This window comes from Dunckerocampus dactyliophorus, chromosome 8 (genome assembly GCF_027744805.1).
Source record: "Dunckerocampus dactyliophorus isolate RoL2022-P2 chromosome 8, RoL_Ddac_1.1, whole genome shotgun sequence".
NCBI classification, from domain to species: Eukaryota; Metazoa; Chordata; class Actinopteri; order Syngnathiformes; family Syngnathidae; genus Dunckerocampus; species Dunckerocampus dactyliophorus.
Genome location: NC_072826.1, coordinates 19,280,404 through 19,391,539, shown reverse-complemented (window position 1 = coordinate 19,391,539; position 111,136 = coordinate 19,280,404). Strand labels below are relative to the sequence as shown.

The window sequence follows — 111,136 nt, the reverse complement described above, 5'->3', positions numbered from 1 at the left end:
ATTTGTGCTTTAGTTCATTTCACCATTTTTATGCTTGAAAATGCTTAAATTAGGCAAAAAATACATAACATTTGCTATATTTGCTTTTTTACGTCATGTATCTTTCTATAGCGCAGCAATTCTGATATAAACAAACACTGTTGCTCTAAAATGGCGCCTGCGGCCCACAGTGCATTGCATGATCACATGAAAGTATCATGAGATTTCTTTTTCAGCGCGTGATTCAAGATGGCGGCGTAAACCAAGGCACAAGGCAAAATTTTAGCAAACGTTTTGGATGTTAACCAAAAAACGCACTAACCCGGGCGAACCCGAGGTGCCACTTTAGGTGGAAAAACTGCTCCATTGTAACTGAAAAAAAGAAAAAAAGATTCCTTTATGTCAAACCTGCCTTACGTCAAACTCAACTTAACCACTTGAGGTAGAGTCTGGGTGAAGCTGGGCCGCATCAAGTATTCAGCCCAGAATGATGTTTCAACCAAGCGCCGAACTTGTCAACAAACACCAACCGGAGCTGTCATAAGCCTGAGCTATGGTAGGCCACAAGTAAAATACATAAAATATAAATGTATAAATTGCACAAGAAATTGTCATAGACACTTCAGCTTGCTTAAAGGAAGTTGCTCTTTATTTGGGCAAGCAGTAGCCAACATGGAACTCACAATGTCCATACATTGGAAACAGCATGAGGTCATTACTCAACATACCAGTCTGACTAAAAGAGCCCAGCACGCTTTGAGCCACTTGCTTTGTAAAAAGTTGCTAAAGTTGCCTGTTTAGAGTTAACATAGTTGTTTATTAATCCTCATAGTAGTAGTTGTTTGTCCTACATTTGTTTACTTACCTTTTTGAAGTTGTGTTGTCTTGTGACCCACCCTGTTCATTTCACTTTGTGACAAGCTCACTGTGAGTTCAGGTTTGGCTTTTGCCAATTGGGAGCATGGACTGTACTTATACTCAACTTTGATGTCATCAATCAGGATTTGCACCAGAACGTCTTGCTTGGCACATGCATAGTTGGAAAACCGATGTCGGTGGCAATTAAAAAAATACTTTGGCCTTTGTGCTTGGCAGAGGTAAACAACGTTACGTGCAAAATGTAACACACTGTGCAGGAACTTATACAATCTTTGAAAGACAGCAAAGAGCAAAACTGCATGCATAATTTTGTATGCTAAACACTGAAGTGATGCATTTATTTATTAGAGTGTGTTTACTCCTATTTATTTTTACTCGGCATATTGGCAACTCAGCAACATTCATGGTGCGACAAATTATGGAGATGGAAGCTTGTGGCATTATAGCGGTAAAAGGCATGCAGGTGTCTTGTCTATATTTACCTGCGTAAGCCTTTATAGATTAGCACAGTTTAGCAGCCGCTGCTCAGCTCTTGCTAGCTCAACTCCAAAATTAACTGCAATTCAAACCTCTTTTTGTACAACACATTATTTGCCTCAATGTCTACTGACAATTTTTGCTTTAAAAACTGAAATGATGTTTTTCTTTATTGTTGTCATGGCAGCTTTTTTTTTACAAAAATCCTATAGCAATCTCAATTATGTCTGTTTTTTTTTAAATTCCAAACTTTTGATTCCCACTTAAAAAGCAGAGTGATGCGTCGGGATGATTGGAAGCGTTCAGAACGCCCCTAGAAGTGAGAGTACTGCCATGTGCAGATAAGGTTGCGGGTGCAATACGGGCCTCTCTGAAATGGAAGCCCAACTAACAGTGTCGTCCCTCCCAGTGGGGCCCTTTGAGAGTAGTCTTTTTTAATATCAGTGCCGCTGTAACATCAGTGAGGTGACATTTTCGGCACCGGCATGAAGATCCAACGGTGGCCGCGCTGCTCTGACAATCAATTATCTACGCATAACACATCCGCCAGTGTGTGCGACATGAATCGGTCCAGGAGCAGGCTTCTCCTCTGCCTTGATTCTCAAGAAAAGACAGACCTTTCATTTGACCCCCAACCCCCTCTCCTCACAGAGGCTCTGTGTGCTGATAAGACAGCAAATCGAGAAAAGTTGTGTATAAAAACAGGGAGCTATTTATTGAAATCATCTTGAAAGGAACGCACGTTGGCTTCATTCCAGCACACCGAGGAGCAGGCTGCGTGGTGACCGAATGGAGTGGAAGCATTCTTCCTTTGTGTGTGTGTGCGTGCGTGTGTGTGTGTGTGTGTGTGTGTGTGTGTGGTAGAAGAGGAAAAAGATTTCACAGCACATATTGCTCATATCAGACTTTGAGAGCAGTGTAGCTGTATGATTGTCAACAAGGTAGCTGCTGCACCGACACAGACACACAAATACTGTACAGACGACGTTTCTGTCCCTCAATATACATTACAAGGCCTTTCTCAAACTTAACCTTAACCTGCGTAACACCGCCTTTTATAGCTCTTCGTCAGGGTTGAATTCTCTGTTGAAACGCTATTGGCAGTGTTTTCTATAGAGTCAACTCAGTGACTTTTGTCGACTATTTAGCTTGTTAGCGTCCTTCGTTGGTAACAAAGAGAATTCAATAGAGTCGGAGAGGTTTATTGGAACTGGAGCTAACTGATATGTTGCAACAGTCACTTTTTATTGCATTTTATTGATCCAAAATCAAAAAAGAAGGTGTTCGCCAATCGGGCTGTATGCCTTCTGAATGAGTCGTACGCACACAGGAAACAGTGTAAAAGCCAGTCACAGTCCATGTTGCTGCAACTCAAGGTTAGATTTTTCTGGAGGTGCATGTCAAGCTATGGAGGAGGGTTTGGAGGGGGAGGAACGAGATAGCGTAGCATACGCTCGCGTCTAAAAGCAGGAACATAATCCAGGCTTTAGGGTCCTAAAACGGGACGAGTCGAGCGCAGACCTCCACTAGATGCTCTATTATATATATTAGGGCTGTCAATCGATTAAAATATCTGATTTTGTCCATAGTTAACTCATAATTAACTGCAATTAATCACAGCTAGAAATAAGTTTTTATCTAAAATAAGAACGGATGTAAATCTCTTTGTGAAAAACGAGTTGATACGCATCTAGATACACGTGTTAAGATATGATTCAAAAACTATGTATTTTAAAAACAATATGATTAGATTCCGTACAATAGTTTCATTTGTTGACATAGGCATTGATCTTACGTTATAAAATAAAGAAGCCAATTCTATAAAAGTGGCATTCCTACAGTATTGTGTGCTAACGGTGTCAAAGCACTTTGAGTGCCTTAGAGGTGACAAAGCGTTACAAGTGAAAAACCATTTATCATTTATTTTCAAATGTATAAAAGAGCACATCATATCCCCAAGCATGATGTAAAGCAGGGATCAACCAACCACCAGGTGCAATGATTTAAAAAAACAAAACAAAACTTAAAACTAAAATAATTTGTAAATAACTATATCAAATTTTATACAAAGGGATATAAATTTTGGAAATATGGACCATTATTTTATTCAAAAAATAATAGTAAAACAGTTTTTTCATGTTTAGTGTGAGGTGTGATTTGTCCCACTTTATTTGACGTTCCTTGAATGCACCATCAAACTTACTCCCACGCTGCACAGATAGACTGTATTTTCCCCCCTTTTTCTTTCACCTGGTCCCAAATGCTGATACTATATGGGAATGAGTGCTAATGTGCATATTTGTGTGGTGCACCTCTCTGAAAAACAAACTCCAGGCTTGTACTGGTGGATCGTGGGTCTGTATTCATTTTGTGCTTTTAATTTGATGTTGTACCTGCTATTGTTTTACACAATACATAATAAATAAGATCAATTAGATTCCTATAATGTACGTATGTTTTGCTAATGTGTTGAAAATCTTTCCCGGTGACTCGCTAGCGCGCTGCTAATGCTAAGGCTTCTAATGCTATTTAAATCCATTCTTGTCTTCAATCATAGTCACATTGACACAAGCCCCCAAATAGATGTCCTCGGCTATGCCTGCCAGTAACTCGCAGCTGGTAACACAAATTTTTGCACGTAGTTCAAAGCAAAAAAATCTGCCAAGAGATGGCTTGCATCTAAAAAACACTTGTTAGTTGGGACACTCGCATGCCAAGGTACCACTATATAAATGACAATTTTAAAAGTGCTCCAGTACCTTCTCACTTCTCTCTGGCTGTCAACGTACTCCATGACAACTCAACTCACAGCCGCAGTAGATACAAATAACTTTGGTCTTGTTGAGAGAGCTGTCTGCCAGGGCTTTGAAGCTAAACATAACTTTCAAAATACCCTTTTCTTTTTCCAGTTCGGTTCAACATTTTTTCCTGCTTGTGTCTCCACATCCACTGCGGCATTTCCTCAAACTACTTTGAGGGCCGAGGGAATACAACTGTAAATACAAGCGAAGCTCTCTTTCGCCACATACTGTATATTGCACAACACAGCAGCAACAGAACCAGTTCAAGATGACATTTTAAAGTGCATGTAGAGATAAAGCTGCCTGTGTGGGTTATATTCCTTCGAAACAGCGTTTATTTCTCATCCACTTCCCTACTGCATTTTTGCTAAATGTATACTTTCTAATCCAGTCGGTGTTAAAAGTCCAATTTTCATTGTCTAAATCGTTCTTTTTTTTTTTTTTTTTTTTACAGTCGATAGCACTATATTTGTTTCAAAGTTAGTCGTTTCCTTCTGCAGCTGCTTCATTGTGATGTGGATGCCTCGCTATTGTCCCCTGCAGAGCAGAGGAAGTGCTGTATGAACAAGCACTTCTAGTTAGACTGAATGGTTTACACTATTTGGGTGACGTTTCTGTGATGTGGCACACGGGCCGCCTATTGAGGACCCCTGGTCTACAGTGTGTATGTCAATCCGACCTTTAAAAACTTGAGCAAGACCTAATTAAGATGTATTTTAAAAAGCTGATTTTATGCAATAATTTGTTTGTTAGTGCATGTAGACAGGAATGAGTGTTGAGTGACTATTCCAGGTGGCGAAAGCTCCACAGCGAGAGGACCCAGTTTTTGGCGCATCCTCCTTGAACCCCAGAAGCTTCCTCTCCTCCGTGCTTTGACAAACAGCACCATTCCCCCGCTCGCCTTCCTTCATTTCCATGTGTATGCTATCGCTTGGCTGTCAGCGGCCACATTGGCCTGTAGTCGGGCCGGGATGAAAGGCAGAGAGATCCTGTTGAGTGAATAATCTTGCGAGTTTACAGAAGGGAGAGGATGTCAACTTGACAGTTGTGTGAGCAGCGCAAAGATTGGGGATTCACGGGCAATCCCATAGTCCCTTTAAGTCCGGACGTGTGAATGTGAAATCAATGGTACACCCGTACAACTGTTTGTTTGCTGGACCCTGGGACGCTTTGTTATGAAAATAAGAGTCGTGGATTTTTACCTCGTGGATTGAGGACACGGAAAAGGGGACTATAAACGCAGGATTTCAGCATGAAAATCCCGATCTGGCGCTTTCTTGTTCCCCCAATAAAAGAAATATATTCACTCATCAACTCAATTTGAAAACGTCAGTGTCCTTTCTTTTAATTAGCATATTCACTGCAGATGGCTGCAAATTGCAAGCGACTCTTCTCTTTCCTTTATGTACGTCACCAGCATCTGTAATAGTAACGGTTTATTTGGAACATCGAAGTACATCACACATGTTTACACTTGCACCATTCAATGTCTGAAAAGGAGTAGGAAAAAGCAGACTTTATTTAACCCTACACCTTCTCTGTTTATAAACTGGTCCTGGTGGTTTTGTAACTTGTACGAGGTTACCATTTTATAAAAGGGGGGAAGAGGATACTTTGGTGATAGCTTATTCTCCAATAAAAAGCGCTGTCACGAGACACCCGACTCACGACATGAGAGACATGATTTTAACATTCAAAAAATATGACTGGAGAAACAAACTTTTCGATTTAACCGAGTCACAAAACAATGCAGGTGTGTTTATTGTCCCACAAATTGATGTCAAACAATATTTTTGTCAACATCTTTTGAAACCAAATAAACCACTAATGTAATGATAATTTGTATTGTATTTGTACTTTATTTATCCCACAGCGGGGAAATTCACTTGTTACAGAAGCAAGCAAGATACGCAAGTAAAGAATACAGTGTAAAGAATACATATTGACTACAACATGGTTCAGGTGGTGCAGGTGTTGTAGAGCCTGACAGCGGTCGGTATGAAGGACCTGTGGAACCTCTCCTTCTTACACCGTGGGTGTAACAGTCTGCTGCTGAAGGAGCTGCTAAGGGATAATACTATATATTAGTATAATATATAATAATAATAATAATATGTAATAATAATTCAATACAGTATTTCCATTAATATGTCATCTTTCACTCTGTAAAGTTGTGGATTTGGCATTTTATTTTCTCACAAATAATTTGTACTGTCTAGCAAACATTTGAATTTCAAATGCTGGTATCTGAACTGTGTCATGGAGCAGCATTTCTTTCGTGATGTATTTGTGAGGATTTCTAGGACACGTGTCTGGATCCCAGTATGCAGAGGTGAAAAGCAGTGCGAGAGGAACAGTCTTTTAATGGCTTCTAGGTACAGCTCAGGAACAAAAAACTCCGATGCCAAGGAAACAAAAGGGCATCGCGGAAAAATGGTAGCAAAAACAACTTCAACAAATACCAAGGCAGGTCAGGCGGAGCTACACACGTAAGCAGAGAAAACCAGGCAGGACTGGATGGCCGACGGCAGCAGGAACAGCACATGGCATGGAGGTTCAGCCACCACAGGTGAGCATAAAAAGGGGTGAATGAAAATGAGGCACAGCTGTGCACGTCCTGTAGCTCCGCCCAACTAGAGAAGTTTGTTTTGTTGCATTTTATGTTGCCGCCACTTTTGAACAAACTCGGCATGCTGGCTCGTTAGTGTTGATGGGTTACTTGCTCATTCCCACATGTGAGCTGTGTCATTTGGCTATGCAATTATCTTTTTTCCTCCTAATTTGCACTATGTTGCCTTACATTTCTCCTCACGAGGGTCCACTCTTTTGCTGTGTGTATGCTCATGTCCCCGCCTCTCCCCCCACATAGACAAAGCGACTATATGACTGACAAGAGATCTCACTCTGTTTGAACGTCATTGTTCCCGTCTAGGTGTTTAGTGTCAACAAATGCACAGAGTGAACTCTCTTCTTGCCTGTTTGGAGGCGAGAGACGAAGAAAACAGACAAGCATGCACATGGCAACATATGGAGACCGGCAAAATTATCCAGTTCATTTTCATCCATCCATTTTTTATGCCGCTTCTCCACATTAGGGTCACAGGGGCATGCTGGTACAACCTGGACTGGTCGCCAGCCAATCGCAGGGCACAAACAACCATTCACAGTCACACCTGTGGACAATTTAGAGTCACCAATTAACCTAACATGCATGTTTTTGGAATGTGGGAGGAAACCGGAGTACCCGGAGAAAAAAAACACGCACGCACGGGGAGAACATGCAAACTCCACACAGAAATGCCCAAGGTCACCCAGGTCTTCCCGATATCCAGACTGGCCACTGTGCGGCCCCAGTCCCTTTTCATTTGTGATTTATTTATTTATTATCGCCAGACAGTTTTTTTTCTGAACGAGAAATCTTGTCACGTTTAAATTACCCTAGTAATCACCCCTAGTAATAAATGATGAATTGAGGAAAATTGATATTAGACACTTCGGTTTTTTGATTAAATAATAAATGAAGAATTATATCAGACACTGGTATTGATTAAATAGTAATACATGTTAAATTCAGGATAAATAATATCAGATATTGTGGTTTTCTACTTGGTCGTCCCTGTACCTTGTAAACACCATATCTTTGTACTGTTTCTTAAACTGTCTCGTATTATTACATTGTTTGAGTTCCTTGCTCAATCTGTTCGATAATTTTACTCCACATATTGACAGAAGGTTTAAGTGCTGTGCGTGTGTACAAAGGTTCCATTTCTGCATCATCCTAAAGACTTCGGGAGCACCTTAAAAGATGCGTACATACGTTACATAGCTGTCCTTGTTGGCAGCACTGTGGTGTTTATTTGATATGCAAAGGAGCGCCGTGGAGCAGCTCCATGCTCTCTCGCTAAAGTACTTTACTTCCTCACATAACCTAAAGTGGCAGCGGCATCAGGATGAGCTCCAAGAGCGAGGTGGCTCCCTCTCTGTAATTTATAATGCACTTAGCCTGATGATTGTCTGCGTTAGTGCGAATCAAACATGAGGGGAAAAACAAATAAAAATGCCACTTTATATTCTCGCTTTAGCAAAAAAAAAAAAAAGTCTTTCATTACATCCCCGCTCTTTCACATCGGGGGCTGGCTTTGTGGAAGCAGAGACAAGGATTACAGAGGCAAAGGCTGCTTTGGAGAAGAAAAAAAAAGAGGAAAGAAAAAAGAAAATAAACAAAATGTGTCTGTTAAAGTTTGCTGGAATGCCAAAAAAACGCTTGTGCTTCCTGGAAGAGTGTGCTGCCGCCAACACTGATGCTGCATGCAAGAAGAGTACAGCGTTATTATTATCATTATTATTACTGTTATTAAATGTGCTATGTGGAGGGCCTGCAGGTAGCTGCTTGGATCAGACACACGGAGAGGGGGCTGTTTGGCTTAAGTGTTTTTTATTAGGATAGATGGAGACTTAAGCTCCATAGCAGAGCCTCAGCCCTTTCTCCCAGACAGGGGCCCACTTTCCCTCCTCACTTCGCATAGGTCCATATCAAAACATGCCGCTCTCCATGGCGTGCTCGCCTTCTTTTTTTTCCTCCCTCGCCTGGCTCAGCTTTCTCCCGTCAAAAAGGAGGAAATGATGGCATTCTAGCCATCCAGTCTTTCTACAGCCACCGCATTTCTCAAGCCATAACTGTTGGCACTTAGCTTCACACTTACACACACTACACACACTACACAAACTACAATCGCACCGGACTTCACTTGCCAGTGAACTCTGGTGCGGTTCGGTTCACTTGGTATACTATGGTTTATAATTTTCAGACATTAGTTGACACAATATTTCGTTTGCTTACATTTTGTCATTTAAAGTTTTTTCACTTCCTGTCTAAAGAAAAGAAATAATCAAAAATATCAGTAGGAAAATTATACATATAAAATGACACTACAGTAGATAACTTGGAAGGAAAGCTTTTTTTTTCTTTTGTTCTTCCAAAGGAAAATGAAGGAGAGTAAACATTTAATAAAAGTAATAACATATGAATATATTGCTAATAATAAATATAGAATACATCAATTTGAATATGTGTAGACATTCAAATAAAGACAAGTAAAGAAAACATATTCGATCCATTCATTTTCTATGCCGCTTATCGTATTTGGGTTTGGGAGGGGATGCTGGAGCCTATCCCAGCTGACTTTGGGTAAGAGGCGGGTACACCCTTTACATTATATAAAAATAATCCTGTGTAATGAACAGAAAAGAAGGTGTTGGAAAAAAAACCCATTAGGAGTTAAAAATGACGTATGTAGCTTGTCCAGTGTTAAATATAATGAAGGAATAATTTTTTTTTTAAATTAAGGCTAAAAATGCAGTAAAAATAAAAGTATAATAGTCGAGTAATGAAACAGGAATAAATTCTTAATAATAAATATAGAAGAAATAATTTAAAATAAGTGAAAACATGAAAATAAAAGCAAGTAAAGAACAGACACTGAGAATAAATACAATATAATAAATCTAATCTAATATAAATAATATTATATATACTGTCATATCAATGATATAAAATATCTAAATACTGGCGTAAACAGATTTGCCTCACCTGTCATGATGAACAATCAATCATCATGACATCAAAACAAATAATGATAACTTTATATAACTATTAGTATTTGTCCATTGATGTGTATTATAAATGTAATTTCTCAATGATTCCAATTGTTTGGAACATTTTCTTAAGTAAAAATTACTTATTTTGCACATTTCCTGATCAAATACACGGCACCTGAGTGCACTCAGTGAGTGCACATTGAGTTGAATCATGGCGTATGCCCGTCTCTGTTCGTCAGCATGTTGCCAATAACATAATGTTGCAGAAACATTGATTATACACCATGACTTTCTGCTGGGAACTCCTCAAGATCCGCCGGGAGGAGCTGGACGAAGTAGCCGGGGAGAAGGAAGTCTGGGCTTCTCTGCTTAGACCGCTGCCCCCGCGAACTGACCTTGGACAAGCGGAAGAAGATGGATCTCTAAAGCCATGTCTTTATTGTAAGTATGACATCATTATTCTCGCTATTGGACAATAAAATACAGAGAGGCTCTTGCAGTACTCACTTCATCCTGAACAGGTGGGAGCGTGCATGAGATGGAAGGTGCTTGTCCATCCATCCATCCATTTTCTGTAGTGCTTGTCCTCACTAAGGTTGCGGGTATGCTGGAGCCTATCCCAGCTGCCTTTTTGGGCGAGAGGTGGGGTACACCCTGGACTGGTCGCCAGCCAATCGCAACTGCCATCCTTCTATAGAGAGGAAAAGCCAGGTTTTTTTTTACCACCACCTGGAGAGCAACGAGTCAAATGCATTAAATATATTTATAGGTTCTGCTGAATGAATGAATGAATGAATCTGACTGTCAAGATGGAGGATTATATACCCAAGCTCACCACGAGGTGATCAGACTTTTACAACAAAGTATCAAAATTTTTCCTGGAGAAAGAAAAGGTGCATGTACTTCATGTACAGATAACAGGTAAGAACACGAATGGTTTTCACTTACTAAAACAATGAATACATGGGAATTATTTTATCCTCTTAATGAGCAACCTGTATTAACATAAAAAAAAAAAAAACTCCAAAGAAGTCAGCGCCTCACCGCACGTCGTTGAAATGATTGAAGCAATCGCCTTCTGGTGACGATTGATGAATGAAATGTATTGCTTACCAAAGCTAAATGTGGCATTATGTATGTTATTATCGTATCTTTGTTTTAGTCGATTCTTGATGACTTCAAGCTGCAGCAAGTCTTATAATCTTATGATCTTATCTAAATCAAACCTGAGCTCAAATCTTAACGCTACACAGACCAAAGGCATGGACCAGTGTTAAAATGAGATGACAGATATGTAAGAGGAAATGTAGTGCTGTCTGTCTGCTCGGCTCTTTCCCTCTGTGTGTGACAGCTCTTTAAAATATATTTGAAGTGTTTTTTGTGAAATCTGATGGTAAATATTGCAGAATATAAAAATAAGCTGTGTATCCACCCCAGAAGATGACATTTTGTTTTGGAATATTTGACTTATGTTACGTAATATGTCACGAAAGCTGTCCAATCAAGTCCTTACTTTATGCATATGTTCTTCGTCTTTATGCATGTGTTTTTTTCCAATACACAGGTGTGAACACAGCCTAAATGTCAATATGGCGTATGACAAATTGAAACTAGTCATTGTCCCCGAGCCCAGTTGCCCGTCTGTGATGTCATCGGCGGTTGAATTGGTAGTTCTTTGCTAAAAAACACAGTTATGGCACAAGTCTCCGCTTTTCTTGTTGATGACGGCGGCTAAATAACCCACAATGGGTTGCAAGGAAAGTTGCAACTGGCAGCACTTTGATAGAGAAAGTGAGAAACCAACATCTTACAGCTCATTGGATCAATCATCTCTTAAAATCAGTAGGGTTCTTGATAATCCCTGAAAATTGTCAGTCTTTATCAACGTTACAGTGAATGAAACGTGACCGTATTAAAAGTTGTGAACTAAAACAAAACAAGGAACTTGTCATCGCTCATAAGCGTGTGGGAACGAGCATCATCTGGCATGGCGGGCCGGCAGGAGCAGGAACGCGAGAATGGAAGCATGGGTTCAGTTGAAAGTTCCAGCTGTTAGGCCATCAGAAGCCTGGGAAAGGTCTGACACTGCCTTTCTTTTTTTTATGTTTAATGTACGGGCGATCGCCTCGCGCGGAACATCAGGCTGACTTATAAAAGCCGACTAATATGTGGGAACAGGTGGAAGGGGCTGGTGGTGGTGCAGGGGGGTTCTTTGGCAAAGGCTGCAAATGCTTCAATGTCAAGGGAGTTCTTCCTGCCAACATTATGTGTACCCCACCCCCTTTTAAAAGTTCGTAATGCACGAAAGCAATCTTTTGTTTGCATGTTTGCATGTGTCATTGGACATTTACAGCAGAATTATTACTGTAAGAAACAATGGAATCAATCTGGCGCCATCACAACTACATAGGCAATGTTTTTAACTGTCATACAAGTGTAAAAAGAAATTAAGCTCCGTAAAATGCTGCCATTGTAAAATCGTACCATGGACGCTTTAATGTTACATTTTTACATTTTTAACTGGCATACAAGTGTAAAAAGAACGTTAAGTGTGGTAAAAGGTCGCCAACTTAAAATCTTTATTATTTTTACAGGCGATGTTTTAAAATGGGGTTTTTTAATTAACATTTTTAAAGTGTCAGACAAATGTAAAGAGAAGTTAACACCTGTAAAATGATACAATTATGAAACTTTTGCAAGACCATTTTGTTAAAGTAACACTTTATACCTTTTAACCGGCGTACAAGTTTATTTCTGTAAAAGGTTGCCATCATAAAATCTTTCCTGGCTATAATGGCAGTTTTTTGTCACGTTTAACATTCTTAACTGTCATCCAAGTGTACAAATAAGTTTAAAAAATTTATTGGTATTGAAGTGTAATAATAAGTCATAACTAATAGTAATAACTAAATGAAAATAACTACCCTACTGGTGGAAAATAATTTTCCATTTTCCATTAACATTCTGCTCATTCCACTGGGTGACATGGCTCAGGAGGTAGGGTGGTTGTTTCCCAACCACTGGTTCAACCTCAGTCCTTGTGTAAGTATCATATTTAAACAAATCAGTCTCCATTTCTACATTGCATCATTTCAATTCTGCTGTTATTTGTCCGCTAACTACTCCCACAGGCCGCACGGTGGCCTAGTGGTTAGCATGTTGGCCACACAGTCAGGAGTTCGAATCTCCGTTGGGCATCTCTGTGTGTTTGCATGTTCTCCCTGTGCGTGTGTGGGTTTTCTCCGCGTACTCCAGTTTCCTCCCACATTCCAAAAACATGCATGTTAGGTTAATTGGCGACTCTAAATTGTCCATAGGTATGAATGTGAGTGTGAATGGTTGTTTGTCTATATGTGCCCTGCCATTGGCTGGCGACCAGTCCAGGGTGTACCCCGCCTCTCGCCCAAAGTCAGCTGGGATAGGCTCCAGCATACCCGCAACCCTAGTGAGGATAAGCGGCATAGAAGATTGATGGATGGAACTACTTCCACATTTCTCAACCGGTGATACAACAGGACTTTTCCCACATTTCCATAATGCAATATTTTCTGTGACATTTTTCCCATTGAAAATGAATGGACTATTTCAATGTTGCTACTACTGGTGGAGGTTAATTTTGCATTTAACATGCTGCCTATTCTGTGGCATAGCTCAGGTGTAGGGTGGTTGTTTCTTTACTTTAAATATCTTTTAAACATTCTTAACTATCAAGCAAGTGTAAAAAGAAGTTAACTATTCATATTTAAAATGAAAAAAGCAGCAAAACACTGCCAAGTGATGACAACATGCGGGACGACGTAACATGTAAAATGGGACACGTAACAGCAAAAGTATCAGGACATGGTAAGGTCAAAAGTACTGGGACAGCACTGCTGTCTTACTGCTTTGAATGTGAGCTCGCTTACTGGAATAAGGCACAGAAAGTCAAAGAAAAAGTAAGTTTTGAGGAACTTGCGAAATCATTGTACTGAATTGCACTGACTCGGGGGCATTGGACTTTATACAGATTGGTTTTGAAGCACATTCTATACGTTAAACTCGGGAAGCGGACGCCGACTGAGTTGCACAGAGAAGTTAGTGTTGCAATGCAGTGGAGGTGTGTATATATTGGCTCTGTAACGTTTCAATGAATACAACAAACAGCCTCCATTCCACTTCTCGCCCTAACCTCTGAAATGAGACTTTATGTTTCATACAAACAGCATCTCGGTCACATCAATAATCCCGCAAATGAAATCGATTTCCCCTCCTGCTCTTGCAATTCTGATCACAGCTGGGTTCCCCATATGGAGCATTAATGGGGTGGAGCACCCTGAGCCTGATCTAAAGCTGGAGAATTCTGGGCACAGCGCAACATCAAATCCCGCTGTAATTACCTTCATGCAAACACGGGGGCCCTCTGCAGCACAATATGGGCTGAAGGAATAGGATTTGTGCTCATTGTTTTTGATGCAGGAATTGATCTTCAAACATTGTTTGGTGCAATTTACACTGAGGGAAATTGCATGACACAAATGGCGGGTGGCGATGAGCACAATGCTTCTTCTGGGTGGCTCATCTCCATTTTTGATGCCGCCATTCAATCTCTAATCGCCGTGTTTTGCCGTACGTCGCCGCAAAGATCATATATTTTGACATGCGTGGTTTGTCATCATTCGGCTGTTTTTTTTACTCCCCTTCTCCGAACTGGAGATGAAACAAATTTTACACACGCGCTGGTGGAGGCAGTGTGAATCAAATGCTAGTAGATTATGCTATCTGACATAAGGCTATTGTCTTAACTCCCCGAGGGCTGCCGCTGGAGCTAAATCACGGAACGTACAGGGAGGCCAGGCGCTATCCTGTCTTCCAGATATCCCTATCCCATCATGCACACCCTTCTCCGGCAGGTGGGGGTGGTCATGCACCATAGAAGCATGCAACGCGGTTATGGGTTTAAGTCTCAAATCTACATACTGAAATGACTTGGACTCTCTCGCACAATGCCAAACTTGCTGGAAGTCTGATGAGTTTATTTCATCCATTCCAGAGCCAGAGAGTCTATTCCGGCCTAAAATAGACAGTAGTGTGTGGTTGCAAGCGCATGGAAGTTTGATGCGCATCCCGGTTGCCCTCAGTGACTGCTGTCCATCTGCTGCGGGGTCTCAGGTGCGTTATCTCCTGACGTGCCCCTGGGAACCTCCACCAGATAGCTGGCCGGCTCTTGTAAATGACTCGCTAAACAGTCCCGGCCTTGGATTGTGCATGCGGGGAAAAAATCAATTACTTGCCCGCTGCCCACATCCCAGCCCTCCCCTTTTACATTTTACAGTCCATTTTCAGCATGCTGGGGCCAATTACAGCCAGCAGAAAGACTACTCTTTATGGCATTCCCGCGATGACCTCCATCTCGCCGCTGCTGTTAATGCGCCAACGACAAGCACTTGTGCCACCGAGGAGCGTGTCAATGCACTCGCTTGCACCGGCGCCGCGTCCAAACTGCGGCGTCACTCGGCCGCCGCTGACGCTTTGACAGGCTCTAATGAAAGCTGATTACCAGGAGGCATCTATTAATTTGTCCCTAATCACGACAAAGAGAGTCTGTGGCTAACAGCTGTGAAATGGCAGCCGTCGTGCGGAAATGAGGCTCGGGGACGAGGGGTTAGGCCCTGCGCTGTCATTAACCGCCTGCCATTGTGCTCGTTCGCTCAGAGCTTAGCCACAGGTAACTCAATAAGATAACACCGGATTGCCCTTTGTGCAAAAAGCTACAGCTGTGAATCCCGGCCGGGCCTGCCAGTGAATAGAGGGATATTGGTTTGCATGCTCCGAGCGGGGAGGCCTGACTTCTTGTGATGCAGGTGAGAAGCCGACAGTAACGCTTTTAAGCTCTCTCCCTTCATGTGCTGCAGGGCTGCAAAAAGGAAAAGTCAATCACTGAGTGAATGAGGATGTGAACGAGCTTTTCAGCAGGGACACGCTGCAACAAACGCACGCTCAGTGCAGCCCTGCACACACTGGACACCACATTAGGTACACCTGTGCAGGGCTATTGAGAGCCAATATGAGAACTGCATTGGAAATTCTGCCTTTTTTTGATTGGCACAGTCAGAGAGGTATTCATACAACAATGTTTATTATTGCGGTTGTAGTTTGCAGGACTGTAGTACTACACTGCATCATACTGAGAGCTGTTTCTAATATTTTGAGTCTCTCATGTCGCTAAATAAGGCTGCAAATGCGCACAATGCTCAAACTTTACATTTAAATGAAACTTTGCTTCACAATGATTTTTCTCCCCATTTTTCTTTTAGGTAAGGTAGATATTTTATTCATCCCCAAGGAACTTCTAGTGTCCAGCAGTAGCAAAAAAAATCACATATCACAGCAAGAAAGTATTATGGACAGTCCCAAGGAAGAGGTAATAGAGGAAAAAGCACATATGAGATCATAATAAAAAAAAGTGAATTCAATAAAAATCACTACACAGCTGGGGAGCAAAAGTGATCATAATATTAAAAATTTAAAGTAATATGTATAGTAGATATAGTGGTATAGCATAGTATATATATAGTGGTTAGCATGTTGGCCACACAGTCAGGAGATCGGGAAGACCTGGGTTACAATCTCCGCTTTGGCATCTCTGTGTGGAGTTTGCATGTTCTCCCCGTGCGTGCGTGGGTTTTCTGCGGGTACTCCGGTTTCCTCCCAAAAACATGCATGTTAGGTTAATTGGGGACTATATTGTCCATAGGGATGAATGTGAGTGTGAATGATTGTTTGCCCAATGACCAGTCCAGGGTGTACACCCAAAGTCAGCTGGGATAGGCTCCAGCGTGCCCCCGCGACCCTAATGAGGATAAGTGGCATAGAAAATGGATGGATATACAGTATACAGTATCTATTTATATATACATATACTAGTGTACATACTGTATAGAGTAAAGGCCAAATGTTTGGACACACACAACACAACTGATGGTCCCTACTCCGTTAATAAGGCAAGAAATTCCATGAAGTAACCCTGACAAGGCAGTGAAAACCATTTCAGGTGACTACCTCATGAAGCTCATTGACAGAACACCAAGGGTTTGCAACGCTGTCAAAAAAAGCAAAGGGTGGCTACTTTGAGGAATCTAAAATATACAACATATTTACAGTTATTTCACACCTAAAGTACATAATTCCTCATGTGTTCATTCATAGTTTTGATGCCTTCAGTGAGAATCTACATTGTAAATAGTCATGAAAATAAAGAAAACGCGGTGTGTCCAAACTTTTGGCCTGTACTGTATATAATTTAAAATGACAAAAAAAAGACAAAATTTAAAAAGAAATCTTGCAACTTATTAAATTAAAAAAAATTGTGCCTTATAAAAGATTTCCTTTTACTTCCCTTATTTCCTGTTTTTTTGTTGTTGTACTTCCTGGGTCATGATTTTTTCCCCCTTTTGCTAACTTAATAGGATAAATACATGGAAACAGTTTTATTTATGAATTTTATTTCTTTATTTATTTTATTTACAAGTAAAAAAAAGCATAATTTTGTATAACTTCTTTTTAAAGTAACTTGCAATACTTATCTTAAACTTTACAAAAAATTGTAAAGATGGACAACTCCTGTACGACTGAGAGCCTACACAGACGCTTTACAAAAAATTAATCGGGAAAAAAAGGCTAGTTATTTGTTAGTTATTTGTTACTATGGAATCCTATGTATAACTTTTTCCATCAATACACAAGCAAAAAAAAATTAAAAAATTAAATTTTAGGTACTGCATCTCAAACTGTACTGTATGTTTTATGATAACTAATTATATAAATAGAGAAAATTAATATTGTTTACACTCAAACCTCGGTTTTCGTATGATGTGGTTTTCGTCACAAATTTAGTTTGGGTGTCTCTTGGTTATTGTACAATATTGCACTTAACCAAATAATCCATTTACCCTGCCCTGTATCTTTCCGTGACATCAGATAGATCGATAGATAGACAGATAGAAACTTTATTAATCTCCAAGAGAAATTCACATTTCCAGCAGCTCTGCAAAAATGTCATAATGAACCTAAAATAAGAAAAAAATAAGAAAATAGAATCATCCTCATCAAGTGGCCAAACCAAGCACCCTACGTGTTGCTGACGCACTGTTGATTTTTTGTGTGTGTTAGCAGTGAGACTGCTGAATAACCCGCCATGGGGCCAAAGAAATGCCAGCAATTTGATAAAAAAGGTGAGAATCAATATTGAATTCAATCTGGATGTTATTTTGCATAATTATTTTGCATTGTTTTCTGCATGTAAAACTATAATTATTCTTTATAAAATCTATTTTCAGGGCCGTACTGTGGTGTGTAGGTTTTCTCCAGGTACTCCTGTTTCCTCCCACATTCCAAAAACATGCACGTTAGGTTAAATGGCAACCAGTCCCTGCCTTTCGCCCAAAGTCAGCTTGGATAATGATAATAATGGCCCTAATGAGGGTTAAGCAGCACAGAAAATGAATGAATGAATGAAAATCTATTTTTTGTTAATATTTTTGGGTGTCTTGACCGGATTAATTGGATTTACATTATTTCCTTTGGGAAAAACTGACTCGGTTTTTGTATGTTTCGGTTGTCATCAAACCTTTTGGAACTAATTAATGACAAAAAACAAGGTTCCACTCTCCTGTAAATAAATAAATAATATTTTTATACAATTTGTTAAAGTATCCATCCATCCATTTTCTATACCGCTTCTCCTCTTTTAGGGTCGCGGTGGAATGCTCGAACCTATCCCAGCTGACTTCGGGGGAGAGGCGGGGTACACAGTCACAGGGCACATATAGACAAACAACCATTCACACTCACATTCATTGGTGACAATTTAGAGTCACCAATTAACCTAACATGAACCCGGAGAAAACCCACGCACGCACGGGGAGAACATGCAAACTCCACACAGAAATGCCCAAGGGAGAATCGTACCCACATTTTCCCAACCTCCAGACTGGTGCTGTGTTGGCCAACATGCTAACCACTAGACCACCGTGCGGCCCTTTGTTAATGTAACATACTGTATATATTTTGCAGATACCTTTTTCCCACATATATCAAAGTAAAGATGCACTTTAAAATGTGAACTAAAAAATATATTGAATTTAATATATATTTATAAATATATGCTAAAAAAATGGTATGTATATAAACATGCTAGTGTTATAAACTGTTTGCTAGTGGGAATATATGAGAGATATTTACAAATTATCAAAAATGCAAATGATCAAGTGTCAAGAATTCTACAGCAAAGAGCAAATGTGACATGCACCAGTTAATGTTATGGCGGTATTTTATTGGGTGGGGATTCTTGCCTCCCCCCACCACCACCCCCACGCTGAGTCCTGCCCTGGCAAGTTTGCAAAGTGCAATTTCCATCTAATGTGGAGGTCGCCGCAGCAGGCGCAGAGGGCGTAGTACAACATAATGGCTCTGCTAGTGTAAATATTGCTTTTAGGGGGAGACACGATTGTGGAGGGGGGGCGAGGGGAGAGAAATTTCCATAGCATATACGCCGGCACCACTGGAGGCTTTTTGCCGGGACCGAATAGATTTTCCATTGTGGTGTGTCACATTAGATTTTGGGAGGTGCTCAGTGGCAGGTACATGTCATTAGTAACACTTTAGTGCGGTAATGAAGCTTTTTATTTAGCCGCCGCTCCTCTCATGAATGAATAAGGAGTTGCTCCCCGACTGTGCCCAGCCAGGAGAAGCGGGCAGAGGCCACGTGGAGCCCTGGGGAATGCCGGGGAGGGTTAAAGCGCCATTACTGTCACACTCGCGCGCACATGCACGCACATACACAGGCTAAAAAGGGGGGGAGTGAGCGCACACACATACGCACACACACATGCACACCCTCCCCACCTCCACTCCCTGGGGTCCTGATCTGACACTCTATTTACACACACATTTACACAGTCGACTCCCTCCTTTATAAAGCTGACAGCCACTTAAGCGCTACATTACTCGCAGGCAGCTACAGCCTCACAGTGCTGGGAATGGAGCGGCGGTCGGTTCGCGGCCTGCCTCGCCTTCGCTGACGACCGCAGAGAAATGAAGCAACAAACGGCGGCTGTTAATGACTCAACTAGACACACGGCATTAAACTATGACAAACAAACAAGCACGCATTTCAACCAAGGTCCATTAGCAGACAGTGTTTACTGTTTTTTGCCTTGTGTTCTCTATTCTGTCCAGACAGCACAAGTAACACAACTTTGGCGCAGACCACGGCTGTCCAGACAATCACAATAATGTTCATTCCACAGACTAGTAATACCACATCATATACGTTTGTCACATCACACATTTGTCTGACCATGTACATACACACGTGATGGAAACATGAGTTCATCCATTATCACAAACCTACAGTAAATATACTATAAATGTCCATTCACATACACAAATGATAAAATTCTGTTCATTCACACACACTAACTGTTAACATCAGTGTGTCCATTTGCGTACGCATATAATGTAAACATCTGTACATTCTCATACACACATATAATATCAAGCTGTCCGTTCATGCACTAACTAATTAACATCAGTATGCCTATGTACACATACAGTACATATAATGTAAACATACGTCTGTCCATTCACACGCGCTCCATTTGTCCATTTACGCACAGTAACTGTAAACAACTGTCCGTCCATTTGCATACGATAAACATAGTATAACAGCTGTTTGTCCATACACAGACACATAATATCCATTGACACACACCTAGAATGTTCACATCTGTTTGTACATTTACATGCACACATTATGTAAACATCTGTCTGTCCATACACACACACACACTATCTGTTAACATCAGTATGTCCATTTAGGTACACATATAATGTCAACATCTGTCTGTCCACGCACACACACTACTTTTGTCCATTTATGCACAGTAACTGTAAACAGCTGTCTGTCCATTTGCATACGATAAACATAATATAACAGCTGTTTGTCCATACACAGACACATAATATTGTTTGCCTGTTCATTGACACACACCTAGAATGTACACATCTGTTTGTACATTTACATGCACACATTATGTAAACATCTGTCTGTCCATACACACACACACACTATCTGTTAACATCAGTATGTCCATTTACGTACACATATACTGTAATGTAAACATCTGTCTGTCCACGCACACACGCTACTTTTGTCCATTTACGCACAGTAACTGTAAACAGCTGTCCGTCTATTTGTTTGTATATTTACATGCACACATAATGTAAACGTCTGTGCGTCCATTCACATACACATATAATACAGATGCTTGTCTGTCCATCCACATGCACACGTGTGTATGTCCGATCACACAACCACATAATGTAAACATGTCCATCCGTTAATATAGCCACCTCATGTTAAAATCTGTCTATCTATTTACATACACACATAATGTAAACACCTGTCTATCCATTCACATACACAAGTAATGAAAATGTCTGAGCATTTATATGGACTCATAACATAAACTGTTTAATTATTTACATACACATCATGTAAACATTAACACACAGCAAATCAAAATCAAATCCGACTATTCACAGTATAGTACACTCATACAATAAACAGCTGTTCACACAGACACACCATTCAAATGTGTGTCCATTCACATGCATAATGTAAACATCTGTCATGTACACAAAAAAGGAAAATATGTCTGTCCATTGACAAACCCAGGTCATGTAAACATCTGTCTAATCACACAGCTGCTCTAAACATGTGTCTGTCCGTTCACATACATAGAGTACATATTGACTTTATAGCTGGCCACATCACTTCTGGTTGGGAGGTGTCTATAAGAGTTTCTGCCCTCAGACTTTTTATTTGAGCCAATCACAGTGTCATTTTGTGCGTGTGCGTGTGTGTGTTGACTGAGTGAGTTTGACCATTGTTACACAGGTGGCAAAAGCTCCGTCTCAGCACCTCCTCCTCCTCCTGCTGGTGGTAGCCTCATCTCAGCTCACGGCCCGGTGCAGTGAGGCGGTTAGAGTGGCAATGGCTGGTCAGGGCCCCCATGTCACCCCCCAGCATCCACACTGTTCATTTCCCTTTCATCTTGAGTGTGAAATCGCTGCCGGTGCAGCGCTGACCTCAGCATTAAGAGGTCAACTATTGAAATCTGATGTGCGCCTCTCTGGCTGAGGGACTCCAACAGATGGAGGGCACAGAGAGGGGAGGCGGGCAGAAAGAATCATCCTGAGCGCTTAAAAGTTGTGTTTCAGTGACAACTTTTGGGGAGCAAAAGGCGTGATGTCAAGAGTCGCTTCTTCTTGGCACTGCAGATCAGAATTACCTCCACCAAGAAGGCTTTCGTCGCCATTTGTTTGTCTGATTGCAGAAAAAATACAAAAACGATTTTGACAAAAGTCCATTCAGGTACACATACTTTATAATTCTGATGTATGTTCATTTCACACACAGAATGTAAACATTGGTCTGGCTATTTGCACATGCACACATAATGTAAAAAATGTGTCTATCCATTCACAGGCAAAGTTAATGTCAACATCGATGTATTCACAAATCACATAATTCCAAAGTAGATAAAACATTACATTTTGGTGCAGATGGTTTGTCAAAATGTACATACATACATACATACATCATTTACATACATACATCATGTAAAAAACAATCCCCGCCCATTCACATAGACATACGACGTAAATGTCTACCCGTCCATTCACACACACTAAATGTCAAGAGAAGGAAGTCAATCTTTGGATGACGTGCACTGAGTGAAAACTGGATTTTAATTCATTAATTCATTTGAATTCTTAAACGTTGCTTCTGTCTTGCAAAGCCAAGACACATACATCTTTGTGTGAAAGGAAAAACATTTTAGTAGTGTTCCACCAGCTAGTATCAAGTACATTTGTTAGCCTTTTCATTGACACAGTCATTGTAACCTCATGTAAAGATCAATCCATTCACACACAGTAACATCTGTCTAACCATTTACAAACACACACATTTAATATTTGCCTAACCATTTACATACATTACATACATAAACATTTAAGCATCTCCCTGCCCATTCATATAGACATATAATGTAAAAGCCTAGCCATCCATTCACACACACAAAATGCGTCTATCCATTCACGTACACACATACTGTCAAGAGAAGGACATCTATCTTAGGATGAAGCCTATGAGGTGAAAACTTAAGTTCAGCATCATTCAGCATGCAGATTTGGACTCTTGAACGTTTCGTCTGTCTTGTAAATGTCTCCCCACAGCCAGGACACATACATCTCTGCTTAAAAAGACAAACTTTTTGGCAGTGTTCCACCAACTACACACCGAGCTTCTGCATTTTGAAGTCAATTCGACACCTCTGCTCAGTGTGAATCCCCTGCGAGATAGGACTTTTTTCCAGGTCTTGTCTCACATTTCCCATGGGCTACACTTTCATCCTTCTTTCTGCACAGGACCACCCTAAGCCCAAATAAGGTGTTTCTCCTCCTCCCCGAAGAAGCTGAGGAGTTCACAATGTGCCAAAACTTTGGAGCCCCTCGCATATACGCAAAGGGGCGCCTGTAATCACAAATAAATAGCATTTCTGCCTATCTCAGGAGCAGATAACTAGGAGATACGATGCCTTCGATAAGGAGCAGTAATTTGGCTTTTAGAGATCGCTTCGGGGGTCTCGGTGCTGAGCGGCACTGATTGACTGTGTATATGGGAGGTTGTTTTTTTCTCCCCACCCCCCCACAACCCGCTCCACATTTTTATCTCTCCTGTTGAAGAGCTTTTCATCTCTGATGATTTTCTCCCTTTTCATACGTGTTTCCCCCAGAAGGAGGCGAGATCACAAAGCAACACAAGGCAGAGTGGCATGTTTTAAAGCGATGGACAAAATACAAATATTTGAAAATGTATTTCATGGTAATTATGTCAGGTTTCATGGCCTTGGCGCAGTACTGAGGCACAGCCTGGATGCCTTAATTTGTATAGAAATTGTAATCATTTGTTCATTTCAAGGTGAAAATTGCATTTTTTAATTTAAATTGTATCCTGCGTGATAGGCTATTATCTAGAAAAATTGTCTGTGTGTATGGCAGTCTATGCCCTGCCGTCACGCCTCTTTGGAGCCCACTTCTCCTGAGAAAGGGCTTATATGTGAATCTCCTGACTCAATGCACCCAGCTTGTTCTTCTTCGTCGCTGCTGCACTCATTTCCATTCTGCTTATTAATATTAATTAGCTGGCGAGCGCAGGCTCACATTTTAAATGTAAATCAAGCTCCGACGTTGCAGCGATTTTTATCTTTGCAGCGATTTCCTAGATTTACCACATCTTTACTTGGACTTTTTATACACCCTCTTTCTGTTGCAGGACACAATATTAGGTACAGCTGCTCAATATAATAAGATACAATACATTTACACACTGACACTGTTACAGAGGTAGTGAATATTACAGTAGGGTCACGATACAACGATTGAGTGATATCAATATATTGTAGAAGCAATATCTACAATACCTTGCAATATCGTTTCTATAGTGTACTTGTAGTGATGGTATTATACAATTCAATTCTACCACAATATTTTGATGACAGTATCATGACACAGAGATTGTGTCATATCGGTATCACGATATTAATGTATGTACTGTAAAGCACTAACAGTAACACCACACATTAGGCATACATAAGAATGAAATAATTAAAATAATGTACATGTTGGTATTTTTTTTAGGACATATTAAAAAAAACATTGAATTAAATTGAAAAAAAATCTAACATTTATAAATACAACAAATAATAAATAACCATTTAAATATTTATAAATGCGTTTGAAAAATCTTGTAAAAATAAATGTTGTCTCCCAAAAGGTTTTATATTTAAAAGCCCAAAAGTTCCTTTCAAAAGAACTTTTCACAAGGCATTTTCACATTTTACACATTTTTATTTTTATTGCTATATTTTTTCCCCTAAAATTGCACTTTAGTGTCATGCATAATAATTATCATTATTTTCCATCAAATTTGTACTTTGACGTCAGACTGGAAGAGCGTCACTGGGTGATGTTGGTGCATCAATACTGTATCGTGTACAATATCGTGATATCGCTACTTTGACATGCCCCTAGTGTGCAGTGGTGTACAACTGCAGTTTCATAATATCTAAAACCACTTGTTCTCAGTATGGTATCATATGATATACTACAGTGTACATCAAAAGTGAGAATTATTATCTTTGTTAATGTATTGCATGTGTTGTACAGGTGCACCTAATAAAGTAGCCGGTGAATGTATAACATCTTAATTATAACATTCCTAGAAAAAAACATTTCATAGTTACATTAAACCATTGCAAAAATAAAATGGCATTAATCTGCCACAATACCTCATTCTAAAGCCCTCTTAAATTTTTTTACTTGCACTTTTTACACGACAGATTATCTACCGCTAATACTCCAGACCTTGAAATTCAAAACAGCCCCCCAAAAAAATAAGATTTCCTTTGCCCATGCAAACGAGGCGGTCCGGGGGAAGCAGATATATGCGGAGCGTCTCGTGAGGATCCTCGGAGGTGACGGGCCACAAAGCTTCGGCTCAGGTACATGGCATATGCTGGCATAATTACAGGATTTGTGGAGGATTATTATACTGTAAGTGCTTTCATGGCGACAGCTGGGAGCTTTTTATACTTGCCGGTGACGCGTAATCTCACGGAATAAAATGGAGACCCCCAGAGCATCTCTTAATCATTTCTTAGCATACCTGCACACGGCTCCTCTCAACTCTCTTTCTGAGGACACACTCATACTATTAGATGACAATTATTAGCAGGCTCGAGGAAAACAATAACCACCATTCCTTTTCAGTGTTTTTTATACATTCATTTATTTGTGGAGGCCTGCCACGAATACATTTGGATTTGGCATTCTCTTCTTTTTTTGGTAAATTTGGTGCTACCTGTTTGCCCTCACTCATAAACACATTATAATGGGACTGTCTGCATAGCTTGTTGTTCCAACTCTCTACAGTAGATGGCATTGTTACTCTGCTTCTTCATATGCCTCATACGCACATACCACGGCTGACTTTTAATATAGTGAGATATTAGATGTACAAAGACATTGCTTGCTGCTGTAACAAGTGAATTTCCCCTCTGTGGGTCAAATAAAGTACAAATACAAATACAATACAATACATTGTTGGCCATGAAACAGCATGGATGTTTTCTTTAATTGCCCATGTATGTCAAAGAACACACCCACGTGCATCTACTCCTTCTCCTTCTTCCATTAATGCTAAAGTGACTCCAAATGGAAAATAAACTCCTCCTACTGCACCTTTATCCAGCTTCTTACCAATAGTTATTTAACTTATTCCTCTGCGAATGCTACATAAGCACCATAGTACCACATTTTCCACTTGTACAAGCAGGTACTATGAGGTACAATTTCTTCTTCTACTTCTAGACTTTGTTTCATTTGTTTGTACAGTGTCCCAGGCTACAGCCCTTTTTTGGACTTTTAAGAGCGTGGTTCTAGGTTTAGTGTTTTCAGTTATTTGTTTTTGGCCCAAAATTCACTCCTTCAACTTTTTGTCTGTTTCTGCCATGTTGGCAATTTGGCTAACCAGGAGGGACCAAATGGGGAATGTTAGTCGTGCAGATGTTGTCGCATCATTGAAGGGTTTGCTTGAAAGCTCGAATACAGGTGGAATTTTCTTTTTATGAAATCCATTTTTGGGGTTCTAAGTAAATTTTGTGTTCTGTTAATGCTCAATGTGAGGTTGTTTTGGGTTTGTAGAAAGCATGTGGAATTAATTGCTGATTTACTTGTAAAATAAAGTTTTTGTTAAACCTGTTTTTTTATGTCCAACATGAAGTAAACCGCTGCTGGCTGCTCATTGGTTGAAAAGACTGTAAATATTTGAGGCGACTCACATGCTAACATTAGCTTACCCTGTTGCTGTGTCTCCACGTCCATCTGCCCTCAGTCTCCTCTTGGATAAAATGCGAAAACAGGAGATCCTCCATTCATGTCTCATTGTAACTGATGCGTTCAATGCAGCTTGGTTTTAAGAGATTCCTACGGTGCTTTTAAGGCCATGTCACCACAAATATACAGTCTTATAAATATATTTTAAAGACTGACATTTTTCTATTTTGCTTTGGCCTTATGTCCACACACAAACATAGCTTTTTGTTGGTAAAAACTGAGCTTTTGGAGATTTTTAAAAACTCCGGCTTTAGTGTTTGTTTGTTTGAAGGGTAAACTGAGTGGTTATAATTAGAGGGGAGCCTCTATTTTCATATGAGTCTGTTTTTGACAAAAAATTTTGCCTTGGTCATTTTACGCTGTCTCAGTTATTGTCCAATATTGTTAGTAAAAAGCTGTTGTAGTTTACCTCAGGTACACTGAATCTTGTGATATTAATAAAGATTGACGAACTACTCCCAGCGCTACTCCCATTGCTTGTTTATTCAACCATCTTGGATCACACACCCAACTAAGCGATACTTAGTTTAAACAATACTACGGTATCCTGTAAGGCCCATTCATGTGGCAAATTCAAATGAGGACATTACACAAACTTTTGCCGCCTTGTTCTGCAGACTCGATTGCCCAAACTAAGAATACGCCGGTGAGTGACTCAGTCTTGTGGTGTTATTAATACACTGTGTGATGTTTGTAACGCGTTTTTATTACAAAACGTGCCTGTTAGCATGTGCTCAACTGTAAACCAGAAGTGGACGTCATTGTCCCCGAGCTCTGTCACCCATCTAAGAAATCCTCACCGGTTGACTCTGTAATTTTTTGCTAAAGCCGCCGTCACACTTAGCACGAATCAGCACGAATCAAGCAGAACCAGCCGGAATAAAAAAACTTTCAAAATTCCCGCCACAATCCGGAGAGGATTTGAATGCCGTTCGAATACTGGCTCTTCAGGGGCTTCCTGGATTTCAGCACCTCTCTACTGCGCACACTGGCGGTATGTTTGGCTCCTTTTTTTCTTGTGATGTGAATGACGTGATGTAAATTGGCGACACGGAAGTGGTGAGTGACGTGGTCTTGTTACCTTTCAGCACCTCTGATCTGTCCACGCCGGCGGCCGCTGGTGGAATTAAGTTGGCCACTTTCCCTTGGCAGTGATGTGAATGTGATGTGACGTGAATAAAACACGGTGATGTTTCAGCGGCAGCTGGCTGTGGGTTTTTTTTGGATGTGATCCGAATGTTTACAATGCTGTTGGAAGTACCCTAAGAATATTTCGAATACAGTCAGAGGGCAGTTGGAATACCTATCGGATGCCGTTCCATATTTTTCATTTGTCAAATGAAAATGTCAACATTTGTCCATTTAATTGATCATTTTTTTGTATTTATATGCATTTTTAAGTGTTTTCTGTATGTGATACTATAAAAAAAATGTTTTGCATTGACATTTTTGGCTTTCTGGACCAGATTAATTGAATTTGCAACATTTTACATTTATAGGAAACATTTGACAGTTTCAGACGGACCCTTTGGAATGGAATAATGACAAAAACTGAGGTACCACTGCACAGCTCCAGAACCCTCACTTGCCTCTCCAACTGCCATTGTTATTAAACACATTAAAAGTAGAACGCTTGATGAAAAAACGTTATCTATGATCATTTCATTTTTAAATCATTACTGACTTAGGGGGAATTAGATGTGTTTTCTGTGGGAAAAATTGCCTATTTACTGAGAACCCCCGCCCCCCCCAAAAAAATAAATGCTGAATGTGGTTGCTGAATTTTTCCAAAGTGGTCTCTTTTATACACTGTTATTCAATGCTTCTTTAGAAGGACCTTTTCCTTGCCTCGGTCGCCAAAGTGTATGAGGAGCTTCTGGATGTGCTTTGGATGTCTGCGAAGTGCCTTGACTTGAAGTACTATTTACTAAGCAGTGTTTTATTCTGGTAAAGTGATGGTTGTGGTGGTGTCCCAAGACTTGTGCACACACTATGTTGTGACCTGTTTTTCTTTCCTGCTGGTTTGTGTCCTTCACGGCACGGCGTGGCAGCAGGTTACTTATCAAGCGGGGCCAGGTTGAGGGCCCCGAAATGAGATGAGAATCAGAGCTCCATGGATCATTCCAGAAGGAGTATGACCGGGGCTGAGCGATAGGGCCCTCCTGGCCTCTCTTGCTTGTGAGGCTCAGGACTTTTTTCCATTTCCATCCCTGTGATGTAAACAAACCCATTACAGTCACTTATTTATGCACAGGGGCAGTGACTCGCGGGAGCCCCGGACCTGAGGACATGGCCCGCAGCTAAGCCACCGTGGCACCAAACCCCCCCTTCTCCGTCTTCAATGGACGCCTAGGAAGAGGAGGCCTGTGCACTTTATCTAAACCTCCCCAGAGAGGCGAGTGGAAACGGCTCTGGTGGGCTCTGTTTATCCGCCGCTCCTGTAGTCAATCAATTAGGCGATCAAAGCGGGCGAAGAGCCAAAGCTCTCACACACAGCGACGCCTCATATGCCACCTCAGCTGCCGTCTCGTCCACTCTGAGTGACAGGCACACCAAAAAAAAAAAAAAGACCCTGGCCGCTACCTTTGCGAGGCAGACGGGACAAGCGTGGCGCATGAGGAGCTCTGATCTGCTCAAGTAGAACACAAAGTTTGAGAGGAAGAGATGAGCTGTGAGTCTATTGATGCATTTGGCACCCCGTGGACACCTTTATAAAAATGTACAAGAACAACCGCTATTAAGTCATCATATATCAATCTTTTTTGCTGCATTTTTTTCAGTATAAGTCACTCAAAACAAGTAAACATTCGATCATTTCAAGGATAGCTTCACAATAAAAAACAAAAACAAAACAAACATGCAAGAATTGCATGCACAGTAAAAATGTCAAATATCACGGCTCTTCTTCTAAATGAAATGCTGACTTTACACAATGCATGCTTTTATAATGTCATGGAAGTGACATTACAAAAAATATGTTTCCATTGGAAGTCAATGAAACATTTTTGGCTGTGAAGGTGTCCAGAGGGAGTATCTGGCACTGCATAAAATGTACTAATGTACTCACTGCTAATCTTTGACACATCCAAGACTCTAGTCACAAACAAAGCCCCATCGCCCTGTCACAATTATTAGTCAATTTGCATGACTCATTATTAGTTTTCTTATTTACCAAAAACAGTGCTCTTGGTTAATCCAAAATGTTAATAAACCTCAAACTTGAATATTTAAGGAAGTGAAAATGAGTGTGCACAATTATTACTATTAGGTATTATTACTATTAGTATTAGAATAGATAACTCAAAGAATAGATAACTCAAAGAATAGATAACTCAAAGAAAAACAAAAATACTCCCATCTCACTTTAATTTCATTTTTTTAAAAGTCAGAATGATTAAAAAAACCCAACAAGTACTCAATAGGGTTTTGGTCAGGTGAGCAAGGCGGTCATGTCATTATTTTTTAAGACCTTTTTAAGACCTAGCTGGCCACACAGTGGAGTATTTGGATGCATGAGATGGAGCATTGTCCTGCATAAAAGTCATGGTCTTCTTGAAAATGCACACTTTTTCCTGTACCACAGTGTGAAAAAAGTGGTAGTAGGTTTGGGAGTTGAGTTTGAGTCCATCTTCAACCTGAAAAGGCCCAACAAGCTCATCTTTTAATAATTCCAGCCCTTACCAGTACCCCGCCTCCACCTTGTTGGCGTCTGAGTGGAGCTCTCTGCCCATTGCTGATGCAGCCACGGGCCCATCCCTCTGGTCCGTCAAGAGTCACTCTCATCTCATCAGTCCATAAAACCTTTGAAAAATCTGTCTTCAGATATTTTTTGGCCAAGTCTTAGCCTTTCAACTTGTGTGTCTTGTTCAGTGGTGGTCGGGTTTCAGCCTTTCTTACCTTGGCCATGTCTGAGCACTGAACACCACGTACCGTACTTCTGGACACTCCAGGTAGATTACAGTTCTGGAATATGACAGTACTGGAGGATGATGGGTTCCTGGGAGCTTCACGTTTGATTTTTCTCAAATATTTGGCAGTTCATTTGTGTGATTTTCTCTCGACACGTTTCTTGCAACCCTTTTGTGCACTTGCAAAAAAACATGTAATGGTTCTGTGGTCACGTCCTAATATCCTGGCAATTTCGGCAATTTCAAGACTGCTGCATTTAGCCAGAGGAAAAGAAGCTGCCTAATAAAGGGTGTTGATCTGCTAAGGCTGCACTCTCCCTCAATACACACATGCACATCACCTGGTACGCTTAAACCCAATAGCCATTCAAGTTTATCCAGCTTGCGATTGGAAAATATGCAAAAAATGAGAATATGATCAAAATACTGACTTGCCTAATAATTGTGCACACAGTGTATATATATATGTACTGTATGTATTTATGTATGTACTGTATATATACACTCCTGATCGAAATCTTTAGACCAGTAGAAAAATTGCTAGAATTTGCATTTTCAACATTTGGCATCAGGTATCCACACTGTCATGCCCTCCTGATGGCTAAAGCTAAGAAGCTTTCTGCTTTTGAACGTGGTCGGATTGTCGAGCTGCATAAGCTGGACAGTAGCATTGGAGTAACATATACGGTGTTGGATTGCACTGCTGTTGATGTGTTCAGGTAAGAATAAAGTAATAAAAGAGCGTCAGACACTGTGTGACTCTGTGGGGAGCTACACTGTGCCGCCGTCTGCCATCATAATAGAGAGCCAGGGCTAGCCATGATGCATGTAGTACGTTAATTATGCTAGAAAATGTAATATATATATATATATATACAGTATATATACAAACAGGTGAGGTCATTGGCACTGAGATGGACATCCTGACATCTGTAGCAGAGCAAAGGACACTGAGGAGGCTCCTTTCCATCACGGACAACCAGCATCATCCAATGCACAGTATCATCTGCCGACAGAAGAGCAGTTTTAGTGGCAGATTACTATCACTGCCCTGCTCCACCAAAATAATGCAGATCATTCCTCACCCATGCCATGCGGCTTTTCAACACAACAGGGGGGATCGGTAAAAAGACACAAAGGACTGGAGTTCCAGCATTAAATTATGATGTACAGGATTACTATTATGGTGCATTATTATTATTCATTATGTATTATTGTACTACAAATTTGACGAGATCTGTGCCATATTTATTTGTTTATTCAATCTTATTTTTCTTGTCTCTCATGTCTTGCCTTCGTTGCCATCCATCCATCCATCCATCCATCCATCCATCCATCCATCCATCCATCCATCCATCCATCCATCCATCCATCCATCCATCCATCCATCCATCCATCCATCCATCCATCCGTCTATCTGTCATAGCATTGTATGTACACAATGTTTCAGGACTCTTCTTCCGTGTACTTTGCGGAAATCAAGTGCTTGTATTGTTTTAAGTTTAATAGTGTTATAAGGTCACATGTTGACTTTGTAATATTAAGACTTTCTTGTAAATTCACGATATTGTTGTATGTATATAGTTATGTTTTTATGCTGTGGCCCTGCTACAGATGTAAGATCATCTGTCATGTCAGCAGTGGAAGAGTGTGTGCTGGCTTGCAGCTGTATGAAGTCAGTCAATGTGTCGTTAACCGCGGAATGTTGTCTACAAATCTCTTCGCTATGGTGTCAATGCTCCTGCCTTTTGCCAACATGTCAAACATCTGAGCTCACTTACTTTTTATTTGATCATCACCGCCGCCGCTGCTTACTGCTTGTTTGCCCTCCATCTCATGAAGCTATAAAAGATCAAATTAGCATCCTGGGATAATTAGTCAACAAATCAGGTCAGATTGCTGTGTGACAAATGTAAATATATCAAGAAATAATTAACTCTTTTTTTTATTGTTCATATGAAATTTAATGAACAGTTATTTATATTAGATGAGAAATTTGATTTAGGGAATCAACTCATCTGAATAAAACTCTGTCAAGGGTATGCATTATCAACTGTAGTTCATCATTTGTTGAGCATGTAAGATTCAATAATAATTATATAAACATGCCACGCTAAAATGACAATTATTAATTATAATAATTATTAATAGTAGATATAACTTTACATCAATACAATTGAGATGATTTTTTTTGAATAAATATTTAAATTTTTTTTTGACCTAAATGGGTTAGCATGTTAAACGTATATGGTAGTTCCTTGTCAGGAGGACTAACTTGTTAGTATAATGAGTGTTTTTTTTTTTTTTTTTTACTTTTGATTACTTCTTAGAAGTATTAGGGCCACAATATAAGGACATGATATGAAAAACATAAAAAAAACAAAACTCGGAATGTTACGAGGATTAAAGTTGTAATTTTATGAGAATAAATGCCTCATTTCACATGAATAAAATCAGTAGAAAAAGTTTGAATAACGTAACTTTGCTGATCTATTACATTTTCAAGCAGCTAAAATTCTGCAAAATGCAAACAATAACCTGTTTACCATTACCCATTTTTACCCATTATTATTATTATTATTATTATTATTATTATTTTGTGAGTACCTTGTGTGTACTCTGTACTCAGTCATTATCCAACTGTTTCTCTCAACTGTTAACCCTTTCATCAGTTATCATTATTATATATTTAATATTATTTGTTATGACTGTTATATAATTTATTTAAGTGACTACAACCTTGACTCCTATTTTTCACACTGTTATATTACCTTATCATTTTCCTACTGTATGTGTTTGAAACTGGCAAGGAGTACATTTCGAAGACAGGAAGTGAATACATGTATTGCAATCAGTATGAAACGGTTGGAGGGTAGGATTAAATCAACTTTGCTTCCGCCTACTCCTTAAACAGTTAACATTATCATAACTTGGTAAATTGGGTTAGCATAGTGAAACTATAGTTCCTAGCTGTCATATGGAGCTAACTTAGTTGACATGAACACAATGAACACATGTAGAACCATGCAATTTCTCTCAGTAAATCAGTGAATAAATTAAATGACAATCTTGGAACAAAAATAATAAAATATTATACATTATATATTAATTATAAATAGTATTAATATAATGGTAACGGTTTAATTTATTTGAACATGCATACACGTTGCATTGGAATTGGAGTAATAGATAGATTTACATTTCCAGCAGCTGTGCAAAAATGTCATAATGAACTTAATCACTTAAATTACAAAATCAAATAAAACAACCAAGGCAAGACATGAGAGACAAGAAAAATAAGACTAAATAAACAAATAATTATGGCACAGATTACGTCAAATTTGTAGTGCATTAATGCAAAATGAATAATAATAAAACATCATGATAATAATGCACCATAATAGTAATACATCATAATTTAATGCTGTAAGTCCAGTCCTTTGCATAGTCTTTTGGTGGACCAGGACAGTGATAGTAATCTGCCACTAAACCTGCTCTTCTGTCTGGAGATGATACTGTGCATTGGATGATGCTGGTTGTCCATGATGGAAAGGAGCCTCCTCAGTGTCCTTTGCTCTGCCACAGATGTCAGGCTGTCCATCTCAGTGCCAATGACAGAGCCCGCCTTCCTCACCAGTTTGTCCAGGCGTGTGGCGTCCTTCTTCCCGAGGCTGCTCCCCCAGCACACTACTGCATACAGGAGGGCACTAGCTACCACAGTCTGGTAGGACATCTGTAGCAGCTTCTTGCATACATTGAAGGACGCCAGCCTTCTGAGGTAGTACAGACGGCTCTGCCCTTTTCTGCACACAGCATCTATGTTGGCAGTCCAGTCCAGTTTATTATCCAGATGCGCTCCCAGGTATTTGTAGGTGTGAACCACCTCCACACCGTCCGTCACCTTTAATGAGAACAGATACTGGGTGTGTCCTGTTTCTCCTTAAGTCCACCACCATTTCCCCGGTCTTGGTGGTGTTGAGGTCCAGATGGTTTGTGTCGCACCAGTTGACGAAGTCGTGGGTCAGTTTTCTGTACTCATCCTCCTGTCCATTCCTGATACATCCTCCCCCCATCCTATTTGACATCAATTGCAATACATTTGTTCACTTCCTTTATTCCAGGGGTCTCAAACTCAATTTCACTGGGGGCCAGTGGAGGTATAGTCTGGGTGAGGCTGGGCCGCATCAAGTATTGGGAGTAGGGCTGGGAATCTCAGGGTACCTCACGATACGATACAATTCACAGTACATCCATGTGATAACACCACTGTTAGTTCAGTGTTGGTGTTTACTTGCCCTGTAAGTATGGAAGTAACGGGCTGCAGTTACACTCCTCTTTGATGTCCAGTCGCGGGCCGCAAGATACGATTTGGTGGGCCGCAAATGGCTAGCGGGTCGTGAGTTTGAGACCCCTGCTTTATCCCAAATACACTCACTACAAGTTCAATACATCGAAAATTACTGAGATAGTGTAATAATGTGATAAATAGTAGAAAAAATTGCAAAGTTTCGATTTTAGTCAGATTTCTTATCACCGTAACTACTTGATTTGACAATCCTAATAGATAATATGAAATAGACATAACTAAACATAGTTGGATAATACATGGGTAATGACAATGAACTCATAAAAAGGAAGAATAAGTAATAACTGTGGTCATGATTAGACATAGCATTGACAAATGAAATAGAACAGAACACAGTTGGATAATAGGTGAGCGCTGGCAATGTACTCACAAAAGAATAACGAGTAATAAGTGACAAGAAGGAAGAGTTGGTAATGAGCGTAGTCGTGTTTAGACACTTTGTATGTACACAGTGGTTCAAGACTCTTCTTCCTTGTGCTTTGCAAACATCAACCGCTTGTATTGTTTCTTGAAATCGCTCGTGTTAGTGCATTGTTCCAGTTCCTTGCTCAATTTGATTCCACATACTGAAGTGCTGAAGGTTTTTTGTGTTGTTCTAAATGTAATTTTTGCCTGAGGTCATATTTCTCCTCTCTTGTTGAGAAGGACTGCATGACATTTATAGGTAGCAGATTACTGTTTGCTTTATGCATCATTTTTGCTGTTTCTGTTTCTCCATACTTCCACACAATAAGTTAGATATGGTAATGCCAGGGAGCAGTAGAGGGTATGGAGTGATTTTTGATCGTGTGTGAATTTTGCTTTATTCAATATTGATGTATTTTTCACCACTTTATGTTGTATATTTTTGATGTGATATTTCCAGCTCGTCTTTTCATCCATAATGACTCCCAGAAATTTGTTTTCGTTCACCGTTTTGATGTCCACTCCATCAATTTGTATTTGCATATAAGTGTCCTCTTATATTGCTATTATCAAATAGCAATATAATTTTACTTATGTTCAGGGATAATCTGTTTTTATCAAACCATCTTTTTAGTATAGTCATTGAATCTGTGACCTTTTTTTATTAGCTCTTGTGTACTTTCTCAAGAACAGATGGCAGCAGCATCGTCTGCAAATAATACTAGCTTTAGGTCCTCCGTGGCTTTACAAATGTCATTTATGTATAAGTTGAACAGTTTTGGTCCCAGTATTGGGGTACGATATATTTAAGCATGCTGAACTATATTCTCCTAGCTTCACATATTGCTTCCTAGTAACAGTGACAACAACTTTGACTACTATTTTACCACAATATTACATTACCTGATCATTTTCCTATTTCAAACAGCAAAGAGTGCATTTACAATACAGAAAGTGAACAAATGCAGGTGTTGTAGAGCCTGACAAGGGGTGGGTATGAAGGACCTGCGGAACCTCTCCTTCTTACACCGTGGGTGTAACAGTCTGCTGCTGAAGGAGCTGCTAAGGGAAACAACAGTGTCATGTAGCGGGTGAGAGGTGTTGTCCATGATGGACGTCAGCTTAGCCAACATCCTTCTCTCCCCCACTTCCTCCACGGAGTCCAAAGAACCGTCCAGGACAGAGCTCGCTCTCCTGATCAGCCTATTTATCCTGCTCCTGTCCCTGTCCGTGCTGCCCCCTCTCCAGCAGCCCACAGCATAGAAGATGGCTGAGGCCACCACAGAGTCATAAAAGGTCCGTAAAAGAGTCCTGCACACACCAAAGGACCTCAGTCTCCTCAGCAGGTGGAGGCGACTCTGGCCCTTCTTGTAGAGGGCGTGGGTGTTGACGGACCAGTCCAGTTTGTTGTTAAGGTGAACACCCAGGAATTTGTAGCTGTCTACCAACTCTATGTCCGCTCCCTGGATGTTCACCGGTGTGAAGTGAGATGTTTTCCTCTGGAAGTTAATGATCATCTCCTTTGTCTTGCTGGTGTTGCGTTGTAGCTGGTTAAGCTCACTCCAGCTGACAAAGTCCCTGATGACCGTCCTGTATTCCAGATCATTCCCCTCTGAAACACAACCAACGATGGCTGTGTCGTCGGAGAACTTCTGGATGTGACACTGTGTGGAGTTGTGTGTGAAGTCCGAGGTGTAGAGGGTGATATGTGATGTATTCCAATGTAACCTGTATGCATATTTAAATATATTAAACCATTATCATTACCATATAGTCACCTTTACACTCATATTACCCAACACAGTACCGGTAGACATAATGAGAGAAAATAAGCCATTAAAGACATAAATGAGACTCGTGCCCGTGTGTGTTTGAAAAAAATGTCTTCCGAACGTGTGGACAGGAAGTGACGTTGGGAATTCAGAGTTGAGTTTTTGCTGCACTATGGCCACAACGGTAACCCGTGTTATTATGATCATGATGATGATGATTACTATTGTTAGTATTGTTATTATGTTATTATTGTGCAGGTCGTGAGCTAAATAGTTCAAAAATAATAAAATCCTCTCGTTGGCAATCGAGTTTGATGCGTATTACGAGTGACTCCTAGTAGCAAGCGCAGACTACAGTTCATCATTGTTTTGTATTGCCTTAAACTGTATTTGTGTTTTTGTTGATTTAGAACATTTTTATTCTTGAAAATGCTTAATTCAGTTCAAGAATACATAACATTTGCATAAAAGTGCATTTTTCTTTTACTAATAATAGGCAGTAGTCAGCCACAAAACTGAGGGAGCAAAGTGCAACCTGCGAAAGAGCGAGGGACGGCTGGAATTACTTTTTATTTGTAATTTGGAAATTTCATGAACATACAACTTTTTTCCATGTAACTTTTGTAAAATTCCACTATTCTTGTAAAAACCACGATATATTTGTACATAACCTTTCTCGTAAAATATATTTTTTTGTGTTGTTTTTTTGCAATTGGTAATTTTGATTTTTCTCAAATTTCAACTTTTTCCTCATAATTCAACAATTTTGTAAAATCAGCTTTTAAAAAAAAATCTTGTAAATTACAATTCTTTTGTCCTATTTTTCATAAAATAATTTCAAAAATCTTTTTCTTGTAAAAAAAACCCAACAAAATACGTTGAATCAAAAACATTACTTTTGTCCTGTAATTTGATTTTTTTGTCTTTTCAGTGTGGCCCTCATATTCCTTCTCCAACTTGGACAGAAGTAAAAAAAAAAAAAAAGTACATTTTGCAAGATAGTATTGCATTTGTGATCTTTATTTGATAACATTTACGCCAGTGTTACAGTAAACACACCCACAGGCTGAAGGTAGTAAATAGCAATACAAGTTTTGCCGCTAGTCTAATATTGATACAGCAGAATAAATTATACGTATGATCATATACACACATGCCAACAGAAGAGAACGAGGATGTCAGAAAGCAACTAAACAGATTAAGGGTCGGGAAGAGGGCGACGGGGAATAAGATGCTTTAAATATCCAAATGTTTATTGAAGTGTTAGAAACGGCATTGGTACACTAAAGACAATTCTAATTTCTTCTTCTTTTTTTTAAATATACCTGTACACAAGTTCACAGGAGAAACTGCAGTTCAGTGCGTGGAGTTAGGTTCTCGTCAACGACTCAGTTGGAGGGGTGTGTCCTGGGAAGATGCAGTCCTGTCTGTCCTGCATTGATCAGTCCGAGAGGTCAAGGCGGTGAAACACATCCTGAAGCAAGAAGATCCAGCCGCCTTGGTATAGAATGTACACTACAGTGGTCCTGTGGTCCATAGGCAGCACTTTTGGTCCTCTTTTACGCCAGTTTCCATTCGCAGGGAATTAAGTCCAAACACTGACACATTCTCCATCCCTTCACAGGCTTCCAACGCAATTAAATACAAGTCAAACAAAACCAACAGAAAGTTGCCAGACAGTTTTGTTTTAGTATAAAACATATTCCTTATAAACAAACGACGACTGTACACTTTTTAAAGAAAAAGAAAGAAAAGGACATGGGGGGCAGGTGGTCCTGGATCATGTCGGAGGTCAACTTGAAGTGCTGCATGGATCATATCCACCATTCTTTTTGTACATTTCACTGATGAAGACGATATCAATGGAGCACGTTCGTGTCTTTTTGTGCATTACGATAATGACAGTGGCTCAGGTTGTGTACGTTTTTTTGGGAATGCTTCTATTGTAACGTTAATATACGATTTTTGCAAAAAGACAACTTTATTCTTGCAAAATCAGGTCTTTCCTCTCTGAATGTGACACCTTCATTCTTGTAAATGATTTTTCTTGCTTTTTCATATCATGTTTTTATTGGGAAAATCGCTATGTCTTTCCCATAAGTAGTGTTGGGCATCGAGTCTTGAGCATCAATTGGAACCGTGATTCTCACGGAATTGTTCAAATGTTTATATTTATTTACTGTATTTATTTACGGGGCTGGTGCATACTAGTCAATATGCCGGAATTAGCCAAAAGGCTGTTTTTCATCTGTGGTCCCTCGTCCTAATCCCATTTACTAAAATTATATATAAAATCTAATAACGGGAACACAATGAGCCAACAATCAACAACATCATACCAAAACCCAAACACACATACATGACAGGATGCCAACAACAGCAGTGCTAGTCAGTCTGTAGTTAGTGTTGGCAGTTCTGATTGTCAATAAGTCATTTCTTTTTCAGGATGCCCGCTGATGTTGTGGAAGTTAAGTATAAATAATGGACGGGAGCTACTGCTACGGCTAGTCAAGTTCATTCATTTGCACCGTCTCCATTAGCGACAGTCAAGGGACCTTCTCAACCCACACAACACACTTCCGGCCTTCAAAATAAGAGCATTTTGGGCTACACCCTGTTTACTTGTGGTAACAAAATAAGGGCGTCATAAAAAATAGCTTACAGCAAAATTGAGGGAGAAAACAAAGTATACTACTCAAAAGTAAAGTCTTTTATGGTCTTTTATGTCAAAAGTAAACGTCTTTTGTGAAAGTGTAAAAAGAAACTTCATAACATTTATATTCAGTTTGAATGATTTGATATTTATATACTGGTTGAAAATAGCGCTGTAAGAAATTCATAGTAAAGTTGATAAAAACTTCATATCATAAAAGAATTCATCTGGAAGTTCAGACATTTCATCCAAAAAGAACTCTGGTTAGCTCCCTGATTTAAAACAAGCAAACTTTTATGGCTCTGTATCACAAAAGCATTGGAATGGACAATTGTTAGGAACCGGATCGAAACGAGGAACCAGAATCGTTCAAATTCAAACGATGCCCAACCCTACTCATAATATTCCAATTTCATTTTATACATCTTTTGTATGAAATTATCTTTTTTCCTCAAAATATTAAAAATTCCGTCATTATTACTGTAAAACCTCTTCTTGTAATATGACTACGTTAAATACCTTCATTTACGACTTCCTTCATGTGAAATACTTTTGTCTCCTAATATGACAACTTTGTTCTTGTGCAATCTTCTAATATTGAGACGTCATTGCTGTAAATTGATGTCTTTTCTCTCTCGTAACTTCATTCTCGTAATATTACTACTTTTTATTTGAAAACGTAGGACTCCATTTCGTCTCGTAAAAATAATATTCTGCTTTTATTCTTGTACATTCGTGACATTTTTGTAGAATTGCTTTGTCAGTCACAATTTTCATGAACATGAGCTGTTTTTGTCGTAACTTTTTTCCAACTTTTTCGTCTGCATGTGTCTTGTAACCAAGTGACGGCAGTAAAATCAAGTTAGTGGCTCAGCTTGTGTATTTATTCCAAGGAAGAAGAGTTGGAATGCTGCATACGTTGGAATGTTTGTCAGGAATGCTTGAAGTGAAGGTTTGTACAAGATGTGCTCTGTAAAGAGAAAATACGAATCATAAGAGGAGGGGTTCACTGTGAATGTATGTGATTTAATCTGCTTTCCACACTAGCAGAGGGCAATTAGAGGGGGGTGTAATGTAGTTAGACCTCCATATTTCTAAACAAAATACATTAATTTCTCCAATCCGGTTTTTACAACAAAGCCCCCCCTCCCTGTGGACCGCGGCTAAGGATGGGGTGGAGGTTAGAGGCGCGGGGGGGGGCTGTTGGCGGCCAAAACACTGCTTAAAATTCCCTGCAGGATCCCTCCAGCCAGACTTCCCACAGAGTGGCCAAGTTCTTTTGGAATGTCAAGATGGATATGAAAGCGGGAAGGTCAAATCGCTCACTAAAAGTGAGGGGGTGGGAATTGCGGGTGGGGGGGGGAGAGAAGAGCAGCTTGGAAAACAATCATTGTGCTCCTCCTCACGAACACACCAGTGGAATCAAACAACGTTAGCAATAATAAGCACAAGAATATTATCATTATTAACAATCATATCAAAAAAGAAGAAATGATGATATTTGTTAACTACTATCAACATCAAGGTCACATGAGTACATGTTGCCAATGGCTCTGGGGCGTTGGTCCAATATGTGGTCCCCTTTAAAGTGTAGCCCGTAGCACGTCTCACTTCCTCCGCTGGAGTTTTGGAGGGTCCACACTTGATGGAACTTGGAGGTGTTTGTGAATGTTGGGAGGAGGGTTCAGTAAGCCTGCCCCGTCTCCACCTGCAGCAGTCCCAGCACGGCCGAGTGGTCTCCGAGCTTCATCCGCCTCTGGGTGGACAAGCTTACGTTCTTGGCCAGGTAGTCCACAGCAGCTACGGCGACAGAGGAGACCACAGTCAACATCAGGTGGTGTAGTGGTTAACACTGTTGCCCCACAGCAAGTATGTTTGGGCTCAGAGCTCGTGTTGGTTATGGCCTTAACATAACAATGCTATGTTGAAGCACGTTGGTATTGTAGTGGTTCACAGAGCTGACTGACTTTAGTGCAGCTGGTGTGGGACTGACTCCAACTCATTGCTGTATTCACAGCTGCCCTGCAATTGACGACAAGTACAAGCTAGTGGTTCACGTAGCTGACTTTAGTGCAGCTGGACCCATATTACTGTATTCTAATTTTATCGTATGATTATTATTGTTACATGTAGTAGCGTCTTACATTTTGTAGTTTTTAGTGTGATGTTTAGTATCTTTTTCTCATTTTTAGTATTATACTATTTACAGGGCTTTTTGTTTTGTTTTTTTAGTTTTTAGAATTACATTTTTTATTTTTAGCATTATTTTTGTCATTTAAATTTTTCTTGTTTTATGTATATTTTGAATTTGGTTTTTAGGTTTTAGTATTATATTTGCTAGTTGTCAGTATTTAGTAGTTTTTAATACCCTCAGTATTTAGGCTCAGTATCTAAGTAGTTTTTCCATATACACTAGGTCCCCAACTTACGAACACCCGACTAGCGAACACTCGCGGATACGAACACAAGCCGACTGGTCTATATCTTATTTTATTTTGCCTTGTAGTCAGTCGCTCAGTCAGTATTTATACTGCTACCGTACATGCTTGACCAGTAGAGGGCACTGTGACACTGCTAATGCAGTCTTAGAGCTAATGGGACCAACAGAGGAAGAGTTAGACGCTGGGGAGATACAGTGTAAAGCTAAATGGAAAGCTAAATTGTACAACCCGACAGAGCGTGTGATTAAAGTTTATGAAGAGTTAATAGGCCTGCTTAATTCTACACCACTCATAGAACACTACCTCTTTTAGAAGAGTCTAACGACGATGACCATTTCTCCTTTTTTTCACTATCTCCTCCTCCAACTCCTCCACAACGACGTATGCTCGACCACTCCTCTTCAAAGGTAAATAACATTTATCATTACGTATTATTATATCACTTTTATTATTGTTTTTTTCATTAATTATCCTCGTTTAATATTACTACTGCATCCAAACTCATATTTACATACATACTGTATATGTATACACGTACATGTAGTACCTATATCATTGGTAATATTACCTTTTCCTCGACTTAAGAACGATTCAACATAAGAACGGTCGTCTGGAACCAATTGTGTTCGTTAGTTGGGGCCTTAGTGTATTTAGTATTTTGTCTTGTTTTATATACATACACAGTATTTTTTAAATATATTTTGGGGTTTTAGTATTATATTTAGTAGTTCTTAGTTCATTTTTAGTGTTATATTTAGTCGTGTTTAATATTTCTTGTTATGTTATATATTTATAATATAATATTTCATGTTATATACTGTAAATATATTACATGTTGAATTAACTTTTATAGTATTACATTTTGTATTTTTCAGAATTTTAGTAATATAATATGTTTGTTATAATATTTTAGTATTAGATTTAGTATTTTTGTAGTATTATATTGTATATTTTTATTCTTGCATTTTCTGCATTTTTTTTGCATTTTTAGTATTTTATATAGTATTACATTTAGTCTTTTAATCATTTTAGTATAGTTTAGTTTTATTTTTAACATTTTAGTATTGTTTTTATTTAAAGGGAATTTAATGTGTGTGTGTGTGTGTGTGTGTGTTTTAGCAAAACACAAAAAACAACTTTTTAAAACATTTAGATTTATATTTTTTGTATATCTTAAAACATTGCAGTTTTGTGCACTGACAAAAACTGACGCAACAGAGTGTGCATGGAGGGAGCGTGGTCTAAAATGATGTGTTTTGAAGAAATAGACATACTTGCTATAAAGATGACAATACATGCATTTTTTCATGAGCTACATGCTGTTATCAGTACTTGCAGAAGAACCCAACGAATGGCCTTAAGTTCAAAAATGAAAATGGTTACTTTTGGGGTTTGGCTGGGATAGGCTCCAGCCCCCCCCGTGTAGGACAAAGTGTCCAGATTGTCTTATTGTGTGTTCATTGGCTGTCAGTAGTGATGAAATGCGTTGTGTCAGAGGCGAGTCCGTCAAATGAAAAGAAAGAAAAAGTGAGGGGTGAGGTTGGCATGGCTCTGGCACGGATCATATGCATCCTGGTGGAATCTCCATGCTGTCACTCAGCAACACCCACCCCCCTCCTCCCTCCATGAAGACTGTGTGTGTGTGTGCCAGTCTTCATTACACTTGGCATGTGCGATTTCATGGCCTCCACAGTCCACACGGCCCATCATTTTCATCATCCTCCATTCATTAGCCATCCACTGTGCTCAATCAGCATCTTAATTAACCTCGCATCAGCTCGCGTCCGCCGTAGCCGGCACACTCTTGCCGAGCGGCCGACACGTGACATGTGGCGATGATGTTGGACACTTTAGGTCTGTGTGTGTGTGTGTGTGTGTGTGTGTGTGAGAGTATGTGTGCGTGTAAATAACAAACAAATGTGTGCATGCTGGCTGCTTGGGGAAGTGTGCTTCATTTTACCTTCATCAATAGCCGAGACAGCATCAGTCAATTATGCTAATCTAATAAAGCAAACTCTTTCCTGCCCCCAGGCTGGACCAGTGTGTGTGTGTGCGTGTGAGAGATGGAGGCGAGAGGAAGAGGTGGCCAAGAGGACATTGTGGCCCCTGAGGGCGTGCCGCTCTTTGAAGTGGCCCTCTGCTCTTTCCCATCCAAGAGGAGAGGGATGTGACTAAGGAGCATGATGCTGCTAGTGCTGGTAATAGTGTGTGTGTGTGTGCGTGTGTGTGTGTATGTAAAAGGGGTGTGGGGGGTCTTTATCAAGAGCACGTGTCTCAAACTAGAGTGCAAAGGTCAACAAGGTCTCTCGTCTCTCAACTGCATATGCCGCACTACTTTTTTTTAGTATTTTATCATGACATCAGAATTTTAATTGTATTTTTTGTATTTTAGTATATATTTTTTGTATTTTTACATTTAGCATTTGAATATTTTAATTGTTTTGTTTTTATTTGTATTTTCATTATTATTTTCTTAAAACATCTTCATTTTTGTATTTTATATCATTTTAGTATTATTTCAATAGTTTTATTTCTTTGAGTGAGCTTTCGTAACCATTTAATTAAAAAAACATAGCAAGTAGCCCATGTGTAGTACCAGAAATGTTGGTACTTTTATAATATTTATTTATTTATTTTTTTGTACTTTAAGTGTTATATAGTTTTTTTATTATATATTTTTTTGCGTATACTACATAAAGTATTTTTAATATTTCAAGTTTTGTCTATATATGATAAAGTATTTTCTTTCTTTTTTTGTATCTACGTATTATTTGTATTATTTCAGTTTCATATTTAGTATCTCCTTTAAAAATTATCATTACGTATTTACGTCTCCCAAAAACTCATTTCATCTTATTTAAGTTCCATAAAAACACAGCAAAAACAACTTTAATATGTTTGAACCACCCAATTTTCAACCCAGTGTGCTTAAATCAGTGACATTCAACCTTCATTGATAAACATCAAGTCCAAAAATCCAATGTGTTTGATGAAAAATGAAAAGGGGGCGGTCTCTAGCTGACTTAACTGTGAACACCTTTGCCAGCCAGTGGAGATGCATGTCTGAGGCACTTTTACATTGGAGTTCCAAGGGTCTTCTGTGAATGTTTTCTTAAAAGCTTAAAAAGTGTACTCACTCTGTCCATACTGGCTGTACTGGTATCCAGCAGTGACGGGGTCCACACTGTAGCTGGTGGCGCTGTAGGTAGGGGGGCAGTAGGACTGCGAGGAGGCCAGGCTATCCACGCTCTTGATGGGGTCCGAGCGCTGGCTGCAGCTGGCCGAGATGGGGTTGGAGCTCTCCAGGCTGCCGTGCAGCGGAGAGATGGAGAAGTCGTGCTGCGGCTGGGAGGGCACGGCGCTGGGGTTGCTCAGGATACTCATCACCTGGGGGTCGGGGAAACAACTGAGGATTAAAGCGTTGATAAAGTTCAGGTAAAAAGTAAGAATACGCTTCCATGCCAGCACTTTAAACGCTCCATTACATGTGGAACAGACAAAAAACTTCATCACATGTTTACACAATTGTAAAAGGAGTAGGACCAAGCAGAGCTGATTTAATCCTAACCCTTCTCCATGTGTCAGCCATTATTGATAGTTTGTTCACTTCCTGTGTTTAAATGTTACCATTTTCTATTAGGGAGAGAAAAGAATGAGGCTATAGGGGTGTCCAAAGTGCGGCAGGGGAGCTATTAGTGGTCCACCACACACTGTAGAAAATAATTACCGTTATTTCCAGACATTAGAGCGCACCGGTATATTAGCTGCAACCACTACATTTAAAGAGAAAAAAAGATTTGTACATATATAGGCAGCACCTGTCTATGAGCCGCAGGTGTCCACGTCGTAACGAGATATTTAGTACACAGAAAGATTTTTTTAACTTTTGATTAAATGAATGCTTTTTCCCCAAAAGTGCCAGACAGTGCATGTAAGATGACTGGTTAAACAGTAGGCTACCAGAAAAGTCATTAATTGCTGTCCTCCTCCTCCTCCTGGGAACTAAAACCCACTAAAGTCATCGTCTTCAGCACCACAATTGTCTTCGTCACACATTTTTTCTGTCTCTTGCTCTCTTTTGTTGTCACTCTTGGAGTCACTTTTGTCTTGAGGCAAATTAGCCATTTAGCTTGAGTGATCCTCTTCATCAAGCAGTAGCCCAGTCTTTCGAAACCCGTCGGTGATAGTGGACGGTCGGTTGTCCGAGCAGCCCAAATAGAAGCTGCAGTAATTATAAATTAAACTCACTTTAAGATGTGATAAAACTGCGATATTAGCTTCCGCTTCCGCTTCACTTCTACTACTACTTGTCACGAACGTTGAAGCTGTCGGCAGGTTGACCCCCAGGGTGCAGAGAGAAGGCGGCAAGGTGCAAAAATAAAAGTAATTTTATTGCGCAGGACAGGAACAAACTAAAAATAACAGAGGAAAAACTCTGTGGGAAAAATAATATCAACTATACACAGGTAGGTGACAGCACGGAAAAATCAACGATGGAAATGACAACAACAATGAACCAGCGCGGCGCATACGACGGCGCTGGTCTTTTAACTGTCAGTGATTAGTATTGACCGCAGCTGTGCGGCCACCAGGCGTGGAGTGGCAGTTCCTTCCACCACCCCGGAAGCATAGCTTGCCAGAATAATGGCGCAGGACAGGAAGTACACGCTCCTGTCCTGCGAAGCGTGACAGTACGTCCCCCCCACGGAACGGATGCCAGACGTTCCATGAGTCCAGGAGTTCTAGGGTGGGTGGAGGGAGGACCGGCGGAGGGTCGCCGGCTGTCAGAGGTGGAGGAGGAGCCTCGGCGGGCGAGGGAACGCTCGCGTTTGTCGGAGGTGAGGGAGAAGCCTCGGCGGGCGACGGCTTGCTCTCGGCTGTCGGAGGTGATCCAACCTCGGCCCCGCGGGACAGGATTGCGGGCACCAGAGGTGACCTGACCTCAACCTGGCGAAACGTCGTCCCTGCGATCCGCTCCGGAAGCAGCTGTGCAACTGAGCGCGCACAGCCGACCGTAGGCGACGGCTTGCTCTCGGTTGTCGGAGGCGAGGGAGGAGCCTCGGCGGGCGACGGCTTGCTCTCGGCTGTCGGAGGTGATCCAACCTCGGCCCCGCGGGACAAAATTGCGGGCACCAGAGGTGACCTGACCTCAACCTGGCGAAACGTCGTCCCTGCGGTCCGCTCCGCAAGAAGCTGTGCGAATGGGAACGCACAGCCGACCATAGCCCCCCCCTCAAGGGACGGATTCCAGACGTCACCGAGAGGTCCAGAAGGGTGGCGAGGGGGCTGGAGGTGGGCCTTGCATCCGACTACCTGGTTGCGTTGATCACTGCTGGTTCTCACCTCCCGCAGGCGCTCCACGATCCTACCGAGTGTCCAATGCTCCCGCAGCAAACGCTCAAGAAAGACGTCCATCTCCGCGAAGCTGCGGGGAGCTGTCTCTGCGGGGGTCATTGCTGCTGGTTCATTCTGTCACGAACGTTGAAGCTGTCGGCAGGTTGACCCCCAGGGTGCAGAGAGAAGGCGGCAAGGTGCAAAAATAAAAGTAATTTTATTGCGCAGGACAGGAACAAACTAAAAATAACAGAGGAAAAACTCTGTGGGAAAAATAATATCAACTATACACAGGTAGGTGACAGCACGGAAAAATCAACGATGGAAATGACAACAACAATGAACCAGCGCGGCGCATACGACGGCGCTGGTCTTTTAACTGTCAGTGATTAGTATTGACCGCAGCTGTGCGGCCACCAGGCGTGGAGTGGCAGTTCCTTCCACCACCCCGGAAGCATAGCTTGCCAGAATAATGGCGCAGGACAGGAAGTACACGCTCCTGTCCTGCGAAGCGTGACACTACTACTACTACTTCCTGAAGCTGCACGCTAAGCATCATAGGAAATGCAGTTTTTAGCCATAAATTAACCACATCACTGTACAAGCTGCAGGGTTCAAAGTGTGAAAAAAAAGTAGCGACTTATACACCGAAAAATTACAGTAAACAAAAAAAAACTATCAGAAAAATGGAGCAAAAGGGCACAATAGAAAGACAAAAAGCTGACATGTTGATAGTAATTCCTAATGATAACACAAAGCTGTGTCTTGTGTATAATAAACTGTGTATAATGTTTTTTTTAAGCCTTGTCACAAAACAAAAAATATATCGAAAAATATCAAAGTGGTCCCCGCACATTCCTTGATTTTTTTCGTCACCTGTGGTTTATGTAGTGATGAAAGAAAGGCAGAAGAAAAAGTGTAAAAAAAAATAATAAATTATTTCAGGTATAAGTAAATAAATAGATTAAATAAAAATCAATGAAATTAATAGTAAGATTAAAGCGGAATGAGTCAGTAAATAAATCCAGGAGTGAAAGAATGACATAAACGTTGTATAATGTATAAACAAATGCCACATGTCAATTTCTTAGAGGAGAGATGGGTTCAGGGAACAAGAGCGACTGTTTCCATTAGCTGGCGCTGTCAGTAAGCATTCTGCTGTGGGACGCAAGGGTCCCCAAGGGTGATAATAGACCCACCATTCGTGCCAGACAGCCCGAAGCCTGAGCCTGAGCCTACAGCACAACAAGCACCGAGGGAGTCCCTAATCCTTCGCCCCTAGCCTAGCCGTCTCATGAATAGTAATGGACTTGGAACTGCTAAACGATCCCTTCAGATCCCCGCACAAAAAGTGTGCTCTGCAAAGCCAATAGAGAGGCCCGCTGATACTGCAGGTTAGGGCTCGGCCCCCGAATATGACAGCGCGTGCGTTATTGCCGCTGCATAAAGCTTCCAATTCAATATTCTAGATTATTGTAATAGCATGTGACACTTGCCAGAGGAAGGTCTCACAATGTCTTCAAATGGAAGAGATTACCTCCAGTTGGAGCACACTGGACCACTGCACTTTCAAGTGAGTGAGGGGGTGCTTCATACTAATAATAAAAAAACCTCCTATAGCGAGGAAGTCGTACTTCTCAACATCAGGTTCATGTTGAGTTTGGCTATGCTCTACTGGCCTTTGGCCCCCCGGCTGCTAAACCAATTAGGCCATCATGGAGGTGGTTAGCAGCGCACACACACACACACACACACACACACACACACACGTGTACATACATCACATGAAGGATCCCGCATAAGAAGAATTAAACATTCTCTACATTAATCACAGCTTAAGGAAACATAACACATCATTTCCATATGTTAATTGTACGTTAAAGCATGTAACATAAGAGACAGCATGCATGAGGACACATTTAACTCAAGGATCACGAACAAGAAGCTTCTTTGACAAAGTGTCTTGCAGGAGGACAGACGAGATGGCTGCAAGGCACGGTGGTCCATTTTAGTTTTTAATTGAAGCTCGATTGCATCGCCCAATAGCCAACAATTGCTCCAATTAATATTCATGCTCATAAAAGTTCTTCAAAAGAAAAACGATGCCTTATCACAGATTTTTGCTATTTTAAGGATGGGTCAGGAAAAAAAAATCTGCCTGTCAGTCCTTCTCAAAAATAATATTCTGCCTTAATAGTTGAAATTTTGCTGAAGGAGCAAAGATAAGCTCTTTTTTTTGGAGGTTTCTGCACGCACAGTGTAACTTTTAGGCATCTGATGTTTAAAAACACGAATAAAAGGATGGAGTTGGACATTTAGACATCATTGAAAAGTCAGATACTTAGCATCTTAATCAATGCTATCACATCATGAGGTTTATTTTAAGAAGATTTTCGACTATAATTCTCCTAAAACCTTCCAAACAACGAAAATGAGGACTCAAATAAAGCATGTTAATTAAGATTTGTGTGAATTTAGCAGGGTTTCATGTGAAAATGAATGCCTCGTGCTAAGAATAGGACACGCATATTTGTCGTGGAGTTTCTTGAAAATCTTTCTTTGTCATTTGAAATTAAATATTAACAAAATATTGAGTGTTGTGTGTGGCACTTTTTTGGGAGCTGACTTTTTTTCAGTATTTCCCACTAAAACTCAACAAAAGAACATGTTGATTACATTGTTAATTTATTTATTTATGTTGTCTTGACCTGGAACATGAGTCCTGTAGCATTCAGTAGACAATTCATCTACTGTATTGATGTATCGATTTGTATTCCTATGATCCAACTACATCGATCTGTGTTCGGCAAGTTGCCATTCTGGACGACATATACTGTATCTATCTAACATCGTTTAAAAGGCGATTGCATCGATACTAGGAAAGAAATCACTGGAAAAAGCACGCCAGGAACCAAGCGTACATAGCGACGTCGCTTTTTGATCCTTCGATGTCGGCTCTTCCTGTCCTTGTGAAGCATAACTGTGTTTTTTTTAGCACTTTTAATGATAAAGACGTTAAATGTTACTTGATTCAGTCTACCTGTCTGTCTGGCAGAGGACAAACCGGCAAGAGGAAAATAATTAATCCCCCATTGCGGTCCAGTGTGTGGAAACACTTTGGCTTTTGCAAAGAGGGAGATGTTCTAATTAAGTCACTATTATTTTTATTATTTTTATGTATTATAATATTCTTTTTATGCTGAAAAACAACAGCAAAAGTAGAAGGTAAACCTACTGTTAATTCAACCTGAAGAGATGTTGGTTGCACTTTATTTCGATATTAATACTGTATTATTATCTCGCTTAGAGTTAAGGTGAGAAGCACTGTCATCTGTGAGGAACTCGAGTAGAACCACTGCTCCTCCGCATTGAGAGGAACCAGATGAGGTGGCTTGGGCATCTGGTCAGGATGCCTCCCGGGCACCTCCCTGGGGAGGTGTTCAGGGCAAGTCTGACCGGTAGAAGGCCTGGGGAAGACCCAGAACACGTTGGAGAGACTATGTCTCCCAACTGGCCTGGGAATGCCTCGGGATCCGCCTGGAGGAGCTGGACGAAGTGGCCGCGAAGAGGGACGTCTGGGCTTTCTTGCTTAGGCTGCTGCCCCCGTGACCCAATCTCGGATAAGCGGTAGAATATGGATGGATTGTATTATTTTAATGTAGAATAACAAAAGCAGAATTAGCAGGTAAACCTACTGTTGAAATGTTGGTTGCAATTTATTTTTTAAAAACGTGAACGTGTTTAAAACGTGTTTGTTTATATCCATAATTAATTTATACCTGATTCCCCTACAAAAAACACCAGGAATCTAGGAAACTTCACCTGCACTGTCCAGTATCCAGGTATTTGTTTCACAGTCACAGTGGTCAAATTTTGGGCTAAAAAGTTACAGAATTGATTTAAATTGACTGAATTGTTTTGGATCGTATTGTTGTAAATGAACCAATATCGTCCTTGAATCGTATCAGCAACCACAAATCATGAGACAAATTGAATCGTTATTTCACCCCTAATAGTCGACCATTTTAAACTTATTATTTTCCATATAAAATTATGGCAAAATATTGTGTTTTGTTTGTTCTTAGATCAGCGCGTTATTAATGCTTGCTGCCATTTTTTTGTAGCATTTCGTACTAAATTCGCATTGTGACTAAAATTTTCAATGATAGCGTTGCAAAATAGTCATGAAAATCAGCTTGTTAATAGAAAAAAATAGTACATTTATGTCAGCAGTTTTGAAAAATCTACAACAATAAGCCTAAAATAAATATGACAAAGGTAAAAACGAAAACACTGTTGTCTTGAACAATTTTGGGGGGGTATTTTCTTGGATACTGAATTTGTATTATGAATCAAGAATTTAATTATAGCGTTGCAAAAAAAAAAACAACAACCATGTAACTTACATTTCTGTAAGCTATATACAACAAGTGTAAAAAATGAAATTCATAAAAAATGTCTTCAATAAATTTTGGATTTTCTTGAACGCTAAATTGCAAGTTGCAAAAAAGCCAAATCATGATAATGAGTATTTTAGGATTTTAACTGTTTTTGGATACATAAATAACACTGATGCTTGATAACTTTCGTCAATCCATCATTGGTTAAAATCTAGCATACTATGCATGCATTTTTAGCATCAAAGGGGAATAGCGGCCTGCTGAATATTGGGATGTATGACCAATCTAAAGAAAAGGACTTTGACATTTTTATATAGAAAAACGCAATTCATTTTTGTGAACATACTCTTCACACCCCTCCTCCCCCTTCCTCCCTGTTTGGTTTGTTGTTGGACGTAGCGCGAGTGCTGCTTCGGGAGATAATGCGAGCCAGGACTTTTAGTTTAAAGGACAATGCTCCGGGGTGTTCTCTGCCTCCCACCTCCCTCCCTCTTTGCTCTCGCTACAGATAGATTACTTTAAAAATAATAAAAACACACACACACATACACACACACACAAAGTAATTAATTCTCTCAAGTTGTGAGCCCTGCGGCCTGGAGAGAATTGTAAATTGATACAATGTGCATCCTTTCAGATAAATAAATAAAAAGCTTCTTTCATTGCTCATTTATTCAACAGTCAAATTGCATTTTTTTTTGTCTTTGAGTGGATGTTTGACGAGCTTCTCAGTGTGGATTGTTGTTGAAAACAACCCCAATAAAGAAAGACAAGCATTCATTCTATTTCAGTCATTACTGGCACAAAAAGAGCGCAATCTGCTGCTTGCTGCACCCACTGGAGCACCTGTACATGAGTGAAACTATGACCGTGTACAGAAGGAGGGCTGCAGAAGAGAAATAGAGTAGTGCGGGGAAAGTGAAGGCTTTGGGGGAAGTACAAAGACTCCTGTAGGACTGTGCTGGCCCGAGGGCTTGCCTGCCTGGAGAGCTGATAGCGAGGCCCTTCTGTTCCATTCCCGGCGCCAGCGCCAACACACCCCGCTCCACAAATACTCTTAATCTGCGCAAGACTGGATTAGTTCCTCTGTCACCGATAGCTTTCGCCGTTCTGCCCAAATGAAATGCCCCCGAGATGTACCTTTAAGTTAGGCAGAGGTCAGCGGGGCAGACAGGGGAGGAGGAGAGAATAAAAAAAAAGGAGCAGCACTCCAAATGTCTGCCAGTTATCGGAGAGCTGCAGAATAGCATCTTAGCACCTTAGCAGATCTGCAGGCGTGATAGCGGCCTTGGAGGAGAGTGATTAAAGATCCACTCAGATGATGGGGATCAATATTTGAAGGCCTGTCCTGAGGGCGTGATTACAGCAAGAGAATGGGAATTGAATGTGACTTTGACCAGGGACTATTCCACTATTCCAAAATGCAGATAATGTATCTACTCATCCTTATTTGATACATATTGCTCTAAAACAGGGCTGTCCAAACTTTTTCCACTAAGGATGCAGGGAGCGGGGGGGCCAGCCTGGTATTTTTATTTATTTTTACATTTGTAAAAAGACTGAAAAAAACTATTATTGGTGTCAAAATTTCAACTTTTTCTCTTTATATTGTGCCTTTTTGTTCTATTCTCCCATTTTTGCTGTTTTTCTGGTAGAATTTTAGTTCTACATTGTGCCGCGGGCTAATACAAAAAGAGCCGAGGGCCAAAAGCAGACCCCAGACCGCACCTTGGACAGCCCTACCCTTAAAGGTCTAAACTGTAGAGTCAAACGTGTTACATAGACTATTATATACTGAATTACATCCTCAAAAAACCCAATTAATGTAAATTAGTACGCTTACACAAAAACTACTTCACCAGGTCCTACCACACTTGGCAGAGGAAACAGCCATCACATTTTAGTGACGCTCTGGATAAACGTGCAGGTGCAGTTCACTTTCCACTAAATTTTAGAAAAAATATTTTATATCCTCTTGTTAGCGTTAAAGTGGCTCAAAAAAATAATAATTAAAAAACTTTTTTTTTTTTTTACATTTTCTTAAGGGCTTTGATACATTTTTAAAATACAAAATAGGGGGAAAAAACTGAGAGGAGAAAAACTGAAAATGTAAAAAAAAAAAGTTCAACTTGAATGATTTTTTTTTCAACATTTTTCAATATTATATTTATACAAACAATATAGCAGTAAAATATACTTCTTTTTTCATACATTTTTTTCTCATGTTTCCTATATTATCATTAACCTTTTTGCTGATTGGCTGTGACAAATCACATGGCATGTAATACATGAGCCATTTTCTCAGTGAATAATAATAATAACACTGATAATAATAAATGTCTTGTTAAAAAAATAAAAGTGCATACAAAAATATAATGTCTAGAAAAAATGGGAGAACATTTTCAATGTTTTATAAGAACCTAAAAGGCATAGTAAAAATTAAATTTCATAATAAAATTACATAAATGGAAGCGAATAAGTGATTTAAAATATTTTTTCTGTACAAGGAGGCATCAGAAAGTTGCAAAAAGAAATGTTTCTCATATTGTAATGGAATGGTGGTCAAGCATACGCAAGTGCTGATCCAAGTTAGGATTGCTTTGTAGGGGGTCATTCAAGTAGTTATATTAGGGGCTTTAATTATAATGCACATAAGACAATCAATAGAAATATGAAATACAGTAGATGAAAATATCCACAATTTCTCACATAGCCGGCCTCTGGTTGGTCCACTCTTGCTGCCCCCGAACCCTCCCCGCCTCCTCCATGAGCTGGCCCCGGCCCAGCGGGCAGTCAGACCCCCTCATCCGTGCAGACAAAATGACTATTTAAAAATAACAGTGATTGCATAAATTGAATTAAAGCGTTTTGGTCACGGTGGAGGAGGTGGCGCAAGGCGGGGGCGGGGGCCGGGGCCGCGGCGATGGTGGCAGGCAGCAGATGATGGGCTTTGGCCCGCATGCCACCGCCTTAATTGGCTGTGGCACATTAATAACAAGTGAAAAGTGTCTTCCACCAGGAAAGACAGTGGCAGGGAGAAAGAGGGCCTTTAAAGAATGGAGGGTTGGGGTGGTGATGGTGGTGGTGGTGGTGGCGAGGGGGGAGCTAATTGTGTTCAATTAAGTGGCTGATTGGCACTGACAGAATCTGGGCAGTGACAAGAGAGGCGCAGATGAGGATGATTAGCAGCCGCTGGAACAAGCTGTCACTCTTCACAACAAGCACATATTAAAGCTGATGCACATTTACCTGAAAGGCCTATCAACTCCCATCCAGAACCATACTGCAGTCTGATAGCCTCAATTTCATTCATTCAATTGAATACTGTAGCATCGGAAGGAGTTGTCGCTGGGCTATCCAGCATGCCTTGCGGGCACCTTGTAAATAGTAGTTAAAAGTGTTTGTTGTTGTTAATTACCCTCCCCATGGTAGTAGTAGTCATTTATGTGTTTTACCTACCTGTTACGTTTTGCGTGTTTATGTATTTGCACAGAAAGTTAGCTTGGCCCCCCGTCTGTTTTCACTGTGTTGTCAATCTCCTTGGGCCGCAGGGTAGCCAAGTGGTTAGCAGCTTGGCCACACAGTCAACAGACCTGGATAATCTGGGTTCATATCTACTGTGTGGAGTTTGCATGTTCTCCCCGTGCGTGTGCGTGGGTTTTCTCCGGGTACTCCGGCTTCCTCCCGCATTAAAAAAATATGCATGTTAGGTTAATTGGCGACTCTACTTTGTGAATGTGAGTGTGATTGTGGTTGTTTGTCTATATGTGCCCTGCGATTGGCTGGCGACCAAACCCCGCCTCTCGCCCAAAGTCAGCTGGGATAGGCTCCAGTATACCCCTGTGACCATACGTGACCCTAGTGAGGACACACAGCATAGAAAATGAAAGAATGAATAATAATAATATATTTTGCTATGTATTTTTTGTATTTGAAATGATGTATAATTATGTGTTATTCATTTACCTTTATTAAAAAAGGTCTGTTTCTGTCTACAGTATTTATTGCTCCATGTTTTCTATTCCTTTCTCCCCCTATTAGAAAATTGTGACAGAATTTGTCAGTAATCCTATCAGTAATTACAAATAAAGAAATAAAACCACGACCATCCTTGCCACCTCGCTTTTACTAACGTGAAAACATCTAAGCAAGCACAGCTGTTCACTGACTCCCACGTCTACTCTTAAACATCCCATAGTGGCGCCGATAAAGTCGGGGCCTGCGCTAACCAGAGGTTAATATGCCGTCTATTGGAGTGCAATTGGAGAGCGTGTGAGGAAGCAGTGGTCTATTCTTTGCTAGTGATATGCTTGAGTAACTATGGGATGGATTCAGCCACTAGGAACAAGAGAGGCCCCTTCAAAACACACACACACACACACACACACACACACAGACTCTAAATTAAACGGCAGATTTTCTGATTCCAGGAGAGTGGTTTTGGCGTGTGGAGGAAAGCAAGGCAAGAAAAGGTTGGAGGAAGACGAGCAGGAGGAGGAGGAGGCGGGGGGTTTGTTTGCGGAAAAGCAGCAGGGGCCAGGTCTAGTGAAAAATGTCAGGTCAAATCGTTCTTGACAGTGTTAATATCCGCACCTCATCGCCATAATTACATGTAAATAAATAGCGAAATAGCTCTCAGCTGGAGACAGAGAGGGGAGCCAGCTGAGGACCCAGCAGCCTCCTTGTCTTATACTGTCAAGCCAGGCGGCTAACGCTAACATTGGCGCAAGGGGGTTTGGTGATGGGGAGGGGATGGTCGCTGCCATGAAAAAGACGGAGAGTGTAGGTGAGAGGGCAAAAAGTCAGGGCGAGTATCAATCACATCAATGCACCTGTCAGAGTGGCATCTGGAACTAACAGGACGCACATGAAGCGAACACACTCACACACACACACACACACACACACACCGCCAGGCAGGCAGGTTCACACCAAAGCAGACCTCGGTCATCCCATAATATCCTCTTGCTACCCTAACCCTTAACCCCTGAGGAAGCATGGGGTCGCCACGGACCCTTCACCTGTCCGGTGAGCGGCCAAGGACAAGTGGATGCTGTATTCATGTATTTAACACTATAGTTACCTCTGTAGACTACCACAGTGTATTCCACCGGGCATCAAATTGTTTGTGACAATGGTTCTGAAACTTTTTTACACCAAGCATCACCCTTTGCACCAAATTTTACGTTGCAAGTTGCACATATATGGCTTGTACTCGCAGGTAATTGGCTTGTGGCGTGGCGTATGAATTCATTTGAATTCAATTCCTATGAATATTTGGTTATGTATGCATGTTTCATACGTGTGTATTTCTAGTATCATTTTATTTCATTTAAAAACACACTGTGGTACCCATGTACCACGAGACTCAATGGATTAAGATACTGTATCATCCAGAATTGTTCCTACCATAGTTACATCTTGATTTAAAGTGATTATTATTTGTTGAATAGGTATTGTTTAGCTGGAAATGACACAATAAAATGGCAACAGATTGTAATAGATTTGATTTTCATTGTGCTAGACCCCCTGATAGTTTATTCTAACCCACCCTTTATTATCATGAGCCTTTTTGCTGATTGGCTGGGCGTAATCACATGGCATTCATTTCAACTAAGTTGGCAAATATAGTTCTTTGCCTTATAAGGGCCACTTTCCAGTGAATAACATTACTATTAATTTTATTATTTAGGGAATTCATTTCATTTTTTTTAAATAAAATTTTTCATTTTTTAAAAATATTTTATTTTATTTTATCTTCTATTATTTTTATTATAATAATTATTATTTTCAATATAATAATACCATTCAACAATAATAATAATAATGTGATACAACAATGGAAATACATTGTAAAAATCAAGAGAATCAAGAAGATAAAAAAAGATAAAATAAAATATAAATATTTTAAATTTAATTTAATTTCATAAAAACAAAAAGAAATAAATTCCCTAAATAAATAAAATCCATAAATTACATAAATGAAAGACTATAAGCCATTAAACAATTCTGAAAGGAGGCGTCTTATATTCGGAAACGACAAACTCGAATTAGGATCTCGAAACTTCTGACCTGGGAAGTTCCAGAAGACGCACAAGAACAAAAACACATTTTTCACACCTGCTAAGCTAAGTTGAGTTAAAGGCTAAATAAAGCTCTTTTTAGTTCAATTGAGGAGAGGGTATACTTTCTGAGCACAAAATGCCACCAAATATGCTTCAGAAACTCTGGGAGTGGGGAGGTTTTTGGGGAGTAGGTCATGCAACACCTGCATTATGTTCTCTGAGGATATGCTCACTATGCCACACTTTGAAAACGCCTGATCGAGAACATTCTAATCAACTATACATTAAAACATAGACATGCATGCTGTGTGCTAATTGGGTGAGATTATTGTCAAAATGTAAAAAATAACAAACGTATCAGTATTCTTTTGGTACTTTTCTGTGCCAAAAGGGACCTATTTAAAAAACAAACAAAAAATTCTAATACAAAACAGTCTAAAATAATCAGATCACCTCAAATTTGGCCGTAAACTGGCCTTTGAATCTAATAGGACAGTGGTTCCCAAACTTTCTACACTCCTGCACACAAACATAAACATTTTTATCTTAATTAACTTGAAATATTGAACATAATTAATTGTTTACAGTAATTAATTGTATAATTCTGGGGCAAAAATGTCTATTTTGGTCACATTGTGATAAAGTTTCACATGAGCACTAATAAATAGATAAGTAATCATCCTACATAGCTTTTATTCCAGTCTGATGTTGGAATACTTTTGTTTGAATAGTCGCTTTTTTGTCCACTCACGATGGCTATGGTTTAAGTATGCATATTGGTTTAATACCAAATTTAAGGGGAAAGTTTAACAATCATGATAAAGCAGTATCCGAAGTACAAAAATATATACAACCAACGATAAAGCCTAATTTTCGGGGGAATCCCCACTCACAGTGAGAGGTTTTCACCGCTGCAGGGATTGGAATGCCAGCATAAATGAAATCTTCAAGATTAAACACTCTTAATGCACAAAACAATATAACGCACACAGAGCAATGAACAACTTCATGCTCTGTCTCCTTTCTGCTCCGTTCTCCTTGCACTGTGAGGCGTTCAGGCGCACTCGTAATTGTGAGTGTTAGGCGCTAATTGTTTTTCATTTTTACTCACGTACCCTCTAGTCAATTGCTGTACCCCTGGGGGTACGCGTACCCCACTTTGGGGTGCCTTAACTTCATCAAAATCGAAGAAAGAGACACACTTTTTGGCCAGTGCTGCCATCTTAAGCACTGTTCCCATCACGCTAAGTTTGAATGTGATCCAAATATACATGTGACCTGTGTTCTGTGCACAAAAAACTTCGGAGTAGTGGACATGGCAACTGGGTGAATAAGAAGCTGGCTTATGATATAACTTATACTATCATAATAAGGGAAGGCATATTGTCAAGTAGCAAAAGTCACCTTCAAGAGTGCATGAGTGTGGATGCGTTAGTGGCTATTTCAGATAGCATCGAAGTGTGCACCAATACTTGAATAGCGGCAGCAGGCCTGTGCACCTTATAAGGCACCGTAGCTGCGTGGGACACACAGCATGTGAATCAGTCTCAGTCATTTTCCTCCTTAAATCCCCATCTTCTAGGATTTACTGAAATTCATATTGGCTGCCTCCGCGAGATAAATGTAAATCACATTCCCTTATATTTATTATTTATCGGGACGCGGCAGCTCACTTGCAGCGGGAAATATCTCTCACCCGCACACAAACACCCTTGCATTTAAATAGCATTTTTATTGTTCGCCCTAGCCTTTCATCTGGGCGACGGGGAGAAGAGAGCCGCCTCTCCGGGGGAGAGACTTTTTGGAGCTCTGGGAGGAAGGTGGTGGGGGGAGGGCAAAGGAAGGGGGGCACCAGCGAGTGAGTGCGCCATGACATGGAGGCAAATGGAAGAGCGAGGTTGCCAGGTGAAAAATAGAATATGAAAGCAACACATGACGACCAAAATATTTGGGATTGGGAAAATGAAAAACGGCTTCTTTGGGTTGCCCCGCAGACATTACAGATAGAGCAGGTTTACATGGCGAGGTAAAGCGTAACGTGTATTACCTCAGCCAAGCACAAGAAGTAAGAATTGAATGCTATTTGCTTACTGGAGGGTTAGCGCTAAAACTATTTAACAGTGTAAATATGCAGATTAAGAACTTTTTTCACAGCAAGAATGGTGCAGTCCAACCCATAATGAAAATGTTATTGCCCGTGTATTCGTCCATCAAGCAGGAATTTGCAGGACAAAGACAAAAATACATCTTTTCACTACGTTTTTTAAAGTTACATAATCAGTGGAGGCCTCAAGCTGTCATTGGAGAGAATTTGGGAAAAATGTTTAAAATTACTTTTGAAGTTTTTGTTTTTCTTTTTAGATTTGCATGGATCAAATACTGTGGCGGGCCTTAGCAACCCACGGGCCACAGGTTGCTAACCCCTGAAATATGCCATGAAATTTGAATACATATTTAAAAAAAAGGTAATTTTTTGTCACGTTTTGAAATTTAAAGGCACAAATTGTACCATCCAAACCCCGTCTGTCTATGAAACAGGAAGTAGCCTGCTAACTACCTAATATAGAGACACGGACAAATAAATGTTACAAAAAATCTACGTAACTAAGTTTTGACACAAAACGTTATAGTGTGGTGGACATCCAGTACCGGAGAGGATTTATTTTTTGGAGGAAAGTCACAATATGTGACATTTGCGAGAAACTATTTAAAATAAATAAAAAAAGAAGGGCCAATAAGGGGGATGTGAGGAAACGAGAGCACTGACAGGTATGCTGTACTGTTCTAGCTAGCTATGTTTTTAACAACCATTTCAGGAAAGGCAGTGCATTGACCAAGAAAATTACAACAAAAGTTTGGTGAGGCTCTGGATAAAGGTGATAATACTTTTATTACACTTCTTTGGTTTCTTTTTTAGTGGATATTGGCGTAATGATAAAATACAGGCGTGTGTAGGAGATGATTATATACAATATGCCACTTTACAAAACACAAGGAGTGTTTGGCCTTGGCAGAGCTCTTCTGGAAGTTATTGTTACATTATGGTAGGACATAGTGCAGTATTATTGTTACTATTTTAGCACCGTTTCGATGTTTCCCTTGGTTTGCAAGGTGTGGGGGTGTTAGATGATGTTATCGTCTAATTTGCATAAGTGGCCATGATGCAAAACTCCGGACATGTTGGAGATTTACAAAAACTCCGACTCAGTTTTTGTGTGTGAATGGAAAAAAATGAGCTTTTTGAACTTTGCAAGATGATCTGATGTTTTTAAACCCTATTTATAACTACTGTCAACACGACATGAAGTCACTGACTTACAGGTGTTGGTGTCATTTGGTGCAGCTGTAGCATGCGTCTTTTAACACGCATGAGTGATTTAAAAAGAGAAATATAAAGATGATATTTTACATCATATTTAATATCTCACAGATGTGTTGTAATATGGGACCAAGTCCGATGTGGTATGTGTGCATGAGGTGTGTTAAGAAGCAGAGTTACAATGCCATCTGGTCTGCTGAGATGTAAAGGCAAGCTACACAGACAGTCCCGTTATAATGTGTTTATGAACGAGGGTAAGCAGGTAGAGCCCTAATGTATTCGTGGTGGGCTACAATAAATAAATAAATGTATTTCTTATGTAGTAGGGTTACACAGAAATGAACTGTTTATTTATTTTGCAACCCGGTGCTGATCCAAATAAGGAGTGTTGGCCCTGGCGGAGGTCCACACTCTAATAAATGCCATTCACTAGCATTGGTAGACTTGGTTCTGACCCCAAATCTGGCCTTGGCGGAGGTCTGTGCTTCACTCTGCATGCCTTTCTAGTCCCCACATGGGCTGCCATTCATGCCAGCAGATACATCAGTGCCAGCAAGGGCACATTTCTGATGTCACAGGCAGGGAAGGTTTCCTCAGAGTTCAAAAGTGTTGCAAAAACAACACTAATAATCTGAGCAGAAACAGTATAGCCAGTGGATATGATTTACAGTCCCTGGATTTTCTTGGCAGCTGCCAACAGCAGGTCTCTTTTTACAGAAAGCCTCTTACGTGCTTTTTTTAAATACTTGCCAAATTGAAAGCGCATTTGTTTTAATGGGAGTTCTAATTAACCACTATGTGTTGCTGAGCGAGCGGCGGATGCTGTGAATGCAGGCGATGTGCTCATCCTCTTTGATTTGTTGTCAGAGGAGGCTGCCAGCTGACACAGTGCCCGGTGAGAGGCTTAATGCCCAACTTTTAATAGTGTGGGGGACTACACCAATCCCCCCTCCCCTCATTGGTATTCAGGTGCAGCCTGCCTTGTTAGAAGTCAGGAAGGAAGGCAGAATGAAGCCAGATTGTTCCGTACATTTCACCCCTCCTCTCTCCATTTTTTTTGGCAGGAGCAGAGCGCGCGTCTTAAAAATAATTCATCTCTTTTTTTTTTTTTTTTTTTTTAAAGAAGCGTCTGCGCAAGCTAATGGAGAAGCAGCAGCACAGTTTGGAGTCTCCCCTGGCTTATCTCGCTCAGACAGTTGTGGGGAGTCGCTGGTGAGCACGGTGTCAGCGTGCGTTGGTGCGGTGCAGGCGGGCAGGCGGGCAGGCCCCGGGACACGGATCAAAGGGAGGCAGGGGTGAGCGCCGCAATGCCTCTGATCCCGTCTACGTGTGTGTGTGCGCGCACACGCGTGTGTGTGTGTGTGTGAAGGCCCTGCCCACTCACACAGCCCAAAGGCCCTCTACATACACACACACACACACACACACACACACACACACACACATCCCTGTCATTCCAAAAGACTTTCATTAAACTGAAAACACATAAAAAAGTTCCTTACAGTCAACAAAGTAACTTTGTCAACTTTGTTAACATCAAACTGGAATCACTGGTTGGGAAATAGAAATGGCTTCCTGGACTGGTTTATTTTGTGAGCAAAAATCTCTAAAGCAGATTCGAAGGTGGCGCAGCAGCTTGAGAAAAGAAAGAAATATTTCATACATTTTTCAATACACGTTTGTTGCCACTGAATCATTGAATGTGTCTTAATGCTGAAATACAGGCATGTGCAGGAGCTGGGTATCAACGATGGTCTGCAAAAACATTTGGATTGTTTGGCCTTGGCAGAGGTCTTCTTTCAATGTCATTCAAGTAGTCAAGTGTTTTTGACAAAATCTTATGGTGAGGCAGTTCACAGGCCAAAAAAACCCCCAACAATTTGGTGAGGATCTGGATCAGGGGATCAGGAGACTGGCGAGCCCATGTGTGTATATGAGCAGGATGGGTTGAAAGCATGGCCGCCAGCAAAACGGGGCGGGAGTTAAAAACTAATTTGCATTTGTCTAATGATTAGAAAAGGTTGAAGATACCTGTATTACATGTATCCTACATATGCATGCTGCGTGTCTTCCAAAGCGTTTTGAACACCATAGGGGGCGCCACAGGAGGTCTGCAGTCGTCCCTTGCCACTTTGCGCTTCAAATTTCACGGCTTCACGCTCATGGTTTTTCAAAAATGGATAAATCATGCTATTTTGTGGTTGAATACAGCTTATTATTTCAAAATATGCATATTTAAGCACATTTTACTTTGTTTGCCTAAATTAAGCATTTTCACGCATAAAAATGGCTAAATTAACTGAAATACAAATATATATTATAGTTGAGGCTATTTAATATTATACACTGCTCACTAGGTGTCATAATAATGTAGTAATAATAATAACAATTATTATTACAATCATAATAATAACACAGGCTACTGCTGCAGCCCTAATCCACTCAACGCTGAAACCCTGCGGAAATCATTTATTATCATACACAAAGATGAGTCTTATGTCTTCAATGGCTTATTTTCACTGATTATGTCTGCTATAGTGGGTAATACATGTGTAAAGGGGACTATAGGGGTGTTATTTTATGTCTACAGGGCTCTAATAGTGTGAAACACTGTATTTGCAAGGTTGTAAACTATGATTTAGCTACAAAGATATTAGATTTTTAAATAAAAAATCCTACTTCGCGGACATTCACTTTTCACGGTCGGGTCTGGAGCCAATTAACTGCAATAAATCCATACATGACTGTATACGCTGCTGTGATTTCAAATTTGAGCCAGAAATGTTGGGAAAAAAACCTGTCAGCACGACTGAAACCAAACTTTAAAAACAAACAACCTTAGCACAGAGCTGAAATTTTACTATTGTGAGCTAGCTCCCCCGCTGATGCTGTTTAAAAATCGCCCATCCATCCATTTTTTTGCCAACTGCACAAAAACGAGCTCTGTGAAGCACTACACAAGAAATGCCATCTCTAAGTGAATTTACCTTGTCATACCTGAAGGAATTAAGACCATTTGTGCATGTTGCATAGCAGCACTACACAATGTTTGACTTGTAAGTAAACCAGGGTGAACATAGCAAATAGACGTTCACTATATGTCGTATTTTGTAATGTAATAGACAGCTTAGCTTAGCTTGACTGAACATAGACATGCTAGTCTACATGCAGCTATTTGAGGAAGGCATCACCCCCCTTTCCCCCGCCGGCTGTGTAATAATATAAAATTGTATTTGCACGTATATTAATGTGTAAGTGTCTATTTTGATACCCACATAGCATGTGTGGTACAGTTACATTGTATGTTCCACATGTGTTCCTATTTTTGGCTGCACCGTGAGTTAGGAAGACACTTGGGTTGATAAGCACCTGCTGGTTTGAGCTAAGTGAGTAAGGGTGTAGATATCAAGTTGATCAAAAAATAATGCTTTGATCAAAACTCTACAAATTTGAAGGGCCGCGAATGCTGAAAAGGCGGGTCCATTGTGTTCCACCAAACTACATGAGAAGCAGCCTTAAAGCTGATTAGAATGATCGTTATTATTCTAATGCCACTATTTGTCAAGAATATCCTCTATGACGAGAGGCAAGACTAGATGTGAATCTTTCGAAGAGTTTATCTGAGATGATTCAGTTGAGTGTGTGAGCTCCCAACACCTGCTGCGCCTGGAAATGAAACAAGACCAACAAGGAAAAGCACTTTTGCTTTCATTCCTTTTGGCCAGTCATGCACAGCAACCGCCTCCCTCAAGCAGCCAAACATGTCGCCACAATCAAACAGCAACCGCTTTCACTTCCTTTCTGGATGGCTTTTCCACCGTAATGGGAAAATATGTGCTGTCGGGATGGGTTATGGGATTGCGATGGACGCGGGCTCCTTTCGGGGCCTGCTGAACGCTGCAGGATTCCATTACGGACTTGGCAGAACGCCACCGCCGCCCATTTGTTGGGAAGGAGAGACATTTTTTGTGTCAATCTTTGCAGCAAAGGGGCTCGGCCACCAATGCTATAGCTCTCATATGTACCAACAGGCATATCTCCTGCAAACATACACTGCGTGCAACTGACTAAACTCTTCTTTACATGCTTTCCCTCATCAATCATGACAAATACGCCGTGACCACAGCTCAATTTATGATAATGTTTAATTGCAAGCCTGCTTGTGGCTTGTTGTGTGCTATGTGGACAGCATGTTTGTGTTGTATATGTGTGTGCGCAGCAGGATGCCGCGCCACCCAGTGAACTCTGATTCTGCTGCCAGTGGGAAGGTTCATTTCCATGCTGAGAGGCTGATGGGAATGCCATGCAGGGCCTTGCACAAGCATGGCATGCCACATCAAAACATCTCTTGGAAATAAAATGAAAACAGACACACACAAAAACCAAAAGAAAAAAAATACACATTTGGACTTCAAAATAAACACATGAATGGAAGGAAAATGGCAAGCGTAGACCTCAACCAAGGCTGAGGAACCCCAATTTGAATCAATTGAGCTTAAAGCTCAATATCAACATTCACCGACAAATGAAGGAAATTTCGATTTTCTGGAATTTTGGGCATGAAGGCAGGACGCTGACAGCTAGACTCACCACGTAAAAAGTGCAACATGCTAACAAATTCAATAAATAACCAGAATGGAACAAAAAAAACCCCAACAAATTTAAATACAGTTGAACCATAGGTTTTTGTACACCCTGTTTTTCATAGAATTCGATTTTTGATGTACATTATTACTAAAAATATGTCTCGGTTTTTGTACACTGTCTCAGCTCTTGTATGGCCAAGCGGTACGCTTAATGAACTTGTTTGCAAGATCGAGTGCCCAAACAAAGCAAGCTCTGTGAAGAATGGACAACGATTCTTTTAGAGTTGGGACACTATAGACAGATTATGGATCTCCGTTTTTATCCACTAATGCGCCACGTCTCTATGAAGTTTGGCAGTCTTTCTTAGTTTTTGCATAACTAAATCATATTTGTGGTGCCCCCTATGGGTTGTAGTTAAAATGCCTTGGAAGACACGCTAGCATATATTGAACATGTAATACAGATACACTCAAAATGTTATAATCATTAGACAAATGCTCAATGACTTGTGGACAAGTACTTGCTAAGTCTCGCCCGTGCCCCTGCAAAAGAGGCCGAGTTTTTCAGCCAATCTTGCTCAAATTTTACACACGTGTTTGTCAGTCCCCTGCGTATCACATTTCATGGTAGTTTGGCTAAACTAAGTTACAGGGGGTGTTTTGTAGAGTGTATTGACATGTGGGAGAATTTTCAAGTCAATCTGACTCACTGATTAATAAAAGCGCCGCCATGTGGTGTATTTGTCCCAAAAACAGTAGTACACGCAACACAGTAGCAGAGGTACATGTTTTGACACCCTTTTGTGTGCAGCGGTTGAGGAGTAGCAGTAACTGAGATTTGACTGCAGGATGTAGCGGCGGGGTGGCAATAGCTAGGTTTTTTTTTTTTTAAAGAAAAAAAGAACGGAACACTTTTTCTGGACTTAAATGTAAAAGTTATTTCATTTAGTTTTTGCATATATAATTGATCATCAAAGTAACTAAAAAAAACAGTTTGAATCAGGTAACTTGACGCATAGTTTTTAAAATCTAGTTAAAGCGCCGCTTCTTCCTGCTCCGTTTGGACATTTGGAATTGTGATATGAGAGGTATATTGATGGGACAGAATGTGAGAGAAAAAAAAAACGATGTTCAAATATATAAATCAATCAAAACCAAAGCAACCGCCTTGATGAAGGTAAAAAACAATCTTGTGCACCGTAGAAGACGATTGATGAGTAACTGAATAAATGCATACTGTTACAATCGCTTCTGTCCTTTCATGCTCACTTTACCAGGACTTCTTTAATATCCTAACACATTCTAGAACCCCTGCTAAGAAAAGAAGGCGACATCATGCCAGCATGAGTGAGGCATTAATGAAATATGTATGTTGATAAATGATGGAGTCGGTGTTTTTCTACAGGTTTTGCAGCGGGAGCATTAGCAGCTAAAGCCCCCTGCGCCACCATTAACAATCCAACACGCTGTGAGCCTCCGTGTTATCCTCACTCCGTCACTCCAGCAGGAGAGAAAATCTCCTTTTTGTCACAAAATCCTTAATTCTTTCTTAAAAAAAAAAAAAAAAAAACAGGGTAATACTCAGTTTCCAATCTGCTTTGAGAAATATTTTAAAGGCGACTCAAATAAAACACACGTGAACGACTGGGGTAATTGTGGACAAATGCGGCATTGAAATTCATTTTCAACTCTTTACACACCATTTCAATCTTATTTTCTGCCTGTTAACCGCATCTTGTCGGTGAGGGGTGGGCAAGGCTGGCCAGTATTGATGGGTAATTGTGTATAATTCGCTGCGTACACACGATTTGCATCATTTACAAATGGTTTTGCATTCTGTGCCGCTTAAAGCTCAACCTCCAGCGTGGAGCCACATTCAAACGCTCATTAATGAAGGTGTCCAAAGAGGTTAACATGAGAAGTAGCACACATAGAGCATCATGCATGAGGAAGGCAAGGAACCCAGTAGGTCAAAGAGAAATAAAAGGTGCCTGTTATCATTTTCTCATAGGAAGAGAAAATAATAAACAATGTGCAACAACAGGGAACCTTTGCAATGATGTAAGAAAAGGGAGAAAAGAAAGATAAAATATGTAATAAAATATGATATATATATATATTAAAAACAAATAAAAAATATATCTTAAAATAGAAAAATGAAAGATAAATTAATACATTAAAAAATACAGGTGTAAAATGAATGAGACTGGAAGGAAAAAAGAAAAGAAATAAGAAATACACTTAGAAATACCGTTTATACATCAATGACTATATTTAATTAAAATAAGCACAGCAATTAAAAATAAAAACAAAAATTAGTAAAAGATTTTTTTTTAAATGCAGACAGAATGAAGAAAAAGAACAAAAGAAAGTGTTTTAAAATGTTTTTAAATTAAAATAAATAAATACAAGAAATTAAAATGAATGAAGAGATGAAAGATAAAAAATGAACACATGAATGAAAATAATGCAGAAGCAAAAAGAACAAAAGGAAGTGTTAAAAATGAAAACAAATAAGAAATAAATGTGACCAAAATATCAATAAAATAAATGAAAAGATTAATGATAAATGAATACCTACAAATACAGGAGTAAAAGAAAGAACGAATAATGAGAGATAATGGAGAGAAAGAAAGTGTTAAAAAAATAAAAATTAAGATATACATGTAAAAAATATACAAATAAATAAAATAAATTTAAATAAAGAAAGAGATTAAACATAACGGCATAAGTAAAAAATACAGGAGTAAAATGAACACAAACAATGCAGAGAGAGGGTGGAAAAAAGGGTAAAAAAAAGACTGGAGTCTTGCGTCTGCAGACAATTACAGCAAGAAGATTACGGGTCTACATTTTAAAGCTTTAGCTAATTATTTCATCTCCGTGTGTTCTGGCAGCGGCATACAGGATTTAGACGTCCCAGGAAAGTAAAAAGCGCTGTGGACTATCAAGATAAATTTTAATTTGTTGATGTTAATCCAATTGTTTTAGCAATGTAGCAATTTGGAGTTGCTAAAATAAATCCAGGGCTTTTGGAAGGCTGGCATAAAAGCCCAACACTGGTAGTTATAGCGATGAACATTTTAATTGGCGTCACAATTACATATTCTGACAAGTGAGATGAGCATGGGGGAGGATGGGGAAACATCAGGAGTGAAGTTTTAGAGTTGTGTCTTACCTGTGGCGACAGCCCGTTGCCGACCGCGTTCATGTGGTTGCTGGACGCCGAGGGGCTCATGAAGGAGTCGGAGTAGCTGGAGAAGCTGTGGCGGTTGGACGATAGGCCGTACGCCGAGCTGCTGTCGGCGCTCAGACCCCCCTGGTGCATGGAGGACGGGGGCAGGGGCTGAGGTCTGTGCAAGGTACTGCTGCCCTCTGACAGGGGTGAAACGTGCACAGGTGCTGTGTGAGCTAGGATCATCTGTCGGATATCGCCACATGTCCGTTGACAACATCATATCATATTACGTATACATAATAGTAGGCCTATGGAGTTTCTTCTTGCCTCCAATGGTTTTCTTTAATGTATAAGGAGCACAGTTCCAGACAGTGCACATTTTTAATGAAGTATTTCATGAAAATACATGAAAACGTCAGATTAGTGGACGGATTTAATATGCGGACTTCCTGTGAAGAACCACTGTTTATGTTCCTCAAAGGCTCTTCAACTACAGGTATATTGTTTTTAAAGACCCATTTCAGCAATGCTACTCAAAGATCCTCAATGGAACAGGAGCACTCTGCAGTTTTTAAGGGCCTACTGCAAAAACGGAAATCAAAGATCCTCTGTATAACAGGAGCACTTTGTTGGTTTTTTCAAAATCGTAATTTAAAAACACTAGTCAAAGATCCTTTATATGACAGGAGCGCTTTTGTTTTGAAATAGCTTTGTCAAAAACGCTCATCAAAGATCCTCCATATGACAGGAGGCCTCTGCTGTTTTTAAGGATTTTTGCAAAAAATACCTCATGGCAGCGTACTCACCTTGTGATAGTGTGGTGCTAGGGTAGCTGGACTCCGGGAGCTGGTATGTGGGTAAAGTGGGCATCCCTGTGGGTGGGAACCCCCCAGGAAGCAGGTGGTTGAAGGCGGCCAGCTGATTGGCTCCGGCCTGTTTACGCCACCTGGCCCTTCTGTTGCTGAACCACACCTGCAGGACATATTGAGGGAAGAGATTTAAAATGGTGTTTCCATCAATGAACCACAGCTCCACAGTACTGGCAGCACTTGTGCAGCCCCGGACTATGACGCATGCTTGGCTGTAGGCAAAACACGAGCATGCTACTCACGTGTAATAACGGCTGTGTGCTAAATCTGTACTACTGTACTGCAAGTACATCCAAGTCTACTTTCTATCGTATTTGACTTACTTATTTAAACTTCCGTATAAGAATGCTTATGGAAATGAGAGAAGTGTAGTCACTATTGTCAGACACTGTATATCAAGAAATAGAACCTTTCCTGGAATCTGGTGCAGCTTCGAATGCCCTCTAGTAAAAAAAAAAAAAAAAAAAAGTTATTAAAAATGGTGCCTTTTTGTTAAGCCCAGTCCTTTGTGGATTTTTGCACAAAACTGGGTGGACCACTCGAGGACTGCAGTGCCTCCACGAAGCGGGAGAGATGTGGCAAAATGTACTGTAAGGCTTAGGTACCCTTTCCAGTTTGAAATGTCATTGCAGTGCTTTGACCCAATCTGCTTAAAAAAGACCAACTGCGACAAGGCTGGTCAAAGATCTTTCAGGAGAGCTGTGCTGTTTTTAAGGATTTACTGCATATCGTCAGAGAGCTTTGTGAGTGATTACCAATCAATGTGCATCAATGTCAATTTGTTTTTTTAAGTAACTTTTTAATTTAACCTCCATGAGTTTAAGTCTCCTAAGCGTGAGGCAGAGTCTACTGACGGCAGTGCGGCAAAGAAAAGGAAAGTGAAAGTGAAGGGAAGTTAGATATCGGAAAATGCTTGGTTAAAGCTGTTGGATTATTGCAACCATCATGAAGGGCTAAGATGGTATCCTTGAAGCTATGAAATGGACAGTGATAGCTACCTAAGCAGTGGTACTTTCAATAAGCCTGTCTCTTCCTCCCTTGCAACGCCCCTTTCAGTGTGCAAGACAACCACAGGGATAAAAATAAGTATTATTCTCTTATTATTGTTTTATTTCATTCTTATACTGAATGTTTTTATTATATATATGTCATTCATGTGTTCCGTGTACAGTGTGAGTGACTTAGGTGTTCATTTATGTTCTGACTAACACTAAAACTTGGCTTACGACATCATCGGCCGTAAACACGATCGATACAATCTCACTATTTATCATGTGTTTTAGAAGGCAAGAACTCCAGTCTAGACAGAGTCAGTTCTAAAATGAGCAGCACACACAATGTCAATTCCCTGAATAAAAAAGGCACACAAAAAAAATCAGACTTTCTTTAGTAACGGGCAAAAAGATTTACACATTTTAAAAAGGCTTCTTCTTCTGCTTCAACAAAACATGAATCTAATCAAGGCTTGTGAAAGGAGGCAGCAACCTGTTCCATTTAGCCCAAGACAAGGCTGCGGCCTCTGTGGCGTGCTCGGGGGGGTTGAAGGACATTGATCTATGCCTCGCACAGGCAATTCATCAGACTTTAATACACTGTCAGCGCAGTTCATCTACTGTTGTGTTTCAAACGGCCCGGGCTATTGTGAACGCACATGAAAGAGGGGGACAAAGGCCCCTCCATACGCCAACCAGAACAGTGGACACAAAGAGGGGGCGTCCCTTTTTAAACAGGCCTTAAAGAGGGGACATTTTCAAGGGGACTTACACAGCGACATACTTGCTGAAGGAGGAGGAAGGGGGGGCTCTTTTTGTACACACAAACATACATATAAACTCTGAACGGACCATACATGGGATCTTTATTTGAATGTGCAGCAGGAGAAAGGAAGTTGCTTTCTCAGCCACAACTCAGTGATACTCCAAGAAGAAATAATCTCCAGCCTGCTAGCAACAAGTGATGTGTGGCTGCAGTGAAGTTCCATCCATTGGGATGTAGTGGAGCGTGCTCCCCAGCTCCGCACTAGGAGCTCCTACTGGGGCTAGACAAACAGCTGCCTAACTCAGAAGAAGAGGAGGAGGAGGAGGAGGACTTCCACACACTCCCCATCACCCCATCCCGCGCTGCCACTTCACCTCCGACCTCATCCTCTCACCCCAACCCTCTTTTATGTTCACGTTAAACTTCCTTCCCCCTCTTTGTCATGCTAGGAGGTGTTCCATCATGGGAGCCACAAAACGCTTCCAAAAACGTTTGACTGTTGTTCTTTCTGCGACGGCGGCCGTGTTGCGACTCACATTCACACCTTTTTCAGTCATCAACAATAATCACATTACCGTAATTCGGACGCTAATTCTTTCAATTTCAACATTAATTATAGATTTATTGTTCAAGAGATCATTTGGATTTTCATCCGCTGTAGAACACATAAGTAAACACATACGTAAACATCATCACATACACAACAATGGACAGGAAATAGCGAGCAATCATACAACGGAAGAGAGAAAGTAACGCAGCGCAATTGGGAGGTCTGATTTTTTCCGAGGAGGCATTTTTGTGATGCAAATGTATTACTCTTTTGAACGCATATTGTTTTGAGAGGCCAAACTCTGGGCCCCACCAACTAACTGGAAGTACGTTCCTCTTCACCAGAATCCACCCAGAACTGGGCTCACGGGACCAAGTGGGGGGTAAGTCGCTGTTGATGTACTACACTGCTGATGGGGATGTCATACAACTTCATGTCAAAAAATCTGAACTATCCCTTTAATGTCTTTGCTTTACTTGTCTTTATTCACAGCTAATTCCAACTAATTTATTTTATTAGTATTATTAAAAATTTATTCCTATTTTACTTCTATTTAATTTTAATATTATTATTCTTATTTTTTACATTTTTTACTTTTTCTTCTTTCCTTAACTCTGCGGAAGCTACTGTATTATAACTATACTGTACTAACTATACGATACTGTATGTAACTATATATTTTTTCTTGTTTTTCCTCACCTTGCTTTGGTTTGTTTTCTTTTGCTTTTGCTTTTTCTTTTTGTAAAAAAATTAATAAATACAATCATGTTTTCTCCTCTTCATAGACCAAATCTAAAACCTCAGAAAATAAGGACAATATTAAAATAATAATGTCTGATTTGGAAATTAAAACAATAAATTTTGATTTGATTATAAATTATTATGATGGATGATAATCACTACTTTATGTACAATTACTTAAAAGGATATTGATTTATGTATGTCTTTATTTTTCATTATTATTATTATTAGTAGTAGTAGTAGTAATTTTTAGCATGTTTTTATAAAGTGGCTATTATAAGAAAAATAATGATTAAAAATACGGATTTGCAAATTAATACAATTATTTAAATTTTGTTCGAATTGTTTTATAATGAATAATTATTTTTTCTATGTAAAAATATTACCTTAAAAATATTTTTTAAATTTAGTATTATTATTGTACAACTTTTGAATAATAGTTTTTTTAAAATGGTTTGACAACTATAGTTGAGGAGGACCACTTCCTGCTTCCCAAATAGTGAACCCATATTCAGCTTTACTGTTAATAAATAATTTGCTTTTGCTAGTTATAAATTGATATCAGCTCACTGTGACTAAGACTTGGAGTTTTGATTAGAGCCTGCATCTAAATTGCCAGTAATGACAGCTTATTAGTGCTTTAACAACCTCACTATTAACATTTATGAACATGTTACTGTGAAGTGACACCATTTTATTTCCTAATCATCATCATTATTACCATTTACTGTTGTTTTACTGTGGCTACATCACACATTGGAGGTTCAATTCTGAAGTGACCAAATATGGCTCCTCAACTCAAAACAAAAGGGACAGAAGAGAAGCGTGTGTCACAGATGAAGGCTCTTTAACACCACAAAACCACACTCTTGCCACTGAGCAGCCTGAAGCCTGAGGATTTGAGGCTGCGCTCTGGAACCTGATCACAAAGTCACCTTGGACCACAATTCTCTGCTCTCCCCAATCCGGTTTAATTCTCTGCAGCGCACTGCAGAGCATTCGGCGCTCCTCAGCGTCCTCGCCATATCTACCTACACGTGTCGCTCCTTCTCAGCCGCTAAGAGGTTTCCCTGTATCTGGAGGGTCTGGACAAGGCTGCACCTCATCTTGAAAGAGGAGGAGAGCTTCCAGCTTAGCTCTGCTGGAGGAACCACAAAAATGTAGGATGGCAGTGAGGGGACCAAAAGGTGAAGGTTGCTGTGGATCTTATTGAACCCACACACTCTTGGGTCTACATGTGTTCATTTGTACATCTACGAGGCTTTTGTTGGCCTATAACAAGTACAGAGGCCTATAACAAACCCCAGTGGCACATTTTCACAATATTAATAATAACGAGAGTGTATATGTAACGTGAACCCTCTCAAGTTCTAAAGCCCTACAATTTGCAATTAGACAAAAAACTTTTGAAGAAATATAAATAGAGATGAAACCACAGCCAAGCATGAAGTTAGGCAAGACTTGCATGCAACTGATCGCTTTTCCGTGGTTTTTTTTCGTGTTTTTGGGTGATGCCACCACATAAAAGAACCAGTGATGGCAAAGAGAAAAAGAACAAACAATATTTTTAAAACAGAACAATTCCATACGATTTGATGCAGTATACAAACACTATGATTGAATTCAATGAGATTCGATACGATACGATTCAACGGCTACATTTGTTGATGTGGACGTTAGCCTTACATTACAACATAAAGAATTCTATAAATGTGGCATTTTCATATACTCTCTCAGGTTGGCGCCAACACAACCAGGCACAGAGACAGTTTCTTCCCCCAGGCCGTTACTTGGATGAACACTTGAACACATGTCAATGTTGACCCCCTTGGTCCTTGAAGGCACCATCAAACTTTCTTCAAGGCTGCACAGATAGACTATTACGACTTAATGACCTTATTGAGTGCTAATGTGCATATTTGTTCAGTGAACCTCACTGAAAAACAAACTCCAGGCTCCTACTGGTGGATGGTGGGTCTGTATTCATTTAGTGCTTTTAATTTGATGTTCTTCCTGTCTTGGTTTTACACAATACATAAGGTTGCTAGTCTTGCGATAGTTTTGCGATACCCGGTGCATACCCGGTGCATGTCTTTACAATTGATTAATCAAAGGATTTATGGCTGGTTCTTGCCGATCCAGGAGGCTGCTACCAATACAGCCACATCTCCTGCTTGAAGAAGATGTGAAGAACCCATAAGATTGAACATAATTGTGTTCAATCTTATGGGTTCTTAGGGGCTTGTGTAGGCAAGGCCTTATCCTCCTGTTCAAGTTTGTGTGTGCATCGCCTCTTTGACTTTAAATCCCCACATTCACCTTCAGCCAAATGCATTGATTCCTGTGCCATCATGTTGTATTTGATATCATCTCAGATCTGAGGTTAAAGCAACCCTTCAATGGGATCATAGGGAATTTTAGAGCCCCCTCCTCGTTCAAGCCAATCCTCCATGCAGGCTGCTGTCAAAAGAGAAGTAGACGGTGGATGTGTGACGCCTTTCAGGAGCCAATTTGCAACATGTTGCCGTAGATGAATAGCGAGCGACATGAGCGATAATGACAAAACAAAATGTACCGCTGACTTCATATCCGCTGAACGCACTGAGGGTGATGCAAGCAGCCTCAACACACAAACACTCTTCTGTCTCCTACCACGCAATAACATCCACCCCCCCAACAACCCAACCCCCCCCCCCCCCCCCCCCCCCCCCCTCCCGCCACCCCCTCCCCGTCATCTTCCCGCCCTGCCTGCCTCCCTGCCTCGCAGACTGCTGGCACTATGCTAATTAAAGTAGCTAGGAGTGTGAATATGAGAGGAGAGTGCGGATTAACTTGATAAGTATCAGCAGTACAGAAGCACTGTACCAAAAGTCATTTAAATTCTAATAATAAGAAAGTGTTAGAACATTCAAACTGGCGCATTGGCAACCATTTCTCCCCACCACAATCTACATAAATCCTATTTGTGCCTTTATGAAATATAAACCCCACACTGGCGGGAATACAGTTTTTGCCTGTTGGGTTTCGCTTGCCGCCACTCGCCTCCATTGTGATTTTTTGTCCTCGCTTTTTTGCCGCTGGTGGGCGATTGATAGTGAAACAATTGCCACTTTGTTATATATCCCCTCATGGTTTATGTTTGCTATTATGAATGTGCAGTAGGAGTTGAGGTGCAAATGAAGCAGAAAGATAGAGACTTTTATTGAATTAAATCTATCATGAGTTCCGTAATACCTTTAAGTCAATATTTAAGACAATTCTATGTGTCCAGGTTCTGTTGCAACATAAATGTCTTCCAGTCCACAAAGAAAGGCATGCTTGGAGAAGTTTGATAGAGAAGAAGCCCATTAAAACACCTTTCAGAAGAACAGAGATTGTGAGCCAGCAACGCATCATTCAGTGGCATTTGTGGCGCCCTCTAAGGGTTGTGTTCAAAACGCATTGGAATTCATGCTAGGATACATCTAACATAGATATCCTCAAGTTTTATAATCATTAAACAAATGATCAATGACTTAGGACAATTAGTTGCTAAGTCCCGCCCGATCACTGCAAAGACGTTTTGCTTGGTGGCGGCCATGTTTTTCAACCAATCTTACTCACTCTTTACACACATGTGCTTGTCAGTCTGCTCAAGATGGTACCAAACCTTGTGGTGATTTTACGAAAGACGCTAAAGTTACAATGGCTGTTTTGTACATTGAGTGGTGTGAGACATTTCAAGTCAATCTAACTTATGGGGTTTAATAACAGCGCCACCATGTGGTGTGCTTAATCAGGAAACTAAAAGTACAGACCACACAGTATGGGTGCATGCTTTGACAAAATGTCACCCTCGTGTGCAGAGGTGCAAGAGTATAAGAGTTACTTTACATAAATACAAACTTGTGAAAAATTAGGACATAAATTAGGACATAAATGACATTTGTGGTGCACCCCGTTGGGTTGTGCTCAAAATGCTTTGGAATACTAGCATACATGTAATACAGATATCCTTAAAGTTTTATAATCATTAGGCAAATGGTCAATGACCTATGGACAATGAGTTGCTAAGTCCCGCCCATGCCCCTGCAAAGAGGTTATTCTTGAAGGTGGCCATGTTTTTCAACCAACCTTGGTCAAATTTTGGTCATGTGCTTGTCACTCCCCTAAAGTTTGTACCAAATTTTGTGGTGATTCACTCAAACTCTCCAAAAAGTGGGCTGTGTGAGAAATTTCAAGCCAATTTTATCAAAATAATCCCACAGGCTACACAGCAGGGGTGCACCCCATCTTGTCATTGTAATGAGCAGGTGTCCAATACCTTTGCTCATATGTGCACAGTGGCCCTAGAGCTTGGGAAGACAATCCTTATTTTTTCCTCCCAACATACCAACTGGCAAGCACATAGAAAAGGGGAGAAACCTTCTTCCATCCTCAAATTGATTTACACGCTTGGTAAAAAGCCAATGCTTCTACCTTATTAGATCACACTAAGTATCACAGCTACATTCCCCGTGTTTATTGCTAATGAAAGACGATCTATTTGACAGCAAAGTGAGCTGATGACGAAGGAAGTGCCGTACTGGGTTGGACGCCCCAACCAAACCAAGACAGGAGAATATTATGTGAGGCAGCTTGCAAGCTATCGACGTGACCCCCTCTTTGTGCAATAGCCAATGGAATGGCGATGACTTGTTATTCATTCTTTATTATAAGATATATTTTGAACAATTTTCCCCAGAAAACTCATGAATGGCTTTTAATCCACATTAAAACACATTTGCAAGTTGGCATGTGCGTGCCAGAGCAACAGGTGGCGCCACCACTATAATGACGTTCAGCCTCTCAGAAGTAATTGCGGAAAAAGCCGACAAGGTAAAATGGAACAATTCCTGTGGACTGATAGTTCAGAACAGTTTCATTTTAATATGAAGTTAATAAAGTAAACAAAAAATGCACTTACAATCCAAAATACATTAAAGCAGCCTCCCTCAAACTAATAACAAAGGAGCATGCACAAACAGCTGAAAAATAAGTTACAGAAAACCCTTATGCTGGACGGACATTTCCAAAAAGATTAACATTTTCAGTGACCAAAAAGTACATTTGCATGTACACCAACATTTTAAAAACTGTATTTTTTCCCCGTATATAAAAAAAATTCTAGAAAATGAGTCACATGAACACATCTTTCCTAAATAATCTACAGCAAACTAAAGTTCAGATTGCTTTTAGACTGAGGCTCAGAAATGCTTTTAAAAAAAAATTGTAAATAAATTTTTACTGCTAAATGAACTAATTTTATTCCATTCCATTTACAGATAACTAAAATAGAGTTTGCGTATGGATCAATGTCCAACATGCATCACAAATCTAAAAAAATGTAATCTTAAAGTAGGTTTGCATGTGCACCAGCATCTTAAAAGCACAAAAAAGCTAAAACAAACAACAACAACTAAACTAAAAAAAATGTTCCTGCATTGACAAACTTATTTTCAACACCTTTAGCAATCAAAAATTCAATTTGCGTGGAGACAGATGTCCAAAAGCCACGCAACAATGGAAAACACAAAAAAATAGTGATGAATCCTAAATCCATGATAATAAATTTTAAAACAAAATGATGAAAAATGAGGTACAGAACATCAAACATTTTCACCAACCTAAAGAAAACCTACAGCACATGAAAACTGCAAGTCTCAAGTCTTTATCCTGGGTGGACTTTTCCAAAAAGATTTCAATGCATTTTGTGTTGCCTCAAATTGCTTTTGCGTATTGACCAATGTCCAAAATTTTAAAAAGTTATAACATTTCATGTTTCTGTACAATATCCATGCTTGTGTGGACATGGCGGAACATGAAACCTCAGAAAGTAGACAAAATACAGGCGGCCGTCATGTTACGTCGTTCCGTGTTACGATGTTCTGTGTTTATAATGCACAACCTTAAATGATTTATGCTGTACAAAAAGAAAAAGAACTAGTTTCATGCGGAAGAATACATAGGCGTAATAATACGTAATCGCGCATTGCTACGCTGAGGAACGTCACTTTTGTTCTTTTTGGTTAACTTTTTTCCTCAATTATGTCTACCAAGCATGAGGCAGGCTCTTTTGATGGAAGCGCATCAAGGAAAAGGAAAGTGAAATTAGGAAGTGGAAAAAGGGCAGTCAACATTGTCTGCATGTCCGGTGGAAGCCTCTCAAATGCCGCAACCATCATCAAGAATAAAGATGGTATCCTTGAACATGTGAAAGAATGAAATGGACAGTGATAACAAAGCAGTGTAGTGGTCTCATTATTGAGACTTCCTCATCCCAGTAAGCCTGTCTCTCCCTCTTTTGCAAGGACCACCACAGGGATAAAAGTAAGGAGTTGTTCTCGTTTTTGCATTACCTTTTTTATTTAATTATTGTATTTCATCTTTTTATTACTGTCTTTTCAATACCCTTCAGATGGTGTGTGCATAGTATGAGTGACTTACGTAGGTGTAATTTACGTATAAGTTCTGACTTACACTAAAGCTCGCCTTACATCGCCGGCGTAGGAATGGAACGCGTAGGTAGAGTGAGAGGACCTTCTGTACCGTCCTACTGAGGACATGGATCATATCCCACAATTTGTCAGTGGAGGTAATAAAAGCATAGTGGGCTGGCGCTGCTGAAGGAGCTCTGGTAGCTGCTCTCAAAGTAACAGCAGGGCTGATAAAGATGGATGGGGGATAGAAGGGGTGGTCTTAAAATGGCAGGTCTGTCCAGACACAAGGGAGCGTGCATCCGTTTATGAGGTTTGCGAATTAGAACATATTGACAGCTCAGGCCTCCCAAGTTGCACCTCCACTCCCCTAACCATCACCGTGGTAGACGACCAGCAGACACACCGGTGATTTATACCTTGAATGTTTTATTCTTCACCCAGCGCACCCATCGGTCTCCCAAGGACATCTGGAGGATGCGTCATTGCAGCTGTGCAGGAGAAGATGGGCTTTCCGGGCCAAAGGGTCTTCTCTCTCCGCTGCCATTTGGGCATCTAAATGTAAAGGCCCAGCTGGTGCTTGTTTCACAAAGACACGTGCACATTCCATCCAAAAAAACTGCTACTACCACCACTCTACTACTTTGCGACCATGTTACAACCCACAAAAAACCAGAGGTTTATTTGTATGTGGTCCTATAAGGCCACCATACTGTACTGTATGTCCACCAAAGTCAATGAGATCTTTCACATGTTCTTCAAGCATCATGACAAACCAACATCGTCTACCTTAGTTCTCTTTTTTTTGGCAAGCATACCGGAAGTTATCAATTGAAACTTTTTTACAATTCAAAGCCTTCAACAAATTTTATGAGCAAAATTCAATAACACCAATTACAGCCTTTGCTCCAGTCCACCTGCTTGTCACATGACATCATTTAAATGTGTAGCTGATGAATACAGAGGTCATGTACACATGTTCATTGATTATTTATTTATATAAAAAGGTTGTAGTTATAATCTTAAATAGAAGGGAAAAAATAAAGCCTGCAAGACTTTAGAATCCAGTAATAATAACAATGATAATAGTTATTAACAAACATTAAAAAAAATGAAAAACCCTATCCCTAACTGTAACCTATTTTAAAAAAATATTCTAATGATAAATGGAAAAAAAAATAAAGTGGACTTAATTTTAAGTATAAGGTGAAAAGGATAAAAAAATAACATAAAATAATGGAACCGGTAATAAAAAAAAGAAGTATAATATAGTCAACTGATTTTTTAAAAATCCCTCAGATAAATAAATCAAGCAGACTGTTTCTAAAAGGATGTACGCCATTTTGTTATTGTTAAAGTAGAAAGTGAAAAATAGACCCTGTGTGACTGTAGAAAAAATAATAATTGTACAAAAAAGAAAAAATTAAACATGATAAAAAAATTAACATAAAAATAATAAAGACTGGACCATTGGAAGATGCGACCATTAAAATAATAATATAATAATAATAATAATAATAATAATAATAATAATAATAATAATAATAATAATAATAATAATAATAATAATAATAATCTCCCAAAGTCAAACCATTATCCAGGACCCTATCAAAAATGGTGTCATTATCCAGTTAAAAAAAAAAACAAGATTTTTGGATGGGCTTTTTGTTAGAGTTAGAGTATTAGTAAAACAGAAAATAGTAATGAAAAAAAAACTTCAAAAAAAGAAGATTGTATTGTAGATGTTCTGCTTTTTATGACTAAAACCTGTGTAATACTTGTATCACTTCTTTTTGCACTTGCATGACAACATCCCAATGATAAAATATGACCAAAAACATTACCTTTGCCATTTTTAATCTATTAATACAATTATTTCTTATCAAAATTATTCTAGAACCAAACAAATCAAAAGTTCATTCAAAAGTAGAACACCCTTTTGCAAACGATTGTGTTCCAGTTTGGAGGTTCCACAGTAGTTAAATACATTTCCCATGTTGGGGATATGGAATTGTAAGTATTTCAACAGGTTCCTGCTTAAAAAACGATTTGAAAGCAAAAAGTTTTTCCATGGGTTTACAGATGAATGATTTCTATTGGAGCAGCTGCTTCCTGCACATGTACCATATGTGAGTCGGACATCTAAAACACAAAAACCAACAGCGTGTCTCATGAAATAAGAATTGTGTGAGGCGGCAAGATGGACGTAGACATGTGTGCAAGCAGTTATTGCAAGTGATGAACACTTAGCATGCGCTGTGCACTTCCAGGGGTTCAGACAGAGTGTGAATGACTGCGGTAAGAGGAGAGGGGTGCCCCAGACTCTCCCCCCAACCGGTGGCTGATTGATTAATGTTGTCAGGGCACGGGGGTCCCAGGAGAGGATGAGGAACACCGTGTGATATGTGGAAGGTTTTACAAGCAGCGGCGAGCTTGAAAGTGATGGGATGAGATCGTGGGCCAAGGGGCCGGAATGAGAAATCCAGCAGGAATGTGTTGCCTTTCTCTCCTCTTTTTTTTTTTTTTCTTTTTCACCTTCCACCCCCTCCTAAACTTTGGGAGAACAGCTGCCGCTATAACTCTACTGTAAATATTTTCCCTCGCTTTGACACACAGCTGCATGGCACCCAGGCAGGCAGACAGCTACAACGTAGAGGCGGCCGATTACCATGGGAACCTCTTTAACAGCACTAAAAGCAGTGTGAATTTCATCTCTTCAAACTGCCTACTACAGCTACTGAACATTAGGCCGTACATAAAGCAACATTAGTGCTCATTTGACCATAAAATACCCTGTAACTAATGTAATAGTTACGTTTTATTGCCATGGCAACCCTGGAGCACCTACTACAGTCGGCTAGAAGCTATCATTTTGCTTTAAAATCATCATGTTTATCCAGCAAAAATGGTGACCAAGTACACAAAAATCATCAAGGAAAATAATGCAAAACCTGCCAAAAAGTTGGGTATTATTGTACAATTTGACTCTTTTTGAGTGACACACTCCAAGAACTACTATATTGATAACGTTTCAATAAAACAGATCAGTCAGATATACCAAAATCATATTTGTTAGTGTAATGCAGTTCAACACTATACCCTGACGGGCTCAAACCCGCATCCACAGATCCCCATGGATTGACAGTTGAGCAGCGCAAGCCAACAAGCTAAAATCCCGAGCTGTCAACTCGTTCAGTGCAGCTCTTAAGGCATCTGGGAGTGAGGTTTACCAATGTACTATCACACAGCCATACCAGCTAGCATCCATTACATTACTATGCATGACTTTTTACACAAAATCCTGCAGAAGTCTCAGCACACTCTCAGAAATACGTTCCTGTTTGTGTTTGTTTATTATCAAGGTACTTCCTGGTTCATGGAAGATGGCAATGATTACCATTGAGCCACACCTCTACCATGGAAAAAAAAAAGTACTGTTTCAAAAAGCTCAAATGACTGCAATGCAAAAGGGGAAGTAAAACAAAAAAGAACCAGCGGTGTCCTAAGACTGTTCCATGCTATCACACTTCAATAGGCAGCGGGACCCTACCTGCACTCTGGCCTCCGTCAGCTTGGTCCTCTGAGCCAACTCCTCCCGGGTGTAGATATCCGGGTAATGTGTTCTCTCGAAAGCCTTCTCCAGCTCCTCCAGCTGCTCGGCGGTGAAGGTAGTGCGACTGCGCCTCTGCTTCCTCTTCAGCGGCAAGTCGGGCTCCGAATCCACGTCGGAACCGTCATCTGTGCGGCTACCTGAGGGGTGAAGAAAGGGTAGTATAGTTGTATTTTAGGAAATGCATCATTCCATTCCAATGACAGCTGTAAGAATATTATCTTGATATGTGAATATTTTTTGATACACAGTAGAAAAGGCCCTGATACACAATCCTGCCTCTGAGTAGTGGGGAGGGGGCTTTAAGAAGAAGCTAAGCGCTAGAGAGGGAGCGGGGGTAGTCGGGTTAATCTGCACAGGCCACCTTGCTGCTCCTCGCCTCTAGTTGGCCAAGGGCATGCCGCTTATACACAACACACAGCCGCAGTGTGTGCAGCATAATATCACAGCAAAGCCATTCAGCGCTCCTTGTGTTTGCGTCTGCTGTCATTAAGTGAATTAGAACACATTTTACACCACTTTTGAGGCATTCAACTAAGCTGAGTTTCTGCTCGAGGAACATAGATACGGCACAAAGCTGCACAATCCGGGCCGACAGGGAAATTTTTTGACAGCATTACCATCGCAACATTACCATTATAACTGCATTTAGAAAATTGCATCATTTTCACCACCTCTGCATGTCTATTCAGACTGCATGGCCCCTTTCATTTCATGTCACAAAATTCTTATTTTCATAATTTCCTCATTGAGACACTGACAAGGCGGCGGTGATGTGCCAGTGTTGCTGCGGGCCTTGTTGGATTGCATCATGCACAGTCCAGAAGAGTGTGGGAGAGGGAGAAGAAAGGGAAGATGTGGAAGAAGAGCCACCAGAATCCCGCTTCTGACACCACTCGGCTCCAATGACAACCCATAGAATGGTCACCTATAGTAGTGTAACAGCACATGTATTTGTAATCAGATTTATCGCTAAGGAACATTTGGAGGCATACAGTTTTCCCACACGGTACACATTAAGTGAGGGACAGGAAGCGTAACTGCCCAGAGTCACCCGTCTACTCCGTCAACAAATAGAGAGAAACCAAAGCTTGAAAAGCCTCATTTGTTGTTGAAGCCTTCTGTTTGGGAAGACCTGGTGTTGTCGGTAAAATAGGGAAACAGACAAAAACAGTGTGCCACTATTGTTCATTAGAGATGCGTAACGGGGCTACAAGTTGCTATTAATGCTGCACTTCAGCCAATAAGGAACTTCCATTTATTACAAATAAAACAATCTTTCACACTCTTCAAACTGTTATTGTTACTGCTGCACCCGTCTGCATTTTTGCACTTTCCTAAAAAGAAACATTGTAAACTATTATATATGTGCACGCGAGTCTGTTTTTCATGTCTCCCACTTCCAAATGAGCAGGAAGAGAGTTCACTCTGTGCATTGGTTTCAGCACATTGGAACGTTTGTTCCATAGAACAATGGCATGAGGAGCAACGCAAGATCACGCAGTAGAAATTACATTAGTACATCGGAATATATTGTCATATATTTTTTATATTGTTGCATTCTACTTTTCTTAAAAGTAATATTAAAATCTCATCTCATTCTTGTATACCCAATCTCATGTATTGTCTCGTCTCGTGAACTGAGATTATTATTGAGAACTTATGTATACACCTATACAGTGGAACCTCGGTTAGCCTACGCCCCGGGTTAGCGTATTTTTCGGTAAAAAATTTACGCCATGATTTCGGGTTTGCGTGCATTAGACAATATGCCGTGCATCTTGTCATGTTGTTAATATACAGCGTGAGTCCAATTGTGTTCTTAATGTATTTTTATCAAAAAATGTCCTTCCTTGTTAGCATCCTGTTCGCTAGCTTACAAAATGGCAACCCGCACCGGACGTCGTTGTGATGCAATCAGTGTTTGACTCTCAAAATTGTTCACATAAAACACGTTTTTAGAGTTTTACAATTATACAGTAGTTCTTCATGCATAAAACAATTCTAAATGAACATAAATGACGAAAGGCAGGGATAAATGAACATTTAAGGTTGCTTTTAACTTCATTGTTCCAAAGACGTGATGTGCCAGCAAGCTCAACCACCATCACTTTGCTGTTTCCAGCACCCTAAAGAATCACGTCTTCAGTGAAGGTAAAAGTAAACTTAAATATTCATTCATCCCTTTCATTCAACATTTAAATGTATTTCCAATTGTTGTCTGCATGTAAAATCATAATTGTAAAACTATAAAAATGTGTTTTGTGTTAACCTTTTGGGCTTTCTGGAACAGATTAATTGGATTTACATTATTTCTTATGGGAAAATTTGATTTGGTGAACGTCCGTTTCGGTTAGAGTCAAACCTTCTGGAATACATTAATGACGCTAACCAAGGTTCCACTTTATAAGCATACCTGCTAACAGTTTTATTTTAATAACCAGAATAAAGCTGTTTACACAAAAGGTAAGCAGTTTTATGTTTTGCCGTTTTTTTCCTTACTATACCCAAACTGTGATCTTAAAGCCGAGGTACCGAGGTGGCGCACCGTTCCACCCCTACTCACCTAGGAACTTCCTAGCTCCTAATTCATTGTTTCCGTTTACGGCTCACTTCAGTAGCATCTTTCAACACAAGTGGACAAAAGAATACTCAAACGTAGCCTCCGAATAACAACTGTGAGAACAAAAGAGCAACAGAGCTGGCAGAGTCTCAAGGCCAGCTCCAGAGTTTAATTAAACAAGGAATTAGGGGATTATATGGAGACTATCATCACAGGCCACTCCACCAGTCTTCCACGAACATTTTTTTGTCCCCCCTGAGCTCGCGCTCGACGATTCTCTGCGGATTACACGTGGCCGCCGGACATGAGGCCGCATTCATTAAATCAATTCTTCAGTCTTATCCTTTTTAATAAAGATTGATTCTTGAAACGCACGCCAGCGAACACCCTTGAACATACAAAAGTTGAAAATGTACATACACCGCATATCCTTTTGTTGGTTTTCACCAGGATGCACATTTCTGTCGAACCGCTAAATTGCCGTGACAACACTTGAGACCACTTTCCAAAGTCACCCCTGCGTCCTACAACGGGGGGACGCAGTCAGCGCAAACTCGAGGGGGACGTCTTCTCCTTCTTGAATTATAGTCTTTTCCTTGCGCAGACTTTACTTTGCTGTGGAACCTGCTGCGGGTATCACGTTCAGACCTGCCAGGGGGCTAATGATTGATAACCCTCAACAGCTGATAGCATGTACTGCAGCTCTCCATTAAGCCCTCCAGAGCCAACACATCTGCTCTCAAACATGAACTGCAAGCACAAGGTCAACAGGGCTGCCTGTAATGAGGATGGGGTGGAAAGGGAACGTGGTACAACACAATACGTGCACGGCCCAGCTGGGACTCGGGAGTGGAGACCACCTCCGCCAAGGCCGAAGAGTTCCATGCACATGCCTGAAATGGGGTGCATTATTTACGGAAAATTAAGAAAAATGCTTGAAATGAAAAACAAAAGTGGGGGAAACAAATCTAGGATTCACATGGAAATGTGATGGCTTCTTCATTTGGGAAGCAGTTTTTGTACTGTCCAATAAAGAGCATGTCCTTGGATCCCGCTTTGTCACGATTCAGGATTCACAGATTTTTGGTCAAAAATTAATTAATTTAAAAAAGCATTTTCATATACAGGTCGGAACCATTGTTAGAAGGACTGCAGTGTTTACATGCCTTCGTCTTATGCTTAACTTAACTTTTTTCGTCAAGCGTTGAGATTTAGCATTTCGTTTAGCGGTCCTTGAACGCACCATAGTTGCTGTGCAAGTTAATATATGATTATAAAACATTACTAGAACAAACAAGCAGTGGGGATTATGTCGACGTGACTTGGAGAAACACCTTCTCTAGCTTGCTAGCCTCCAGCGCTAGCCTGACGACCAGGCTGAAGGCTACACTGTGACTCCAACTCCATCTGTTCATGGATCCTTACATTATCATTCATTAGTGGTGAGTGCCTATGCATTTTATACATTAAATGCATTTAATAAGAGTGTGAGGCATATTAAGATCTTTTGCAAGTGCACAATGGCAATTGAAGAGAGAAGGGGAGGGTTCTGGAGCTGAATCGAATCTAATGATTATAAAAATTATATTTATACATACAAAATATATAAATGGCAACCAGTTGAAAAGTTGCAACGTAAAGTCAAAACTCTTCCACGTCAGTCCTGTAGGAGGCGGTAATGCGCATTAAAACTGAAAACAAACCAAGGAGAAAAAAAAAAGACATGTCTGCTTTGTATATGTGCAATTCTTTTTTTGCCTAATCAATCACACAATAATGATTAACTGATGGAAACAATACCTTCTTAAGCTAAACATAACATAAACACAATGATGTTACTACTGAAGGTCTGCAATCACTCTCAGTCTATTTACCTTCTAATGAACAAACATTTAATCATCATGTCTTCTTTTCCTTTTAATCCACTCCCTCACGTGCCAACGTTAATAATGATCAGCAAATAACACTCCCGCGGGGGTGTCGAGACCCATTTCGTTAATGGTCGGCTCTGCAACAAAAAGGTACATACTGATTAGACCTTTCGCATAATACTGCTGCTCTAAGGCTTGGTGGGATATTGATAAACCTCCAGCGTCCCCAACTCGTTACTTAGGGTCCAATTAGAATGTAATTATGTGCCATCCAGTGGGCACGATTACTCCTCTCCTCCAGGGGCCCCTTAAGATGAGCCCCCCCACACACACCCACCAACATTGATTTTCAAATGCTGGTCAGCGCTTTGTTTAGCTAAGTGCTTGATTAAGGCGAAGAATGAATTAAAGCTACATTGAATTACAAATGTCAGGATAGAGGAAATGGATAGCTTTAATACAAAAATCTTTAACCAAACGGGGGCCGATCATGGATATTTCACTTTTCTCGCCAGAGTATTGTATTGAGATCAATGTCTTGCAGCATTATACTTAAAGCATCACAAAAAGTGAGTATACAGCAACCATTTTTATAATATTATATCTTGGATACAGCTTATATAGCAGTATAGGTGTACTGTCCACTGAAAATGATGGTTGATAGACACCTTGCGCTCCTCCAACTTCCTTTCTTAGGTTTGAGGATAGCCAACAGGTGCTCAATTGGGTTCATGTCCGGAGGAGACTTGGCAACTCAATCACCTTTGCCTTCAGCTTCCTCAGAAAGGCACTTGATCATCTTGGTGGTGCGTTTGGGCTCCTTATCATGCAACCCTGCCATGCAACCCAGTTTTCCCAAAAGAGAAGATTGTACTCTTGCTTCAGAATGGCACACTACATTTTGGAAATCATGTTTCTTTTTAATGAACGGCGGTTCCCCCAGTGCCGGCAGCACTCGTGTAGTGCTCATAACTCATGACGCTACCACTGCCACGCCAGACTGGGCAAGACACGCTTGTGTTGCCAGCTATTCAGACAAAAATTGCTGTGTGTTGAGTCACGTTCAGTGCATAATAAAGCCATACTGCTACACAAGCTGTGCACTGACTACTCTATGCAAGTTTAGCTCTATGGTGCTGTCCTGACTATATAACACATTTGGGTATCCTCACTTTATTTTGAGATACTGTATATAACTACCGGTATATTACCTCTTAAAGAGGAAAAACATAAATATTACAAATAAGCTCCTGCCTTCATGCTCTCCTGTGCCACGGGAACCAACAATGGCCTCCCTATCAGCTGCACCTTTCTGCTCACTATCCGAGACGCAGGGACAAAAACAGACAGGGCTTTGGCAGCGCGGTATTAGCTCATAATGGCTCATTTTTGAAAAGCATATTAGTTCCAGCATAATTACGATGAGGCCTCACGCTCTGTGCGCGTGTGTGTGTGTGCGTGTGTGTGTGTGTGTGTGTTGCAGGCATTCACAGGACCAGCCTGTGAGCACCGAGCCTCACCAGTTGACTGACAGCAGATTTAGCTGGAAATGCTGCTTGTGTGTTTATTTACACCCCTTTTTTTTATCCCACAGGACAAAAATAACACGGAGTCTTTTCTCCCCCCTTTTTATGTTGACTTGTTTATTTTTGTGCCTACCTTTTGTCGTGCCTTGATACCGCAATTATACTTTTTGTCAGTCACAGGGGGGTGAATATCAAAAGGCCTAATTATGCAAACAGGCCGCAGATAAGCGATGGGATCTGCTATCTGTGACATGCATCTGTCTCTGTGCTGTCTCTGCCGCTCCGGGCCTGCATATAAACACGCCTGCCTGTCCTCGGGACTGCATGCGATTCAAGCACAACAACACTGGAGTTAGTGAGAGTGGAGGGATGTTTTGGGGGCGGAGAGTTGGTGGCGGTGGGGATGGGGGTGCAGCAACATCAAATAACTAACAACTTCTCCCAATTTGCATTTTTGGGAGAATGGCATCGCCGCTTAATGCACGTCTCTCTCTGCCTGTTCCATCCCAAAGGGGCTGCCGGAGTGAAAGGAGGCCTCGGAGTGCACGATGCATCCCTGATAGCAAACTCATGTGACGACCACATCAGCGATTAAGAGACAATTTTTGCCATGAAGAAGCTCCCGAGGTTATCCTAAACTCTACACAAAACTCTAGTGCGTTAAAGCGCAAAAGTTTTTCTGCACTTTTTTGCAGCAGACAACTCATTAGGCACACCTGCACGGTCGAAAGCGTGGATGTGTTTTAGTCAGTTTGAGCCAGTTTGAGTCCCAGGGTCCTCCCTGTCCTAAATTTAAGATGAAAACGTTTGGGAATCCTGGCTTCCAATGAGATTTGTGCTTCTAAAGATAGCAAAGACACTTGTTAGGCACACCTGCACAGATATGTTTAGGTAAGTTTCAGTCCAGCGCAGGAAAAGTTAGGAAATCCTCTTTTTTTGGTGAGATTTATGTTTCTCAGTAATAAAGCTCAGATACTTTATAAGGAACACCTGCACAATTGAAAGCATAGGTGTGTTTTAGTTTGAGACCCAGGGAAGGAAAAGCATCTCCATAATTTGAGCTTAAAAATTTTGGGAGTCCCGGCTTCTGATGAGATTCATGCTTCTACAGATAATAAAGCTCAGACACTTTGTTAAGCACACTTGCACAATCCAAAGCGCAGGCGTGTTTTAGTCAGTTTGAGTCCCATGGAGGAACGAAATGTACAACATTTGAAATGAAAACATTTGGGAATCCCAGTTACTGATGAGATCCGTGCGTCTAAAGATAATACAGCTCAGACACTTTGTTTGGAATAAATGCACAATCAAAAGTACAGATGTGTTTCAGTAAGTTTGAGTCCGGGGGGCGGAACAAAATGTAAAAAAATTTAGCTTACTAAGTTTGGGAATCCCAGTTTTCAATGAGATTCATGCCTCTAAACATAATAATGCTCAGACACTTCATTAGGCACACCTGCATGATTGAAAGCACAGATTCATAGAAAAATGATCAATTCTCTTCTTTGTCGTTAATTGAAGTGCCATATATGGCATGACATGATGTGTTTTAGTAAGTTTGAGTCCCCGGGAAGAGCAAAAGGTCTAAAATATTAGCATAAAAGGTTTGGGAATCCCTAGTGACATTCGTGGTTCCAAAAAAGTCTGGGAATCATTGTTTCCATGTTAAGTATGTTAAGTACAATATCGGGCAAAACATGATGTGTTTTAGTAAGTTTGTGTCCCTGGGAAAAACGATATTTCTAATTGGGCTGGCCAAATTTTGGGAATCCCAGTATCTAATGAGACTCATGATTCAAAACATAACAATGCTTAGCAGTGTCACTATGTTTGGGCTTATACACATCAAGTACTGTATTGCACATATGTGAACACACACTTTAGCTTTGACTTTGCACACTGTGATCTTTCATGGAACTGGTTTTAGGAAAATTTTTGCTAATATTTGCCGTGATTCATATTTGTTTTTGGTTTTGCTCGACGCTAGAACTTCCTTCCTTCAAGCACAATGATAAACATATTGTTGGATTAAAACCTCTCTGAATGTGAGCCTTATTATATTTGGAAAAACAGACTTTTGGATGGGAATTTGCAAGAGTCCTTCACATTGTTATGTTTCCAAGTACTCTTAATCCTAAAGAATGAAGCCGGAGAAAGAAGGAGGAGGGTGTAACTACGAGTAAAAATCCGACTCGCTTGCAAACTCTTCCATCAAGATGCACAGCAAATACGTCAATACTTTTATTTTCTATCGTCACATTCTTTAGGGGTTCGCCAAGACGCGGACTAATCTTCTCACAACAAACAATTAGCCAGCACCCCCTTTTTTTTTAGGAGGGAGGTGTTTGGGGGTGGAAGAGCCATAGAGTGATGCTCTTTTATAGCTCTTGTCATTTGGATGAAGGCGCGGCAGCGTCCGTGAGAGCGCACGCTTGCCTTCAACAACAGACCATCCACTGCTGGGGCCTCCTGGCCTTTTCAGCCCGCAGAGACAAGCTCCTCGGGGGGCCATTAGGGCATGAATAGGTGCCTGACAGGCCTGTGCAGCTCTGCGGGGCATCCATAAATGCTGACATATTGACTCCCCATGCCTGAGTGCTGCCCAAGTGTGAAAACGTGACGGCCTTGAAGGATTCTCTCCCTTTCTTTTTTCAAATGGACTACCTACTAAAACTATTTGCAAAACACTGTGGAGGATGATGGGCTTAGTTTGTATACAGCAGTGCTCAAAATGATTGTTTAGGGGAACTTCAGTATTATTATTATTATTATGTTGCTATTTGTTATACAAACCTTGATGTATTTAGATATATATATTTTATGTACTTGTGTGCCACTGCTTTCCTCTCACTGCTGTAAATTTCTCCATTTAGTACAAAATAAAGGTTTAATTTATCATAAAAACAATAAAGCATTGCATAAACCCCATGATAAATACGTCTTTTTATGAAATATTTGTAATGATCAGATTACAGGGGGTATCATAGGCAGCCTGGTTAGAATAGAACAGAACTGAATACAGTACAATAGGTGGCCAGTTTACATGAGCTTACATTACACTGTATATATATATATTTGTTTAATGAGACACTTCATTTGTATTCATTCTAAAAGCACTCTTTTTTTCCCTCATGATTTGCAAATAAAAGCTATCAAAAATCTACAATAAAATGTAAAAAAAAAGTACTTTCCTCAAATGTATACATCACAACTTTTTGTCATCCTTTATACTGAAACGCACAGAACAGTCAGTCCTGTCAATCAATATTAGACTTTTAATGTCCACTCACCAAGTGTGTGATTCACACACACTGCCCTGATCTTGCACATCTTGTTTACTTGTTTTATTTTAATGAAGTATTACAGTTTATTTTAGGTGAAATTTCGACATCCTTTGCTTGCTTTTGTATTTAATGTGCCTTTATTGGGCTGCAACAAGACATTTTCCTGGAAAGCATCATCATACAAAGTCAACTTTGCCAGGTTTGTTCTGCGGCATCTCTTGTCTACAAGAATGTCACCGCTTGCCTCAAAGTCTTTGCTAATTGAGGTCAGAGCGAAAATAATGAAATTAACAAGGGACAGAGTTAAAAGGCAGGCGGGTGGTGAGGGGCTTAGGGGGTCCTTGCCAAATTGAGCCTGAGATGTGGTCCCCTGGCAAAAAAAAAATACTAGTCTTACTTTTAAAAAATACAGGAAATCAAGCAGTAACGTTTGAAAAGGCTGCGAGCTGAGGTCTCTTGGAGGAGGCGTACGATTTTCTCCACAGAAGCAAAGACAGATTAACCCACAGCACAGTAAAGGAATGCACACACTGGACCCCTTTGTGCATGTGCGTGTACGTGTGTGTGTGTATGTGTGCCTGAGGAAGGTCTTCTAATTTTCTGGGCTGTGAATTTTATAGGAAAGAAAAGTTTGCATGACACAAGAGAAGAAGACGATATAAACATAAAACGGTAACTGCTGCTGCTGCATAAACGGCTTCACCAAGACAGATTGTTAGTAATCAAAGAGCAAAGAGCGTGAGTATTTGCAACAAAGAGCTTAAGCGAGGCTGTAATGTGGAGCTTTTCACATATTCCCCAAGGAGGGAATGAGTGACGATGCAGAAATAAGCCCATTAGTTTCAAAATAGGGAACAAAACATTGCAAGTTGTTATTTTGCAGGGACCAGGACGCCAGCTCCGCCCTTCTCTTTGGACAATTTGAACAATTTACGATTTACAACACTCAGGGAACATGTTTGTCTTTAGCGGTGGTTGCATGCGCAATTAAAACAAATGAATATTTGAGCGTTGGAGCACATCAGGAGCATAAAATGTGAAATGTTCTGGCGCTAAGTAGCATAGGCTAATGGCCATTTTTTAAACTAGCGGAGCATGGTTTGTGACAGAGAGGAGAGAGAGCGCGGGGGCACTGTGCTAAACCTAATTATTGTTGCACATTATGCCGCCTCTTCCTGTATTGTAATAAAATTAGCCAGAAATGCCTTTTGTCTTTTTCCACCCCCCCCCCCAAATGCAGCTCGCTCGGCGGTTAACCAGCGGAAACCCTTTCAGAGTTTGACAACCCTCGCCGGCGAGGTGAATCGCTGGAAAGTACGCGTCTTTCAATAAATTACGTGCTTCTGACCGGCTCATCTGATTTAACATGGACATAATAAAAAGCCTGTGTCGTGTCGGCTAATTTCTGCATTTTGTTTGGTTTGGTGGAATAACAACAGCTTAATCGGCAAGACAAACGTGCATTTGTGCCAGAGGTCTTGCTTATTATTATTACAGTGTGCATCTCAAAAATGTAGCCAAGATTCCCTCAGACAGGCGGGGAAATTTGTACAGTGTGTTTTGTACAGAAACCATCGCACTGTAATAAATGTCACACAAAGCTAACAAATTTAAATAGACCACTCTGTCAAGTGTAATGAACTGATGAGTAACCATCATTAAATCATGGAAAAAGTCACACATAGGGGCGGGGTTGTGTCTTTTTTTTTTGGAGTGCTAAATAAAAGTTTACAGTCATCTCTCAGCATGAGGATTCATCTCGACTGGAAGAAAGGCTTTTGTGGTTTGACGTCAGCTGTCAGCCGCCAACCACGTTTTTGTCGTCTGATAAATAACTTGTTAGTCGGGATGACTGTGATTTACGGAATTACACGGTGAATTAAATTGTGTTTACGACGGAAATTGCTCTCTGTCTCTCTGTCGCGGCAATGCACCAACTGTAGAGTCCAGACAAAAGACGGAAAGCTATGTGCCTCTGAGCGGGAACACAAAATGAAAGTGTATGTTCGTGTTATTCCCGCTCCAGCAAAAGGCGCCATTGTCTGTCAAGGCCACAAGGTCAGCCAGTAATGGTTTTATCACGGCAAACCATGTGTGTAGATCAGCTGATCTATGCCGGTGCGTGGCAAATCACTGCTAAGGTCTCTAATTAGCGGCGGGTCAAAAAAACATAAACAGCTGTGGCTGTAGTTTTTTTTATTTAATCAAGTATCAAGTATCATGAGTGGTCTATATACCTCTACATGTGCTTTAAAATGTTGTTACTCAGCCACAATGAAGTCAAACTACTCAACAGTATTAATGTTGTCTGAGCCGTTTGCTCCCTTACCGCTATTACAACATTGGTTCTGTTGCTGCTGTGTTGTGCATTGTTAATAATAAATGACCATGTGGTCAAAGACAGCAACTTTTTCCTTTTTATTTTGTCATGCACTCCAAATCATTACTTGAGTTTAAAAAAAAAAAATATGTATTTTTAATGAGTTTTCAAATAAAAGGGAAAAAAAGGCCTCTCTCCAGTACAGTAGATCCCCGCTTTTCAAGTGGGTTACGTTCCAGGACCACCAGCGAACGGCAAGCATGCACAAATAATAGAAATGCCCAAAAAATGGCCCTCCCTCTCCAAACCATCCTGCGAGCTTGAAGAATTCTACACAAAATGTTGTATTAACATTTGCAATAAAAGTGACTGTTGTAATTATGAGATTAGATTCAATTCCAAAACCCTCCATTTCTCACTTCAGTATGTCTCACACACTTATTTTGAAGTATAAAATATATAGGCACTCATGAATAATGTAAGATGATCCACGAAAAGATGATATCGGAGTCACAGTGTAGAAGTTTTATATGACTTCCACTTTTGCGCCTTGGTGCATTCAAGGACCGCCAAACAAAGCGTGAAAGCTTACAAGCTTGATGAAAAAACATGATCAGTGAAGCATGAAGACATAAACATGTAAAAATTGTGTGCATTTTTAACTGGGGTACATGTATGCTGTACATTTTACCCGTGTTATCACGTATTCGCGCATTATTACTGACTTATGGTGAATGAAATGCGTTTTCTGTGGAAAAAATGGTAACAGTATTTTTGGGGAGAAAAAAAGTATACACTAACTGGTAGCGCTGTGAATGCTGAATCGCAAATTAATGCATTCAGGGAAATTCCCTATAATGAATGCCACTTTTTTTTTTTTTTTACGCGCGATTAACATGCGCATGTCCTGTTTGACCCTCGGCCCGCTCCGAAGTGTGAGAAAACGCAGTGGTGTTGCAATTAATGTTGAGCGAAAATGGACAAAGGCTAGTGTATTTTGAATGCTACATTTAGCTTGAAAACCTTAGCAGATGGCCGTCTTTACAAGACCAAATGTATATTATCGCTGTGAGTTGAAATGTCACCGGAGTACGTTGAGTCTTACATGCCACTTGCTGGACTCAGATGGAGAAACAGGTAAAAAATGTGCGGGAGCTGCCGCTATTTTTTATTGTCATTTATACAGTAGTACTTTGGCATATGAGTGTGTTTTTTATTGACCAGCCATCTCTCGCTGCAACCTGAAATTTGGGTAATGAGCTGCAAGTTACTGACAGGCATTGCCAAAGACAGCTATTAGGAAAGTTTATGTAAACTTAGTATATGGGGACAAAGGAGGAAGTGAGCGAGCACACACACAGTGCTCCATGAGATGGCAGTAAAGGCTCGCAAGGGAATTTATTAGCATTATTATTTATAAGCGTTATTAGCGTTTGGACTTGAACTGCTGTGTTTGTCAAAGAGGACAGAATAAAACTTGCACGTTGTGTCATAATTTCACGCTGCTGAAGTCGCCAGACCAAAAAAAGTGCGATAAAGTGTGTGTAAAAGAGTGTTTGTGCGTGTGTATGTTTCTGAAAAGCATCGGTGCTCAGTTTGACATCTAATGAAGTCGGCTTGGACATTCGGCCAGGTAAAAATCTGGGTGAGAACCCTCTTATAGACATTTAGTGTTGTTTTCGAAACTTTCCATTTTGAGATTTGCATCTCTGGTGTTCTAAACCGCTGTTGTAATATAAACACCCTATTTTCAGTTACCATTGCTGTTCAAGTGTGAGCCTTCTACAGTATAACGACCACCACCGTCTGCTCCCGTTAAAATCATTGCACCCTAATCTTCCCTTTACTCGTCTCTCCTGGTGAATAACCCATGAGAGACAAATAAATGGCCTTTAGGGAGGCGCCGGCACCTCTTGTCAAGACATATCCACTTGAGAGACGCCGCCGTCCTCGTGTCAACTCATTCCTCCGGCCCATTTCCTGCCCTCACTCCAGTCTAATGGAGCTGAGCCACCACAATCCCAGTCGAGGTAATACTCACCAATCGGGATTCATTACAAGGACAAATGCGCGAGTGCGATGCCCACTGCAAGTGACACAGACGAGAGGGCCTGGAGTACGAAGAAATAAAGCCCCCCTCCAACCCCCCTTTCGTCAGACTAAATTGGATTGGCAATACGGCCCACAGATGTTGGAGGAAAGTGGCGAGAAAGACAATGGGGCAGAAAATAAGCCACAATAATGACTCCACTTGGTAAACTAACACAGTATTGATCGCCTTCTCCTTCTTGTTTGTTTAGAAAAGCCTCATCCCCGCTAATAGCTGTCTAAGAGTGTAATCTCTCCCTTGTCCTCCCCTCGGCATCCCCCCCATTATGTGGCTCCTTTCAAAGACTTTAGGGTCCAGTGTCGCGCTGGGCTGCGGGGCAATGGGACCGCCGAGCGATTGTTTGCTAATGTTGACACCTGCCAGAGCCGGCTCGCTCTATTCGGGGCTCGCCAAGCCCTCCGAAAACGGGATGCTCCCCCTCTTTAGCGAGATTAAGTGCAGGGTTGCCGGGGTCACAAATCACCGGACTCCCTCTGAAGTCGGGAGGCACCGAGCCAGAGAGCGAGAAAACTAAAAGGGAAAGCTGCAGAGGGGAGGGACGGGAGGAGGGATGAGGGATAAAGACTGACAGTCTATTGTCCGCTGAAAAGGACAGGAATAATGTATCTTCTTAGCTGTGAGGGACCAGCGTGGCCCCCTTCAAAAGTATATCAACAGAGGAGCACAATGCACATTGATGCTTGGAAATCATACCTCCACCAAGGAGTCTTTGACCTGCTTCCATGATTTTTACTACTAAGAACTGACAAGTATAAAACCCTAGCAGCCATCCATAAAATTTGAACTGTTTGGTTTGTTTGTTAAACAAACTATACGGCAAAACCATTCAACCGACTATTAGAAAACTCTTCAGCGATAAATCAGACAAAATTTGTTTGCAGAATTACACAAAAACGACTCAAGCGATTATTATGTACATTTGGGATGAGGGAAGGACCCTTGAATTTTTGTGCGAATTCCGAATAAAGTTGAGTATGTAGGATTTCTTTTATGATTTTTTTAAACACTGTTTAAATTGGTTCGTTTTTTTACATAAAAATGTTTTTCGGTGTTTTGATATTCATTTTTGTCCTCATTTCTTAATCCATTTTATGAATCACCCAGTTCAGTTTTGGAGATGAGTCAGCTTTTTTATGCATAATCACACAAAATATACTCAACCTATTTCGAGAAAAATGAACTCTTATACATTTTAGTGCTGATTCCTCTCAAGTTGCAGATCCAGGAGGCTGGGATTTGATAACGCTCCCAGCCTCTTCTTTTTTTTTTTTTTTACCTGTACTGATTCAATGTCGGACTGTTTTGTTCGCAAAAATATATATTCAAGCAAATTTCACAAAAAATGATGAAGCATTGAGAAAGGCACCAGGGGAGAGCTGGGTAAATTTTGTGGCATTCATAAAATTGATGTGTCCATTTGTTTATATATTAAACGATTACGCAAAAACTACACAAACGACTGCATGAAACATTTTGACAGGATTGCACATGCACCGTTACCATTTTAGTGCGGATTTGACTCAAGTTGCAGATCCAACAGTTGATTTGGTTTCAGAGAGTGATTCAGATTGTGTTGTTCTCGGAATTAGGCAAAATCCACTTAAACCATTTTCATGAAAATTTATGGAGAATGGGGAAGGGGCCAAGGAAAAACCCCCATTGTGTTTTAGTGTGACTCCAATGTGTATCATCTCCACCAAGGACATAGTTTTTGGTATATGCATTAACTTTTGTCCAACAGATTTGTCTGTTACGTAAAACCTACTCAAGCGACTATCACTAACTTTGTGACGAGCTGGGGTATGAGCTCCGAATTAAGTTGCCTAATTGCAGAACAAGTGTCATGTTTAGCTATGATTTGATTTAGCGCTGCCTCAGGATGCTAGGACATGGTGGCAGGTTGGTTCAATAAAGTCTTTCATGAGCAAAAGACATGCTCACCCGGAGCAGCACGACACACAAATAACAACAAAAACTAGGAGGTGCAGAAGTAAAGGTAAAAACAAAACAAACCATGGAAGGTGAAACAGGAACGCATAAGAAAAGGGGAATAAAATGAGGAAACAACTAACGGAGAGGCAACAGAACGTATCAAACACACAAGCAATCATGCGGAACATGACAATGAGGGCTAATTTTGTTTCTCTGTTTGCTACCATCACCAGATAGGGCTTTTTTTGTTTGCCTCCACCAAGGAAGCTTGCCAGACTATTTGGGAGATATGTTGGACAGTTGTTTTGTTATTTGTTGGCAAATCTACATAAAAACATCTAAACTTTGAAAGAGGACCATTTTTTAAACATTTTAGACAGACTATGTGAAATTTTGACACATTTTATCCATGCTGTATGAAGTCTGTATCTGTGAAGGTGTAAAAATCTGTTTTTTCTCTCTCACTTTCAACCCAATTGGTTGAGGTAGATGGCGGCCCATGCACAAATTTTGCTTGGTTATTTTCACAAATTATACAAAAGCCACATCATGTTATTGACAATAAATGGACATATGACCGCATGCATTCGATTTTTCGCCTGATGCGCCTCTTTTTGCTAATATATACCTAAGCACACAAAGCATGTCCACAACAGACAGTGCCCAGCTTCTCCCCTTCCCCTTTTTCCCTTTTGCAGATGTACATTAATGCATTTTTTTTTAAGCGAGCGAGAGATCTGAGCTGTAGCAGAAGCAGCCTGTGTCCCTTTTTAAAAGTGCTGCTGTCCAGCCTTATCGTGTCAGTTTGAAGGCCTCCATTCAAAAGTATTCATGCATCTGCCTTTGAGGCACAATGGCTGCTAGTTTATAAACTGTCTGCCCGGGCACCCAAAGGCTTTGGTTCCTATTGTTTTGCTCCCCTTAATAAACTTTTTGGAGGAGTTCATCAACTCGCTTGAATAGCGAGTCTCAAGACAGAAAATAACAGAAAGGCCTTTTCTCTCCTCCCTTCTCTTTCTCTCCTCTCCTTTCTAGGAGCTGTTCACCGAACAATGGCGAGAAGAGGCTTGTCAGACATCACACACCGCCTTTTTTTTCTCGCGCGCTACAAGAAAAAAAGTATTCACACCCCCCAAAAAAGAGAATGAAGCCTCCTGAAATGGAACAGGAAGACAATGCCTTTTTTTTTGCACAGGGCTGCACTCGAGAGTAAATAAAAAATAATACACAAAGAGTGTGAACGTCTTCTAAAATGCAAGCAACACCTGTTGTCAGCTGTAATGACAGGATGGTTTATTTGTTAAAGTTGCATCACCTGTTTGCACTTGCACAATTCAACATGTCCAAAAAGGAGCAGCAAGGAGCGGAGTTTATTTAATCCTACGCCTTCTCCGTGTCCAAGCTATCACTGATACATTGTTCTTGTCCTCTTTAAATGTTACCATTTTCTAAAACTTTAAGGAGCGGGGCACATTTTCTATATTAAAAATGTTAAAAGCAATCCACTGTAGGGCAATATATGCAAAGCTATCTGGACAAAACATCCACATAAATAAAATAATAAAATACATTTTTAAAACTAAAACCTTAAAATTACACCCAAAAAAATTGTAATTCTACATTAAAAATTATAAATAAATGTAAAAGTTGAAATAAATTCATTGAGGATGCATGAATAAAAAATAAATAGAGGGGAACTGAGACACACTGTCAATAAATAAATGCAGATGCAACGAAATGTCATTTTGGCTTTAAGTCATTAATCCTCTGTTACACCTTTAAACTATACTAAAAAAAATGGCAAAGTCTTTAATAGATGTCCGCTCTAATTAATTTCATAGTCAATTAAAAGGAGGCTGCACTCCATGGCTGCTGGACAGCCGTAATTGATGTAATAGCCGGTAAAGCGGAGAGAGAGAGAAAGGAAGGTCTTCTTGGAAATAAAAGCCCGCTGTGGTCCAATTGAACAACATTGCTTATCCCTCCTACCACCTCCTCCATCCTCCATCCTCCCTCCTCCTCCAGCGTCTGACCCAAAAATGCCTTATTGGCTGCCCCCGGACCATGCCGCCTCCTGTTTCCCACCGATGCCCCCAGTGCGTTTTGAACACCCTAATTAGATGTGACAAGTTCAACGAGCTGGTCCTCGCAGGAGGAAAAAGCTGCTCAGGTTATGATTTCCGAGTCAGAGCCACCAGGGAACTTGTGGACAGATGATTCCTGTCAGCCTCATTCATCTTCTCACAGCCAATTAAACATCAGCGCTAACAAAGCGCTGCCAATTAAACGCCTCCGAGGAGACGGAGATGGATAGGTTTGGCGGGAGGGGACATTACATAAATATAGAATAATAAATGTGCAATTTACAACCTGCGGAACGCGAGACACATGAGAGTTGTATCATATTTTTCCAATTTGGTCACACGGTGTCACATATTTAAATTGATTGCGGTGGAGTTTGCACAAACTGGCTCATTTCTGATCGTTTCATGTTCTTCTTGTGTATTTAAATGAGGTCGTAATTAACATATTTTAACTGACACTGTCGATCAAAACGGAGCGATAATGTTCATGGAAAGGCAGCTCCTGTATTGAATATCATTAGCTAGGTGTACCTAATGAAGTGGCCAGCCGAAGCATTCATATAGATAACATTTCACTCGTGACTTAATGTAAATGGGAGAAAAATAGATTTGAATAATCGTTTAGTGGATTCATTGACCGTTTGCGTGGGAATGATTGACGATTTAATCCATCTTGAGGCAAAAATGGAGTGCACTACTTGATTCTAACCAGCAGAGGCGCTGTTGATTGTAATCTTACATTGTTGTAATAATGTAATATAATTTGTGTAAAGGAAAAAAATAATACTTTTTAAAATAAAGATATTTAAGATATTTATGTGGGAAAAAAACTCAGAATGAAAATGAAAATAATGAAAATGAAAAAAATAAATGAAAATATTACAACATTAAAACATTACTGTACACACGGTAACACACACACACACACACATATATATATATATATATTTATATATATATAATATAAGTCACACATAAAAACATGCATTATACCTATACTATTATACCCAATATTTTTTTTTCCATTTTATCCAAGGAACTTTTAGTGTTTAGTTTTCCAACACGCCTATTTTTATTTCAAACATGTTTTAACAACAATTATTTGAAATTAAAGCAGAAAAAGTGCACCCCAACAAATAACACCATACGTTTGCTGTCTTGTCAAGAAATCCCTCCACCTGTTGGCATCAGGACAATGGTGGAAAGGGGGTGGGGGTGGGGTGGGGGGGGTCAAACACAGGCCCCCTAATGAAAGACATCCTATGTGACAGGATACCTGGAGGGGACATCGCTCCGTCTTTAATTTGTCGCATATGGCGTGAGACCTCTTCCACCCCCTCCCCAATGAAACACACTTGCATAAACTCAATGTGATTCTTGATGGTAAAAGCTATAATTAAATATCGGGAGTGCTGGGAGTGCTGGTGACGTCACCCAGACGTCTTATATTCTGCAATTTGGGAGCAGGATGTGTTAACCTTGAAATGCGTCCCAACAATGTGCCATCATAACCCCCACCCCCTCTCCATCAATGAGGGGAGAAATTGAATCCCTTTAAGTTATTAAGCAGGAAAGGATTATAAAAGGCTCTTTATAGAAATGAGCTAGAAATCCCCATGTCTTCCTCTGTGCACTTTTTACATTTCCCACAAGAAGCTGGGGAGGGAAGATTGGCCCTTTTCAAGAGAAACCACAAGAGATGGGGAAGAAAACCTTTTTTTTTTGGTTGGTGCCCAGATGATAGAATGGCGGGGGGGGTGTCCCACATGGTAAGAGCGCCACTTTAATTAATAGACAGCCTTGAGAGGTATCACTGTCAGTGTGTGACTGTTTGTGCCCCCATGAATATTTCTGATGTGATCAAAGTCAATGAATCTAAGCCTGCTCTCGTTTTATTTTTTATTTAGCTCATGGTGTCGACACTTAAGCCGCTGACACTGAAATGTCACTCTGGGTTCGGTGGGCCCGTACAAGCTTATCGGGTACCCCCCCGCCCCCCTTTAGTCAGTTTAGTTTGCATGTGTACACATCTGTGCATGTCTTCACAACCATGACACTATTTAAACATTTAAATAAACATGACATGAAAACGTAGGGGAAATGGCCAGCCTGAGCGTAATAGCCGTCATTACGCACGCGCAGTGGAGCCATACTGGAACCACAAGAGCGCATTCACAGCTCATGATTCACCTCACTCTGCATGTGTTCGGATGGTGATTCTTACAGAAGCCACTTGCATGACACGTAACGAGACGACAAATATGTCTTGACCATTTTTTTTCCACGTTTATCATAATTAGAATGAAAGAAACCATCATTATATATGTTAAATAATCATTTATTTTTCACATTTGCATTATTATATGAACCAGTGTTTTGTGTAATTTGTTTTTTTTTACATTAAATTGTGCACACCTCTTATTTAAATGAGCTCAAATGACAATTATTATATATTTGTAATTTAATATAGCCTACTGTAATACCGGGACACTTTAATAGGTACACTTGCACTCGTGATACCCAATAGAAAAGCTGAAATATCAATAATTAATCAAATAATAATAATAATATATAGTGCGTTTACACAAATTGACGCAGGTATGAGGTATTCATACACTTTTAATAATACATTTTTCTCTTCTAATCATTTTAATATTAAATATAAATATAAATGATGAATACATAAAATTATAAATATGTAAGTATTGGGACTATACTTTGCAGTGGTGGAAAAACAGACGATTTTGGAAAGTAATCCAAATATATCGGAGACATAATTCGACACGTTAAATATAGTTGTGGTTGTAGTTTGCAGTGGTGCAAAAAATAGAGATATTTAAAAAATAAAAATAGATTGGAAATTGGAGACATACATTTATAATTACAATATCATTGGTTTCAATATGATTAGATACATTAAATATTGTTGAGATTGTAGTTTGCAGAGGTGACAAAATATTAGAACTATTGAAATAATTGTTGTATCAGGTTGGTGATTGTGCACGTGTACATAATGTTTGTATTGTTACTATTCAATATCCAGGCAATTTTACTAAAATATGATATTTTACACATTAAGACACACATTTTAGATCATGCATTTATGATACAATTATGTTAGTGATTTTAATGTTATTAAATATGTTAACTAGACTGATTGCACTTTGCAGTGTGGCAAAAAATGTTAGAAATATAAGAATAATTTGATTATGTTGGTACCTAATATTTTGACAGTTACTATTTAATGTTATTTTAATATTACTACAAAATATGAGATTTTATACATGCATTCACACATTTTAAATAATACATTTATTTTTTATTCCTGATTTAAATATTATTAAACGTGTTAAATAGTAAGATTGTAGTGTGCAGTGGTGGCAAACTTATTTGAAATATTTCAAAAATAATGCGGGTCACTTAACAATATTTAGTTTTAAAATATTAAAAATGTGACCATTGTGATTGTGGTTTGCAATGGTCACAAAAATATTACGATTTAAAAAAAATAATAAAAAGATATTGGAGATTGTGCAGGTGTGCCTAATGTTTTTATTGTTATTAGTATTTAGCATGATTATTATTATTGTTAGTGCCGGGTGCCCTCCGTATAATAAAGCGCGATGTAAATTCCAGTGAAATGTGGCTCTAGTGGCTGCGGGGACAGGGGAGGTTAATCCGAGTTTAATGCAGTGAAGCACAGCGCGGGGTCTGGGCTATGATGGGTATGTTATCTCTGCCCACCATTTGGGTTCTCCCTCAATTCCAAGCCAAGCCAAATAGCTGCATGGAAGAGAGAGAGAGTGGAGTGGATGGAGTTATACTCTCCTCCATGCCTGAGGAAAGAAAACGTTATTAATAGCTAAATAACTCGCCCATACTTTCAGTGAATCTCTCTCACACACTGTTCCAGATGGATTTGTTTGAAGTCAAGCGCTCCAGTCCCCTGCATGCCCCCCCCAAACCCCACCCCCTCCTCCTCCATTCATTCAGTGAGGTTTTATAGCCGAAATATAACCACAATATGTCACCATACACTTATAGAAAGGAAGACTTGCACACTTTTCACAACAGAGTGCACCAATAACACAACATAAATGATGATGTGTGCTGTTCTGTTTGTGCACGCTGCCTCCCTCCCTCTCTGTCACTTCCCCTGCCTCAAACTGGGAAATAATCCCACCTGGCATCTGTTTAATTAGATTGAGGACCTCTGCTAATCCCGCGATTTGCTCAAGTGTCCATCGCCTGTCGCCGTGCGTCACTTGTGGCAGATGTGCATGATGCAAAAAGAAGAAGAAAATACAAAAATATAATGATGGATGGTGCACAGATTATTACATGTTTTGATTGGTTGATTTACTCCCCTCTGATCTCTATAGATTAGAGTGAGAACACAAATGCACTTCTAATAAACAAATAAATAAATATTAACGACTTAAACTGGATTTAAAAGAAAGAGAGGGAGGGAGAGAGAGACAGAGAGAGGGAGAGAGGATGGAAAAAAGCATGAATTTTGACGCCCAGGGCGAGCCACTGTATGTGAGCTGGGCTCTGAGATGAAAGTGAAAAAGAAATAAAAGGCTCTATTTAATCTGCTTTAAAACCCCTCTCCACATATAAGGGGCCGCGCTTCAAACCGCTAAGAGTGAGAGGCTGATTGGGGATAAATACATTTCTTAGCGTGCCTGCGAGCTATTACACCCGGTGTGAACACGTAGTCACCTATTCAGCTAGCTTCGTCTCCAGCGCTCCCTCTAATAAGTATTAGCGTTATTATTAAAAGCCTCGCTCGTCTCAAACTGCATTACGCATGCATGCATGGAGCCACGGAGGAAGGGAGGGCGGCTTTTTATAGCGATGTAATTCTCTCCCAATTTAAAAACACCAGCACCACGGGGACAAATGTAGCAGCAGGGGAATTATGGGATCTTGGGTGTTTTATAAATCAATAATATAATGTTTGTGCGTAAAGTTAGCGCGTAAAGCGTGCGTAAAATTCAAGCCACTTGGTGATTTATCATTAAAGCATTTACATGGCCTCATGTGGACACTCTGGAGGAGAATGGTGGCATTTTCCTGACAAAGCGTGGCAAGGGTTGGAGAGAAAGAAAAGGGGGGGAAAAAGACCGTTTTCACGCTATCAACTGATTCCACTCCAACGCGCCATTATATTAAATTACAAAACTATCTAGCAGCGGGGCGTACTGAATAATTCATCTCCCTTTATGTGCCCTCCTTGCCCCTTTGTCCAAAAGTTTTTCTCTGTCTCTCTCTCTTTTAGTATTTTTTTTTTTGAGAATGCCGGAACGGTGCTTCTCCTTACTCGCTGCTTTGCTTTCCAGGATTTAGCTTTTGTAACTCGACAAAAAAGAAAGCATCAATGAAAGGGAGAGTTTGTTGAGGTTCATCATCAAGTTTACAGGAGGTGAAACTGTCATTTTTTACTGCATATACGGACTAGTAAGTAAATAGGGCCTATGTTCAGGGTCCTTGACACAAGAAAACCATTTTTTAAAATTAGAATAAAATCAAGCATTTAAATGGTAATTTAGAAATGGTAACACCTGAAAAACGATTGCACTATATTACAGAAAAAATGTACTTTTTTTTGCTGTACTAACATTTGTAAATATATTGTTTTGCAAATATTACTATCAGATATTATTGTATGTATTCTATATTTTGCTAATATAAATATAGTATTTTACATTCATAATTACAGCATTTTTCTGCATTGATTAGCTGGGAGAAATATTAGGGTTTTGCTATGGTGACGTGTCCATTTCCACTCCAATTTAAGCTAAAAGACTAAAAATTGTATTTAAAAATCTGACAAATAACGTAAGAACGCCACCAAAATCATTGAAATCGATAACATCCGTATTTAATAGCGCATATTACCACGTATATGATTTAATAAGAGCTGGAATTAACAGAGCTACACCACATTGATTTCCTCTGAACTGACAAGCGGTGAAAATGTCACCGGCTGTGAGGTGGGTCAGGAGTCGTTTAAGGGGTCCCCACTAACCGGGTGAATGACTGACTGAAAGTATGAATGAATGAGGCAACACAAATTAATTTTCTGCAGCTAAACACCTTCTGCCAAGGCGCTCATAAATAATGGAGTGAATGATGGTTCGGTGTAAAATAAAAGAGGAATAATGTGTCCAAAAGTCCCAAGGGAACGCCTCAAAGGAAGTGTGTTTTAAATGTTTGGAAATACTGACAAAGCCCGCCATTAACACTGAGGTGGGTGACATGCAAGGTATGTAGAAGGCATCGACATTATAAAAAGGGCCACTGCTGTTAACTTACATTTATCACCGAGGATGCCATCGATGCTATGCTTTGTTTTCTTTTCTCCGTCTTCATCCTTCTTATCACAGTCATCCTCGTCATCTTTTTTGCCAAATCGGGCCCTCAAAACGCGGCTGATGGAGCTCACTAATGGCAACAAAAAGGTAAATGGGTGATTAGCCCCTAAAACCCAGAACACAACCACATCATCCTGTAAGACATTTCTTAAGAAGGACACTGCACACAAAGTATCAAAGGCATGTTATGTGTTTTTTATAGACTATATTCACATTTGAACACCTGCATGATGCACACACACCCCTCCAATAAATCATTTTGCCTCTCTTTTATCAGTTAGTGATGTTTGCACTTGCTGGCTCCTATAATAAAGTTTTTTAAAAAAGAGAAATGGAGCTTACCAGATGAAGCCTCACCTGAAGGAACCGTGCTTCTGTCGCACACCCCGTCCTTCAGCAGCTTATCCCGGATCTCCCAGCTGAACATACCCGGGTTCTCTCTCTTGTACTCCTCGATCCTCTTCTCCACGTCAGGAGTGGCCACCTGCTGTAAGTTGGGAATGTTGGGGCGGAGGGGGCACAGAAAAATGGGAGAGGAGGAGGATCATTTTAATTCGAAGTAGTGGTAATATTTATTCATGTGCGTTTCGAAAGGCCAGGATATAAATTCATGCTAATATTTCATTTGGAAAATTGTTAAAACATTTACACTTCAGTTAAACTGACTGCTGCTAATGTCTTGATTTTTATTTTCTTATTTTAAGTCAATAGTTTATTTCATGATATTAGGAGTATTATCATACATGTTTAAAAAATAAATTCATATCAGAAAAGCTTAATATCTAGTCATACAATTATTGTGTTTATTATTTTATGACTACTAGTAGTAGCAGTGATAGTATTCAATGCATAGACCTATGTACTTTATATTTACTGTCAATTCATATTACATCAATTAAATATTTAACTTGATATCAATTTAATTGATAAAATTGAAAAAAATAGATTGTTTTAAACAATAATTATGTCTAATACTAAACAAAATGCAGTGCAGTTAAACAGCGTCAGTGAAATATTGTGACCAGTGAATATAAGCCAATTGATGACATACGCTGTAACAAACACTCGAATGTAGTCTAAATTAGTGTTGCACAAATAGAACTAATTCTTTATATTGACAATGTTATAATATATGGCTGAGCAGGGGTTGCTAATATTGTGACCAATGAAGGAACGCCAATTAACATTCATCCATCCATCCATTTTCTATGCCGCTTATCCTAATTAGGGTCGCAGGGGTATGCTGGAGCCTATCCCAGCTGACTTCGGGCGAGAGGCGGGGTACACCCTGGACTGGTCTCCCGCCAATCGCAGGGCACATATAGTCAAACGCCAATTATTAAATTATGTAAACATATACATTGTTAAACACTGTGATAAATACTGCATATCTGACTGTGCAGGGGTACCGAATATTGTGACGTGTTACTGCGCATGCACATTATAATAATAATCATGATTAGTGGCTTTATTATTAGATCAGGCACCATGTCCAGGTACTGGCCCACTCCCACTCCCACTCACCCTGGGCTTGCTGCCTCCGATGGCACCGGGACGGATGGAGCCAGTCTCCTGGTATCGGCACAGGATCTTAGACACGCAGCCGTGAGAAACCCGCAGTTGCCGCGAGATGACGCAGGGCCGGATGCCGTGGTGGGCCATCTCCACTATCTTGTGTCGGATGTGGTTGGGCAGGGGCCTCCCGTTGATGAACACGCCGCCCAGCTGGTTGACACGGCCCTGGCCCAGAGGGGTGGACACTGCGTGGGAAGACACACACAAACCATGTCAACACAATATTAACAATGAAGCATCACGTTGTGTATTTTTTTAATTGCCATAAATGATCATGTTGCACATTTCCACAAAAAAACCCCAACCCCACTCCACGCATCCAATTCCACACTGGAGAGCCACTGAAAGAGGCTGACACTTGCCACCTTGATTATTCCTAGTCATGCTGTCCAAATATTGATGTGATCCTTTTCTCTTGTGGGTTATTTGCCATTTGCGGCGGCGCCCCACTCGAGAAAATCCACGGAGCTCGGCCAACTTCCAAAGCAATAGACGTGTTTTTTTTCCCTCTGTTTTTTTTAGGCGCATTTCACTTCATGCCACTTGAGCACGCACTGGGCCCTAATGGGAAAACGGTTGCCATAAATGCATGCAAATACAAAAGTGGTACCGCCACCCTTCCATCGCCTCCTCATCCTCATCCTCCCACTGCCGTATGCTCAGGCAACTTGAGTGTGTGTGGAGAGTATTCTTCAAATTAACAATTAGATTGCCTCTTTTGTGGATCGTTCACTGTCAAAGTTGGAGCCGTAAAATGGACATATATCATGTACATATCATGTGCAATATAATCACCAGTGTAATCAATATTAAATAAATCAGGTGGAAAAAAATACAAACGTGTATCAAGGACGAAATCTATCATTTTAAGTGGACAGAAAAGAACACATTTGTGGATCATTATACAAAAATAATAAAATATTCCATACGGTTCAATTTTTAAACACATATTTTGATACATATTTTTGCCGTCTTATTGTTTTTTTATTTTATTTTTAATACTACTAATAATAATTTAAACATAAAAAATAAGTGTGACCTTGTGTCCATGCCTCACCTTCCAGAGGGAAGCCGGTTCGTGGGTAGTTCTGGCCCGGCGTGGGGCGCACCATCCGAGGCACTGTTCCGGGCAAAGTAGCCATCCTGCAGCTACTGGGTCAGCACCACCACCGCTACAACAATGGAACTCTGAGCTGCAGCTGCTGTTACTCTCACCAAGTCCAAAATGAAACAGGAGAAGGGAATGTTATGGGAACCAAAAAAATGCACAAAAAAGAAAAAAATATGCAGAGAAATTCCAATCCCAGGTGGAAAAAAAATGGTAATTCTCATGCAAGAGAGAGGAAGAGGGGATAAATGAGTGATGGTCTTCTTAAAATTACCTTTGAACAGATTACTAATGATAGAAAATTATTTTATAAATGAAAAGTCTGTGGTGCTTAAAAGTCTGGAGTTTGGCAAAATGCGTAGATACTATTTTCCCCTTGGTGCATTTGGCGTGAGTGTAATGTCTGCTGGCTCCGTGGAAGTAGTTGAAGAGGGCAACTTTGGCGTGCACGTCGTGGGAGGAGACAGCCGAGCTCTCTCATAGGCTCCCTTGGCCTTCTTCTTTTAGGGATGAAACGGAGTGGGCTTAGCCTGCAGCCTGAGCGACCAATCAGAGGGCCGTTTTGCATTTTTTAATACGCTGCTGCTGCTGCTGCACCCTTCTTCCAGCACCATCATCCTCCTCCTCCTCCATCCTAAGACCTTGCACACAAGAAGCGAATGTATTACATCGAAATGTTAGCCTAACCCACTCTTTTTATTCACAGTCTACTTCTATGACATTCAAACCTGCAGAATATTTATGACTTTTCAGTCAGAACTTTTTTTTTATCTAATCCCCCTACAAAAATGAATTTATTAATTAACATATCAAAATTCTTACAAATGGATTTTTTTTTTTTTACCCTTAAATGTCGAGTGTTGATGGAATTTAGTCAGCTTTATGGAGAAGAAGTGAAATGGTTTCTATCACGGCCGAGTTCTGAAAAAGTTTGTAAAAAATATTTGGTCAAATTCCCGAGTAATACATTTTATTGTAAAAAAAAATGAAACTATAAAATCTATTTTTTAATGATCAAAACGTTAAATATACTTAATATAAATTCATTATTTTAGGTGTAAAATAAAAAAAAAGTTTTAAAAAAGTGAAAAAAGTAGTTTAAAGATGATCTCTTAATGAACTATTAATTAATTAGGGCATTGATTCATTTATTTGTGTGTGTGTGTGTGCGCTATACTGTATGTGCTTAAGGTGATACGCTTGGCACGACGTGGATGTGTGACATTTTTTGCACAAGC

At 40.2% G+C, this 111,136-nt stretch overlaps 1 protein-coding gene across 3 annotated transcripts; it reads right to left on the bottom strand.

Moving 5' to 3' along the window:
- Nucleotides 1-38,185: 38,185 nt before the first annotated feature.
- On the bottom strand, nucleotides 38,186-110,334 carry pax7a (paired box 7a). Of its 3 annotated transcripts, none has more exons than XM_054784002.1 (9): nucleotides 109,848-110,334; nucleotides 108,740-108,975; nucleotides 107,558-107,702; nucleotides 107,157-107,285; nucleotides 83,086-83,285; nucleotides 69,969-70,134; nucleotides 69,163-69,359; nucleotides 45,418-45,667; nucleotides 38,186-41,639 (listed from the first exon to the last, which is right to left on the bottom strand). In XM_054784002.1, the coding sequence occupies exons 1-9, from the start codon at nucleotides 109,930-109,932 to the stop codon at nucleotides 41,524-41,526; spliced, it is 1,524 nt and encodes a 507-aa protein (XP_054639977.1). In that variant the 5' UTR covers nucleotides 109,933-110,334; the 3' UTR covers nucleotides 38,186-41,523. The 3 variants fall into 3 exon arrangements, with proteins under 3 accessions (XP_054639977.1, XP_054639978.1, XP_054639979.1); XM_054784003.1 differs by having other exon boundaries at nucleotides 107,573-107,702; XM_054784004.1 differs by lacking the exon at nucleotides 107,157-107,285.
- Nucleotides 110,335-111,136: the final 802 nt, after the last annotated feature.

Coding starts and splice junctions, on each gene's coding strand:
- pax7a (XM_054784002.1), bottom strand. CDS start 109,932: ATGGCTACTTTGCCCGGAACAGTGCCTCGGATGGTGCGCCCCACGCCG. Junction 83,286..107,156: donor TGGCATCCTCGGTGATAAAT/GTAAGTTAACAG, acceptor TTCACCCCTCAG/GTAGCCGCACAGATGACGGT. Junction 69,360..69,968: donor TAGCACCACACTATCACAAG/GTGAGTACGCTG, acceptor CACCCCTGTCAG/AGGGCAGCAGTACCTTGCAC.